The sequence below is a fragment of the Lissotriton vulgaris genome, chromosome 3_1, assembly GCF_964263255.1.
Source record: "Lissotriton vulgaris chromosome 3_1, aLisVul1.2, whole genome shotgun sequence".
Taxonomy (NCBI): domain Eukaryota; kingdom Metazoa; phylum Chordata; class Amphibia; order Caudata; family Salamandridae; genus Lissotriton; species Lissotriton vulgaris.
In genome coordinates, this window is record NC_141689.1 from 181,374,328 (window position 1) to 181,518,506 (window position 144,179).

The window sequence follows — 144,179 nt, forward strand, 5'->3', positions numbered from 1 at the left end:
TTTGTTGCATGGGTAGAGGCCGCTCCTCGTCGCCAGTGTAAAATTCAAGATTAAATGAAGATAAAGAGATTCCAAGTTGTTGAAGTGCAGAATATGTTTAATGTGGTAAAAAGGATCCCATCCATCCAGCTGCCAGTGTCAGATGCAACTGATAGAGATTAACAGTGAGATCAGTACACCAGGTTCTATCACCATGGTGAACCTTCAAACATACACAGGATGCAGTACAGGAATATGTTAAAGTAAGAACATGTTTATGCACAATATTCCATTGTTTGCTACCAAAAGGACTAAATCAAAAAATCCTGTCGACAGATGTCCTAATTGACCACTGTTCCAATCAATCCACCACATTCAACTACCAGATTCAGAGTTTGCAAATCATGCTTCATGTTCCAACCACTCACCTTGTCCATAATAACCGTGCTTCTCCAGGACTCCTGCTCATCTAGTGTGTAGAAAAAGGTAGGGCTAGGACCTTTCTCAAGATTTGCCCGGCGCTAACCGCCCTTGTACCATTCAAGTTTACCAAGCAATGAGGCAGGCGCCGGAGACCAGAAGGCAGGAAACAGAAGTTTATTCCGACGGAGCAGAACACATCAGATCAGACAACAAGGTATCGTCTCGAGGTGCTCTAACAAGTGAGCTGAGACTCTGTCTTTTATACTTTACAAAACACTTGGCATCACAATCAGGACATTGTGACGCAAAAGAAAAGACATCCCTATAATCCTCGTGTCAATCCTACCCCACATATGTTCACAATAAGGACCCTTGACCTGCTGATAAGAGGGGAGGCAATGACGCAGCTGAGTGTTCCGCTGATTACTAGGAGATGTGCGCCTGATCGTAACCCAGGGGGTGGGGAGGCTAGGATCAATAGTGGGTCCTTTGAAGAGGAGTGACTTCATACAATAAGGGGCAGTAAATGGTATCTCCTGGCTTAGGCGATGGCCTCGGACATGTGTGGTCAGTCGGACTCGGGGGAAGGGGTCATCAAAGGAGTGGTATTCATGCTGCGTGGACAATCGAGCGCGGAGGGAAGGCTTTGTCAACAGAGGGGCATTCATGAAAGGAGAGGAGGTGCTGGTCAGGCGCGGCCGTGACTCCCAAGGACAGGGTCTTGCAGAAGAAGAAGGTTTATGACTTGCCCATGTGAGGGAGAAGGAGGGGGTCAGGGTGCGCGCAGGGTCAGAGTCGCACAGAGAGAGAGAGATCTTATGACCCGTACATGAGAGAACAGGGGCAGTCAGATACAGCTGGGGGGCTATGTCAGCTGAGGCGAAGGATGCTTCTTCAGGAGGGAAATGGGGGGGGGGGGGGGGTGCCTGGGTCAAGCAGGAGGGTTGCCTTTCATAGCAGGGTCGCGCAGAGTGCTGGGTTTCATGGTCTATGCATGTGAGAGAGAGGGGGGGTTTCAAATACACGCAGAAGGGAAGCCGGTGATTCTAATCTTAGGCGGGCAAAAGGCCAGGGTGCCTAAAATGGCTGTCATGTACACATGGGTACAGGCCTTTGCTGGCAGAGGGATGCAGTCAATGCTTTACGGTATTCATGGTGCGTGCAGGGAGAGGAGTGGGAAAAGGGAAATGAACGTTGCTTATGTACATCAATATTTCTAATTTTCTACAGTCGCCCCTTTTTACATAGCAAAAGTTCATTTTCGTAATCGATGATGGTACATATAAACAGGCGCAGTCGTAGAATTAGCATTGTCAATATTAGCATATGGCAAATAATCATGGACAGTTGATGTGTTTGGCAGAATGCGGCACATAGGAAATTGCATTTTCATTATGTTCCTCACAATTAAACACACTACATAGCATAAATCTTTTCTAACTTAAAAATGTGACCAATGAACAGTTTTAACTAGGTAGTTGAGAGCGGAATTCAGTTCAATATGCAAGATCTCTTCGTCCCAGTGTCTTTTTATCAGTGAGCCATCACTGGTAGGCTTTAGTCCGTGTACTTTCGTTGGCGCTGTTGAGCACCGGCGGTGGAGCTATAGGTCCAGCTCGGTTCTATCCTTACGCGTTGCAGGGTGCGGTCAGTCCTCTGCTGTTAGACCACAGTCCTGTTCCCTAAACAATCCGGTTGGTGGCGCCTTATGCTCGGCACTCATAGTTCTATGGCAGCACCCTATTCCCAGCGGAATGCGGTTCTTTCCCTTGGCAAAAAGTCACGCGGAAAAGAGGGTGAGTGTTGTTCAAATAGTCGATAGGTAAGAGGGCGGAGTTGGGTCAGAGTTCCTGGGACACACAAAAGGGACCAAGGGAGCAAAGGATAACAAGCAGGCAGGCCCATCAATCGGGCCCAAAGAAGGGGGACGGAGACTCCAGGCACACGTGGGTTAGCAGACGGAGGGCTTCAAGGCGGCCCATCATTTTTCTTTTTCCACGTTGAAATAGCGGTCTCGTCCCGTATCCGGTTGCTCTGCGGCTCCACCTTTGGTCGAGGTCACACGTGTCCCAAGATCCGCAGTCGGGCTGTACATCACATCTGACCCATCTCCTTCGGTGATCGTGAATCTTTGAATAGGTACAAGACAAGGTTTTAGAGAAATGGCAAAAGAAGATATCTACGCATGTGAATTCCTCCCTCAATTCTACGCATTTGGGGGATACGCTCATTGGTCACAGTCAGAGATCCGTTACCAAGCAGTGCATGTGTCAGCATATTTATAACTCAAGTGAGGATAAATAATATTCCCATCAATTGTGCATTACATCATATTCAACATTACGGAGCATTTCCCTTCAGGACTGGCTAACCTTTTCAAACAGGGCGGGGGTGCCATTATCGAGAGTCAGGCAAAACAAGGTTTTCTCGAGGGTCAACAGTTACTCATAGTCATCATGTTTATTTTCGGGACAGCAACTGGGGTCTATCAAAAATTGGGGCGGGGATGCTTCGGGCGCTCGCGCTTGGGTGCAAAAGGGGGTGGGGCAATCTGGGCATTGGGGGTCGATCTAGACGTTGGTGTTCGTCCCTGAAGAACAGACATAAGGTGCCATTGACATACAGTTCCCCTATAACTGGCCAGATTTGGGGGACTTTAGTCGTCTTACCTGTCCTTTCCTTCTCAGCCAATTCAAGTTCATTCATTTTACAGAAAGGAGAGGCAGTAATATGGCGAGATTCAATCATTTTAGTTTCGGTCAATTTCGCTGAACGCCTTCGCGTTCAATATGTATCAAATCAGACTGGTGCCGGTGGGGCACAATTTTACCAATAAGAGGGAGAGAAAATAGAGAGACTCTCATAGAGAGTGAGAGTCGTCCGCAACCTAAACGAGCCATTCGGTACACGTATGACATGTAGAGAGAGAGAGATAAGGGGGTAGAGAGAGAGAGAGAGAGAGAGAGAGAGAGGGAGAGAGAGAGAGACGTGTACGAAAATAGGTCAGTTAGTGCGCTTACAACACAGAACAGCAAAGGTCAGGTAACACGCAGATACGGACAGAGGGAAGACATAAATCCGTACATTACACACACACAAGCTCAGACAGGGAAGACGGCACATGTATTACACATATATATAAGACATTCACGACAAGACAGGAAACAATTGTTAGCCAACAAGATCTGTTTTATATGTTCTACATATCTTTACTATCCTATTTATCTACGTGCTTAGCTCTTTCTACGCTTCCCCCCTTTTCATTCTCGCCAGTTATCTCTGCGAGCGTTCTCAATTGCCAATACTTACACCTCGGTTGGTCGATCAGAAATTAACCTGGTCGTGCTAGTTACCCATGGTTGGATCTTAAACCATTTTCAGTCCCTTCCTTTGGTGGGAAGTTCTCCAGGCTGAGGCAACGGCAAGTATTGATCGGGAGAACAGTCGGGCAGCTTGGCTATATCTATAAGAGTGTGAGAAAGGGGGGCAGTGCATTTTGAACGTCAGCAACATTTCTAACTTCCTAGACGGGTGGTGCCGTGGCAACCCTTACCCGTGTATTTTGCTTTGTCCTTTCCCTACCTAGTCAAACGTCCAGTTACATTATTTAACACGTCATTTCTAGTCAATTTTTCGTCATTCAGTACCTGTCCAGTTTCTATGTCCGTCCATCCTCTCAGTCGCTATGTTCTAAGGAGGAACAGTCATGTTTAAGTCTATGTCTTTTTTAAAACTTATCATTATGAGGACTATACACTTATTCCCTCTTTCCCTTTTTCGTCGGTGATTCGACCGTCGCTCTCCCACACTTCAGCCGTCGTTCTGACGTGACCTGCAGAAGGGAGGAAGAAGAAGGGGTGGGGGACAGCATTCAAAGTACATCAGCATGCAGTAGTCCGAAAATGCCTTTACTTACCACTTACTCGACCTATCTCCACGTACCGCCTTTCTTTACCATCTCGGCGTTTAAGCCCAGAGGGACCAGTAATGTCGGATAGATAATCATTGACGATCTGCGTATCTACATGAGTTACTTGGTCGCAACCCTCTTCGTCGGGTGCAAAGGTGGCGGTCAGGTGGCGTTTCCGTGGTGTCGTTTTAAGGGTGTCAAAAACGCTTTTCTGCCTGCCTGTGACACACAATGTAGCTGCTAAATATCTAATCCCTTTTGATCTACATCCTTCATCATACTTATTCTTAGCTCACAGTAGTAAGACATCCAAAACTCATTAATGTAACTGCTACAACCATGCTTTCCTTTTCAAAATACTTTTAATAAAAAGTGTTGATGTACAAATACAGGCCTGCAACTCGGTGGGCCGGCTACAAAGCAGATTGAAACTGTACATAAGAAGAACGAAATAGGTGGCAGTTCATTGCATAAAGTGCAGCAGTGCAATAAAATCGCGTTAAACTTCCCTACAGAGCAAGCATGATGCATGTCAGTAATTCATCTTTAATAAATTCATAAATTCATTATCCAAGTTCATTCGTTACCTAAATTACACCAATTCATTTTCCAAATTATAATCAGTACCCAAGTTCATTCGTTACCTAAATTACACCAATTCATTTTCCAACTTATAATCAGTACCCACTCTAAGTCAGTTCATTGTCCAAGCACATACTTAATAACCTTCATATCTACTTTCATTATCCAAAAACTGCGCATATATCTCGGGACAAAAGGCTGCGCAATCAGGGTGCAACAAAGTTTATTCAAAAACGTTTCATTTTGTGTCGGCGCCATTTTTGGGTGGGGTCAGGCGAGTTCCAGCACAGTCAGAATGTCTCCAATGATTCGTGGTTGGACCGGGGCCTTCCGTTGGAAGTTCAAAAAGTTTTGAATCATGTGGTAACAGTCTAACGATAGTCAAAGAGTGGGGAGGGCGGCAACAATTTTCCTACCGGGTCATTCTGGTGTTCCTCCGGAACTGAACAAGTCTGTGCCGTGGCTGCACCTTAGCCATTTCCAAACTGAAGCTGGCGCTGGCAGGAGTGCGTCGATGTCGCAGTTCCCAGTGAGGGGGACGGGGGCGCCCATGCGGAGGGATCGGGGTGCCCCCCGGCTCTTATAGAATCTTCAAGGTTGAGGAGAAGAACAGACATGGGGCGTGTGCCCGTCCAGGGCAGAAGACCGCTTTTTGATGTTGACCCTCTTTAAGTAAGAGCATTGGGGTGTCGCTGGAAGCCTCCACCTGGAGGGAGGTGGGGGAGGCTCGTTCGCGTCACCTCCCCCTTCCAGCGACCCCGCGCCGTTCCTCGGCTCCGTCGCTTCGATATTGGCCGTGCCAGCCATTGAAGATGGGGGGGGGGGTCGGTGGCTGCGGCAAGACATCCCCCCCTTTTCTCGTCGACATGTGGCGGGACTACCTGTAACTATGCAGGAATTTGACATGTGGCGGGACTACTTGCAAGCGCCGCCATTCTCGCTTTTGGCTTCGGCCTTCTTCGTGGGTCGGACCAGGCGGGAGACAGGAGGGGAGGGGTGGTCGGTGGCTGAGGCAAGACAGCCCCCCCCCCCCCCGTGGCCTGCAGGGCAGCAGGAGAGAAGGAGAGGACTCTGCCATTCTTTGGACCGCCTGCCCAACATCATCTCCTCCTGACCGTGGCCAGGCGGGCCCCTCGTGCCTCGAGGCCTCGCCTTCCGGATGGGCGTAACCGCGGACCTGTTGCACTTCGGGAGCTTCCGGAATGGGGGTAGGTACCTATTGAATTGTTTCTATCTCATGTGACCGTTATTTGGGCGTGGCGGGAAATGAGGCAGACATGTTGGGAGCAGGAATAGGCAGTGATGCCTAGCTACCTCGTGGCTATTTTTTGCTGTCAAACTTTTCGCCATTTTTATGTTTCTTATTGCAGGTTATTTCTAACGTTTCTTATTTTATTTTTAGCGAAGTTGATAACTCATCAGTGGCCTACTGATTTCGCTCAACTCTTTTTCTTGTATTTTTATGCCATAACCTATTATAAGCTATAGCGACTAGTCCACACTTTAATGAACATGTCCTTATTAGGTGTGCCCTCCAGTGGAGCTGGATGGTTCATCTCTAATAAGCGGTCCGGGCTAAACAGGCTACCAACCAGTGGGGAGAAGATAGGCATGACGGTTTACACCGGGGACAAAGGTCTGCATTACCTATCTTATCACAGCGGGCAAAGACTAGGCAGAATATTTCTATTCTCCGTTGTTTGGCGGCGGTGAATACCTCAAACGAACCAATACCGAACAATCGGCCAATCAAACAATTCAGTGGGGAGAATAAGTGGGCACGAAAAGTTATCGCTACCCACTCTTTCTCTACCTGCAAAGAGAGACCTTGTTCTTCCCTGTTTGCAGACAAAGAATCTCCAGACAATAATCCACGAACGACAGTTCGGGAAACAGTGGGGGAGGAAGATAGGCACGACGGATTACAATGGGGACAAAAGTCTGCGTTACCTATCCTTCACTGTTTGCAAAGAGAGAGCCTGTTTGTTTTTCCCCGTTTGCAGACAGCGAATCTCCAGAGGTTTCAACAAAGCGTAATACTAGTATTATCCAAACAAACAATTTTCCTCAATTCGTCGTGTTTACACGACCTTACCCGGACCGCATGGACGGTTTCCTGTCCTCTGGATCCAGCGCCCGATCGTCCTCTCTCCTTCGTGATGTTCGCGGCACTCCTGATGGTTCCCAGTCAGGACCGTAGATCGCTCGAGAGAGGTCTGTTCAGAACTAGTGAAGGTCGGATGATCGGCTGTCAGACGAGGGTCTATCGGACATGAGCTCTTCCCGATCGTTGCAGTCGTTCACTCTGTCATCGGGACCTCTCCCACTGGATCCACGTGTCGCTGATGGGCCCCACGCTTTGGGACGCCAATTTGTAGAAAAAGGTAGGGCTAGGACCTTTCTCAAGATTTGCCCGGCGCTAACCGCCCTTGTACCATTCAAGTTTACCAAGCAATGAGGCAGGCGCCGGAGACCAGAAGGCAGGAAACAGAAGTTTATTCCGACGGAGCAGAACACATCAGATCAGACAACAAGGTATCGTCTCGAGGTGCTCTAACAAGTGAGCTGAGACTCTGTCTTTTATACTTTACAAAACACTTGGCATCACAATCAGGACATTGTGACGCAAAAGAAAAGACATCCCTATAATCCTCGTGTCAATCCTACCCCACATATGTTCACAATAAGGACCCTTGACCTGCTGATAAGAGGGGAGGCAATGACGCAGCTGAGTGTTCCGCTGATTACTAGGAGATGTGCGCCTGATCGTAACCCAGGGGGTGGGGAGGCTAGGATCAATAGTGGGTCCTTTGAAGAGGAGTGACTTCATACAATAAGGGGCAGTAAATGGTATCTCCTGGCTTAGGCGATGGCCTCGGACATGTGTGGTCAGTCGGACTCGGGGGAAGGGGTCATCAAAGGAGTGGTATTCATGCTGCGTGGACAATCGAGCGCGGAGGGAAGGCTTTGTCAACAGAGGGGCATTCATGAAAGGAGAGGAGGTGCTGGTCAGGCGCGGCCGTGACTCCCAAGGACAGGGTCTTGCAGAAGAAGAAGGTTTATGACTTGCCCATGTGAGGGAGAAGGAGGGGGTCAGGGTGCGCGCAGGGTCAGAGTCGCACAGAGAGAGAGAGATCTTATGACCCGTACATGAGAGAACAGGGGCAGTCAGATACAGCTGGGGGGCTATGTCAGCTGAGGCGAAGGATGCTTCTTCAGGAGGGAAATGGGGGGGGGGGGGGGTGCCTGGGTCAAGCAGGAGGGTTGCCTTTCATAGCAGGGTCGCGCAGAGTGCTGGGTTTCATGGTCTATGCATGTGAGAGAGAGGGGGGGTTTCAAATACACGCAGAAGGGAAGCCGGTGATTCTAATCTTAGGCGGGCAAAAGGCCAGGGTGCCTAAAATGGCTGTCATGTACACATGGGTACAGGCCTTTGCTGGCAGAGGGATGCAGTCAATGCTTTACGGTATTCATGGTGCGTGCAGGGAGAGGAGTGGGAAAAGGGAAATGAACGTTGCTTATGTACATCAATATTTCTAATTTTCTACAGTGTTCATCTGGTCGACGTTTACTTACCCATTCCATATACACCTCTATTTCTGCCAGAAAGTCAACCAATCAGCAATCGGAATATGTTACCTGGTGTGTGTTCCCTCTCTGGTCCTCTTGCACCAGGCCAAATCAAAATCTTTCCTAAATTTCATCTCTTTCAACATGTCTCTAGCCAGTCTCACAATAGCAATAAATCCTTCTTTACTTTTGATGAATAATCCCTATTCAGTTCTGTGTACCCCTTCCTTCGCCCTGACAATTAAAATATCGTAAAACTGACTACTCCCACTATCCTATATTGGAGAGGGGAACCATTTATTGATTACCAACACAGACCGAGATGATAGTCCTGTGTAGAATAAAGTCAGCATAAGGGCCTGTTTGTTCCAGCCAATCACATTCAAGCATAACCAGAGTAGAAACCATGTAAACTCCATCCAGCTCCTGTATCAACCAATCACACATCATCCCTTAACCTTTGTAGATCAGGGAACAAGGTTCAGTGCTGGTGAGGACCGTAAACAACGTCCCGTGCATCCCCCTTCATTAATCCTGTTTATCCAGACATGTCTCTTAGTCTGCACGTGGGTCTTTCTTTTCCCAGCCTATCACACACCGACCAGACCAGAATGGAAACCATGTGAAATACATCCGGCTCATGTCTCCTCCAATCACACAGCTTTCCTCGACCCCCCCTCCCTCAGGGAGCAACGTCCAATGCGTTCCATTAGAAAATGCTACTTCCACACTTTCCATGCTTTTCCCATTGCCTGTCAATTTCACAGGCCCAAAAAACCACAACTCATTTCTAGCACTCTCAAATGGGAACTACATACAGGGTTCCATAAGTGCTCTTCAAGCATTCAACAATCCAGATCATTCAACCAACCTCCTACGGGTCAGGCCAGATTCGGTACCATGCCTTCCCATTGGGCTAACATTTCCACCTGTCACCACACCTCATTGTAACCAAGCGTGTCAGGGAATAATGACATTATATTAATAAGCACTTCCCCTATCCTTCACTCTGAAGAACCGGAATAACCCACTTACTGGGTCTCCGCAGCGGGGAAACCGCCCAAGTCTTCCATACCCTCCATATTTAGTAAAAGGAGACACAGGAGCCTTCGTCTGCAGGAGGAACCCAGATGTATTCAGATAGCCAGGGCTATGGAACAGAGTCCCAAGCTCGTTAGAAACAAGACATAGGAGGTTGCTGCTTTACTTCGCAGCTTACAAGCCTTTTATACTTTTTCATTCCAGTCTTTTGGCTGTTAGTTCATTGTTCAATCAGGGCAGTGTTTGCAGTTGATAACCAAATCCAGAAGATGTTTGTAGATGGTGACCTGGTCAAGGCTTGGTACACAAATCATTGTTCACTCAGTTTGATCAAAGCTTGGTCTTTCGGGTCATTGTTCAATCACCCTGATCAATGCCCTGCAGTCAGCCCCTTGTCCAGATAACCTGTTCACGGTGTCAAGGATGTTTACCAGGCTGGGAGCAGGAGATGGCTTTCTGTTGAACTGCAAAGAAAAGGGGGGGGTTGGGTGTGCGACAGTTCCTGGGCAGAAATCCAGGCTGCAAGATGGTTTTTGTCGTGTCAGTTAGATTTTCCTCAGGCATCAGCAGAAGCGACCAGGTGGCTCGTGTGGAAGTGTTTGACACGAGATGGCAATGAAAAAACAATGGAGTCCCGGTACAAATGATGCCGATTAGAAGAACACTTTTCCTCAGACCCTCCTTTTGCCATTGAGTGGCAAATACTTTAAGAAATATCAATGTTCATAAGGCCATCGGTTTCTTGTTGGAGCATCATCATCATATTGGTGTTGTGAATGTTAGAGGGTGGAGGCTTGATGGTCTGGACACACATTGTACAGAGCACTGGCAGGCACTGAAAGCACAAACATCAGGAGACCAGGACATTTACTCCCAAGGCAAGGAAGATGAGGACCCTCCACCCCCACTGGGAAAGGAGGCCCCAGATCCAGCCTGTGAGGGACCAGTTGCCTTCCTCCAGATGAATTTCGGAAGAAAGGCGATGCAGATGTTGGATGGCATCGTACACTGTAGGTGCGTTGTCTGGTATGTACACGCAGCAGCTAGAGCCGATCAATTTACACACACCACCATGATCAGCAAGGATGACATCTAGGACCATTCGGTTCTGAAGCATTATGAGGCAGTCTGCCTGTAGCTCTGCAGTGATGTTGGAGAGGGCACCAGCTGTTACTGTGATGGTGGCTTCAAGGACTCTGGTCAGTCCACGTACACCCCAATGTTTGCCATGGGGCCCCAGAAAGGAAGAAAACCTTTAAAGAAGTCCCCGGTATCCTGGCCTGCTGTATCCTCAGCTGATATGACGCCCCTACGTGAGCGGTGCAGAGCGCCCTTCATTGACAGGTGGTAACCTCCATGGGTAGATTATGTTGGTGGAAGAAGGAAGGCCAGATAGCAGGTACCAGACCAGTTACGGGGGAGCCAAGTGTAGGCGGCAGTGCCACAGATGAAATAGGTGTTGGGGGATGCCACCAGCTTCGGAGGAGATGTAGAGTTTAAAGCTTTTGTGATATCACACGTACTGGTACCAACTTTCTTAGTCCTTAGGCCATGGATGCAGACATAGCCTTGCACATTTATGACATTCACAGTGTCTCCTTCATCAGGCATTATCCTTCTTTTGCGGAATCTGGAAAATGTTCGTCGATTAGTTTAGTTGAATACTACCATCTCACCGAGTTCATCTGGTGATAGTAGCAATGTGGATGAGCTGGTCGGGTAAAAAGGAGCATTGACATGGCCAGATCTGTTCCGCCAGAAGTCATCCCGAAATGTTCCAAGGGCAGAATTGGCAGTACCATTGACAGTGTAGGCCTCCTGCATCAACATCCACCATGCAAGACAAGACCCAGAGATGGAAAAGAGGTAGGGAAAGAATGGGACAGGGTGTATCATGGAATGCGGCATCATTCCACAAACCCAGCAGTTGGAAGTGTTCATGATCAGCTGATGATGATGCAACATTTGGATGAAGGTGTTATTGAAGAATTCTGCACTGCTGGGCAATTTGTGGGCTGGTAGCGTGAAATACTGGTGTTCTGCAGGAGTTGGAGTAGGAGTTGGTGAGGTAACAGGATGGTAGATGAGTGTCAGCCAACCAAGGATAGACAGGATAATGGAGAAAAACAGTGTCACCACGGTGGCCATGAAGCATTTACTATGTCGGAGACGGGTTTGGGTGTTTTGGACGGCAGCCATTGTGTTAAGCCAGGGACCACTAGTGACTGTCTGTGGCTGTCTGTGATTGGTGGTTGCTTCACTGGGCGCAGGTACCAAGGGCCCTATGGCATACCTTAGTCTGACACACCAGCACTACTCTCAGCCGGGGAAGATCACAGCCCTACAGCCTATAGGTACTTGGTGGAGTCAAGGGCAAGCCTTCCCTTGGGGGCGCAAGTTATATCGGTCGGAAGTAGGGACAGTATGGTTGGGAAACAATTGTTCTTGATGTTGAGCAGAGTTAATGGAGGGTTCCACCCTTCCCTTCAGTATGCTGTCACTCTCAGCTTCCGTAGATGTAGAATACAGTCTAGCATCGCTGAATGGGACAAACGTCGGGACTATTTCTCTTTCTGAGTCTTCATGTCCTTCCCTCACCCACTGATCATAGGGGAGGTGCAGAGACACACGCCTGCAGTGAGACAAATGCACCCAATACTTCCGTTCATCTACTTTCACGGCGGTGCGGGTAGCTAGCAACACCTGACGGGGCTGTGTCCAGTGGGGCTCGAGGCTCTTAGTCCGTTGAAAATTCCTCACTAAGACCCAATCGCCAGGTTGGATAATGTGTCCTGGGCCCTCGTTTTTGTCAGGTATGGCCCCGGGCACCTGGTGATAAAGAGTACGAAAGGTATTAGTTAGACTGTACAGATAATCAGTTAATACAGGGTATTCAACATCAGACAGTTTCTTAGGCCGCGGGACACCCCATACATTGGCAGGCCTTCCAAACACAATTTCATGGGGGGATAGCCCTATCCTGGTGTGGGCCGTTGTTCTTGTGGACAGTAGGGCTAAGGGCAGAGCATCATCCCAAGTGACACCTGTCTCAGTTACTATTTTGGCCATTTTCGTTTTTAGGATGCCATTGTACACCTCCACTAGACCTGCTGAATGCTGCATGAATTTTTTTTATACCCAATGCCATACAGATATATTCCATAATTTGAGCTGTAAAGTGTGTCACTCCAGACCAAGCGGGGCAAACGGAATCGTGGGAGGTACTCTTTTAATAGCACTTTGGTGGTAGTGATAGCGGTGCAGTCTGGGTAGGCCTCCACCCATCAGCTGAAGGTACAGACCACCACTAGGACATATTTCAAATTGTTACATCGGTCCATCTGGATGTAATCCATTTGAAGGACTTCAAAAGGGAAGGTAGAAGGAGAGAATCCTCCCTTAAAAGTAACTGTGCCTTTTCCTGGGTTATATATTAGGCAAATCATGCATGTTTTAACCAGCTTTTCAGCATATGCTGGTATCTTAGAGTTGTACCATGTAGGTTCCAACAGTTTACATATCCCTTTTGCACTAATGTGAGCAGGACCATGGGCCATCATAACTACTGGTAGCACATGACTGTCAGGTAACATCCATTGTATTTCCATAGTCGTATGAACCCAGCAACCATCAATTCCCTCCTTTGCTAATTCTCCTTCCAAACCCTTAGTTCCTCAGGAGTAGTATGGGACTGAATATCGATCACACCCTGTACTGTGTTTTCAACCATGCCCTTGTCTGCCACCCACCTAGCGGGACCTCCTACATACATTCCTTCCCTTTTTCTAAGAGCTGTTAGTCTGGCCATCTGATGAGCCAGGGCATGGCCTTTCCCAACATAATCTGTCACTTTCTTATGGGCTTTACATTTTATAATGGCCACCTTTCTGGGGAGTGTCAGGGAGTCTACCCATTGGTGAATTAGGGGGCCATGTTGAATCTTGGTCCCATGGGAAGTAAGGAAATTATTTTCTTTCCATAACCTCCCGAAGTTGTGGGCCACCCCTAAGGAATATATTGGCTGTCAGTATAAATATTTACTGTGATCCCTTTGCTTAACTCACAGGCTCTAGTGAGGGCCACTAATTCTGCTGCTTGAGCAGAGCACTACGGAATCTGAGCTGTTTCTACTACTTGCCCTAATGTTGTAAGGGCGTACCATCTGACCCTCTGAGACATGATCCGTCAACATACAGTGTACCTTCTGCTTCTGCTATCGGGGTGTCCTGTAAGTCAACCCGTCCCTTCGTCTCCTCTTCTGCCCTTAACATGCAGTCATGTGGGTCTAAGCGGGCATCCTGAGTATCCAGTGGGAGTAATTTGGAGGGGTTTAGTACAGTGCATCTTTTGATGTTAATGTGGCTGGCAAAAAGTGTCAGTTCATATCGTGTGAGTCGTGCGCTAGTGAGGTATGGTGTCTTGGTGTTATTAAGGAGGGTATGTATAGAATGGGGGACCATTAGAGTCAGGGGGGAGTTCATGACGATCCCCGCACTCTTACAGACCATGAGGGCGGCCGCAGCGGTCGCCCGTAGGCATCCCGGGAGAGCCCTTGCAACAGGATCTAAGGTGGCTGAAAAATAGGCACATGGCCGATGGTGACCTCCAAACATCTGGGTCAAGCCATCGCATTCACAGCCGTCTGTCTCATGTACAAAAAGTAAAAATTGTTTGTTATAATCAGGAGTACCGAGGACTGGAGCAGTACACAGAGCCATCTTGGAAGGCCTGCGCATGCTCTCTAGTCCAAGGAAAGGAACTGTCTGATATGTCTTTAGTGGTGAGGGCAAGAAGGGGTTTGACCATGGCCGAAAAATTGGAAATCCACTGTCTACAGTATGAGGTTAGGCCTATGAAGGCTCGCACCTGCTTTTGTGTTAGTGGGGCCGTCATAGCATTGATAATGGCTACACGATCAGCGGTGAGCTGCCTCCCCTCCTTCGAGAGGAGATGACCTAAATAGGTCACCTTCTCTTGACAAAACTGAAGCTTTTTCAAAGAGACTTTGTGATTATGAAGGGCAAGGTGGCATAACAAACAGAGAGTAGCTTCTTTACAGGTTGGGGCAGAATTTGCAGCAATGAGGAAGTCATCTACATATTGTAATAGTGTGGAATTATCAGGGAGTTCCAAGGAATCTTGTTGACTTTTTAGGGCTTGACTATAGATACTGGGGCTCTCGGTGAAACCTTGAGGGGCACAGCAGAATCTAAAGCTCCACCCACCAAGGGAGAATCCAAAAAAAGTCTGCTGTCAGGATGTATAGGAATGCTGAAAAAAGCATTCTTCAGGTCTATGACAGAAAAGTGTGTGGCATCAGAAGGGACCATCGTTAAGAGGGCTGTAATGTCGGGGACAACAGGATAATGGGAGTTTGTTTATTTTTTAAGGGCTCTCAGGTCAATCACGAATCTGTTTATTTTAGGGGAGAGAGCATCTCCATTGGTCTTTTTAAGAACTGGAATAATGGGACTGTTACAGATATTGCCACGTGTCTCCTCCACTACGCCCTTGTCCATCAATTCAGATATTATTGTTAAAAGGGCCATTTCTCCTTACGCAGGTAGTCGATACTGCCGGAGGCGGGGGAGAAGTGCACCTGTCCGGATGCGTACCACATGAGGGGATATGTTGAGACACCCTACATCAGTGTATGATGATGCCCAGAGGGAGGAAGGTAAAGACTGCAACTCTGGTGGGAGGGGACCAGACAGATACATATAGGAAGCTGCGGTGGGAGAAATTGTTAGAGATACACCTTGAGGACTACATGAAATGGTCGCATACAGAGCTTTCAGTAAATCCATGCCTAACAAGTTTTCACTGCAACCTGTAGTAAGCACCAAGGGAGCGTCAACATGTGCAGGGCCAATATCGAGAGGGAGAGGTTCAGAGACAGGGCTGGTCACAGGTGTTCCTGAAAAACCCACGGAGACATTCATATTGCCAGAAAGGGGTGTCTCTGGGACTGACAGACGTGCAATAGAAGACCTGGTGGCCCTAGTATCCACAAGAAAATTCTGATTAATTCCCACAACTGACATTTGAACATACAGACCTCTTTGATCCACTGGAATTTGCACTCTGGTAATACCCCTTTCCTGGCTGTCCTATGCTTGGTAGGACCCCCTGTCTCAACAATTTCATTATAATCATTGTAATAAGTGTGTGTTGCTTCGTACACACCAAACCTATTGGCCGGGCATTGCCGGGATGGGAGTGTCGTCCCTGGGCCTACGTTCTTTATCCTGTGGATGGGGCGGGCCATAGTCCCTAGTAGGCCTCCTCTCCCTGGAAGCGCGAAGCCGAGTCTTCCCTGTTCGGATGTTTTCAGCTAACACAGGACACTCATCTACCCAATGGCCGTACCCCTTACAATAAGCAAACTGATCTCTTTGGAAGACTCCCATACGTTGAGGGCTGGAGGGGGTAGACTGGCGAACCCTCGGAGGGGGTTGGGGTTGAGGTCTGAAATTCCCTCGGGCATCGGGACCTCGGGGAAGGTAAGCCTGCTGCAGAATGCAGAAGTGCCTTAGTCTTAAGATCCCTAACCTTCTTACTTTCCTTGTCTCTATCTTCATTCTCCCTAGTCTCGTGATATTGTGCCATAGCCGAAATACCAGTCATAGTTTGGGAAGACCACGTACTTTCAACTTTCTTAAACCTGGCGGAGATCTCAGGAAGCAAGTTGCTGACAAACTTATCGACAAACACTGGGCCAGAACCTGGGGTCCGGGGATCCAAAACCACTATGTCCCTTGTATTCTGTCTCAAAACGGATAAAGAAGTCGGCCACATTCTCATCTTTTCACTGCCTACAGGCGTTTATTTTATCCCAGTTAATGACAGTTTCCAGCAAAAGTGTTTTCATAAACGTCATTATTTTAACGGGCAAAGTCAAGATGGCAGCTTCTGGTTTAGTCCCTCCTACCCTTGCTTCTTCCATAGGCTCTAGGTCAGCCAATTTACCTCCCAACGCCACTTCATGGTCAGTATGTCGAATCTTGTCCCAAATTTCAGTGGGTACAACTGTACCAAAAAGTAAATCTATATCCTCAAGAACGAGAGTACCTGTAGATATAATCTGACCTAATTCTCTGTAAAAGGCAGCCGGTTTCTTCCGGGAATCTGGTAATTGTCCTTTAACTGCATTACTTCTGACCTTTTCCAAGAAACATGAACCCAAAGCCTGCGCCAGTGTGCCTTAACAGCCCTTCAGCCATTATTTTGGGCATTGGTAAGTGCGTTAACAAAGACAGGGGCTGCCTCTCCCGTTGTCATAGCTGTTTCTATCATCGCACCCCATCTCCGGAACATCATAAAGAGCTCGTTCACGTCAGCTGCCTTCCGCGAGAGCTGGAAACACGCAGAAATCAACTCCCTTCTGAAGAAACCCACGGCGGACCCCAAAGACCTCAAGAACTTCCGTCCCATCTCTCTTCTTCCCTTCTCGGCCAAAGTCATCGAGAAGACCGTAAACAAACAGCTGAATGCTTTCTTCGAGGCAAACAACCTGCTCGACCCGTCCCAGTCCGGATTTCGAGCCAACCACAGCACCGAGACTGCCCTCATCGCAGCCACCGACGACATCCGGACCATGATGGACAATGGAGAAACAACCGCCCTCATCCTCCTGGACCTCTCGGCAGCCTTCGATACCGTTTGCCACCGCACCCTAATAACCTGCCTCTCCAATACCGGGATCCAAGGAAAGGCCCTGGACTGGATCGTTCCTCTCCGACAGGACCCAGAGAGTCCACCTCCCTCCCTTCCATTCAGATGCCACCGAGATCATCTGCGGTGAACCCCAGGGCTCCTCGCGCAGCCCAACCCTATTCAACATCTACATGAGCCTCCTCGCCGCCATCGCACGCAAACACAACATCAACATCATCTCCTACGCCGACGACACCCAGCTGATACTCTCCCTCACCAAAGACCCAACGACCGCCAAAACCAACCTCCAGGAAGGTATGAAAGACGTTGCAGAATGGATGAAACTCAGTCGCCTGAAGTTAAACTCAGACAAAACGGAAGTCCTCATCCTCGGACAATCCCCCTCCGCCTGGGACGACTCCTGGTGGCCCACAGCACTGGGCTCCGCCCCAACACCCGCGGACCACGCACACAACCTGGGATTCATCCTGGACACATCCCTCACGATGACCAAGCAAGTCAACGCCGTTTCACCCTCCTGTTTCAACACCCTGCGCATGCTCTGAAAAATCTTCAGGTGGATGCCCACCAAAACCAGAAAGACAGTCACCCAGGCCCTCGTCACCAGCCGACTGGACTACGGAAACGCCCTATACCCAGGAACCACCGTCAAACTTCAAAACCAACTACAACGCATACAAAACGCCTCTGCATGACTCATCCTCGACATCCCTCGCCACAGCCACATATCCGCCCACCTGAGAAACCTGCACTGGCTCCCCGTCAACAAGAGGATCACGTTCAGGCTCCTCATCCACGCACACAAAGCACTCCACGACATAGGACCCGAATACCTCAACAACCGCCTTTCGTTCTACACTCCCACCCGCCAACTCCGCTCCTCCAGCCTCGCCCTCGCCACCATCCCACGGATTCGCAGAACCACCACCGGAGGAAGATCATTCTCCTACCTAGCAGCCAAAACACGGAACTCCCTCCCCACACACCTACGAATGACCCAGGACCATCTCACCTTCAGGAAACACCTCAAGACCTGGCTCTTCGAGCAGTAGCAGCAGCTAGATCTGGCTCTCGAACAGTAGCAGCACCCCCCCCCCCCCCTCAGCGCCTTGAGACCCGCGCTCTACAAATGCTTTTGATTGATTGATTGATTGATTTCTAGAGGGGTGTTGGGAAAAGCGGTCATATCACAGTAAGCCATTAAAGCAGACATAGCGCCAAACATCCCCTCTCCCTGAACATCGCCTCTTTTTATTTGCGACCTAAGGTCCATTAATCCGGTGGGTATCTGCATAAGCGCATTCTCAAATCTTTGCATGACCAGGGTACACATGTATTCAGCCCAGGTGGTCTGTTTCATAATCGTCCACTGAGAAAAGGTGGACCATATTTCTTTAAAGGCATAAATATTCCCGTTATTTATCCAACATCCACACTGTTGCTTCTGTAGGTCATTTTCTCGAAGGGACGAAAAGCTGACTGCAGAGCGCAAGGAGGCAGTCGGGGGGGAATTCAAGAATTTACATAAATACTGCTTAACTGTAGACCACGAGTTAGCGGGCGTGGTCGGTGTCATAGGAAAAATTGGGAGGGTTGGTGTGGCAGGGAGAACAGTAAGAGGGGCAGTGGGGGCAGGAGTGGGCGGTGGCAGGGGGACATGCAGGGTGTGAGGCGTCAGAGCATGGTACATTTGGGCATATGCAGGAGGGCTTTCTAGCATGGTATCAAGCAAGGAATCACCTTCTTCTCCCCTTCCATATGGCCCTTTCCTTTCTCCTCACGAGCTGGATATCATTTTTGTACCCGGGCCCCATGCTCCCTATTAGCTATTTCTACCGATTCTGTCATTTGATTTTGTAAATTTTCTCTAGTGTGGTCGGCCATTGAAATACGTTCCTGTTTTCTTTCTTGAGCCTTCTGTTTTCTAGCTCTATGCTCTACCTCTTACCTCCAAAATCGGACAGATTCAAACATAGATGGGCGCATTTTTCTTTTCATTAATTGTTCCTCTTAGTTGGTGAGAACTTGGGAATTAACGGAGCCATAAAGTGGCCACTGTAATTCCGCGTTACCCGGTTTGGTATATTTTACCCAGAATGAGGAGAAAAATATGGCAGAAGGGATATGTTTAACATACATCGTGTGGCATGGGGTCCCTTCTGGAGGAAGCGGACTGCCACCTCCAGCTGGGAGTCCTGCGTACACATAAACAACATAATCTCTTGAACTTACTACTGACTGGCATGCTTCAAAACAGATAACAGACACCAGCGGGTTTTTAAAACTCACCTCGCTTGCTTGGCTTTTGCAAAAGTCAATAATAGCAGAACCATACAGAAATAGATAACAGACACCAGCGGGTTTAAAAAAAAAAAATCACCTCGCTTGCTTGGCTTTTGCAAAAGTCAATAACAGCTTGGCTTTTGCAAAAGTCAATAACAGAATTAAGCAGACTTGGTGGGTGATCGGCTACCTCCTGATTCCGTGACACAAAAAATATTGACGTTGGTGCCCTCTGTGAATCAGCTTTGCTGCCACTTCCAAGGCTAGACCCGAACCTAGATGTTGACAAACTCACCTCTCAATACCTCACAGTCCTTGCAGTCGAAATCAATAATGCCGCTCCTCTCCAAAGCAAAAAGAAAAGGCCCATTCCCTCAGCACCTTGGTTCAACAAATCCCTCTATGAAGAAAGGAAGCACCTAAGATTCCTGGAGAAACAATGGAGGCAAGCGCCCTCCACCGATAATTTGGCCACGTTTCGTTCAGCAAGATCCAAGTACCACAAGCACATCTTCCTTGGGAAAGCTTCGCACTTCAGAACACTCCTTGACTCAGCCAAAAATAGACCCAAAAAACTATTTGATCTCATCAAAAATACTAACTGCCCTCCCCCAACCTCCAAGTTGGAGGATTTGTTGTAAATAAGAAGATGTCGACAGCAGGAGACTCCTTGGTAGTTATAAGCTAGGTTTATTCAACTACAGCAGAACAACACAACTCGCCAGCTGACCAGACCTTCAACTGCCAAGTCTGGAACCTCCAAGTACAACATAGAATGTAGACAGGCATTGTGGGAGGCTAGTAGATAGGAGCATAGCGGATAGAAGTGTGATGACAGCAGGTAGCCATGTTGAAAGGAGAACTAGTTTACTACACATCCTCCTCCTTTATCTAGAAATTCATTACACACCATCCTCCTCCTTTATAATAGAAAGAAAAATAAAGATAGAGAAGGCAAACGAGCGTTAAGAGGCGAAGAGTGTTGAGAGTGAAATGTGAGGTGAAGCACACCACCCAAAACAACTAACAGGTATCACCACCACCTATTCCCCTTAGACAGACCAAAACAGGAAAGTCAGTCCACTTTCTCCCATCAGTCTTTCACCAGCAAAACACATAAAGAGACAGTTCACTTTCTTCAGCCTGTTTTGCGCTCCAAGATGAAGATAAAATGAAGATAAAATTGAACTAGAAGTCCCGGTCTGGTTCTGGATCCCTCTAACACGTTCTTGATGTCTTTTTTAAGTATTGGATCCTTTGCTCTGGTTGAGGGCCTCAGAATTAGATTTTCTTTTTTGGACTCTAAATTCAAGAAAATATTTTCCTGGATGTTCTTACATTTTTTGATACTGGACTCTGTATCTCAGCACTGGGGCACAGAGACCCCGTTGCAGGAACTTCTTCTTGGTTCTGGGAACATTTGCACCCTTCTAGTTTACAGACAAGTTTAAGAGTTCCTCAACCAGCTTCCAGATGTGGAATGTTAGACCCTGTTTTGAGTCCCCTGACCCACTTCTGTTCGCCATACCAGTCATGGGCTTTGTGCTCTTTTGGACGACCTTTGTCCAGTCCTTGTCCACTCTAGGACGACTGTTGTCCATTCATAGTTTTTGGAAAACCTTTGTCCCCTCTTGGATGACCTTTGTCCATTCCTAGTTGTGGGAAAACCTTTGTCCCCTCTTGGATAACCGTTATCAGCTCTTTGTTCTGGGACGACCTTTGTCCCCTCTTGGACGACCATTGTCCATTCCTTGTTCTAGGATGAGTTTTGTCCACTCCTTTGTCCTCTTCCAGTTTTGGGACCTTAGTCCTCAGCTGGTACTCGTAGGTGTGTGTCCTGATGATTTCTGGTCATTTGCCACCTACTGGTTCTGGGACCAACATCCCCATCTTGTTTCTCTGAACCCGGCCTGTTTTCACTACATCGAACTCTTTACCCTGCTCTTGGGCTCTCTGAATAGGACATGTGCTAGTTGAGGGACGCTGTTCAGGCTTGGTTCTTACCTTTAACCCCTCTTGGTTCTGAGAGAATATTTATTTCCTGCAGGTTATGTCCACCGTTGGTTCTTGGACGTTTGTCAGCTGCAGATTATGGATCCACTCTTTCATCTGGGACACTGTTTTTTTCTGCTCTAGGTTCTCTCTCTGTCTCTCTATTCTCGGTCCTCAGGCACGTTTCTGGGCTCTAACCAAGGATTCTGCCCTTCTTTCTCTACAATAGTCATATAATGATGAACTGACTGCTGCTAGACTGAAATGTTCTTCTCACGAAAATACAGTCGGTAATGCTTGCTGAGAAGAGAACTAAAGAATTGTTTGCTCTATTCTTAGGCTCTCAGTTCCAATTCCAGTTTTTGATAAAAAGAAACCAAACAAAAATACTTAAAAAGTCCACAAGATGGTACTGTTGCCCACAATTTTCCACAGTCACTGCCTTTAAATTCGCAAATGTGTACAATGTAACGGAAACGAACTTGTTTTCTTTTGATGGAAGGTGCATATTATGTATAAGTAAACAGCCATAAAACGCTGCTAGTTGGTATCGTTAGCGCACATTCATTCTCCTTCTCAGCTAACATATGCACATTCAATTGAGAAATGTTCATTGAGAAATGTTCAGGCTCCACTCACCGTTTGTTTTCTGGAAAGTAATGTTGAGATAATTCTATGTCAGGAAGCGGAGTCGAGGATTATGCATGTCCTTTCTTCATTTTATTGACAGCAAGTTCAAAGATAAAAAAACAAAAACACATTCAATAAACTACATATCCCATGAGGCTCACAGTAGCCATGGGGACCAAGTAACCAATCATAGTCCAGCCAAGTCCATATAGTAACTCCCTCATGCAGTCCTTCCTCTTTCTTTATTGCTGCCCCCGTCAGTTAAGTCCCTTCACATATACTTTGGCTTCGGGATTTTGGCGTGGAGTAGTTTTGTTGTGACGGTTTGTTAAAAACTATATCTGGACTGTTTAGTATTGCGGGCTCTCTCCCGCGTTGTGTAGGACGCGGTAGGCCTCGGCTCGAGCATCTTTTTGTTGACATTAGCGCGAGTGCGCTGTGCGGTGCCGGCTCGCGCCGCCAGCGTTTCCAGACTCCTCCACAGCGCCCTTTGCGCGCGTGTGGCAGGAACGGATTGAGACAATAGCGCTTCGCTCCTTTATTAGGTTTTGCCTGGCCATGCGCTTTGCGCATGTGCCAAAAAACCTCTTGAGTTGTGTGTGTGGGTCGGGATACGCCCCCTCCTCCGATTGGCTAGCTCCATAAATGGAGGCTAGCCATTGGGAGAGGGCTCCGTCTGTCAATCTCGGACCAGATTCGGGGGCGTTCCCGAGATTCTTTGGCTTTTGCCGACGTCACGCGACGTCAGCCAAAAGCCGGGAACGCCCCCGAATCTGGTCCGGCATTGCCGGGAGCTGCCTTCTTGCGGATTGGTTGAATGTCGGGTTTCCTTCTCTGTGGCGGAACGACTGACAGGTAAGCGCTGTTGTGTTTTGTAACACCAATTTTATTTTCCTTTCTTTGCAGGTATTTGGCGACGGCACGGTGGGGGTAACTATTTCCGGTCGGGATCCTTGGCTCGCTGTTTCCATCTAACTTTCTTTGCAGGTATTTGTCGGTGGCGCGGCGTGGTAACTATTTCCGGTCGGCATTTGGTGTTGTCCCTGGCTGTGTGTGTTCAGTGCGCTCTGCGCGCTCCGTCTCCTCTCGGTCCGCGTCCAGCCCGTGGCTCTTCTTGTGCCCCCCCTCCCCCTTGGGCTGCCGTCCCCACGCCTGCTCTGTGTGTCCTTTCATCTGATGGAGTGTGCATACCCACTCTGTGTGCTTGTGTCTGTTGTTTCTGTGTCTGCAGCACCAAGACGCTGCTGCTCTCTAAAATTACATGTTACCATACGCGTTTGCATGTCACGCAGCCAAAGGGCACGCCACACGTACAAATCCCGCCGAAACTCTTGTGTGTGCCAGCTGTATAGTCTTATAGAAGTGGTTGTGCAGCATGCCCTCGTGTTCTGTAACACAACACGCACTCAGCTGTATAACCACAAAAATGAGCAAACGACGCTCACTCGGCGCGTCTGTGTGCTGCTGATATGGGGATTCCTCGCAGCTGCCAAAAATAAAGATAAAGAAAGCAAGACGGGGCTGTGTTGAAGCGCTGGGTGGAGGGTGGGATGGATAACCGAAGCGCTGCACGAAGACTTTAGCGCCTAGAATCCTTCCGAAATCAAGGCTGTGGGCGCTCCTCTGACACTTATGTCTTTCATTGTTTTTAACTGTCCGTTTGCGCTCACAACTGGTGAGGATCTAAGTGTCCGGGCCGACCCTCCCCTGCCGACCCGAACGGGCCCGGAGTCTGCCGCATAATTCCCGTTTGCTTGTCATGTTTAGACCGCAGTTTTATATTCCGTTTCACTTTTCCCCACAGAGCGCTTTAAAATAGGACGTGTTGCTTTGCAGCTGTTCTGTTTACTCAAAGTGCATCTCTTGAACCGCACAAAGGATCGTGGGAGCCGCAGCCAAGGAGGTGTAAGGGAGGCAGGGCGGATGGGCTTACTTCCACGGAGGAAGCACGGAAAAGGCGTGTGCATTACAGGGTTATTCCTGTACAGGAAGCCGGGCAGGATGCGAGCAGGGGGTGCGGGCAGAGGCGGTCTGTGAAAGAAAGCTGGGTGGGGGTGCAGCCTACAGTTTCACTGTTGCTGAGTAAGCAGGGGCAGGGTGTGTTCAGCAGGGTTTACTTGTGTGCGGTAAGCAGGGGTGTGACATGTACAACGGGCCCGGAGTCTGCCGCATAATTCCCGTTTGCTTGTCATGTTTAGACCGCAGTTTTATATTCCGTTTCACTTTTCCCCACAGAGCGCTTTAAAATAGGACGTGTTGCTTTGCAGCTGTTCTGTTTACTCAAAGTGCATCTCTTGAACCGCACAAAGGATCGTGGGAGCCGCAGCCAAGGAGGTGTAAGGGAGGCAGGGTATTAAAGGGCTGCTGAGACCCAGAGATGCTGTTGTGACCAGGTTATGAAGGCACCTAGAAGGCCAGAGTCAAACAAGCAGACCGTGGGCACCCAAAAAATGCAATTGCAATAGAAAACTCGATCATAAATTGCTCTTACAATAGTGGAAAATCTGCCAGAATGGCGCATTTACCACCGCAGGGAAGGAGCATTGCGAGGGCCGTCCGTGCAACATGCAGTGAGAAAATACAAGCTCAGGAGTGTGTGAGTTTTTGCAAACATTTTCCAAACTGTTTGATCATCCTAGAAGTGGGCGAATGGATGAGTGGGCGGATGGATGAGTGGGCGGATGGATGAGTGGGCGGATGGATGAGTGGGCGGATGGATGAGTGGGCGGATGGATGAGTGGGCGGATGGATGAGTAGGTGGAAGGATGAGCGGATGGATGAGTGGGTGGATGGATGGATGAGTAGGTGGAAGGATGAGTGGATGGATGAGTAGGTGGAAGGATGAGTAGGTAGAAGGATGAGCGGGCGGATGGGTGGGTGGAAGGATGAGCAGATGGATGAGTGAGAGGATGGATGAGCGGGTGGATGGATGAGCAGATTGATGAGTGGGCGGATGGATATGTGAGCGGATGGATGAATAGGTGGAAGGATGAGTGGATGGATGAGTAGGTGGGCAGCTGGAGGGAGGGACGAGGGAGCGGATGTATGATGAGGTCGGCGGGCGCCTGCTTTGATAGATGAGTGGGTACCGGAACGGACAAGTGGGCAGCTGGGTGGGTGAATGAAGAGATTGGCAAGCGCATGCGTAGATAGATGAGCGGGTGGATCAGTGGCTGGGTGTTCAGATGGGTTAGATGAGTGGTTGAATTTGCTATTGTAAATGACAATGCCATTTATGTTAAAAAAAAACATAAATAAAAATAATGTCAAGAGCAATGCCAATAGCTCTAACTTTAACAAAGGCAAAACCATTGCATTGTAAATGCTTGTTGTTTTTGTCTCCCCCCTTCACTTGACACCTCGTTCTGCGGTAGGATTGATGGGCTTTGCCCATGTTTAAGGAGTTTGTTGGTTTTCTTTGTTTATTCACTTTCCTGAAATTACTAATAAACCCTCTGGTTTTTTTACTGACAGGGCACTGGTGTTGGGGGAACCCTTGTGTATATTTTCAGGGTGTTTGCAGTGTATGGGTGCCGGACCCTCAGTGGCAATGCAGTCTCATAATGAACAGGATTATGTCGCAGTACCCTCGAATGAGGAGCAGCCCTCCCAGGGACGCCCTCCTGCAGAGGTTGACAAGCTCCTTTCTTCGGCCATTGCCCAGGCGCTTGCACCTCTGCAGGATAACGTCAATAAGTTGTCTGCACATGTGTTTAAAACTAGTACTGGTATCCTGGGTGACGGAGGGGCTGAGCCTAGTGGCATACACTCTGTGATGTATATATAAACAGACAATGGTTCGACAGCTGTCCAACAGGATCCCATCAAAACAGTGAAAGCGTTTAGTAAATTCACGCTAAGGAGCTAAATACATAGGGAATTTATACAATATTCATTTATTTGTAATTTAAGTTCTTCGTAGAAAAAGTTTCAGGTGCTCACATAAGTGACAGTGTGCAGGGCGTGACATAAGTGACCAAAGTGAAACAAGACATCACAAAACAAAAAGGTAAATCCACATAAATATATACAATAAAACAGGGGAATTTTCTTGTATGAGTCGATGACGTTTCGATCTATATGAATCTAGATCATCATCAGGACGGAAAAGGAGCTTCCTGAAACTGTAACATGGTAAATAATATTAAGAAGGGTCCCTATATGTCGCATTATGGCTAAGTGGTTTTTTGTGCTCCCAGTGGCATGGAAAAAATTCATGCACAATAATATACACTAATTCCCGGGGTTTGAAACCACCCGTGTATTACGCGCTTGGATAAACAATTTATTTTCATATACACGACAACGTTTTTTTAATGGCGCAGCATTTAAGATAATTGCTGTTTAGACAAATCAGGGGGAAAGTACCATATCACTTACTCAGAGTTTATTCCTGACTTGTAATCATATTACGTACTGGACTTCATGAATATTTACATTAACTGTCGGAATTCTGTAAATATAAAGAATTCCCAAGGTAAATACAACCATCAACTGTATAATTTTTTTTTTTTTAATTTGGGGTGAAATAAACACTCTCATGAACCTACTTGGCACAAATCAATTGAAGACTGCCCTGTTTTTTCACTGTGTTCGCAAGGGAGCAGATCGATTTCTCAGTTGTAACTGGAGATTAAAATTGGGACATTTAGCAACAGAAACAGTTTAGCAAGAGCAGATTGCCGTCAAGGCTTAGCGAGACGTTACCTTGCTTGTTTAAGTTAAAGTATAACGTTGTAGCGGAGCCATAGTCCTCCGGGAACTAGAGGAGACACAAAGGTGAATTTTTTAAAAAGGGGTTTCGCGTCTATCTACTGCACACTATAGATGAATACCAATCTCGCGTATTCATAGGCAAGGACCTTGACTCTTACCTAAACTTCCCTTGACGGGGGCAGCACTTGGGGGTCTCAACCCAGAGGCGTCTCGCGTCCGCAGTACGTGACGCCGGTATATCCTACTTCCTGGTTACATTGTGCGCAAGCGCGAGGCTTTTATTAAGACACGCATGCGCACACAGTTTTAGCTTTTGTAGTTCGTAATTACAACTACATAATGTCCGCGATAAATCCAGTAATAGAATCTTTCATCTAGAATTGCTTATAGGACGGGGGGTTTAAAAACGAAATAAATAGATGGTCATATTTATTTTATGCAAAACGTGGCATAGCGCGGGCAAGGTATCTAAAAGCCTGCGCTAAAGTACCAAAAGGTCGGGGATTCTAGCTTATGCGTTTCCCCCCTTGCTTTTCATCCAAAGAGTCGCAGCTCAGGTCCCCAGGCAGAGAGCCTCTCTGATCCTGATTACACCGATTTGGCGAGCCCAGATTTGGTTTCTGTCCCTTCTGGAATTGTCTTGGGAGAGACCTCTTCGGTTGCCGTCTTTTAACGGCATCCTGTTGTATCCCCTGGGTCATCCTCATCCCCTGGTTCTCCAAGGCCATCTACATCTTATGGCTTAGTGGATTTCAGGAGACGATGGACTGACGTCTCACTTTCGAGAGAAGCTGAACTCCTTATCCAACAGGCCTGGGCCTCGGGTACTACCAAGCGATACAGATCCACCTGGAGAAGATGGGTTTGTTGGTGTGTGGCGAAACACCTGGATCCCGTGGGCGCCTGCGTTGCAGAAGTTGTAAACTTCTTGGCAGAACTTTTCCATCAGAAACTGGCTTATTGCACTATTAATTCTTTCAGGTAAGCCATTTCTGCTGGTCATTCTCAGGTGGATGGGGCACCGGTTGGTGAACATCCATGGGTTTGTAAGCTTTTGAAGGGAATCCGTCTATCGCGTCCTCCAGAGCCTCGTTATTTAGGCCTCTGGGACGTTAACATGGTCCTTCGTTTACTCTTATCTTGGCAAGATAATGATTTCCTATCTCGGAAGGAGATCTAGGCTAAACTCAATATGCTCCTTTGTCTTATTTCTTGTAAGAGGGCGTCCGACGTCCGAGCGCTTGACATTACCGCCCGGGTTTTTACCCCGGAAGGGGTTACTTTTACCATCTCCAGAAGGATTAAGTCGAGTACAAGGTCAGTAACTTATCCTGCTTTCCCGGATTCTTCTAAATTGTGTGTGGTTAGATGCTTAAAATCTTATGAGGATATGACTTTGGAGGCTCGACCTCCTGGTGAAAGGCAAGTATTGATTGCCATTAAAAAAACATTTCAGGCGGTATCTTCTCCTACCATTGCTAGGTGGGTCAAATGGTTTATGTCAGAATTCGGTATTGATGTCAGACATTTTGGTGCTCATTCTACTAGGGGAGCTATGGCCTCCAAGGCTGTCCAGGTAGGTGGCAGATTGGAGGACATTATGAATGTGGCTGATTGGTCTTTGCAATCTACATTTAAAAAGTTTTATTTTAAACCAATTCATGAAGCCGCGGCGCTGGTGGTAAGTAAGCTTTGAACATGCATAATCCTCGCCTCCGCTTCCTGACATAGAATGAGAAATTTCCTAGTTAGCACAAAGGAAAGTTTCAATTCTATTAAGGATGCGGAGGCGAGGATTATCCCCCCTGGCAATTTGTTGTGCCTCCCTCCCTGATGATATGTATGTATTATTAGATGTCCTGACATGTAGCCAAAATCCTTCTAAGGTTATTTTTAAAATTCTTAAGGAGTTAAGTGCAAAAAAAGCGGCGACTAACGCTACCAGTTCCCAAATATTCTGTGATAACTTGGCGTCGTTTTTTGTTGATAAAATCACTAAAATGTATAGTTCCTTGTCTGCCACACCCACTCTTACCCTGCCTACAAACCGATCAGCACATGAACTCAGGACCATACCGGAGATGGATCATGAGGAATTTCTTAGGCTTTGCTCCAAAGTTAAATCTGGCTCCCCAGCAGACCCATTAAAACCGGAACATTTTAGAGAGGCTGCCCCATTGGTCCTTGACCCATTAAGAACTCTGATCAATTCTTCGTTTACTACAGCTATAATACCTGCCAGATGGAAGCAGGCTTGGGTGTCCCCCATAATTAAAAAACCAACCTTGGACCCCACTAGGCCAGAGAATTACAGACCTATCTCATTGCTTCCGTGGCCTGCGAAGATTGCGGAGTCCTATGTCAATGCTGTTTTGACTCAACATCTCCAGTCACATAACATTCTGGATGCCTCCCAGCACGGCTTCCGTGCCGGACACAGCACGGAAACCGCTCTCCTCAGTGTGACAGAACACCTCCGGACAATATTGGATTCCGGGCAGACGGCAGCACTGATTTTATTAGATCTCAGTGCTGCCTTTGATACGGTGTCACACGAGGTCCTGCTACATAGAATGGAAACGTCAGGAATTGTGGGACAAGCCTTGGCATGGTTCAAAGCTTTTTTGACCGGGAGATCTTTTCGGGTCTCCACCCCTCCGTTTCTGTCTAAAGAATGTAGCATTGAGCAAGGTGTACCCCAGGGCTCCGCGCTCAGCCCGACACTCTTTAATCTGTATGTCCAACCACTTGCTGAGGTCGCCAAACGGTGGGACCTATCTATAGTCTCATACGCGGACAACACTCAGCTGGTGGTATTGCTGAGTGACGATGCCGGGGCAACAGCACACAAGTTCAAAAAGGGCCTAACTGCAATAACATCTTGGCTGACTGCAAATTATCTTCAGCTTAATGCTGATAAAACGGAGGTGTTGGTAGTCGGTAAAAATGCTGCAGCATGGAATGAGGACTGGTGGTCAGACATCCTCGGCAATCTTCCAGAACCTAAAAAGGAAGTTAAAAATCTAGGAGTTTGGTTTGACTCCTCATTAAGTTTTGTGGTCCACACTAAGAAAACTGCTGCCATGTGTTTTGGACTCTTGCGTAATCTGAGGCCAATATTAAAATATTTTGATCCACCTACACGTCAGCTTGTGATACAGTCTACAATCCTCTCAAGACTGGACTACGCAAGTTCTCTGTTTCTGGGAACTAACCAGACGGAGAAGGCTCGTTTACAACGCGTCCAAAACGCAGCAGCCCGTGCTTTAACTGGACTCCCCCGGTTTAAATCCGTATCTGATACGCTCTCACAACTACACTGGTTTCCTATAGACAAAAGAATCCACTTCAAGACTTTGTGTCTGGCTTTTAAGATTCTGAAAATGGACTCTCCCCCTATGCTCTGCCCTTTGATGACAAAGTACTCCCCTCGAAGAGCCCTTAGATCGATGGGACAGTGTCTGGCTGTGGTTCCTCGGGTTAAGCTAGCTCTGACGGGAGGACGTTCCTTCCGCTACCTGGCTGCAAAACTCTGGAACGCTCTTCCAATACAGATCCGGAATCTAAATGATCTTTTGGCCTTTAGAAAGGCCATTAAGACTCACCTTTTCTGTCAGTAATTGGCTTTGCTATGATCTTTCTGTTGGCTATGTTTGCTTTCTCTCTTCTGATCAAGCGCCGGGACGCCCCTTTGCTGGGGCAGCCGTGCGCTATACGAGAAAGTATAACATAACATAACATAACATGTCTACGTATCAGGAAAGTACTGTGTTCTTTTGACTATTGATTGCATTTGTACATTGATCATTCCTCTACTGTTTCTTTTCCTTTTGCATTGCTATTTTACAGCTTAGGCTTTATGTATTTCATCGGAGACTGTTCTCGTAATTGCATTATATATCTTTGCATTATGTTCTTTACTGTTCTCCTTTATGAGTCTTATATCAACGAGAGATTATAGTGTTCTCTGTTCTCCTCAGTTCTGATCAGAAAGCGGATTAGAATGTGGATGGCTTAACTTCCTGCAGCAGCAAAAGAGGAAGCACTGCGTCGAGGGAGTTACTATATGGACTTGTCTGGACTATGATTGGTTACTTGGTCCCCATGGCTACCGTGAGCCTCATGGGATATGTAGTTCATTGAATGTGTTTTTGTTTTTTATCTTTGAACTTGCTGACAATAAAATGAAGAAAGGACATGCATAATCCTCGCCTCCGCGTCCTTAATAGAATTGAAACTTCCCTCTGTGCTAACTAGGAAATTTCTCATTTCCGACAAGAAATAGTGAAGCTTGGCTTCCTGGAGGCCGTCACCAGCTGTTCCGCACATGCGTGTCCATGGGAACCAAGAATGCCAATTAATAAAGCCACAAAATGGATCCTGGACATAACGTAATGACGTGTTAAATTCTTCCAGAAGTCAGAGGTTGAAGGACACTGAGCAGTCTACGTGACCAAAGAGCTGCTGCAGCTCCACTAGTACCGACGGAGGTTCCAACACGTCATCAGTGAGAGGATGGCAGTGCAGGCAAAGCATCTCTCTACTCAATGACAGTAAGGCGCATAACTTCCCTTTTAGTCAGTCAGTCTCGCCAACGCTGAGTTCCCTCACACATAGCTGCTTCAAAAATGATTCCCCTCACATTCCATCTTGTGTCACGTGAAAGCTTGCCTCAGATGCTCATACCGTTAACCCCAATATATATATATTTTTTAATACTTCATACATACGCTTGCTTTAAGTTAACACTTTCCCAGTTATAAATGCCCAAAACACCATTGGAAACAGCTTTTCTGACCTGACAGATTACATCCACTATTGTGCCAATACGCATTGCATTGCTGTAGAAAGTTCTTGGGTATACATTCAACAGCAGCAGTCTTTTGAAACAGGCAGATACTCTTAACTCACGATAAACAGCAGTTGATGTACTCTTCTTAAGTTACTTGCAGCAGATGGGCTGATTCCATATCTTCTTTTATGTATGGTATTTTTTATTTTTTTATTTGTATAAATATACAACAGGATTCTACAAAGAAAGCAGCGGATTTCGATGTATTCTTTGACGAAAAAGTGAAATCACTTGTGGATCAGGTCGTTCATCCTACCCCTGCAGAGGAGCGCAAATCACTAGCTATTTGGCAGATCTTTAACCCCATCTCTGAAGATGCCCTCCTCAATTGCATCCTCGAAACAAAGCCCTCCAACCATTCTCTTTACCCCATCCCTAGTGCCATTGTCATTGACTTCTGTACCCATTCTCTTCCCTATTGGACCACTCTGGTCAACCTCTCCCTCTGTCAAGGCTCCCGTCCTGTCCCTTTTAAAACTGGGCAGGTCACCACTCTGCTTAAAAAAGCCCACTGCTGATGCAAATGACCACAACAACTTCCTCCCCATCACTAACCTACCCTTTCTTGCGAAGATCACAGAAAGATGTGTAGCAAAACAACTCTCTCGTCATATCAAGGACAATGATCTTCTTGACAATTTTCAGTCCGGCTTCATCCAAAACTGCAGCACTGATACAGCCCTGCTGTGAGTGATTGATGACGCACTGCAGATACTCGATTCGGGGGGTCTTGTCTTCTAATTCTCCTTGACCTTTCTGCAGCCTTTGACACTGTCAATCACAACACTCTCCTCAACACTCTTCAACAGAGAATGGGCATGGAGGGCACTGTGCTTAAATGGTTTGCTTCCTTCCTCTCTGATAGATCCCAAATGATCAAAATAGCAAACAGTCTTTCATCTCCTTTGGCGGTAGGTCAAGGTGTTCCTCAAGGCTCTATACTTGCACCCACATTGTTCAATCTCCATTTAGAACCACTAGGAAATCTCCTACGTAAATCCGGGATCCACTATCATCTCTAGGCAGACTACACTCAAATCTACCTCAAGGTTGCCTCCACTCACGATCTCTCCATCCTAAACTCTACTCTGCACTCCATTCAAAAGTGGATGTCAACACATCAACTGATTCTGAATCCCTCCAAAACTGAATTCCTCCTCCTCACTTTCTCCTCCCCTGGTTCAATCATGGATGGATCAGATGAATTTACTTAACAATAAACCCATCATTGTCGACAGCGCAAAATCCCTGGGTGTCATACTCGACAAAAAACTCAATCTAATCTCCCACATCAACTCCATTGCAAAGTCTGCTCGATACCAACTGCGCATTCTTTGGGGAATTTTTCGCTTCTTTCCAGAGCAAGACCTTAAAACCCTGGTCTAATTGCTGGTCCTCTCCAGACTGGACTTCTGCAATTCTCTTCTCACTGGCCTCCCCAAATCCCACCTGTCCCCCCTTAAATCTGTTCTCCATTCAGCAGCTCGCTTCATTTATGGTGCCAAAAGAAGCAACCACATCACACCCATGTTATCCACCCTCCGCTGGCTTCCCATCGAGGCAAGATCTATCTACAAGACTGCCTGTATCACTCACAAAGCTTTGCACTCCTCCTCTCCTCGCTACCTGGCGAATAAACTGAAACTCTCTGGAGGCTTTAGACCATCAAGTAATGCGGAACATTTACTGCTTGAACCTCCCACTTTCAAGAAGTAAAGATTGAGGGCCCAATCCTTTTCAGGCAACGCAGTGAGAATCTGGAACCACTTCTGCCTCAGCTCCGTACCACGACCACCTCCCAGGCCTTCAAAACTGACCTCAAAGTTCTCCTCCTTCAAAGACACTTCCAAATTTAATTCACACCCTCTCTATTATCTGAATGAAGATCTTTCATTATAGAGAACCCTTTTCTCCATGACTATGGAAGTGCCTTCCCAGTGTTTTCTGCCATTTATTGCAGTATTATCCTTCTACCAGTGACGTGTGCATTTTGTAACATGCACACATCACTTTTCTCTTGTCACACACTGTTTGCTACCTCTTACATTTTGTTTGCTTTAGATACCTGCACAAGTGCCACCATTGCCTACGTAACGTTTGTTCTTGTGTTTGAGTGTCTGCCATTTATTGCAGTACTATACATATACTTGTACTTTGTATGCTTTTGTAACCTGCACACATGTCACGTTTTCCTCCTGTAAAGCAACGTTTGCTACCTCTTGTATTTTGTTTGCTAACAATTGTCACTTTTGCCTCATGTAACTTAACGTTTGTTTTTGTATTTTATTCACTTGTAATTTTCCCCTCGTGTATCAGTTCTGTTCCTATTGTGAAGCGCTCTGACACCTTCGGGTAAAGTCCGCGCTATATAAAAACGCATAACATAAATTAAATAAATAGATGAGCAGAAGGGGCGGGGAGCAGTATCGGGGACGGAAGGCGAATATTGTGTGAGCAGAAAGATCAGTCAGCTATGTGCGCACAGAGGGGTCTGTCTGGGTGTGGGGAGCAGAGATTGGCGTATGTATGCAGAGGTGACAGGTAGCTGTGTGAGCTGGGCAGGAGCCCAGGGTTGTGAGTGGACAAGTGTGTAAGGTAAAATTGTCTAACTTTTCTGCATTTCTTTCCTCTTTATCTTCAAAAATGCATCGTAAGAGATAGGACCTGTCGATAATTTTGTGAAACTGGCTTCTGTTGACGCATATTTGTATTAAAAGCAAGTACTTGTTTGCAAAAATATAATATGGTGTTTATGAATGCATTATGGTTTTTGGGTATAGTGCCATTCCAAGATGGCCGCGACATTTCCATCTCTTCCGGGAACCAAGCGCAATTGATGCAGGATCACACCGGAAGTGTCGTGAGTTTCGGATGTCATCGGCTGTTCAGGGCGTGTGTTGACATCATGGACGTCTGTGTGGATGTAACGAAGCTCCAGGTCAGGCTGGCCGATGTGGAAAGCCGACTCTACGGAGAGCGGATACCCGGGGAAAGCCGGGGTGGTGGTAAGGTAAGTTAGCGGCTGCGCAGAGCAACAGGGCACGTCTTTATTAAAGGAATAGCTTTTGTCCCTGCCAGACCATACTCACTAAGTGAGGGATCTGGGCTGTTAAACCCCATTTGCATTGTGTGATCGCTGCCGGGGAGCGAGAGGAGACGGGTTTATAGATTCAGCGTTTCTTTGAGCGGGGTTCTGTCAGTTGGTCCCTCTTGCTGGGGGTGCTGCCTACTACAGTAATGTCACCTTCTGATGTGGTGGGAGTTAAGTCTGCAACAGCGGGATGACGAGGTGAGAACAGTTAAAACGCACATGCCAAAATGTGTGAATGCATATAACGGTAACTTTTGGAAAAAAAAATAGATTTAGTTGGAATAGGATTGGTTTAATTTTAACATTGACTTGTATTGAGTAAACAGATACCATCCCACTGAAAGCCCTGGATATATGGTACAAGTAGCAACATACCTACGACAAGTCAGGACTATTGGCTTTGTCAGTGGTTGTTAGCTGCATAAGATAAATAGCAGCAACTATGGTTTGTATCAGAGGCGCAACTAGAGCCAAATTTCGGGGGGGGGGGCTAAGAAAAAATTTCGGGGGGGGGGGGGGGGGGCTGAACCTTTAATCAGTAGGCAGAGTGGAGCTGCAGGTCCTCCAACAAGGGGAGAAACAACTGCAAGGCCTAATTAACATTCAAATGGTCTTTTAAAGACCTGTAAAACGTTCAGGTGCGGCTCTGTGTGTGCCCGGGATCTGTCTCATCCCGGGCTGCCACACATGACGGGTGGGGGGGGGGCAGGGGGGGGCTGAAGCCCGGTGAGTCCAATGGGTGTTGCGCGCCTGGTTTGTATATAATATTGAAAACGCTGCCACTTAAAGCCCTGATTAGAAACAATAGATCCAGTTGTTCACTACTGATGAGATCAGCAATTTCCTCTTTGTGCTTACTCAACGATCTCACATTAATAAGTGAGGCTTTGATATGCTTGGGACTTATTTTAAGAGACAGGGTAAGAGCTTGAGTTGGTTGAGGGGCCTCTAGTTTAAAACCACAGTGAGTACAGGGTTTAAGGTGATAGAGGGGTTCAAGTAAATTGTATGTACCATCTGGACATGTCATGGTAGGGCGTAGATCTAGGAGGGCCTGATGATGGTAGGTATAAGATGGAGCTGGGGTCGACGGACCAGGGTTTGTGGCCCTGGGCGCGGGCCAGGTGCGGACGGGCGCTGACGGGCTTGCCTTTGGCGCACCTTCGGCGCGCCCGCTGCACTTACGCTTGCCCTCCGCCCTTTGTAGACTGGGGCAGTCGAGAGACTGGAGCGCTACCTTCGGCATCTGCCGGAAGTGGTGTACTTTCTGTGCCTTCCGGTAAGCCCTCCAAGCAATCGGCACAAGCCGCGTTGGACCGGGGCCTCGGAGCCAGAGTACGAATTAGGCAGGTAAGAATAACGTGCGAGGTGAGCAGGATATGCAATTTAGTACAGTCAAAGGTTTAAAAACGATTAAAAATCACAGAAGAGCGACGCCTAGTGAGATCAGGCTGCTCTTATTCTATCAAAGTGCGCAGGATATGCAGTATAGTGCAAACAAAGTTTTAAAAAACCAGATATAGCAAAAGAGCGAGGCCTTGTTGAATCAGGCTGCTCTCATTCAGCTATTAAGCTAACCAATCTGATTTATAAACCAACCTACCACGACACAACGCTCTCTCTTGTGTCCCTCGATAGAGAATCAAACATCTGCAAAGGAAGCATCAAATCAACTTTCACTGTTATGAAGAGCATTCACTATGATTCATCAGACCGTGACTCTACCGTCATGGATATCCTAGCTCCTGTGAAACCACAATTTCAAGCAAAGGACCTTGGAAATTAATAAGAGGTTCAGCAGATAGTTGGCAGAATTAAAACATGCCAACAGAAACTTGTAAGGGGGGATATTCGGAGGAGGGTAATAAAATTAAGAGAATGGTAATCAGAAGAATGCTGCTGAGGCACAGACAATAATGTGGTTTTACTCCAAGAGACTCCTCTGATGGAGACACGTTGCAACCTTTTGGGAAGTGGAATCTACATGACTGTAGCACGTGCTGCTTTAACGATGGGTTCTAGATGAGTGGTCATACTGCTAAGAAGATTAGTGCCATTGAGGTGAAGGGTACTCTGGTCACTCAATGCTGCTGTATAGCAGCATACGAGTGCTCCAAAATAGTACAGAATCTACCTTGATAGGGTGATTCGACAGCATCTGGTTGATGATGGCAGATCGTTGCCCACTTTCTCCTGAACCCATCTGCTGCATTCAACACCGATTTCCATCATTTACTGCTACAAAGCAGCAAAAAATTGAGCAACAGATCTCAGTCTGGACAGCTGCCTCCTATTAAATCCTAGCCAAGGGTGGCAAACTGCGGTGCTCTTCAGTCCTCGTCTCTGAGCCCCACCTTCCTCATTGTTTGTTTCCCATCTGGTGGGTATTGTTGAAGCCTGAGGGGTTTCAGATCACTACCTATGTTAATGATGCTCAACACATCATTTTCATTGAAAGGAAAACAGGGATCAAAAGGAAGCTTAGTTAATTGTCTTTCGGAAGTGGCAATGTGGATGTGAGATTCTGGTCTTTGGAAAGACGCTTACCATCTGGAATCATCCTTGGTGGCCCACGCTGCTAGTCCCCACTCCTAGCCCAAAAGGGCGGTTAACAATTTGGGCTTCCTGATCGATTTTCTTTTTGTGCAGGATCAGGTGAATGCTGTCTGTGGGAGTTCCTTTGGTCTCTTACGGACCCTCCACAGGATATCTCAGTGGATTTGTGTTGCATGGCATAAGAGTATTATAAAAGCCCTTTTTTTTTAGTAGATTAGATTATGGTAAATTCTTGTGTGTTGGAATGGCTTAGTATTTGTTCATCTGCCTTCAATTGATTCAAAAGTCTGCGGAAAGTTTTTTTTTGCGATCTTCCCACTAGGAGCTCAGTTTCGACCTGTTCAAATTCCATCCGATTAGTTACCAGTCCTTAAGAGAGTTGTTTTTAAGCTACTTTTTTATGCGCACCAAAGCACTTTGAGATTGGATTTACATGATAAGAGTTGTCTTTTATAAGCCAGTGCATGCCCTGCAATCTGCTAGTCAGGCTTTAGTACACTGTAGGCGAATTAAGAGCTCTAGAAATAAGAGGCCACTCTTTTAATTATATGGTGGTTTTGCACTGGAACGCCCTCCTTGCTATCTACACTCAACTTCCGATCTCTTGACTTTCCGTAGCAAGCTGAAGACGTGGCTTTCCCCCGCCCCTGATTGTGTATTCGAGACGTATGAAGTCAAGCTGTATTGCTTTCTAGCCCTTTGTTCCTTTCAGGTATGAATGTGCACTATATAGATGCTATAATACTAAAACAAAAAACTCCTACAGAGCTTGCAGAGTGACACTTTATACAAGATAATACCCAATATGCTCTAGACTGCAGATGGGATTCCCGTGATAAGAACCTGGTGCTGAATTGCATACTTAATGGATCGGTACATGAAGGTCTAACAACTGAAATTGATTACATTTACATCCACATTAGGTCTGACTGATGTACCAAGGGTGCAGAACCATAGAGTGAGGCAGTACTGGTACTACTTTATGGGCCTCCGTCTCCTCCTCCCAGATTAACTTTCTTCTCTATATCCACATATATATAGAGCGAGAGATATTCAGCAACACGACTCCTTGCATAGGGAATTTTGCACCACTCTCTCCTACGGACCGAGTTCAATTTCTCATGTGATCGCTGTCCCATAGGGTGGTGACTAGATACATAGCTCCTGCAAGACGATAGTGGATAAACTGAGGAAGAGCATTGAAAATTATTTTTTCTAAGAACACATGATATATCAAAACAGAGGCTGCCCTTAGGAAGACCTGGAAGACAGTGGGTAAGCAGTATCCTGCTCAGTGAGTGCAAAAAAGCAAACACTGCTGGAAACTATGAAGATGGAAGTCAAACTTATACACTTGGAAAGAGGCTTCTTTTATTCTAGGGACTTTTTGGTGACACAGCACATTGCAAAAAGAAAACGTGTCTGTATTACGCCATATTGAGTGTCCTTTACCCCACCCATTTGGATGGGATGTCACGGAATTACAAGAATTTTCCCAAGACCTGCAAGGCTCATAGCTCTGCATAGAAGGCTGGGAACTCTCTCTACGGAATTCTGCAGCCAAAGTAAATAAGCCAAATAAGGTAGCTGCAGCCATGGGTTCAACATTGAACTTGATATCAATTGTAGTTCCTCCAATCAGTGTCCTCCATGTTGCATTGCCCCCCCCCCCTCCTCTTGCTTCCCCAGGCTACAGTTCTCCGCCCACCCCCTTGCCTCTTTGTTGCTTTCTCAGACTAGCATTTTATTTTTTACTAATCCAACCCGGATTGTCAAACAAAAAAAATGTTTCCTTCATTTTGTAGGCATGCGCATGGTTGGTGCTCATGCCTGCAAAATGATACTGTTGGTTGTTTTATGTCATAGACCTTATTTTGCCTTTTTAAAGCCATGCTGCACAGCATCAGGGTTGTTGTACAGCTTGGCTAGAATCATTTGCCAAGCCGAAAGGTTTCAAACACGAGACCTATTGGTGTAGCTTGTGCTTACTTCTAGTTGGGAATGCCATTTCTGGGCATAAAACACAAACAAGCGGTATGTAACTGTTACCACGCATCTTTTACCACGCATACCATTACCACGCATACTTTTACAACGCAGGTCATTTTACAACGAATACCTTTACAACGCATTACACTTCAACGCACATACTATTACAACGCATACCATTACAACGTAAGTAAAAGTATAGGTAAGTTTATCTTTTTTTAAAAACATTTATTAGTGGTATTGGGTTATGGGGTACAGGGGTCTTTTTAGGTTCAGGGTTGGGATTGGGTTTTGGGGTACAGGGGTATTTTTAGGTTTTAGGTTTGGGTTTTGGGGTACAGGGGTATTTTTAGGTTTTAGGGTTGGGTTTGGGTTTTGGGGTACAGGGTTATTTTTAGGTTTTAGGTTTGGGTTTTGGGGTACAGGGGTATTTTTAGGTTTCAGTGTTGGGTTTGGGTTTTGGGGTACAGGGGTATTTTTAGGTTTCAGGATTGGGTTTGGGTTTTGGGGTACAGGGGTATTTTTAGGTTTCAGGGCTGGGTTTGGGTTTTGGGGTACAGGGGTATTTTTAGGTTTTAGGTTTGGGTTTTGGGGTACAGGGGTATTTTTAGGTTTCAGGGCTGGGTTTGGGTTTTGGGGTACAGGGGTATTTTTAGGTTTCAGGGTTGGGTTTGGGTTTTGGGGTACAGGGGTATTTTTAGGTTTCAGGGTTGGGTTGGGTTTTGGGGTACAGGGGTATTTTTAGGTTTCAGGGTTGGGTTTGGGTTTTGGGGTACAGGGGTATTTTTAGGTTTCAGGGTTGGGTTGGGTTTTGGGGTACAGGGGTATTTTTAGGTTTTAGGGTTGGGTTTGGGTTTTGGGGTACAGGGGTATTTTTAGGTTTTAGGGTTGGGTTTGGGTTTTGGGGTACAGGGGTATTTTTAGGTTTCAGGGTTGGGTTTGGGGTACAGGGGTATTTTTAGGTTTCAGGGTTGGGTTTGGGTTTTGGGGTACAGGGGTATTTTTAGGTTTCAGGGCTGGGTTTGGGTTTTGGGGTACAGGGGTATTTTTAGGTTTTAGGGTTGGGTTTGGGTTTTGGGGTACAGGGGTATTTTTAGGTTTTAGGGTTGGGTTTGGGTTTTGGGGTACATGGGTATTTTTAACATATATATTTACAAATAATAAAATTAAAATTAATATTATTAATTAAATTATTTAATAATAAAAGAATAAATAATTGAATAAAATATTTTTTAAATTATTATTTACATTATATATTAATATTATATACTTACCTATAATGTTTACGTTGTTTACGTTGTAATGGTATGCGTTGTAATAGTATCGGCGTTGTAAAGGTATTCGTTGTAAAATGACCTGCGTTGTAAAAAATGCGTGGTAATGGTATGCGTGCTAAAAGTATGCATGCTAACATCATATATCCCAAACAAGCAATTGGATAGAAAGTAGTTTGGCAAATTAGACTCGCCTGCTTTCATCGGTTTGGTTGTAAACCAGCATGACTTATTTGGTAGAAAAGTGTTTTTTTTCTTTCAATCACAGACTTCACATTCTTTTTAAGATTGAACTTTACACAAAAGTATATGTATATTTTTAGTTCATAACTTCCTTGTCTGGCAGTTACCTCTACAGTAACCACTGAGCTCACTTTAGATCCTCTGACCCTTCTGTAGACCCAGTCTCCAATTACTTCTCACCCCTAATATGTTTGTTCCAGTCAACATTAGCTCAATTCAGCAGCTTAAGATGCCATTTCCTATATCCTATAACTCCTAGAGGTTTCCGCACGAAGGCAGACTGCAGCCAACAAAGCGAGTTCATTTAGCCTACTATGCACTGTAGCTAATATAAGTCTTTGGTTATTTCTAATGAACACACATCTTACACTGCCTGAACTTGCAGCCAGCCGGCGTCCAGGGCCTCCACTAGCTCCCTACCTTAGTACAGCCCTGTGGTCTTACCCTGCAAAGCAGCAACCACTGAGTCTGGCAAATCCACCAAACAAAGGCATATTCCTTACCCAGCTGACAGCACACCTGAATAAGCTTACTTATACTCTCGTCTGTGATTGAAAATAAAGAGCTGTTTGAAAATCATCCATGGGCTACCAAATGCATGATGGGTGCCATTCCAATTGTGCACATTTTTAATGCCAAATAAAAACAACATCCGGCCATTGTACTGTTTCGTTGTACTTTTTATGAGCAATTAGCACCTTTCTTGAAATATAGGGTGCAGTGACAAAGATACTTTTATATTATTAAACCACTTTGGCTCTCAGCCTTTCATATCAGTTTAAAACAAGAGGCAATGTAAATTGATAGCTTTAATAAGAAAAAAGCTAGACATTTTTACATAAAAAGTTTTAAATGTTAGTGTCCGTAGTCGAGATGTATTTAAAAAGATTTTAGCTTTTATTACAAATACAATCTCACAATGTTTAATAACAATTTTGGATAGTTGACTCTTGTAGTTTGTTTTCTTCTTCAAGTTCTTATTGGTTCCTGCAGTGATTTTTTTTATCTGTTCTTTTTCTAGATTGCAGATGGCTTGATGAGGATACAGAACACACTTGCAAACATTGCTGGCAAAAGGGAGAGGATTAAGATTTTATATAAGAAAAGTAAGTGGCCATCTTCATTTACGTATATTTAGAGTTGTGTGTGTTGTAGGCTGAAGGGTTGGGTGAGGGTTTGCTTGCTAAATGCATTTAACACCCCCAGGCTCATATGTTTGTAGGTATGCATAAACATTTTGCTTAACTTTTGCCAAATGGTACCATTCATTAAAATCCTCCCAAAAAACTTGGAGTAACTGTTCCAAGGTTGAATGTCTCTTAAAAAGACATAAGGGCGTCTGTGATGCCTTCTATCTAAGTTAGCAAATTCCTCTTCCTGACATGATTTACCAGGATGGTGTTATGATACTGTTAAAGACACACAATAGATGGACGGAATGCAGAACAAATCAAAACATTCACCCCCAGCCAAGAGATCTGGGTTAAATCCATCATTCTTTTGCTCTGCTCACCATGCCACCCCAATTTAGACCTGGCCATATGCAAATTTGTCTTGACCCTGTGCCTCATGGGAACAGTCCAGCCCGAACTGCTAAGCCAGGTCCTCCCTGGACCGGAAACGAGCATCCTAGGACCGGTTTCGGGGTTTCACCCCTCTTCAGCCCGGGTAGCTTGAATCCAGTTGCACAGTGTGACCTAGAACTGCAAATTGAGTAACCTCTCAGCCTTCTCACAGTGTTCATAGTGGCTGTTTAAGTTTTAGCAAACCCCTTTCAGCTGCTGAGATAAGTGGCGCATTTGAGGCTAGTTTTTCTGCCTCAAACTTTCTTCTAAGATGTGGTGTGAGTTTTGCATTGTATTCCTGCGTTAGGGACTTTGTATGCAGTTCTAGTTTCCATTGCTCCTCCACTTGCTTTCTTTTTGTAAAGGTGTAGTCCCTAATTATCAGTCTCCTCTATGTTGCTTTCCGTACCGCCGGCAGGAGTTGTACCAAGGAGACAGAATCCCCCATTTCCTCTTTCTGTACTCTATTTGGAGCATTCAGTGTAATCTGGTGTACTGTACCTGGACATAGGTATATTACTGGTATTACAGTTCTGTCAACGGGTGGGACATATCCAAGTGAGTGGTCCAGGAGAATCTGAGAATGGTCTGTGATAATTCCTGGAAGTATTTCTGTCTATACCGTCTGGCAAAGTAGATCTCTCTGCAGTAGACAGTCTGTAACATAGTGCCATGAACTGCTGAGAGGGACAAAAAATCCCGGTTAGTAGGGTTTGTGAGGTGCCAGACATCGAGGAGTTCATGATTTGCTATAATATCTTTCTGCATAGGACTCTCCTATTCATTGTTCATATTGATCATGCCAGTCCTGCCCAGAACGGGGTCCAGTGCCATGTTCCAGTCTCTCTAAATCAGTACTTCTGTAGAACTCCGCACAGACCCTGGCAAATTTAGCCCACAAATTTGTCTTAAACATATTAGAGATATATATCAAACGCAGTATTAGGATCTGACCTGCCATCTTAATGTTGATTAAAAAAACATCTACCATCTGGTTCGATCCGAGTATGGATTATAGCAAGCAAAAGTATTTTCCTGATCAGGATAACCATGCAGAGACAGTTCTCTCCATTGTAAATGTAAATGTACAGGAATTTATATAGCTCAAATCACCGGGCGGTTTCTAAGCGCTTGCTTAGGGAACCCGTCCTGGTATTCCCCTGTGAGATAACCCCGGCAGGGTATCGGCAAGGTGAAAGCCAGGCATCCCGCCGTGAGGGGCCGTTGTGGAGATTAAGCAAGCTATTGCCCAGAGTCGCAGAGTGTGAACCCATGAATCGAGTAGGCACCGGAGCGAGAATTGTCGAGTCCATGGACATTTTAGGACTCAAGACCCCGCCGAGCCGGGAATTGAACCCTGGTCCCGGGCTGACCTCATCTTCCAGGTCTGCCTCCTCTAACCAGTGAGCCACACTTCTCCATTGCTGCTGATCGCTTGCAAAAGCTTCTGGGTGAGCTCAGAAGTAAATATCTTGCTGTGTGCAACAAACAAAGCGATGATTTAAACCCACTGCATTCATATAGGCACAACTGCCTGGGTGCTGGCAGAATTTCTTGTCGTGCCCCAAGATAGCCAGCCAAGCCGCCAGTGGAAGAGGAACCTGCCAGGTGCGATGCCATCCCATCAACCCTGCATGCTTCAGTCAGCCGTGTCTCGTCACAGGGACTGCACTTTACAATGGAAGTGCGGCCACTGTGTGATCAGTCCCCATCTCTAAAAAAGTCAGCTGGGGAGGTAGGAGTTTTGTAGCAGGTGTAGCCAAGGCATGGAATGCCCTCCCACTCCATGTTAGAAATTGCTCTGATCTATTGCCATTCAGGAAAGCCTTAAAAACGTGGCATTTTGGCATTTAAGCTGGGGCTCATATGTCGGGTCTCTCTAGGGGAGTTTGTAGATAGTGCCAGGACACCTTTGGGTAGCAGTTTGTGCTTTAAAGATACTAATAACATAAGATAACATCTGTCGCTGTTTCCCATCTGCACGCAAACTCTTCTCCCAATAGATGGCCTGGACGCTATCCTCAGCGATATTGAGATGACGCCACTTTCACATCGATTATGGTAAAAAGATGCACTATTCATGATAACATTTTACCACAGAAGCAATAGAATGCGAGTGACAGCTGTTCATGGTACCTTTCCTGGTACTTTTTTAGTGCAAAATACATCTGTGCACCACTTTACTTGAGGATGCATTTCCAGCTAAAATACAGGGCAAAATGACTGATTTGCATTTGCCCAATTTCAAAGATTATGCTTAAATTTCATGGAATAGCTTTAAAGCAAATTGCATAGATTTCACACACCACTACTTTGACACTACACCATGCTACCCCAAACTCATGTCTTTGAATTTAGGGAAGCGACAGCCACCCTATTTATCCTCTGCCCACCACCAGCACTACAGCACAGGCCATTGCCAGTGGGGTGACTTGGTAATAACCACATTGCAAGGTCGACCTGAATTGGACAAACGATAAAATCACCTCAAATGCAGGAGATTGAAGATTTGGTGGTGATGGCGCTGCATCTAAATCAACACACATCTCCAGGTCTCCTCGAGAAATGCTTAGTATTGTTTCGGTGCTATGTTAAGTATATGTCCATGGTCTAGGAACTAAACGGTACCTTAAAAAGTATAATACCGAGGTTCTGACATTATGCCATCTGCAAAAAGCTTTGTGGTAGGAGGAATTTAGAACCAAACTGAAAAGATGCAATTGTTTTGGACTAGTAGAATATTTATGAGGATGGTGGGGACCTCAAGATGGCTCCTTTTAAACAACAACGCTGACGTTGGTAGTGATTTTTTTGTCACGCTTTGAGTCCCAGCAGGTTAAACTCACTTCATAATTGCAGGGTCGGTATAGTGCAGTATTTTGCCAAATATTTTAAAATATATAATGTATATGTGTGATGTCAACCTATGGTAAGATTTGTATATGGGAATTCCAAATTTAATGATCAATAAAATAAGGCGACTGGTCTGTTATATTTTATTTATCATACGAAGAGTATTGTCAAGCAAGTTCACCTCTCGTTAAGCACAGACTAACAGCTTGAATAATAATTCTATAATTTGCCCTGTGTCAGTTTGAAAGCAAAATAATGAATTATTTAAAGTGAGATTTTAATAAATTAGTTTTGGTATACTTTATTGGCAAAAGCCCATGAAGAAGTGTGTTATGAATAAGGGGTCATTGCGCCCTGTGTTCTAGTGTTAAAAGCTGATGTCCTCGTATGAACCCTGGCTCCTAGCTTTGATTTTTAGCACAGACAGCGTCAGATATTACTTGTTGAGAGCTGCTAATATGCTAATTTTATTTCATTAAGGAATACAAAACCTGATAAAAACAGTGCGTGCAGCCATTTTCGAGTTCCTATGGATTCTCTCTGTAAGAGTGCAAATTGCACTAAACCCGTGTTTCCCCATGCAGATTTCAGCGGGATTTAACAGGAATGTGTGTTGAGAGCAGGGCAAAATGTGGGATAGCGCACGTTTGTTGGTGTGTAATACTGAGACCAAACATCCATACTCTGCAGTAATATTATTATCCCCATGCGGTTTGACATGGCCAACCACCAGTTAGAATCGAGGTAAAATGTTCTGAATTTGGCTGCTGTAACTTAAATCCCTCACATTATCACCGATTCCGAGCTGAAACCCTTGTCATGGAACATTCCGAAGTCACACCAGGGTATAACAGCAAGATCTGTTAACAGATTTACCCCAGGATAATTTTAACACCTGGCAAAGCCCAAGGTTCTGCAGGAAGTCTTAAGAAGGTGGTGGCATTGCAGCAGTTCAGGTCTGCAATACTTTGTAGTCCTTTGAGTACCAGAAAGTGGCAGATATGAGGCAGCACAGGCGTCACAGCCTTTCGGGTGCTGTACTCTCCAAAGGACAGTGGTTCAGGCCTCAGTCACCTTCTCTGTCCGCCTCAATGACACAAAGAAAATAAGAGCCTCAAACACTTTCTACTCGTATGTTACTAAAAGGACAGTGCTGAAGCTGAACAAGGATTAGACAATTGCTATTCCTTACCACCAAAGAAAGTGACAGTGCTGCCTCTGATGGCCGCAGCCGCTTTCACCTCAATGAGGCACAGAAGGTAGGGTGACCAACTGTCATGTGTGCAAATTCAGGACGGTGAGTGTAAAAATTCAGGACAAAGGGTCAAAATTCAGGACAAAAATTCAGGACAGGGGGTCAAAATTCAGGACAAATCTTCGGGACAAAAGCTAGGTTTTACAGACACATCAAAGGAGGTCGCGCAATAGTATATAAGTAATCCCATTAATATCCAAACATATTCATCCATTTGCAAACCTATCCATTGTGTATCTTTTCAGCCATCATTTCACTCATCCATCCCTCCACCGTTTCACCCTATCCATCCGTACACTAATCCATTCACTCTTCCATCTAGCCATTTACCATTTCACCCATCCAGCTATCCTTTCACTTACTCATCCATCCAGTCACTCATCCTTTCACCCATTCACCTTTTCAGTCATCAATCCATCCTCCCTTTCTCTCTCCATCGACCCTTTCACTTAGCCATCCTTCCTTCCATCCATTCACCCACTTCATCAACTCATGAATCCATCCATTGACCCTATCACTCATTCATCGTTTCACTCATCCATCCACCCATTCACTCACCGATCATCCACCCTTTCACTCATCCATCCATCCTTTTGCCCATTATCCATCTATTCACCTTTTCAATCATCCATTCACCAATCCATCCATCCATCCATCCGCCAACCTTTTCATATTAATTATAAGCTGAGCCTTCATCTGCAGAGTTCCAGACAGAAGAGGCCCATCAAAAATGTCACCCTTGCTGTGGTTCCTAAAGCAAGGGGTGGAGTGGCTGAGGGTTCACTATGCCCCTGCACATAGGCAATCTGAAAAAGTGGAAGGCATGAGTCATGCATGATGCAGTGCTAGGACTTGAGGCGACTGTGATATGGTGTTGTTTCCAGGGCTTTAAGCGGGATGAAAAAAAAGGGGGGCGTCTCTCAAAAGGGGGTGTTTGATGTAATTAAGGGCGGGGCTTAAAACAACTAAGCTAAATATCTGTGCTTAGCATAGTGTGCCACCCGACTGGTATTTTGCCTCTTCTATCATTGTATCCAGATATATAACACAAGTAACGTTACACCTACAACAAGCCAGAAGGATTGGCTTTGTCAGTGGTTGTTAGATCCATAAAATAAAAATGCAGCAATCATGGCTTTGTTCAATATAATATTGAAACTGCACTTTGCTAAAATGATGAGACTGAAAGAACTCTAGCACGGGCCCCTTCTTTTCAACTTTTTTCACCAGCTTCTTTGAATGAACTGGATTCTGTAGCAGCCTGTGCGTGTTTGCACATTCCTTCCATCTACCTCTAACAAAATGCGCTGCCCTAGACCGAGGCAGGAGGAGGCCCACCGCGTGCGGAAACACTTCAGACTCACTCATTGTCATTCTGTATGTGGCAATCATCCGCCCCATACAGAGTGACAATGGGCGGGTGGGGCTCCTCTAGTGCTCCGAGGAGGAGTGCGAGGCGCCAGCATCAAAGGGCTCGGGGCTTCTCACAGGGAGCAGTACTGCTCCCTGTGATGGCCAAAATTACGGACAAACGGCGTCCATTAAAAGGATCCTCACGGACAACGGAAAGTGAGGTACAATTTACGGACTGTCCGTGACATTTACGGACGGTTGGTCACCCTAACAGAAGGTGACCGTGCTGCCTCCCATGGCCGCAGCCGCGTTCACCTCAGTGACGCGAAGAAGGTGACCGTGCTGCCTCCCATGGCCGCAGCCGCGTTCACCTCAGTGACGCACAGAAGGTGACCGTGCTGCCTCCCAGGGCCGCAGCCGCGTTCACCTCAGTGACGCACAGAAGGTGACCCTGCTGCCTCCCATGGCCGCAGCCGCGTTCACCTCAGTGACGCGAAGAAGGTGACCGTGCTGCCGCTCATGGCCGCACTCGCTTTCACCTCAGTGACGCGAAGAAGGTGATCGTGCTGCCGCTCATGGCCGCAGCCGCTTTCACCTCAGTGACGCGAAGAAGGTGACCGTGCTGCCTCCCATGGCCGCAGCCGCGTTCACCTCAGTGACGCACAGAAGGTGACCGTGCTGCCTCCCATGTCCGCAGCCGCGTTCACCTCAGTGACGCACAGTAGGTGACCGTGCTGCCTCCCATTGCCGCAGCCGCGTTCATCTCCGTGACGCACAGAAGGTGACCGTGCTGCCTCCCATGGCTGCAGCCGCGTTCACCTCAGTGACGCGAAGAAGGTGACCGTGCTGCCTCCCATGGCCACAGCCGCGTTCACCTCAGTGACGCGAAGAAGGTGACCGTGCTGCCTCCCTTGGCCGCAGCCGCGTTCACCTCAGTGACGCACAGAAGGTGACAGTGCTGCCTCTGATGGCCGCAGCCGCGTTCACCTCAGTGACGCACAGAAGGTGACAGTGCTGCCTCCGATGGCCGCAGCCGCGTTCACCTCAGTGACGCCAAGAAGGTGACTGTGCTGCCTCCCATGGCCGCAGCCGCTTCCACCTCAGTGACGCGAAGAAGGTGACCGTGCTGCAGCAGTGTAGGCCTTGCAGGTAGGGTCTGATACAGAGTGCAGATTACGGTATTTACTCCATCAAAGCCACAGAGTAAAATGCTGCGCCGCCCTGATGGAGTACATCTATTCTGCGTTTAGGGATGCCAGCTCTGCGAACATCTCTAGTCATGGGCAGGAAGCGATGTCATGGCGGATCCCAGTGTGTTAAAAGTTTAACGGACGGCTCTGGCAAATAGTTAACACCTTTTTGGCTTTAAAACAAAATTCCAAAGCAGGATTTTGGTTTTCAAAGAGCAAAATGTAATTATCCCTCACACTCCACTTCCACACCATAGAAGTTATCTCCGATGGTGCAGGGGTCAATATTATTATTTTATTTTTTAATTGTCCCTCTCTGCCACATTTTACCTGGCAGCGACGCAGTACCTTCTCCACCCAACTATAAATCAGGCCATTTGTCTTCTCAAGGTTACCACAAAAGGCACAGTCCCCACCAGTGCAGACCTCACACTTTCCACTCAAAGTCGAAAGAAGTATTATCAATAACACAACAGTGCAGGCCTGAGACACATTTCACACCTTAATATCACAAAGAAAGCGACAGTCATTAGACATGTTTTACTCCATGTTAAAAAGAAAACTAGGGCAGCGTCTGCTCCTTAATGCCGCCTAAAATATTGCAGCAGTGCAGCAATACAGGCCACAGGCACTTTCTGCTCACAATTACAAATGTTGCAGGCCTCGGACACCTGCTTCTCAATGTCACCAAGAGAACGACAGCACTGAAGAGGTGCAGCCATTAAACTGTATCAGAAGCTTCTCCAAGAAAGCGAAATTAGTGTGAGAGTGCAGGCCTCTCTGTCTTTCTGCCCTGCCTCAAAATGAAAGCGAAAGCAGTGCAGGTTTGAACACTGTTTGTCCCTTAATACCACAGAAGTACAAGGCATGGTTCCAATTCCACGGATTAACAGCGCCACAAAGAAAGTGGCACTACTGTGTCCGCGAGTGTCACAGATTTGTTGTACTTGGTACGGCAAAGAAAGTGAAAATACCACAGCACAGCAGACTCGTCTACACTTTCGAACCAACCTAACAAATAAAGTGTATTCCATCTTATTCTGGATATTCTGAGAACAAAGACGAGCACGTCTGACTCAGGCCTTCCTTCGTTTAGCGCCCACACTGGAACAGTATACATGAATCTGTTAGGCGCTTATTTCCAGTCCTTCAGGATAAAAACACATGAGTGGGTGCCGCTCATGGTGTGTTGCTGCCCGAGAAGGACGACGTGGGACCCGGCGCTCTGCTAGCGCTTATGACTCTGTGTGGGGAGAGCTGAGGGGAAAGGACTGAGACTGCACCAGACGCCGAGGGACTGCGAGGACCAGCAGGCTCTCTGCTCCCCAGCTGCTGCCTCTTCCCTCGGCGTTCCCGCCCCCGCCTGGACATTATAATAACTTATCGCGGCCTCCGCTCCGCGGGTGCCGCTCATGGTGTGTTGCTGCCCGTGAAGGACGACGTGGGACCCGGCGCTCTGCTAGCGCTTATGACTCTGTGTGGGGAGAGCTGAGGGGAAAGGACTGAGACTGCACCAGACGCCGAGGGACTGCGAGGACCAGCAGGCTCTCTGCTCCCCAGCTGCTGCCTCTTCCCTCGGCGTTCCCGCCCCCGCCTGGACATTATAATAACTTATCGCGGCCTCCGCTCCGCGGGTGCCGCTCATGGTGTGTTGCTGCCCGTGAAGGACGACGTGGGACCCGGCGCTCTGCTAGCGCTTATGACTCTGTGTGGGGAGAGCTGAGGGGAAAGGACTGAGACTGCACCAGACGCCGAGGGACTGCGAGGACCAGCAGGCTCCCTGCTCCCCAGCTGCTGCCTCTTCCCTTGGCGTTCCCGCCCCCCCCCCCGTCTGCAGTGTTTAAATCTCGCTCCTAATCCCGAGATGCGGGACGCGCGCGGGACATAGCCCGGGGCGAAACCCGGGGAAAGGGCGGGCCCTCAAAGGCCCTCAAAGGCCGGATAAGGACGTAACGGGCCACCCCCTTTGGCTGACATATTGAAGGCCTACTATATAGAAGGTAAAGACCCCCTCTAACTGTTCTGTTTCCATATTTGTGGACTCTTTCATATATCACGGCCCTATATCCCTTTCTCACCATGACCTCCAAGGGAGACCATTCAACCAGCGAAGCTGGTATTGGGCAAACGTTCTCCCTGTTAGACGAGTTAAACCTTCTATGCAAAACCAAATATGCTACATTGGAAACCCCCCCCCCCCCCCTGCCCAAAAGTGTTAGTACACTTTCAGACAAGGCTACTCTTTTAGATCCCCCCCATATTATTTAACAAATCCTGCAGCCCGAACACACAAAGTATTGAACTCCCTCAGGTCCCATCTGCGAAAAGGAAACATAACGATGCTAATCAAGGTGGAAATAACCGCAAACACCAAAAATTGTGCCGAAGCCCATCCACTGCTAATTCCCCAATGATCCCATCGATTGCTGAGTTTCCAGAAGCCATAACACCCCCTCCCCACTTGTACATACTACCCCTTATCGAACAATTGGTCAGCTCTATGATAGCTCCATTGTTAGAAAAAATTAACATGTTAGGGGATAGGCTTTCTGGGATGGAGAAAGCCATCAAGTCAAACTCGCTGATTGACAAATGCAGTGACACATCCAATCGCCCTAAGTCACCTCCTACCCACTTAGGCTCAAAACCACTTGTGCAGGATAAAAGGCGTCAAACACAACTTGCTGGCCCTAGTGCTCCAGGGCAAAAAACAGCTAAATACCCCGCTAAAGTTTCCCTTCCCCAGCCGACCGCACCTAGAGTAGGTCTTAATAAAGTTAATTCTATTCCTTTACCCCCGGAAGCGGCCTCATACGTGTGCATCCTTGCGGGTGTACCTGCCCTTCCATCTGGAAAAATTGAGACAATATGACTTACTTAATAAAACCAAATTCTGGCTGTCAAAAAATAGGCCACTGCCTCGTAATCTATACGGAGCAATAAGGAGTGTTAGAAGGGTGGGTTGGTTGGGCTCTCTTCCCAAAGATGTTGCGGGGGACCTGGTACTCGTGAGATTTAGAGACCGAAATATTGTCCCTTATTTGAAAACTTGGCCGCCTCAAGTAAGAGACGGCCCAATATCAATACGGGACTTACATGATTTCTACCCCATAAACCCGTGTTTTCCTCCCTGAATATCTGGACATGTAACAATGACCAACTATGAATTCATACGACTAACCACGAACTCTTCTGATACTGCCTTAACCTTGGAGTGGAAAATAATTTTTACGTCTGGGACCCTACCTTACTGTATCTTGGTCTCGTAAAATGTTTTATTAATATCTGGATTGTAAATTGTATTTATTATGAACTTTTATGGTTTTGTATCTCAAAAACCGAATAAAGTATATTTGAACACATGACTCACTCGTCCAAACTTCACCTTTTTTCGACTAAGTTGTCGATCTTATAATTGTACATCCTCTTGCTGACTTCTTGTCATCTTCCAGTTCTACTGTAATGTTGCTAATGATATATACCTTTGTCTCATTATTCCTATTGAACTTGAGTTATGGTCTGTGTAAAGCACTCCGCTGCTTTGTGGCTAGTTCCACGCTATGTAAGTACTGGATATAAATAAAGAATTGAATTTAAATTAAAATACTGAGTGAAAAGCAATACGCTAGCAAAGTATGACATTTTCTTTCTTTCTAATTTTAGTTGAAGATTTAAAAAAGTATCTGGATCCTCAGTACATCGACAGGATTATTGTCCCGGATGCCATGAAGCTGGAGTTTATCCTTGCAGGTACAGTTCAGAAGTACTCTACATTTCATAGATTTTTTTTATGATTCGTTACTAAGAGTGCATGCACTAGGGATGCAGAATTTGTCTCCCCTATGTCTGAGACATGTAAAGAGTTTTTTGTCTGATGTATAACTGGACATGAAAATATGGATGGTAGGAATGGAGAAAGCTGTGGCACCCTGGCACACGCAGCCAATCAGGAAGGCAGAAGTAGAGCCCACTATTCTGTAAAATGCATGTTGAAGCCATGAGTGACAGGGAACAGGGGTGCGGGGGGTGTTCTACAGCACGAAGGAAAGGGCTTTGGCTGTATCTCCCCCAAGTGCATGTAGGATTAGTGATGATGAATATACAAGGTTGAGCTGGAAACACAAAGTGTTTAGGTTGGCGCTTACAGGAGGACAGAAAATAGCATATGGTTCTAACTCATGAAACCGAGTACAAATAAAATCTGTGGTGGAAACAGGAGCAAGAACTCAATAAGACTGTGGAATGGTAATATTAAGTTGGAATCGTTGACTGCCATATTGCCCTACCTTTAGAGCTTTGTGAACTACGCGCATTTCCCTCTCTTGGCCCTGCACAAAGCCTTTTGCTCCTCCATTGGGCCTCTCGTGCTCTGCTGGGGTCTGTTTACACCTCATAAATTGCTTGACGAGAAAATAAAATAAGCTGCTCCACGAAGATTAATTTCTGTGGCACATTGTACTTCACAGCACCCAAAAGGGAAAATTAAAAGGAGAAAAAAAAGGTGGCTTTTGAAGACGAATAAACAAGGCGAGAGTGTAAAAAAATTAGAACATGCATAAAAAATGTTACAAAAAGCGGGGTGGTTCACATTGGCATTTAGCTGCCTACGTTTCAGACCTGCTGAATTCTGTAATAGTCTAAATGTTGCACTTTTATATTTTCCTTATTACAGAGTCTGTTTTAGAACTCCTAAAGAACAACAATTCGGAAAGTACTCGTTAGAGCTTCAGTACAGGTGGTAAGCTGGGCTGATACTTCAGGTGTTATCTCTGCACCAATAGTCAAGTCAAGTCAAGTCAAAGATTTGTATAGCGCGCTACATACCCAGAGGGTCTCAAGGCGCTTGAAGAAGGGTGGGGAGTTATTTGTCGAAAATCCATGTTTTGAGTTGCTTTCTGAATGCTAGGTGGTTCTGAGTGAGACGAAGGTGAGTGGGAAGTGAATTCCAAGTTTTAGCTGCTAGGTAGGAGAAGGATCTACCTCCCATGGTGGTTTTGTTGATGCGAGGTACAGTGGCAAGGGCTTGGTTGGAGGATCGTAGTTGGCGTGAAGGGGTGTAGAAGGATAGTCGTGAGTTGAGGCATTCGGGACCGATTTCGTAGAGTGCTTTGTGTGCGTGGGTTAGGAGCCGGAAAGTGATCCTCTTATTGACGGGGAGCCAGTGGAGGTTTTTCAGGTGATCAGAGATGTGCTCTTGACGCGGGATGTCTAATATGAGCCTGGCTGAGGCGTTCTGGATACGTTGTAGTTTCTTCTGGAGTTTTGCGGTGGTGCCGGCGTAGAGGGTGTTTCCGTAGTCCAGTCGGCTCGTGACCAGAGCGTGGGTGACTGTTTTTCTGGTTTCGGTGGGGATCCAGCGGAAAGTTTTTTTGAGCATGCGAAGAATGTTGAAGCAAGATGAAGAAACGGCGTTGACTTGTCTGTTCATCGAGAGTGAGGGATCCAGGATGACGCCCAGGTTCCGTGCGTGGTCCGTCGGGATGGGTGCTTTTCCAAGGGCCTCTGGCCACCAAGAGTCGTCCCAGGCGGAGGGGGAGGTACCTAGGATGAGGACTTCTGTTTTGTCTGAGTTCAGTTTCAGTCGGCTGTGCTTCATCCATTCGGCTACTTCTTTCATCCCCTCGTGAAGGTTGGTTTTGGCCGTGTTAGGGTCTCTGGTGAGTGATAGGATCAGTTGAGTGTCGTCGGCGTAGGAGATGATGTTGAGGTTATGTTGGCGTGCGATGGCCGCAAGGGGGCTCATGTAAACGTTGAAGAGGGTGGGACTGAGTGAGGATCTTTGAGGTACTCCGCAGATGACTTCGGTAGCCTCTGACTTGAATGGTGGAAGGCGGACTCTCTGGGTTCTTCCGGAGAGGAACGAGGTGATCCATTCTAGAGCTTTTCCTTGGATTCCGATGTCTTTGAGGCGCTGTAGAAGGGTGCTATGGCAGACTGTGTCGAATGCTGCGGAGAGGTCGAGGAGGATGAGGGCGACTGTGTCTCCATTGTCCAGTAGAGTTCGAATGTCGTCTGTTGCTGCGATGAGGGCGGTTTCGGTGCTGTGCTTAGCTCGGAAGCCGGACTGTGAAGAGTCGAGGGATTTGTTGGTTTCGAGGAATGCGGCGAGCTGGTTGTTGACAGCTTTCTCGATGACTTTGGCCGGAAATGGAAGGAGCGAGATGGGGCGATAGTTTTTGAGTTTGGTGGGGTCAGCTGTGGGTTTCTTCAGGAGGGCGCTGAGTTCGGCATGTTTCAGCTTTCCGGGAAGGATGCGGAGTTGAAGGAGCAGTTGATGACGTCTCGGAGGTGCGGTGCAATAATGGAGTCTGCTTTGTTGAAGATGTGGTGAGGGCAGGGGTCTGTGGGGGATCCTGAATGGATAGAATTCATCAGACGGATGGTGTCCTCAGTTGAGATTGGCTTCCAGTCCTTGAGGGTGTTCAGGGGGGGTGGGTGTCCTGCAGGGGATTGGGTGGGTTGGTCTCCGGGTTTGTTGTCGAAGCTGTTGTGGATGTCTGCAATTTTATCGTGGAAGAATGAGGCTAGGGAGTCGCAGAGGGCTTGAGAGGGGGTGATGTCGTTGGAGTTGGCTGAGGGGTTGGTAAATTCTTTGACGATGTTGAATAATTCCTTGCTGTTATGGGCGTTGTTATCTAGACGGTCCTTGAAGGCTGCTTTCTTGGCATTTCGGATTAGTTGGTGGTGTATGCGGGTGGCGTTTTTGAAGGCGTCTTTGGTGCTGGTGGTTGTGTCTTTTTTCCAGGCCTTCTCGAGGGAGCGACAGAGTTTCTTGGATTTCTTAAGGTCGTCGTTGAACCAGGAGGCCTTCTTGCTGCCTGGTTTGATTTGTCGTTGTTTCAGCGGTGCTAGGATGTCGGCGCTGTTGGATAACCATTGGGTGAGGTTGGTGGCTGCTTGGTCAGGGTTTGAGGAGTGGGCGGGGGGCTTTTGAAGAAGCGATGAGGAGATCTGGTCGATGGTGATTTTGTTCCAATTTCTTTGCAAAGTGGGTTGGGGGTGGTTGTTGGATGTGGGCTTGTTGTAGGTGAAGTGAACGCAGCTGTGGTCAGTCCAAAGGAGAGCTGTGGTGTGGCTGAAGGAAACATGCTTGCTGGAGGTGAAGATAGGGTCGAGTGTGTGACCTGTGATGTGGGTGGGGGTAGTGACAAGTTGTTTAAGTCCGAGGTTTGTGAGGTTGTCCAAAAGGGTGGTGGTGTTGCGGTCGTTGTTCTTTTCAAGGTGAAAGTTGAGGTCTCCCAAAAGGATGTAGTCCTCGGAGGGGAGTGCGTGTGGAGTGATGAAGTCCGTGATGTCTTCACTAAATTGTGCGCGGGGTCCTGGTGGTCTGTAAAGGAGGGTGCCTCTGAGTGTGGTCTTGGGGTCGGTGAGGATCTGGAAGTGGAGGTGTTCAGAGTTGGCGAGATTGACGTCTGAGCTGGTTGAGATGCGGATGGATTTCTTATGGACAATAGCGATTCCTCCTCCTGTTTGGCCGGTACGGTCCTTGCGAATGATCTTATAGCCTTCAGGGATGGCAATGGTGATGTCCGGGGCTGAAGAGGCATTCATCCATGTTTCTGTTAGGAAAGCGACGTCCGGAGAGATGGTGTCTAGTAGATTCCATAGGTCAATGGCGTGCCTGTGGACCGAGCGGGTGTTGAGCAAGATGCATTGTAGGTGGTTGGGGTCGGATATCTGTGGTGTGATTGTAGATGAGGAGTTGGTCTTGTTGCCGTCGAACTTGCAGGAGTAACAAGAAAAGGGTCCATGGGTGTATCCAGGAGCAGCTTGCATAGCACATTTACTCCCAGTTCAAACCAGAACTGGCCACGGAGTTGGTCAGCTGACTCTGGTGGTCCACAGAGGCAGGGATTGCTGATTGAGGGAGTCTGTGGGACAAGTAGATTTCGGAAGCATTTTGTCCTTTTCCTAAACAATTCTACACCCTTGATGCACCACAAACTTGTTCTTCCCACATAACGTGTTGATATAAAAGGGGAAAAGAAGTATTTATGCGACTTGGTGTTGGCAAGATGGTTTATGGACTTAAAGAAGGGCAAGTGTGGACTTGTTCATAGCACCCAGTTGCCTGTTTACCTCTTCTTGCATTTTATTTTGCAAATAAAGGAGCTGAGGCTAAGCCTGTAGCCCACAAGGGATTTGAGAAGGGTCTCTACAGAGGCCATAGAAACGTCACTTTCCCGTCATCACCTTCTTAGAATCCATGTAAACGTACAGCATATTCTTTCGCCCTCTATGAGGTCTTCCATTTTATTATCAATGTGTGAAGTGAACCTCTGTCGTGACTGGTATACATTAGTGTTATTTTCCTTAACTCTAGCGTGCATGCCAGTTTTCTGGTTTAATATTTGCCTCTCGTTGTGATCAGAGCTGGGCTTATATTTTGAGGTAGTTTTTGAAATGGAGTTGTAATCCGTTTTATGTGATCTACTCTGGCACTGAGTTTATTTCTCAACTTAAATCGCCTACCCAAAGAAGTCTTGTTTTTTAAACTAAACGTATCTGCCCTCATTTTGCCTTTGGTTCTGCATTCACGTGGATGCACTTCCAGAGCATATTCTACTTTCGACCTCTCATACGTGATTTAAATAGAGTACATGGAATTCTACAATTTCTGTATAAAAACCTGTCTCTAACTTCTTTGTTATAGATATGGCTCTCACGGGGATCCATTAGCGTGAAAGTTGAGTTCTAAATCGAATAATTCATTCCTGCGACGTAGCAAAAATGGGATATAGATTTCTTAGAGAAATGTCAGAACTCAACTGTAATAACATATTACAGTTGAGTTCTGATGTCACAGTGCCTGCTGCCAGAGCCAGCAGCCAGGGGAAAGGCAGGTCAGGTCATGGAGCATAATTAAAGTAGCTGTTTAAAGAAAAACAAAACGTGGCTTTTCTTTATTTTGCTCTGTTTTTGTAGCCCAACATTGAAAAGCAGATTTTATGTCGACCTGTTTATTTTTTTGCTGTTCTTGAGTAATTATAGATAAGTTAGTCTTTCTGCATGTTTCTACACATTTTGGTCCACTTTTTCTTTTTTAAACTGACTTGTATTAAACGGATTCTAATATTTTCTTTCTACAAATATTTCACTACTTTTTTGATCAAAGTTGCACTGGAGATTCCATTTTTATTCTTAATGATTGCAAACATGCACTCTCTTTTATATAAAGGAGCTATGTGCTAAGGATGTAAGTGGTTTATAGGAAAGGAAATAGCGTGACCATGTATTATGTAAAGTACGCCCTGTCATACGTGATACTGGTATTGTAAGTCATCTTTGAGTTTGACCTTGTTCGTCTGTAAGGTCATGGAACTCCTCAATACCTTGCAGTATCCTTGTCGTTTATGGCAGTATTCCAGAAAAAAACCAGTTTCAATACTTTGTTAAAGATTTGCCATGCTCATTTTGAATACTGGTATATGTTGTATTTTATTTCACCTGTGAAGTTTTACTAACGTAATTAATTAACTATAATATCTGCAATGCAACTTCATCTGCTGGGCACGTTTTGGCAGCAAAGCTGGCGGAGTGTCCATGCAAAAGCAAAACGGCAGTTTCGGCTACAGTTTGTCAATATGTAGGGTTAGAGTGGAGATTGGAGTGTGAACTCCAGAGGAGAGAATGCAGGAACATGGGAGCTAACAATGGGGGTCTGAATAGTCTTATTCATCATTGAGAATTAGCGGTCCGTGAAAAGCAAACCTCGCTCATGGCAACTTCAAGCTAGACATTGCCCGCCTCCTTGTGCCTGATTTCATTCTCTTTAATAGAAATGAGGTTAGTGCTCAAGGCAGAGGAGCTGCTTTCATCATTTATGACTTTCTACTGTAAGGAATCTTTCAGGCAGGTTTGAAACGCCTTGAAATATGTGCGAGCAGAAGTTACCGCATACATACCTACCTCATTTGTGTGCATCTTGAGCCACTATCCATCCGGTCAGACCCCTGCTTCCTTTTTTGGAAACACTCAACCTCACTCAACACATTCTCAAACAGATAAGATTTGTCTTAGGAGTCTCAAACATCTGGCCTATTGACTTTCCACAGGAAATGGAAATTCTGTGAATCATCTAACTTGCAAAGCATGCAAAATCACTGCAGGGGTCACAGTCTTGATCTCATCTTCTTAGTGTTCTCTGCTTATTTTTGTTTCAGACCTCCAGATTACAAACTACAAGCCCCACACATGGTCTGATCATACTATTGTAAATGTATTTGTTGTAGATGAGACGGTGCCACATACAAAGCATTTTACCTCAAGACAAAGTGTAGGATCTTTCCTAAAAGCATTGATGAAGATCTTGTCTGAACCATTGAGGGCTCACCCTCATCCCACTGGGATGCCGTAGCTTACCTGGGAACCAAAATCTTCATCACGTGGCCATCCCAAGGCCTGCCAGACCTCAAAGGCATACTAACAGAACAGCAGTTTAAAGGTCTGGGTGACGTGCCAACAGAACAGCACATCTGGATGATTGTACTTCACAGCTTGTCCTATCCATTCCCATCCTTATGAGTGTATGATGCAAAAAATGCATACTTTCAGTTCTACTTTATGGAAGCTCTAAACCCCTCATTTGATCATGCCAACCCACTAGAGATATGTAGTGCTACGGTCTTCGTCTTTTGCCTTCTACAGTGGGACCACCATAACTAGCCTCGTAAATTCCTCATCCTGTACTGGGGAAGAGCCCCAGAAATTCTAGTGTTTGATAGTCATGCATCACTTGAAAGATCCAAAAGCTGATCCTCATAACATGTCAACTGCAGACCCAACCCAGGCCTCCCCTGTGTGGCTTAAGTACTGGAAACTATCCTGTGCACCATAATACCCACTCCTACTCATTGCAATCTACTTAGTGATTTTCAGTCTGTATTCCTCTCTTGCGATGAAACACAGACTGATCTATTGGATATCTGAAAATAATTCCCTTCTCCCAGTGATGAAGGCAGGTGCATAGCTTCGGGGTGGGGAGCATGTTTGGGATGTGACACATCCCCAAATAAATACATTCTTGGCTTGGTAGGTGGGTCTAGGGGCCCTGAGTGTGGTCTGCTATGTCTCCTCTTTGTTTTAATTACCATCCTGATTTCACCAAGATGTTTTAACTTGTGCAGTTTTTGAATTGGGAATTGAAATATCTTTGAGCCCGGTTTACAAAAAAAGTAGCAGATCTGTACCCACAGAAGTACTTCGTGAATGGGTGCAAATGTAATACTTTTTAGAATTTACGAACATTGGCAGTAGTAGGCTTGGAAAGCTGCACCTTTCTTAGGTTTGCAGGCATTCTACTGCAACCAGACACCCAAAAGATCATGGGACAAATGCTTGCAAACAGTCTAACCACTGGCAGTCCCTCGGGTTAGCTTTCCAAACCTTTGTTTTTCAACCACTGTGCCAATCTAAACAGAGGGCCTGATTTTAGGATTTAGCAGACGGAGTAAAGGTATACAGGGTGGTAAGGAGCTTTCATACGCCAAATTTAGAGATGTCCGTCAGCCCGGTGAACATATGTATACATTGGCAGGAACCGCCGACATGGTGGGTCCTGTCAATGTAGGAAAAGTTTGATAGCCAGCACTTTCAAACATAAAGGCTTGGTGTCAAACATTTCCCCAAATTGTTTTTCTTCCAAAAGCAAACGCCCAAATTGGAAGTTTGTTTTTGAAGAAAAAACTATTAATCCCCCCCCCCCCCCCCCCCTCCCCCCCACATCTTGGTAGTTTTATCTCCTGGCGTGGGGGTCATGTTTCTATTTTTACTGTCTCTCACCACAAGGATATACCTAGCAGTGACTGTCTTTAAAGTCTCCTCAGCAATTGTTTTCAATTGTATTGTATGCACAAAACATCGGCTACCATATTAATGCAGATGACCCAGGTCTATCTGCTGTTGGAAGAAGGACCCGGTGAATGGCAGCCAGCAGAAAATTCTAGTCTTGACTACAAAATACCTAATTCTTCTTGAACAGAGAATGGACTGAGATAGCTATAATGGGTCTCAATGAATCTTCACCATTCCCATTTGTGTGCTGAGAATAAACGTCTACATAAGTCTTGTAGTCTTTAGGGCGCTGCTTGATACTGCATCCAAGAATGTCTTCTGGCTATGCCATAGTCCACTATGCTTGTCATAGTCCACTGCACTAATGTCTTCTGCACAGGGCCACAGATTAACATGTAACTCCTCTTCAAGACCAGTAATGCACTGTCCAACACATCTGAGACGCGAGAGCCTAATGGCACTCACAAGAGATGTCAATTTAAGATGTTCTGCCTAATGCACAATGCCCTGTGTGATTCCTCGCTATCGTTTTTGAGCACTAACATTCACTCATGCTTTTTAATTGAGCTACCCTACTCCATGTCGAATCAAGATATAAACAATTTGGTGGAAAATTCCTGCATGTACGTGGCCATATCAAACGTGCTTCTCTTATCTTTGCCAGTCACTCCTCCATATTTACTACCAATCATAGCTTGAGAGACATCCGTGGTCCACTAATACCGTAGCTGTACCATATTTATAACTTTCTTATGGTGACATTACCAATGCACAGATCAGGCTTTTCCCAACAATGCACCATATGACTCTACCCATTTTCAATACTGTATTCCTGTACTGTTGTCTGTATCCTCTAAACTCATAGCACCCTGAGGTCACAAAAACTGGCCTTTAATACTCCAGTCCTCCTTTCTGCTCCATATAATTAACTAAAATATCGAAGCCACGTGTGGAGACTTAAGAGGAGTATTTATAGATCTCCGAGTGAAAGGAGAGGAAATTCCCAGGTACACCAACTTAATCATACAGTATGTGCGGTACAATGAGTCTGCGCTCATATTTGGACTGGAGGGAGAAAGCGTTGGCCTCCTATAGATGGCACATACTTTTTCTGTCAAGGTTAAAATGCTGAAGCCTGAACTCCTAATGCTTCTGATCGATTCATAGTAGTACATACGCTTCATTCACATTTTGCTTCTGCTCACTACAGCCTACAGGATGGGGCAGTGAGTCAGCCTACTTAAGACACTGGTTAAGTTAACTTTGATTGGCTTCAATTTGCTCTCTCACTAGTTCCCTTCATTTTCAGGGTTTTTGTTTTTACTTTATAATTACAATAGTGTTGCCCTTCTGTTTAGAGGCTTATGTGATAGCCGGGCACTTCTGATGCACATTCCCTCTTTATCAGATCCTATATACTGCCAATGCTGTTGAAAATTCCTTTTGGAGTGTTTTGCTTCTTTGACTGCTGCTATGTTACAAATACCTAATTGTGTCAAATTAAAAGTGTTCTGTATTCAGTTATCATCTTTACTTTTTTTCTTCTTGATTTCTTTCATTTTTTTTCTTATTCCTTCTCTCTCCTTCCCTTTTTCATTCTTCCAATTCCAGATTTATTGACTTTTCAAGTTGTTCCCCCTTTGCTCAGGAGTACTATGGTTATGCATGTGTGTTCTTTTTTTTTTTTTTTTTTTTTTTTTTTTGATTGATGAAGGCCCGATATAATCCCAAATTATAAAGCTTTGTAAAAACCATGACAAAAAAAGGCCCGATATCTGATGGCCAATGCAAGACCTATTGGCTTTGCCATGCTTGTTTAATATTTTGCCCCAACTTAAGGCCTTGATGTCTTTCCCAGACGTGGTCTACCAGGCACGAGTTTATTTAAAGGTGTATACTCTGGGCTCTCTCTTATGTGATATGGTGTAGTTTAAGTACAGATTGTTGTAAACTCATCTTTTTTCTGGTTCCTGTTTTTGCTGACTTTAGTAAGTCGTAAAGTGCCTGTGCTTCCCCCCTCCAAAACGTGTGCTGTATATTGGAGCTCTCTATTTAACTTCCCTAGCAGTCCGTTCTAAAAAGTGTTTAAAGTGCACCAGTGAGACAGAAAGTTAACTGTCATATATGGACTGCAGTATATATTTGCATCACCCACATATGTGACAAATATTTTTCTGCCAGGGGCTTAACTGTGCTCTGGCTAGGCTGCCAGTTAAATGCACTGCAGCGATACATGGCAGGGAAACTGCCCTTGCCATGTAGAAGTATGCCTTGTAAGCCCACGGGGAGAGATCTAGGACACACTGCATATTAGGGTTAGTGTGCCCTCACGGTGAAATAGAAGCCAAAAACTATTTCACTCTGTAGGCGTGGATTGACATTTCTCTAATAGGCTTACATTGTTTGACATTTTTTATTTTCAGTCTCTGGTTAGAAAAATGCTTCAAAGTTATTTCCTGCTTTTTTTAAAAATCCGAACTTCAGATTCAGATTTTTGAGAACGTAAGCAGTTTAGTATGTCTGAGCTAAAACTGGCGTAAAACCAGTTTTGTCCTCTCATCGCACTCCCAGCGCTAAAATACCCATGCTTTCCTGGAAGCCCTACCATCCCTAGCTCAGTGGGCAATGGCTTGCCTCTGGGCCCTGGAAAGGCTAATGGATCTTAACTGTTTACCACCTAGCAAGGATTAGCTATCTGGGAGTGGACGGGAACAGTTGGAAGAACAAAGAGTAGCTTGAGCACTACCTGTTTGACATGCAGATGCTATGGAGGGCTGCTGCTTTTCATTTCCAGGACCCTCTTAGACACCTCCTATCTAGTCATAGTAGGAAACCCAGTTTTGCCACCATTCACACTTCCAGAGCTTGAAGAGGTAACCATCATGACTGAGGATAATTGTTTTCTTCTGGGCCCAGAAAAGGTCAATGAATGTAAACTGCGCCCAAGACTTTCGCTATCTGTGTGTGGACAGGAACAGCTGGCAGAACAAAAGGTAGTTGGTTGGTTGATTGCTTTATTTCGATATGCATATATCATAAAAGCGATACAAAAAGGTTAAAACAGCATGTCGAAAAGAGTATGACTGTACAATAGTAAAAACATTAAAACACATTAGGCCATCATAAATTAGTTAAAAAAAGATTAAATTGATATGGACAGTCTTCTAAGTCTAATCAACCAGGCCCATTTTAAAAACTTGGCAACGGCACAGACAATCGGGGGGGCTGTGTCAGTTAAAAGAATCCGAAGGGCAACAGAGTGCTGGCGAGTACCCAATTCTCTGCAGATAGGGCCGAGCCAGCGTGTTCTTGGTCGGCCGTAATCAGGGCATTCAAAAAGAAAATGTGGCACAGTCTCTGGTTTGTCGGGACAGAAAGCACAGTATCGTGAAGAGGGCTGGGAGTTATTCCACCTGGAACAAAGATCAGCCAAGGGTAACAGCCCCAGCCGAAATTTGATATACAGGGACCGGTCCATGGCAATTGTTATTAGGTCCATGTATGGCTCGTAGGCGACAACATCTTTTATCAGCAGAAAAGCTGCGGTGGCTTTGCAGTGGTGCTGATTACTGCTGCGCTTCATGCGGACCCACTCCCAGAACAGATTTTTTAGGGTCTCCTTCGGGGGAGCGGAGTGACTATCCCAACAAGAGTCCAAGCCTAGATCCCCTAGAAGGTGTTTGATGTTCTTCAGCCATTTGATTCTGTGCCAGCCGTCGGAGTGCATCACTTCAGCAAGGCCGTCAGCGTAGGGTTTTAGCTCCGGTACCCTCCACAGACGGGCCCAGAGCAAGAGGGGTCGAAGGCGAGCCTGGTCCCCTATTGCTTTACAGCCAGCATCCATGAGCACTGGGATAGTCGGACTACTTGATGGTATGGCAAGGAGATCTTTGATGAATTTGTTTTCCGCCTTGCACAGTAGATCCACTTTACCCAGACCCCATAATTCGGCTCCATACAGTGACCCAGGGACCGCACGAAAGGTAGTTTTAGAACGGAATCTTGACTTGGAGATGCCAATGGGGCCTTACTCCAAGGGTCTCCAACCTTTTATGTAATATGAGCTACTTAAGTAAATAAAAAGTATTCAGAGCTACTAGTATTATTAGTGATGTACTACTGAGCACATCAGACAAGATTACATTAGTGCTCACCAAAGCTAAATTGCCAGCAGCGGTCACCTCTGTGGGTTATGCGCTGTTGCCAGCAGCAATGTTACAAAGGCTTTGTCAATGTGTAATTCCTCTATATGTTTAATAAACAACCATAGTTTCAGTGCCCCTGGTACCGCGGTAATAACGTTAGTCTTCTCAACACTGCATGATTTATCACTCAAATATGAGTGTTTAATATATTTTAGAAATTCCTCTATTTTTGTCCAAACATCAGCTGTATGAGTTCTGAAACTACATACATTTCCATCTTGAATTTGCACTTTTTAATTGTATTACACAGATATTAATTCAGTCTAGCAAAAGCTTCTAGTTTAGTAGGCTTGGCTGTACCCAGTAAAGCTACTTCCAAGTAGCTGGAGAGCTACTCGTTGGAGAAGCCTGGCTTATCCTCGTCATCCCCATGACCCTCCTAGACGGTTGGTATTCAGCCACATTAAGATTGCAAACTAGCTATGACTTTGCCAGTTAGGGAGAGTAACCTGATGGTAGAAGGGTCCCGCAATCTTAAAACAGGGGCTCCTGAGTAATTTTACAGTAAGGCAAAGAGATAGTGCTGCAAAAGATGTGGGGTTATGTGAGAAAATTGTTAAGATTGGATGGTAGAATTCCACCAGTCACTGGCTAGTACTCAGGATAAATAGAATATTTCTGGTTGACGTGAAGGAGGCCCTTCTGGAAGAAGAATTCCGACTCCTGCTGGAAGATCATCACTCACACAAAGGACCCCTGAATTATGTTGGCACCTAGGGACTGGAAGTGTTTTTCAAGGGTCAAGTGTTTGGCCCCTGTGTACATGCTGTACGGACACAAACAACAGAAAGACTACTGACTCCAAGAGCGTCCAAATGACTGTCTATTTAGATCCTGAAGGAGACCTGGCTGGAGAGTGATCTAAGTCCTAGAATCCTGCACGAGAAAGCTAAGGCCTGCAGGACTGACCAGAGAAGCTTTCGCAGCAGCGGTAGACTAAGGGCCTCATTACAATGTCAGACCGACCGCAACCGACAGGCCGTCAGTGACTGTCCAGCTGCCAGACAAGCAATTGGTCTGGTTTCCGCATTTCAATGTAGGCGGTCGGACCTCAAAGGTCGGGGGGTGCGGGGGCACCACCAAGATCCCGTCATTAGCAAATTGGCATTAGCAAATTGGCCGATAAACATGTCAACTCCATATTGGTAGCCCATGTGGAGAACTATCATGCTCTACACCCCACTCAGACTGGATTCAGAAGTAAGCAGGGCACATAGACGGCCCTCCTTGCTATGGTGGAAGAAGCAAGGAAAATTATAGATACCGGAGGCTGCGCTGCCATCATCCTGTTGGATCTCGGTGCAGCCTTCGATACAGTAAATCACCGCATTCTGATACAAAGACTGATGGAGATGGGGTAGCGGGGACTGCCCTTAAGTGGTTGCAGTCCTTCCTCTCCGATAGATAATTTGTGGTCTGTGAAGATGAGGTTCTTTCAAGACAGACCTCGTTACAGTATGGTGTCCCCCAGGGATCCTCTGTAAGTCCCACCATGTTTAACATCTACATGCGGCCCCTTGCGGACATTGTGCTTCCCTGGGGGGTCCAGCTGGTCACTTCTGCTGACGATACCCAGCTGGTGGTGTCCCTTAACCAGCTTGACTTGAATGATAACAATCTTAAATCTTGTCTGGTTAATGTAGTTAAGTGGATGGATTCTTCCTTCCTTAAACTTAATGGCTCTAAGCCCAAAGTCATGGTATTAGGACATGCTGCCCCCCCCAACCTAGAACCGTGGTGGCCAAGCTGTTTAGGCCCACCTCCTCTATCAAAGAAACAAATTAAGAGTCTGGGTGTTTGGTTGGACTCCAGTCTTAGTTTCTCTGTACAATCGCGCAAAGTGGCTGCCACTTGCTATGGCCTAATTAGACTGTTGAGGAAGATCCTGCCTCTTCTTCCCTTTGACGCCAGACGTCTGTTGGTGCAAGCCCTTATTCTATCGCGGCTTGATTACTCTAATGTGATCTATCTGGGTGCTCCACAGGGGACCATTAAGATCCTACAAGTAGTCCAGAATTATGCAGCCCGACTGCTACTAAATGCCCGAGGCGCACCTCAGCCAAGCCAGCGCTTTGTCAGTTGCACTGGCTCCCAGTGCAACAGAGAATTTGGTTCAAAGCCATGTGCACTGTACACAAATCCATCACTGGCAACGGACCCGCGGTGATCCTGCCGATGATTCAAATTCATCCGGTCTCTCGGACACTTAGATCAAACAACAAAAAGTTTCTGTCAGTCCACAGGATTTGTCGGGCACGTAGGGGTGTTCGGAGATTCTCGCTTCATGCGGCAAAACTGTGGAACCAACTCCCCTACTCAGTCCGTCTGGAATCCAACTATCTCCACTTCAGGAAGTTGCTGAAGTCCTTTCTTTTCCCATGAGTGGTGGTGAAACTCTAGTTGCCCTAAATGCGCTGGGATGCCTTAGGGTAGCCATGCGCAATATAAATATGTATTCATTCATTCATTCATTCAGGGCAGCAGTTTGAATCGTATCCCTGCCAGGTGGGGGCGATGCCTGCGCAGGCATGTCCCTTCCTGACTGTCTTTTCGTGGCGGTCCAACCACCATGAATAGACAGCCTGAAAGTGACTTTGGGAGGCCCCAAACAGTGCCCCCATCGGGATACTACAAATTCCATACACTATGTTCCAGGCACCACATGGTGGAAAAAAGTATTTTCTGACTGCCACCACAGCGGTCTCAACATAATTGTCGGACGCTCTCCTGCCCACTGTGATGGCTTTCGGCTGTCCGACCAACTGCCATTTAAATGAGGACCTAAGTCTGAAAGTTCAACATTTGACCGGAACAACCCACTTATGTTAGACCTCCAGTCCATCACAGTCAGTCTGAAATTGTGCCTAGGTCCGAATCCACTGCAAACTTTTGTTTTTCCATAGTGCTTGACTTCTTTCTAGTCGCTATTTGCCTTAACATGTTGGTTGTTTTTGGCCTTAAAACTTTAAAAATCTGTATCGCCAGTTCCCATGAACCTCTTGTGATGAAATCGGTTTCTTTTGACTCGTTAAATTAAGCACTGTTTTTTAGGTCTCGTCCTATTCCATTCCGCAAGGAATGAATAGGACGAGACTATTGGGGCTAAAATAAGAGCTAAACTAAGCTCTTAAAAATGCAGATTTCCAGAAGTGCATGTGGTCTCGTGAACGCGATTCTATCCGCCTGCCTCCCACATGAAAGCCATTTGTTGCTTGTTCACACTTCTGGATCCGCTCACTTCTCCTCCCCCCTCGCCAAGAGCTTCACATTTCAAAGAGCTCTCCCCCGCCTCCTCTCCCCCGGTTCAGACTTCATGACCCCTTGTTCTTTGCTTTCTTACTTATCTTGTATTCAGATTGCGATCTCCCCCTACTCTTTTCTGTTTGGGTAGATCTCCGTGTGCCTGTGATGTCTCCTGCTCAGAGTTCCTTGGTGTTTAGATTCCCTTGCTCTGTGTTCTTTTATTCTGTTTCATGCAGTACTCGAGAGTCTCTGTACTATCTGCTGGCATCTTTAGTTGCCGGCTTGATGGCACCCAGCCTGGTGCTTGTGGTTTTACTGCGCGAACCTCTTTTCGGTGCCCAGGGCCCTCACGGCTGTAGAGATTGGAACAGATACTGGTCTTTGTTCTTGGTGATTTTCATCTCCTGTGCGGGAGGCTTCAGAAATAACATTTCATAGCTCTCTATTCCTTCCCCTCCTCTTTACTTTCCTGGTTTTCTTTCCGTTCTCTCTTCGTATCCCCCCTCACCCCCTCCTCTCTCTTTCGCTCGCTCTTTCTCCCTCATTTCTCTCCAACTCTAGCCCTTCGTATCCCTTTCTCCCTCTATTTCTCTCCCCGACTCTATGGTCTCTGCCCTTTTTCTAGCACTCAACCTTTCTTTCTCTAATTTTCTCCTCTCTTTTTCTCCTTCGTTTTTCTGTTTTCTTTCTTTCTCTGTCTCTTTCCTCTCTCTCCCGGCCTTCTCATTGATCTTCTTTGTGCCTGTGATGTCTCCTGCTCAGAGTTCCTTGGTGTTTAGAATTTCTTGCTCTGTGTTCTTTTATTCTGTTTCATGCAGTACCCGAGAGTCGCTGTACTATCTGCTGTCATCTTTAGTTGCCGGCTTGATGGCACCCAGCCTGGTGCTTGTGGTTTTACTGCGCGAACCTCTTTTCGGTGCCCAGGGCCCTCACGGCTGTAGAGATTGGAACAGATACTGGTCTTTGTTCTTGGTGATTTTCATCTTCTGTGCGGGAGGCTTCAGAAATAACTTTTCATAGCTCTCTATTCCTTCCCCTCCTCTTTTACTTTCCTGGTTTTCTTTCCGTTCTCTCTTCGTATCCCCCCTCACCCCCTCCTCTCTCTTTCTCTCGCTCTTTCTCCCTCATTTCTCTCCAACTCTAACCCTTCATATCCCTTTCTCCCTCTATTTCTCTCCCCGACTCTATGGTCTCTGCCCTTTTCTACCACTCGACCTTTCTTTCTCTAATTTTCTCCTCTCTCTCTTTTCTCCTTCGTTTTTCTGTTTTCTTTCTTTCTCTGTCTCTTTTCTCTCTCTCCCGGCCTTCTCATTCTCTATTCTTTATCTCCGTGCCTGTCTGTCTTTCATTCTCTTCCCTACCTCTGTCTCCTGCATTTCTCATTCTCTGGTTTACTCAATCCGAGCGTACCTTGATATAGAAGACTTGCAGTTTTGCATTTTCCGTTACCTAGTGGTCAGACATACATAAGGGTGCTTGTTTAGGGGAGGCCATTTCTCCTCTCTGCTTCTTGTCTTTTGTGACTGGTGAGGGCATTTGGCCACTCTGCGTCTTGTCCTTTGTGACTGATGAGGCCATTTGTCCACTTTGCTTCTTGTCTTTTGTGACTGGCGAGGCCATTTCTCACTCTGCTTCTTGTTTTTTTGCAGAGTTTTATATAGCGCGAACTTGAACCGAATCGGGTATCAGAGCGCTTTACATAGCACCAGTTACGTTACATGAGAACACACATTCATTTTTGTTAGGCACAGGGAGATTAAGTGATTTGCCCAGAATCACAGGAGGTTTAGCGTCATTACCGAGACTCGAACCCAGTTTCCGAGGTCGAGCGCCCTAGCCGTTATCTTCTTCATTTTGGCCTGCCTGTGCTGCAAGAAGGGCGACGGCGGATTCAAGGTAAGACAGACCTGTGGATAATCACCCCTGCCAGGGCCCATCTGGGTGGAATTATAGGCAGAGCCACTGGGATAATGAGGCAGGGAAGGGACAAACTCTGCAGTAGGGATGACTAAATTATACACCAAGAGATGGCAAATTAAGTGCTACCTTGTTTGGCAGTGTTTTTTCACTATTTTGTCATTTTAACACATGTAGATTGGAGAAAAAAAAGATTCCAAACAGCTTGGAGAATGCAACAGCTTTTTAGAAAAGAGAAATATACGCATTCCCCAGGCCCTATTTAACTGTTATTAACCAGCAAGGAATATTTTTTTCTTTTCTCGAAGCACAACCATCGCTTATGACCCCAAGAGTAAAATAGTGTGTTTTCTGAAAACAAACCTACGCATGCACACTTCTAGAAATAAAAGGGGAGCCTCCTCGTGTACCAGTTTTCCTTAAGATTTTTTCAGTTTTGGGTTTAGTCTGTGTTCACACTAGGGCTTTAGAAGCCCCACTTTCTATTAAGAGGCCAACAGAACAGTGCTGTACATTACTAGGTACAATCTCAGCGTCTTCCTAGAAGACGCTCTCACATCAAGTCATCAGACCTTCAAAAAAAGAAGTCAAATGTTTGGCATCTTGCTGTACTCCGAGCACCCTCTTGAAGTACCGGATGACGTGTCTCCGGTGTAACATGACTTTGCACGTATAACGAAGTACATTTAACAAGGGAGGCTCAGAAGTATCATTTTCTTCCCGATTGATCATAAATTTACGAATTAGAGAGTCTTTACCAAAGACCATCTCCGTCGGTTTCAGCATTAATCATTCATTATTGCTATATGCAAACCCTCGAATAAAGCACTGATTGTAATCTAGTATCGGTAACAGAGATAAGGAACAATATTTCATTACATCACACACAAACTGCAAAAATACCAAAACCAAGCCATATATATACATTGCAATTTGTGCTCTTTGACCTGAATGTGAACATCTTTTCTCTGAGGTCTTCACTTGGCTCTCTCTGCTGGCGAGTGGGTCTATGAACCAAACGCTCTCGCTTTACTGAATATCATTTCTATTTCCAGATTCACTCGGATGGACGCACAACCCTCCCCCCCCCCCCACACACACACACACAACCCCACACACACAACCCCCACACACACCCAACCCCCCCCAGACACACACACAACCCCCACACATACAACCCCACACACATACAACCCCACACACAACCGCACACAAACAACCCCACACACAACCCCACACACATACAACCCCACACACACACAACCCCACACACACACAACCCCACACACACACAACCCCACACACACAACCCCACACACACACAACCCCCACACAACTACACACAACCACACGCACACAACCTCAAGCACACACACAACTACACACAACCACACACACAACTACACACAACCACTCAACCACACACACAAGACACACAACCCCAAACACAAGACACACAACCCCAAACACAACACACACAACCATCTATCGATCTATCTATCTCTCTATCTATCTATCGCATCACCACAGCATCACTCAGGGGCACCACAACATCACTATGCGCTACCACAGCATCACTGAACGCCACAGCATCCTCGTCGCCACCACAACATCAATATTTCATTACATCACACACAAACTGCAAAAATACCAAAACCAAGCCATATAAATACATTGCAATTTGTGTTCTTTGACATGAATGTGAACATCTTTTCTCTGAGGTCTTCACTTGGCTCTCTCCGCTGGCGAGTGGGTCTATGAACCAAACGCTCTCGCTTTACTGAATATCATTTCTAAGTCCAGATTCACTCGGATGGACACACAACCCCCCCCCCCCACACACACACACACAACCCCACACACACACACAACCCCACACACACACCCATCCCCCCACACACACACACAACCCCCCCCACACACACACAACCCCCCCCACAACCCCACACACAACCCCCCACACATACAACCCCCCCACACATACAACCCCCCCACACATACAACCCCCCACACATACAACCCCCCACACATACAACCCCCCACACATACAACCCCCACACATACAACCCCCCACACATACAACCCCCCACACACACAACCCCCCCCACACACACAACCCCACACAACTACACACAACCACACACACACAACCACACGCACACAACCTCAAGCACACACAACCACTCAACCACACACACAACCCCACACAACCCCAAACACAACACACACAACCACACACACAACCCCAAACACAACACACACAACCACACACACAACCATCTATCGATCTATCGATCTATCGCCCTCACTCTATCCATCGCATCACCACAGCATCACTCAGGGGCACCACAGCATCACTCAGGGGCACCACAACATCACTATGCACTACCACAGCATCACTGAACGCCACAGCATCACTCGTCGCCACCACAACATCACTCAGCGCCACCACAGCATCAATCTGTGCAACCATTCAAAAACAACTGGTTCAAATATGTTCTCTCAATGTTTCAAGCTTTATTACAAATGCCACAAAAAGATGTTAATATTTCACTTCTGTTCTTGGATTTTCGTCACAATAAAATACACTGAACATAACCTTCACAAAAGTTATTAACAAAAGTTTAAGCTATTGCCATTATAAATTACAATAACTTTTATGTAAATATTAATTATTAAAAAAAATTAAAAGCCATTGTTATTTGTAATATCAATACATCTAAGTTGCGTAAATACAACACATATTGCATTACAAATGCTATAGGTGTCATATTTACGAAAGTTATAACTATTGCCATTGTAAATGACAAAACTATTAATGTCGCTATTTTCAAAACCAACACATCAATAAAAAATTGTCATTTACAAGACCAATAGCTCAAACTTTCCTAATGCGAGACCTATTGCATTGCAAATGCTTGTCTACCTTTGCTAGAGATGTTTATTGTGTTGTATTCTTAACTTAAAAATTGTCACTGCTCGAACTTACCACACACGTCTGTAGGGCTAGGCTGCTTTTTCTGCCATAGAGCAGAGATTCTCAAACAACTGTGTTTTGTCCTAACCATAGTGAGTTCGAGTTGGCAGCCCCCCATCCAATTAGTTGCCCTATTTCTCACATAGATAAATTAAATTCAGTATAATATCCATTTTGTGGTAAGGATTTGTATAGCGAGTTATGTAAGTTTGTAAATATTTCATTTTACTTGAGCGATTCCTTCTTTTGTGTCTCTTTTTAGAGGAACAATATATTCTTGAGCAAGCAGCTCTTTTGGAGCAGTTGAGCATCCTCCAGCCATTCCTCGACAGTGAGCATATTAAAGGTAAACTAAAACATTCCAGAAGAGTAAAACTGGAGGTGGTGTATTTTTGGGGTTACAGCATTTGTCATCCTTTAAAACGGCTCTCATTCTGGATTGTTATGAATGCGTACTTTGCAATTCAAAATAAAAAAGACCATGAAGTTAAAGAAAGTAAAAGCTACATTGTAATATATACAGTAAACTTGCCTACTAAAATGTCATGAAAATAAATATAACATAGGTTAAATGCTACTGTTTTGAAATTGAAGATCTCCTAAAATACACGTTACGTCTTGCAGTATATGCGTGTTAGGTGTTCAACTCTTTGGGGGGCATTCTGTCCATGTGCATAGAACAGTTTTCCTCGGCAGGGCAAGGGGATCTGTTCTTTACCAGACCAAATGAAAGCTTAGGAGGCTCAGTCAAATAATTCTGTGAAGCTGTAATGTCCAAATCAAATTTATTAAAGAAGGGCATTTGCTGAAGCCTTTTTCTGAGATAGAAGACATACAAGTGACCTGCTGACGCATTCTAAATCCCACATAACCTGAATCGTACTCAATAGCACCCATAAATCACAGCTTCTTGACTCAATATAAAGGTGAAAGTGATCTCATTTTCTTTACTTCTTCATTTCCAGCGGTTCCTGGGCATGCTTCAAAACTGCAAGCTCTCTCTCAGATCCACATACAACAACAGGTAGAGCATGACATCTTTTTTCTTGGTGTCCAGTCCCTCACTTAATAAACTGATACATTGTTTTAGCAGATACTCATCTTTTAGCTTTCTAAATTATAGTACTGATTCAAACATGATCATTTTAAAATGATTTGATTGCTTGCTTTGAAAGTTTTGCGGATTGGCAGGATTGCAATATTAGGCCAGAATTATTTTGGCCAGCTTGAAAGTTTCCAAAAAAGTTTGTTTTCTTCATGCAAAGAATCTGACCACCACGGGTTTACTGTTGATTTTCTAGTAGCACTGTGCTCTCTTTTCCACAGTCTTGTGCGACACCTGCTTCAATGCTTTCTATTATTTTCACATTTTGTTTGTGTTGTGACAGGACCAATCTGATGAAATAACAGAAGAGACCAAAAGACTCCTTGAAGACTACAACAAAATGGTATCCTTTCATACAAAGCTGTTCAGGTTCCCAATTCCCCATTTGTTATTTTTAGGCTTTCCTGTTTTCAGTTTCTATTTTTGGTAAATTCTGGTGGGGTTTTTTCAGTGTTTTCAATATCTTAGAAAACAGTTGTTACCAGTGGTTACACATTTTCGCGCCACTAAAAACCACAGAAAAAGTGTTTTTCCGGTGTTTATGGAACGTTTTGCTTTTGTTATTGCTTGCTTTCTACACTGAATGAACATGGTATTTGGACAGTGTACTTATAGTGTATATGAGGTCCAAATAGATTTTTGCAAATTAATCTTATTGTAGTGCACCATACAATACTTCTTCAGTGAGTCTTTGGGTCATGTGCACTCGCTCTTTTCTTCCCATGTAATCTTCTGTGAAAAGCCCCTCTCAGCATACCATCTAACAAGTGGCAAGAATCTCCTACAGGGAGTCACTTCAGCTCGGGTATCAATTTTGACAGGTCATCACACAACTTTTTAATATACGTAGCTGAATCACTGCAAATACAAAACAATATGACTCCAATATTTGTTGAACTTGGAAAGAACCATTTATGCAGAGCATTACAAGTGACACTGAGTTCAATGCTTTGCAAATGTCTGTTGTCATGTTTTCACCACTATCCCAGATGCTTGGTGATATATATATACTTGTCACTATACCTTGCATTGAATGTTTAAAGCCTGAGGTGTTGGCAATTCACCTACTATCAATACTGACCCACTAGAAACTATGGTCTGATGTATTAAGGGTTTGTACCCATTCTCTGTGGGTAAATGTGATGACACATATTAGGAAATATTTTTATGAAATTTTCTGAATCTCTACAGTTTATAAAATAATTAAACTAAACCTTAAACATGAAACTAAACCCTGCATCTTTAGACCAAAGGCCACAAAACTGAAAAAGTAAAAGGAAGAATAAATAACATTTTAGTGGCATCCCTAAAGAACAAAACTCAAGCAGAATAATGTTAGCCAGTCTTTCTTACAGCTAGCTTGTATAACAAAGTTACATTGTATTGACACCTTCAGGAAGAAAAAAATGACTCTTTCATTCTCTTTTTCCTTTCTTTGAATGGCATTTAGTTTGTGGTTGTGCAGGTGTTTTTTCAGTGTTTATATGTTTCCACCCGTGAGGGCTATTTATCTTTCAGTGGGGTTTTATCAGTTATTATAGGTTTAAACCTAAAACCCCACAGCCTAGTTATTTTGTTCCAAGGTGTAATACATAATTGTTCAGTTTAAATGTGTGCTGAGATTTTGTGTAAGCATGTCATGCTATTTGGTTGTACTTTTTGATTACTATGAAAAATGTAATTTTCTTTTGGAATAGTTAGGTTTGACATCAGGGTGTCTAAACAATGCTTGGTTTAGTCTTCAAACCAGTGGGCTGCATGAAACATCGTAGGCTGTACATATTTCTTGCATCATTTAGTAAAGTGCCAAGGATCAACGGATGTCATGTATGTCAGAATCGAATTTAGTGCCCATGACTTGTCGTTGGACTTAACAAAAAGCATGATCATTGTAATTTGATTGTTACACTTGATGTTTAATTTTAAAAACACTTTTTAAAATCATTTCAGCATATGATATTGTCAGTATAAAACTTACATGTATCAAAACAGTTGTTTATCTTACATATAGATATTGCTCAGATCCCCTCTTAGTTTTATCTTTTTTCCTATTCTACCAGTCTGCAAAATAATTCTGCAAAGGCCATCCTTAAGGGCAGTTGGGCATGTCTATACTCAATGTGCCACCTTGGATACTATAACTACATTCAAACATTACATAGTGTTTTAATGTTCTAATTTATTTTAAAAAACGAAACAATGCAAACTTACACCATCACAAGAACAATAATGGATGGATTAGGTGATCTGCTCTCGGTATTAAAGCTTGGCTTTTGTTACGGAGAGCCCAACGAATGTAATGGCTGGAGCTGCAGCTATGGTGAATACTTTTTAACCAAGTGTGCAGTGTCTCCAGTAACATGACCTTTACCTGTAGAAGTCTTCTTACCCTCTATCATGTTTAAATACTCATCACCCGGGGAAATTTGATGTGGCAATATCTGACCGTTTACAATCACCAGTGACCGATCAGTCAGGACGCTCCAGGCTTGACCAACCTTCCTCCAAAAGATACCTCCCCCTGCCTCTATTTTTAGAAATATTTCCTCAAGTTTTATTACACTTTGTAGGTAGCTGGCTCTTTGTGATATATTAACAATTTGATATACCGTGTAAAGAGTCCAGGCGTTTCCTTATGAGTGGATATGGGCATGCTATGCAATCACAAAGTGCTCTATTAGGGGCAATTTTTTAGTTCTACAATGTTATCCTTTGGAACGAAGAATACGTTCTGCAAACCGGTTGAATGCAGCAACTTACAAGACCAATCTCCAGGAGCTAAGATGAGTGGTGGGCAATGTCCAAGGCAGCATCAGCAATGCACCTCAATGCATCTCCAGCGCCATGGGGGCAGTCGTGTGCAAGGTGCATAACAGAGTCGGGAGCCCAGTGTATTTCAATGGAGATCGGTCGCTGCGGAAAGACGCTGCAGGCTCTGGCCAGAAGGCTAGTCGGGCTGAACCAGCAAAGGGGGGTCAAAGCTTGTGATGCTCATAGGGGGGGTCTTCTCCAAGGCCCAGGGGTGACAGATGCAGGGGTGTGTCCTTAGGCGTCTGGTTTTCCTTTCTGGAGCAGTCACAGCTAAAAACTAATTTCAATAATATAACAAGATATTTTTTGAAATGTAGTGTGTTTCTTGTGTCCCCCGAGGAAGTGCAAGAGCCTGGAAAAAATTGGAAGAAGCTGGGTGTTTGTATGTGTGTTTTGTAAATAAGGTTGAGACTAATACTGGTGGTCTGGTGTTATTGCAAAGTTATCTTTAACTGTAGCAAACTTTGATATTGTCATGCTTTTTTTCCAATAGTGTACACAGGTTAAATTGGGAAAGGCAAGTAAAATCTGTTTATTTTATGAGTAATACGATGCGTTTTTTTTTTCTAGCTTCGTTTTGAGAACAATTCAACCATCTCTGGTAATTTTAACAGTGGCTTTATTTAAAAATAATCAGCAACATGCAAACATTGATATGGAAGTTTAGGCACTGTAGGTATGTATGTGATATGTTTCCTTAACTTGCTCTTCAGACTGTACTCCTTTCCAAGCAGTTCGTCCAGTGGGATGAGATTTTAACTCAGATGGAGGCAGCCAGTCAAGTGAAACGTGTTCTAGATTAAATTTGGCCATACTGGAGTAATTTATCCAAACAAGTGAAGCTGGTGCGGCACAGGGAAACACGCCATTCACTCCTTGTACCTTGTTTCAAACATGATCATATATTGATAGACCTATGTAATTTGAAACCTGAAACTATTTGTAGTTAAGTCTGGCTGAAATTGGATTTAAAATATGGGCATCTGTACGATGTGGCTATACTTTTCGGTCATGAATTATGGCCCACAAAATTGTTACCTTAACATTCTGTTTTTTGGTTTTTTGTTGTTTTTTGGGTTAGCAATGTCATCCACTCTATTGCTGTGCCATGGGACAAAAATAGATTTAATTTCCAATGAATTATTTGCAAACTTGGCGTGGAACTATGTGCTCCTGTTAATAAAATGTGTTGCTGTTCGCATTAAAATGCATTTTATATTTATTTATGTTTACAAACTTAATTCATATTTCTGTAATATTCAATATGCCCTGAATACCAGAAAAATATCAAATGGTATGATATTGAAATGGCGCATAATAAAATATTTTAAAACTATAAATTTAGAGTTTTCATTTTTTGTAAATTACATTTAAGACAATCCGCATGAATAGAATCTGGGGTTAGTAATTATTTTCTTAGAAATATTTGTTAATATATTCAGTATTTTATATGGAAACCACCAAGAAATACCTTTTGTAAGCTAAAATGATTTATTAGTGTTCCCTAGGTCTTTGCACTAAAACTCTGTTTTCTCACATAAATGTGGTAGGATTTGTAGTCTTAGCCAGATTTTATTTACCTTACCTTGCTTGCTTCAGAAGTTCATATTACTAATTACTTTTCACAAACTTAATTTCATGAGGCTGAATTTTTGGCAGGCATCACTAAATATCCCTGATAATAATATTAAAAAAATTATTTTCTACTTGCCTCCCACTATCGAACCCTCCCGGTGAATAGCATGTTTATGTAGCTCTATATGTTTGCAGTATGTGAAGCTATAGATGACATGCTGTGAACATTCCTGCCATATAGATACGTTTTTTTTGTTTGAAGGAGGAATTTCGGCTTCTAGGTGAAACATGGTACTTTCCTTCAAACCTGCAATGCTCCAAGGCACATGCTACACATCAGATAGTTTTTTTCCACACCATTGGGTTTGAAGTAGCTTTGGGTGTTCCACCACTGTTTGACTGAAAGTTTAAATATTTAGATACTGAATAGCTAGGTAAAGGAACGGCATCGAAGAAGAAATAAATGACACCATTGTGATTACAATTGTCATATTGAACGCCCAGGTACAGGTTGTATGAAAATAACTTAAGAGAGAGGCTATGCAAAAAACTCAGTTTAAAATTTTCTGCTCACAGAATAGCAAGTTTACTGTGGTTGGACAACACGACATCAGTAACGTCTTCTTAACCACAATGAGACTGCAAAAACGGTGTGCATTGTTTTTCAATCAAAGAAAACTATCCAGCACCAACAGGACAATAGAAGGGCACACTGTTCAGAAATGCAGGGCAAGGACTTTGAGTTCTCTCCTTGAGCAGCAGAAGAGAACGTCAAGTTTAACAAGAGGGAAGGACCATCCAGTACTTCAGAGAACCAAATGGGGCGGAGACTTCTTTCAACTTCTGCTGGAGACTATGACTCTATAGAAACTGAACCACTGGGACCATAGCTGTAACCCACACTCTTGACAAAGACCACACCTTGAGCCTCAGGGGTTAAAAGGATGGAGGTGGCCTACACCTTCGGCATTGGAAAGATACATCTCACGCAGAGGAATCTGTGGCTTATTAGCCACCTATGTCATCCTGCAGCTCCAGTAGAATGTTATGACCTCAGAGGCAGTGATGACAGATTAGAACCTCGGTGAGGGCAGTGGCAGTTGATGTGCCGTCGTTGGTGAAGGTGCTTAATAAAAGGTAGCTTTTACCTTAAGCGTGCTAAGTATTTGCTGCAAGTCTTATGGGCAGCTTTGTTATTCTACGGTAAAGACAATTATTATAAGGCACATCTGAGAAAGTAGAGCCTTGAGTTTAACATTTTTGCTCTTGTTTAAAAGTGTCACTCTCAGACCATCATCGTGACAGCAATTGGTTTCTCAAGGTCACAGTGACTACTGGATATTGTTGTCATCATAAGGATTCACAAGGAGACAGCAACTATTTGTAGTTTATTTATTTACTTATTTAGTTATTTCTGTAGTGTTAACTCATTTTGACATTTAGAATCTTACTGATGTACTGAAATGAATTTTAGAGGATTATTTGGGTGAACAGCAGTTGTCAAATCTAGGTTTCAGATTTGTAAATGTTGCAGAATGTTACTTCACAACCGTTTCTCCTACCATCGCCAGGTGAACCGTGGAGAAAGGTTTTTGGGAACTATGCACGTGTGTGTGGCACTACTCAGTGCGGAACGTAAACAGGCATTATTGTTACATTGTTTGGGAGCAGAAGTACAGGATGTCTTAGAAAATTTACCTGATATACCACATGCTGAAACGCAATAATTTGAATGATTTTGAAATATCCATAGCTAAGTTGGATCGACGTTATGTGCCACAAGTGAGTACAATTTTAGAAAGGTATCATTTTGGTCTCAGGGGACCGAGTCAGAATGTATCTGTGGAAGAGTTTGTGACTGCATTGAGGCAATTTGTTTCGAAATGCAATTTTGGGGGTGCAGTTGAAGAGAGGATTAGGGACCAATTTGTTTTACGCTGCAATAGTGACAAAATAAGAGAGGAATTATGGAGGAAAGATGAACCTCCCCTGGAGGAAGTACTTATTGATGTGAAAAGGGTGGAGCATATAAGGAAATTTGTTTGTGAACTAAAAGCAGAGAAAAATATGAATTCCACAGAGAAAGAAAATAGAACTGAAATTAATTGCGGTCAAGACACAGATTGTTCCAGAGGTTAAACAGAATACTGAAGCACAAAGCGTCAGGAGTTTAGAGCAAAATTTCAAAGGGAGTTGTTTCAGGTGTGGGTTCGAAGGTCATAGAACAAATGACAAATTTTGTCCTGCTTTGTTTCAGGTATGCAATTCTTGTGGTATCATCGGACATATTAGTAAATGTTGCAGAAACAAGTATAAGAAGTACAATAAGGGTAGAGGCAAAGAAGTGTGTCAGGAAATAGTTTTGCAAGTTGAGGAGTCTAACAGGTTATTTCCATTTGAAGTGGTGAGCATTGAGAGAAAGGATATTATGATGAAATTTCACTCTTGTTCACGTATCACAATAATTTTCGAACAAACGTTTTTGAAAATGTTTTCTAACAACAAGGCTCTTGCTTAAATGGATATACAACCCGGAGGTTATGGTGGGTCAAAGATTGACATGCTAGGGTATTTTGAAGCATGCATAGATGTGAGTGGGAAGAGTTTGTGTGGAAAGGTTTATGTTTCTTGCCGTGGTGACGATCTCTTGGGTTCGGGTCATCAGAAAGATTTGGGGGTCAGCCTACACCCGAACAAGGTTCCACAAGTAAAAATAGATGAAATTGAGTGTGGTCAAAACTAATTTATACAGGAATTTAAGGATTTGTATCAAAACAACAAACTGGGAATGCTAGTAGGCTACACACGCAGGTTCAAGTTAAGACGCAACACAATTCCTGTAGTGGCTAAGGTAAGAAGGATTCCCTTACATTTAAAGACGGCGGTAGAAAGTGATCAAGAAATCGGTGGAGTATGGGGTCATTGAAGAGGTTGAGGCAACAGAATGGTTTGCTCCCATTGTCGTTGTGTGCAAAGGAAATGGTGACATTTGCCTTTGTGTGGATTTGAGGGCACTAAAAAGAGAGGTAGTGGTTGACCGATTTCCCTTGCCAAATAGTGAGGAAATGATTACTACTTTTTCTGGTGCAAGAGTATTTAGCACATTAGACTTGATGCCAGCATATTACCAGGTTGAATTATATGAGTGTTCGCAGGCCCTTACTCCTTTTACAACTCCTTTTAGCATATTTCGCTTCAAGAGAATGCCATTTGGCTTAATTTCTGCTGCAGCAGTTTTTCAACAGATCATGTCAAAAATTCTAAAAAATCAATCTGGTGTAAAGTACTCTCAGGATGACGACATTATTTTCGGATTCAACAATGTGGAGCATGATCAGCAAGTTTGTGAAGCGTTACACAAACTTCAGATGGCTGGTCTAACACTGAAAGCTGACAAGTTCAAGTTTGGAGTTGGTGAGGTCAGTTATTTAGTGTTGAAAGTTACTTCAACAGGCTTCAGACCGCAGAAAGAACTGGTTGAGACAATCAAAACCCTGCAGAAACCTAAATCCAAAGAGGAGCTTTCCTCTTTTCTGGGGATGGTTGAAAATTATAGTTGTTTCATCAAAGACTTTGCAAGTTAAACATTTAATATGAGAATTCTGTTTTAAAAAATCTGAATTTTTCTGGGGGACACGAATGTTCTCAGGAGTTTGTAAATGTCAAACAGGAGCTTAGCAATGCTCCTTCTCTTCAGTCTTTTGAGACTTGGTATGAAACTAAGATTGTTTGTGATGCCAGTGAGAAAGGGTTGGGAGTTCTTCTAATTCAAGATGGCAAGGAAAATTTTATTGCGCACATTTCAAGAACTCTGAGGTGCTGAATGTAACTACTCTGTTATTGAGAGAGTCTTTAGCTGTGTATCGGTCTGTAACGAGATTTAAACAACTCCTTCGGCCTATCGGATTTAAAGTTCAGACTGATTACAAACCATGTTATGTTATGTTATGTTAAAATGGGACTTTTATAGCGCAACGGCTACTCCAGGGAGTGTCCCGGCGCTTTTTGCTCCAATCATAGTGAGAGCATGAAACATAACAGTAACAGAAAACCATCAGTTGAAGTATTCAACAAGAAGGGTCTAGATTCAATTTCATCACGTATTAGTAGATGGGTTGTGGGTTTGCAAGATTTCTGCTTTACTGTTCAGATGATGTGTGTGGAGAGGGTTAATTAATGTGAGAAAAGTTGCCGCACACAAGACATGGGGATGAAACTGCAGACTGGTATGACTATATTTCTTATTTCAACAACTATTAACAAACTTCCCGTTGGCAGAGGACATAAATGGAAACAGGTTACCCCTACTCAAATGTGTCTCTTGGAATGCCAATGGGTTGGGAAATAAAAAGAACAGCGTTCAACATGCTCCATATGCATGGTTCGGGCATGGTATTTCTAGAAGAAATGCACTTAGTATGCACAAGCCGTTGCGTTATTATCAGAGAAAGATACAACTCACTAATTGGAGAAGGATTGACACAGCTTGAGGAGAGTGAATGTAAGATGGAGGCAACTGGTACATGGAATAGGGGACATTTCACACTGATGTTGTTTTATATTACACTCAGGCTACAGGCAAATAGCCTAGATAGACTGAGCTTCAACATATTGCAGCTCTAGAGAGGCAGTACTGATTCTGAGGAGGGACATAAATGTTGCGGGTGATCAGGCTAGATAGAAATGGGGGGGGGGGCAAGAGAAACCAGCCTCACAGAGGTTTGTTACCAAATGTGACAGGTGTATAAAGAGAGGAACACCCCACACTACAAAAGTAGTGCTATTACTCCGCAGCCCACAATTCCTTCTCAAGGATTGATTACTTTATAACAATGGGAATGGCCCCAGGTATTCTCCGGGGTGTTCAGTGTTTGGCCCATGGGGTAGCATATCACTGTGAATGGAATTTACATGAGGGAATTGAGGCACACCCTGAGCAGGTGGCTAAACGTTAGGGAGTTGAAGGCCAAGTGTAGGAAAGTGCCCTTTCTGCATAGTTGCCCCCTAACTTTTTGCCTGATACAATTTGATTGAGTGTGCATTGTGTCCCTGACAGTCAGATCATCAGGCCCTGTGTTCTTTACCTCACCTGTACCAGTGTTTCCACAATTGGTACAACTCTGGCCTACCTGTAAGCCCCTTGTAAGGGGTAGCTAAGGTACTAAGGGCATGGTAGCCAGGAGAAACCTCTGAGGGCGGCAGCATGTAATATGCTACCCTCAGAGACCTCTCACCACAAACATGCACACTGTCGTTGCAGCCTGTGTGTTGTGGTGCAGCTAAAAGTGAAGTTTCCAAATGGCACACATCCCTGGGTGCCATGCCTGCCCAGCACTGCATGAGGCATAGGTAAGTCACCCTGAAGGCAGGGGGCACTGTACCTCATGTGAGGACCTATCTGCATGAGCAGATGGGCCCCAATAAATACCTAAGGCCATTCTTAGATATTATAAGTGCACCGTAAAGCCAGACTGGGTATATGGTCTAGGAACTGGTCATTACGAGTTTCCTAGCATCATGATGGCTTTACTGAATCCTGGGATGTTTGGTACCAAACATCTCAAAATAATAAACCTGCACTAAACCCAGTGTTGGATTCATTATTCCATGCCCTCGGGTCCCTTCTAGAGGGGACACATGAACCAAACCAACCACTGGTGGATTCCTGACTGGTGAACACCAGCCTGCCACCACAAGACAAGTTTCTCGACTCTTGTGGTGGTAGCCTGCGCTCCCTGGGACCAGAACCAAAGACTTTCCAGCAGGAAGGATCTCAATATGAAAAAATTCTGTGGGACCCTCAACAGCTATTTTCCATTAATGGTATATGCTTTGTCATCAACGTACTCCTAGTTGGTAGCATCATCATTGGGTCTTACTCCCTCCACCAGGAGGTAATCTTTCTGGTTGAGAGATTATATGAGATCCAGATATGGAATCATGACTTAAAATTACCTCTTATCTAGAAAGGGTGCTTTAATGAACAATTTAGATAAAGGTAAGGTTAAATAGGAAGTGGATGTGATATGGGATGTAAGATGTGATCCTCACATAACGTAATGAAAACTCAACATCTGAGGGGCAGAGCTTGCCGCGACGCAAGATGGCCGCGTAGAGGAAGAGCTCCGCGAGCCATCAGCACCACACAGTAATTATCCTGGCAATCAACATATGTTTTAAAGCCAAACTGACTGTAATGCCCTCTCCAGGGAAGCAGCTGCTTATCTATGCCCTTTGAGCTCTGCGGACTGCCTGCAATGGCCATATTCTGTAACGCGGCCTGATCAGGAACGTGGAGATCAGGAGCGGCCGCCACTCTACCGACCACTGGAGAACTGTGGTGGAGGAGGTGCCTTGCCCACGGTAAGAACTGGGTGCCTGATAGTGCTGGGCGCTGGAACACATTGGAGCGCCTGCCTGCTGCGTGCTGCCCATGGCGGGGCCTCTCCCTGCCACTACTAGAAACGTACCAGCAGGCTACAGGAGACCCTGAGAATGAAGGTTTGCTGCGAGAGCCCTGTGATGCGGCCTTGAAACCCTGTCAGGGAGCCCGTGGTCTCGACCTTGCGCCCGAGGGGCTGTTGGATCCGGCGAGAGCGGGCACCTTGACTGATTGACCCGTGGGGGAATCCTCCGCCCATGTCCAGTATCAGCGGAGCAAAGCCGAGTCCGTGCTACAACGTAGCGTCCACACCTTGTACCCAGTGCTGACACTGCTAAGCTTGTCTAACACTACACTGATACCTTGGGCTGAGTAGATAAAACACAGACTAAGCTACCGTTTCATGCCAAAGCAACCTGACATAAAGAGGTGGACGGAGCACGCTCTGCTGACACCAGAGTGGACACCTCTGAGGAGGAATCAGGCGAAGTGAAACAAATGTTTGCTACTATCCAGAAAAGCCTGACAATGATGGATGGGAAAATCGACTCCCTGGTCTACCGCATGGATAGGATGTCGGAGCGGCTTGATAAACAGGCAGAACGAACGGACATGGCGGAGCGTAGGATAACAGAGTTTGAAGAGGCCCAGACCGAAGCAGACCTAGTGCAGCGACAAATGGCCAAAACTATCACTGAACTCCAAGACAAAACTGAGGATTTGGAAGCACACTCTCGTCAATGTAACCTACGTATAACAGGCCTCCGGAGTCCACCCAAATGGGTAATGTAGAACAATTTACAGAACAACTGCTAATCACCTTACTGGGCCGTGAAGCATTCTCTATATGTACGTGGTCGAAAGAGCCCACCGTACGCTGAGGCCGAGACCTGCCCCGGGTGCCCAACCGCGACCAGTGATTGCTAAATTGTTAAACTACAGAGACCGTGACTCAGCTTTGAGACCTGCTAGATAACTGGGAGAGCTCCGATATGAGGGCTCTGCCATATCACTTTACACAGACATCACAGCGAGAGTACAAGATGCTGTCAGTAGTCATATTGTGGCGGCTACTATTGATTCTGTAAAGCGTTTAAGGAAGCGAGTAACAGTGAAGCCACAATTGATGAAAATTTGGTATTACTGCTAATAGTAATGTTAGAAACCCAAGATGGCCGCCAATGGGGACTGTATTCTGTTAAGGTTGTCAGTGTAGTCTATTGTTTTTGTGAAAGGTGCGAGTTATTATCTGCGCACTTCAACGAACCTTCGTTACAGTCAGGAGCTGAATTCTGTTTCTCCGCGATAGCTTCCTCAGCCGAAGCGACGGAGAATTCTAGAGTATCCGGCTTCTCTTCAGGGGCTATTTCCATGCCGAGAAGAGAATTTCCAAGGACAAGTTAATGTTGGCGAAAGCGAGTCTCATTTGTCTGACGAAGTAAGGAGACTGCGCAACGAAAGTAGACAGGGGTTAAGCGAGTCTGAGAAAGACTAAGACTCTTGCTCTGAACTGTTTGGGACCGCGTATCGGCAGAAGTCAGCGGTTTAGTAAGTCTGAGATAAACTGTAGACTCTGGCTATGAACTGCATCTGAACTGCGGACCTGAGCATAAAAGCAGCAACGGCTAAAGAAGGAATCGGAGGCAAACTGTTGTAGCGGTTTCATCTGAGTCAGCACTACGGACCTGAGTACAGAGGCAGTGGACTAAAGACACAGTAAGAATATCTCAGCAGCGCTTGTTCAGCAACTGGTTCTTGTCATACATATTCCTCCCCCTTTTCATATGCGCTTTACCTAGTCATTCCTATCCCTTTTTCTCCTACCTCTGCCCTTTTTGCGCGTTTCAGGAGGATATACAATGATCAAGAGTCGTGATGTAAATAAGTTAAAGGAAACCTACTTTTCAAGTAACAATTAGTGAACCTTATAAGTCAACTTCAGGAAGGACTTCAGGTCTGGTGATTCCATCATAGTATATGTCCCTTTACAGTATAGTCTCCAAGTTAATTGTTATCTAATTAATGGTTCTCTCTTTAGAAAGAGTCATTCCTCAAGTTCAACATCAAACAATAGAAGAGAAGCAGTAGCTCCGACGAAAGCTGGTAGGATAAGATTTATTTAGAGTTAGAATTGAGCAGAATATTGGTATAAGGTATGTTCTCACCCCCCTGCCCCTCTTATGTGTATTAGGCACCCGAGTAACTCGGGAAGAACATTCATCTAGAAGATTCCTGAGTGAGACGTGTTGTTCAGGAAACGGAGTTTCTCTTCTCTCTCCACTTCCCTCCCCCCCCCCCCTGTGGTGGCGTGGCTTTCAATCAGCAGCGTTACCATTTGGCGGGTGATTGGGATTAGCATCAGGTCTGCCTCCGCAAACCTTCTGGAACCTTCGTGACCGATGCGAGACGCCAGTTTAACCCTCTCAAACGGCAGCTTCGAGATCATAACATCACTTACGCCATGCTGTATCCAGCCAAATTGAGGGTGAACCTGAATGGCACCTCCCACATCTTTACTGATCCAAAGGCGCTACAAAAAGCTATGAAGGACCTACTTAAGAAAGCGAAACAAGAATCGCGGCTGGAGGGCGCCACTGCAAAGGAGTCTGAAACGCAAGGAAGCTCCCTTGAAGACAATGATTAGAACTTTGCCGGGACACTGCTCTCGATTTTTTTAATTTCCCCCCCCCACACTCAACTGGAAGTATGGCATATTGAACTGAGTAGAGATTGGCGCTACGGACGACAACAAACTGCCCTCCTCCCACCGTGAGAGCACGGGTATGCTGGCATGAGAAGCGAGAAGGGAGACAATCACCAGAGCTACGTACAAGTAACAACACGACAGTTCCCTCATTGAGGCAACAATTATGTTTTATAGATTGATGTTCCAATTACTGTGCTCCCATGCGGTGAGTTTCTCAGAAATCTATATAAAGTGTGATAACTAGCGATAGGTTCCTAAAATGTTGATTGTTGAGCTATTTAGTTAAGTATGTGGCTACTGCTGATGGCTTATTGCGGTGCTTGAGCAACATCCGCCCCTGCGTGTTACCCACTACATGATTGATAGATGTAACTGTTCGGGAAATGGGAGGGGGGAGGGGGGAGGGGAAACTCGACTATGCACAATTGGGGATCGCATGGCGTGGGTGGTGGGTGAAGGGAATTGTTTCGAGTATATGTTATATTCTTTATTTCTTTTTGTTTATTTGATTTCATTTGCCTCACTGGTACGAAATCCAAACTGATGATACACAAGATGTGGGGAGACCATTATTCTACCATAAGACATGGGGACTTAACTGAACTTCTTGACATGGAATATTAGAGGCCTTAATGACCAACGTAAGGTCAGGAAGGTCATGTCATATCTCAATAGGCATAATATAGATGTAGCGCTATTATAGGAGACACACCTCCCTGTGTCCAGTCTCCCACAGATTAGGAACAGGATTCGGGACACTTTTCATGCAGCGGGCTTTACTACACATGCCCTTGGGGTGTTAACCTGGGTTAATCACAAAACCAGACTTACACTTGACGAATTGCACACAGACACCAACAGTAGATACATAGTGTCCAGATGTAGGGGGCCGGGGTGGACTATGTAATAATTAACATGTATGGCCCCAATCAAGATTAGAAAAAAGTTGTAGGCACGGCGCACAGCTTGTGGTTTGGGAAGACTGGTTGTTTCGAAGATTTACAGAGTTTTAAGAAAAGATCAAGGTGCTCCAGCAGGTGGCGCAACTGTCCAAATGCGTCAAGACTATTGAGGGGTTAAGTGCGCTACTGAGGCGTAGGCGCATCCCTGCTACAGGGCACACTTTTGTGGTTCGTTGTGTGGACACAACAGACTCCAAGAAAGTTCAAGTGCAAGTCTTTTGTCTTTTATTTTAAACGTTCATTTTCACGTTCAAAAGTTTTCCATATGTAACCATTAGAAGTTCATATTATCCACTTTTGAGGAATATGACATTGAATGCTCCAATGCATTTCGGACCCGGAGGGTCCTTTTTCAAGGAGCGCTAAAAAGAAACAGAATTTGGTTGCAATCAATGGTATGTAGATTCAATGATCAGCATCAGTTATTACAAACATAAACAGCATTTCAAGCAAGAAGTGGTTCACATCACATAATCAAAGAATCAAAAAATCAAAAAAGTTGAGACCGCATGCACCAATGTGTGAATGTACAATGTTAAGGCGGTGTTGGAAAGGCACGAGTGTGATCGTTGATGGATCTCTGAGGGGGGGAATACAGGTTCATGCAAATGGACTTAATGGTCGGTGCGCTTAATGGGAAAGGTAGCGAGTGCACGGAGTCAGAAGGAGTATAAATAAATAAACGGTCCGCTCGTGTCAATACGAGACTTACGTAATACGGTTGCAATAAGTTCCTCGTGGAATCTGGGTAAACATAAAGCAATACGTTCATGAGTTTCAGAAAACGCTGACTGGTTGATCTTGGGCGTGTCAGTTGCCTCATGGTAAACTTACTATGAGTATTGAATCCTGCGTGGTTCCGCGAAGTGTCGGTGCCGAAGTTCAATGGATACGTATAGTGCACGCGGAGTTTCTCGTCAGTGTTTACATAAATGTGGAAACTAATGAGGGACTCACGTGGTGCGGCCATCTTGGAGTGGGGTAAACGAGGGAATGTGATGAACCTGATAATGGACTGTGCAATGTAAAGTAATCACATCAAACACCAACTCGGTAACAATGTATCAATAAGGTACCCTGAAGGGGTACTATAAGTAGCAGCTAAATTCAGTTCGATCATTTAAGCCGTGGGGCTTCAATGATTGCAGTCTGTAAATCCATGTTGTTTCCTTCTGCAAGAGTGTCTTGTTATTGTCTCTTCCTTCAATTATCGGTACAGTTTCCAAAATTAGGAATTTCAGTTGAGCCACATTATGTTTGGCTTTATTGAAATGGGTAGCAACGCTGGATTTGGTACTTTTAATGCGAATATTGGACTTGTGTTCGTTTAAGCGAATTTTTATTTTTCTAGTTGTTTTTCCAACGTATATCATGCCGCAAGGACATTTGAGGAGGTAAATAAGGTTAGAAGAATCACATGTAGCGTCTACATTGAGTTTTATTTTGAAGCCTTTCATGGGGTGGTTTAAACTGTTGCCTTTGATTACGTTGTTGCAATTGTTACAGTGGTACCAAGGGCGTGTGCCTGTAAATTCCACTGGTTTCTTATTGGTTTTGGACAGGATCTCTTTGAGGTTCTGTGAACGTGTGTAGGCAAAGATCGGTGGTTCTTTGAAGAGGTCACCGAAATCTGGTTCAGAAGATAGAATGCGCCAGTGTTTTATAATTATGCTTTTGAACATCTTACTGGCGGTTGAATATCTCGAAACCAAGGCCATTCTTTTACTGTCTGCCTTTGTGGTACCTTTTAGGGCTTCTGAACGGGAAATCCCAGATGTTCTTATTATGGCCTCATCAATCACTTCCTTGGGGTATCCTCTATTAAGGAATCTAGTTGCCATGATTTGCATTTGGGAGGTTGTGGTTTCAGGCTCAGATACAATGTGTTTGATCCTTAGCATTTGGCTGAAAGGCAAATGTATTTTCAAAGAGCTCTGGTGGAAGCTGCTGTATAACAAGGTGTTGTTGCGATCCGTGGGTTTACGGAAGAGGTCTGTCTGCAATCCGTTAGCAGTGATTTTTATCAAAACATCCAAAAACGTTATTTCCTGATTACTGATGTTCCATGTGAATTCGATGCGGTCATCTTTAGAGTTCAAGTCTGTAAGAGCTTGTTCTAAGCTCTCTCGTGAATTTTTCCAAATAAAAAACAAGTCGTTGATGTAACGCACGTAAAGTTTCAAATTATCTGTCCAGGTTTTGTTCATGTGAATATGGTTGAGTTCAAAATTTCCCATGTAGATATTGGCGTATGTCGGTGCGGCGCAATTGCCCATAGCCATGCCGGACATTTGGAGGTCATACAAAAACGTATTGCACACCTTCTTAAGTCTCAATTTCTTCTGCATTTAATTAACCAAATGTTTATCTTGTGCGTGCTCACAGTTGACGTGTTAAGCCCACAACAACACGTGTAGAATTAAACCCATCAAAACTTGGGGCAACTTTTTGCCTCCACATCAGTGGCGACAGCTTTTTTAAATATGCAGTTGCATCCATTTCTTAAACTTTTTCCATTTTTTCAAAACTTCTTTTTCATCCTGTTCATCCTCTGTTTGTTATCACTTTCATTCTTTTAACACCTCCAGCAAGAGTCTGCATTTTTCTAGGTTTCTCATGTTACAGCGGGCCATCCGAACCTCTATCCAATAACACGTACTGAGGCAAAGTTCATTAAAAAGCTGTTTATTTGACCCAATGCATTTCAGACCCCACGGGTCCTTCGTCAGGGGTAACTGTAAAATCAATCAAACATACTTATCAGTAAATGCACCTGTGTATCTACTATTACATTTAAAACATTTCTTAGGTCAGCGTCATATATTACATTAATCACCGCTGGTTGTCAAGCTTTCGTGTTCACGTTTACACTCCCTTTCTAAGAGGCTCCGTACTCTCCTACCCCTTTCTATCATCCGTCCTGCCCCACTGTTCTACCATGAATGCCCTCCCTCCCTGTTCCAACCATCCTCCCATAAACCTTTCACAATCGAGTGGCTAACCCTGTACTCAGAAAACGTTCACCTCACAATGTAGCAATTCTATTTAACCAACACTCTCCCCAATGGTTCCCATATTCCCTCCTACGTTTATAAACTCGATTGAAATTCCTCTGTCATTTCAACCCTCGTCTACAGACACTCCTTCTTAGTTTCTACATCGCCTACCTGCTAATCCATCTTGCTTCTTACTTCCACGGCATAAATCGTAACGGTCTTTATCAACCCCCGTTCTTTAAACCCTTCCTTATGTTGTCACTTCCTGTTCCCTCCCCTATCGGAACCTCCCTCTACCACACAATCTTTTCGGTAAACACTCCAAGTCCCATAGTGCATCATGTTTTTCACCAGTGCCTTGATGTTTAAGTTTATGTATTCCTGCACTCGAAGTTCTTAATACTTCTACGCTCTGATTAATGTTTGTGAATCTTCAGTTGAACGACCGTCCGACTCTTAAAATAAACAGGCTTAATGAACTAGAATCTTCCGTCTTGCAAGGAGAAAATCAAACGTCCTTTCCATTTTTGTCATACTTGTTGTTCATGCGGGTGCAACGCGGAGGGGCTAAATTATTTAAACATCATACAAAAACGTATTGCACACCTTCTTAAGTCTCAATTTCTTCTGCATTTAATGAACCAAATGTTTATCTCGTGCGTGCTCACCGTTGACGTGTTAAGCCCACAACAACACGTGTAGAATTAAACCCATCAAAACTTGGGGCAACTTTTTGCCTCAACATCAGTGGCGACAGCTTTTTTAAATATGCAGTTGCATCCATTTCTTAAACTTTTTCCATTTTTTCAAAACTTCTTTTTCATCCTGTTCATCCTCTGTTTGTTATCACTTTCATTCTTTTAACACCTCCAGCAAGAGTCTGCATTTTTCTAGGTTTCTCATGTTACAGCGGGCCATCCGAACCTCTATCCAATAACACGTACTGAGGCAAAGTTCATTAAAAAGCAGTTTTTTTGACCCAATGCATTTCAGACCCCACGGGTCCTTCGTCAGGGGTAACTGTAAAATCAATCAAACATACTTATCAGTAAATGCACCTGTGTATCTACTATTACATTTAAAACATTTCTTAGGTCAGCGTCATATATTACATTAATCACCGCTGGTTGTCAAGCTTTCGTGTTCACGTTTACACTCCCTTTCTAAGAGGCTCCGTACTCTCCTACCCCTTTCTATCATCCGTCCTGCCCCACTGTTCTACCATGAATGCCCTCCCTCCCTGTTCCAACCATCCTCCCATAAACCTTTCACAATCGAGTGGCTAACCCTGTACTCAGAAAACGTTCACCTCACAATGTAGCAATTCTATTTAACCAACACTCTCCCCAATGGTTCCCATATTCCCTCCTACGTTTATAAACTCGATTGAAATTCCTCTGTCATTTCAACCCTCGTCTACAGACACTCCTTCTTAGTTTCTACATCGCCTACCTGCTAATCCATCTTGCTTCTTACTTCCACGGCATAAATCGTAACGGTCTTTATCAACCCCCGTTCTTTAAACCCTTCCTTATGTTGTCACTTCCTGTTCCCTCCCCTATCGGAACCTCCCTCTACCATACAATCTTTTCGGTAACGGTATGAGACATTTTCTTATAACAGTTTCAAAAGCTAAATTGTCTTAGCATATGCAGGGATATGAGCAAAGGTTTTTGACTCGTTACCAAATAATAGGGGATTAATAAGGATACATTTAAGCATTCAACAATGGTTAATGTATGAAATGAATAAATAGGATGTTCATGATAAATACTTAAAGAACAGTGGTATTAGATAAAATTGTGAAAAAAAAACAACCCAGTACCTTGTCTAACTGATTGTTATTATATCCCTTTTTGTTTAGATGTGTTTTTAAGTTGAACATCAATGTCCTGAAGAAGGTGCAGATATTGTAGATCACCGAAACGCCGCGTCAACAATTTGTTCATTAATAAAATTTGTGTTTTAAGTGTAATAATTTGTGCACATAAGTTTTGTGATTCTTGAATTTTTAGCAAAAATGTTTTTATAAATATTGTGACCATGTGTTTTTAACCACATTAATTGACTCTAGAAATGTATCAACAATTTAACAGTGAATAATAAATAATATATTTTGAATTTTGGCATTGGGTTGTGTGTAACTTAACCTTTGTATATAAGAATTCATCCAAGTAGTTTTGTAAATTTGGTAACCTGCGCAAATACTCATTACACACTGGTCCACCTGTCCCTACATTATATAGTGACTCCTAAGAATTCAGGCCTAAAAAGTTTGGAAAAGGAAATTTGTTGTTTTGAACACACAGGACTCCACAACACAAGATACACTTAAGGCTACACTAGACGAAATACCACAGCAAGGCTATCAGAGAGGTGAAGCTCCTAGGCAAATACGCTGTGGCAAGGGTGTATGGAGAGGGAGAGCGCCCGGGCTCGACTCTAGCGAATCTTATGATGGGACGTCGAGGAGTATACCAACCCATAGCAGTGACTACTGATGAAGGTGTGACAAGCACCAATGCGGGCGAGGTGGCGGAGACCTTTCTATCCTATTATACAACACTCTACCAGTCCACTTACTACACTACACAAACCAATATATTAGAGTACCTGGAATATATTAAATTGCCTTAGCTACTTGACACTCACAGGGAGTACCTGATGCGCCCGTTAGAGGCATGGGAGACACAGGCGGCCCTGTCTATGATGCGTACTGGCAGTACTCCAGGACAAGATGCACTTAAGATGGGGTGTTACAAAGACTTCCAGGAGCTGCTTATACCACATATGCTAATGCTTTTTGAAGAAATGGCTGAAGAAGGCACTATGCCAGCCACAATGAGGGAGGCGCTCCTGGTCGTTATTTTGAAACCTGGAAAGCCACCAACTTTATAAATAAATAAATAGCTGCTCCTCATATCGCCCACTATCTCTTTTAAACGTTGACACTAAGATATTTGCAAAAGTTTTAGCAAATTGACTTAGCCCCTTGATGCCAATGCTAGTGGGATCAGAGCAAGCAGGATTTATGCCAGAGCGCACACTCACTTACAATTTGCATACAGTTTTTGGAGCTATTCAACATACTGCCCCAACTACTGAAGCAGTGGCAATCTTTTCAGATGCTGAAAAAGCATTCGACTCAGTGGAATGGAAATTCATGATGATGGTACTAGAACGCATGGGACTGGATAGGGGGGGGGGGGGGTCATCCTAAGTCTAATTAGTCCACTGTATAGGAACCCCACTGCGCGGGTACAGGTGGGTCAAATGGTTACTACTTCCCTGAAGATATCTAGAGGCACCAGACAGGGCTGCCCCCTGTTGCCGGTCCTATATGCCCTGGTGGCTGAGCCACTGGCCTGTGCTTTACGTCAATACCATAGCAATAAAGGCATACGAATCCCGGGGTATACCCTGATTGTCTCCTCTTACGCAGATAATACTCTTCTATATGTTCATGACCCAGTTACCAATGTATCCCCTGTCCTGCGTGAGACAGTACTGTTCGGAGAGCTCTCTGGCCTTAAACTCAATTAGGCGGAATAGTTAATTTTTCCTCTGACCCCAGCGACAACCCCCGAAGAGTTAGACTTTCCCCTACAGTGGTCTACTGACCCAGTGCGTTATGGAGGGATTCAAATACACACAGACTCAGAACTTGTGTTTAGGGAAAACTGTGGCCGCGCCATCGCTAAACTTGAGGACTATGTTGCGCGATGAATCCCCCTCTCCCTTTTGGGTAGAGTATCATTAATGAAATTGGTAGTTCTTCCCCGGTTTCTCTTCCTATTCCTTAACATACCGATGGTCTTACCAGCACAATTCTACAAACATCTTCGGTCGCTGTTAATTAATCTGGCTTGGGCCAATAAGCAACCTTGGACAAGCTGGAACCTCCTAGTCCTGCCATACTCAGTGGGGGGGCTGGGAGCCCCAGACCTTGATCTATATGATCGGGCCGCCCAGGCCTCACAAGCATACTTTTGGCTGCACCAGCAGACGCCCCCACCACACCTACACATAGAGAGAGCTAAACTAGCCCCAGCCCACTTGGTGACTGCCTTGTTCCGACCACCAAGCAGGAATACCACTATCCTCGATTTGATTAAGGCCACAATACATGCGTGGCATAATCTCCTCAATAGGCAAGCACTCTCTATCCTTTACTCACCGATCACCCCCATAACCTGGTGCGAGTGGTCACCGACTCTTACATCCCCAGAAATGGTAGCAGCTCTACACTCACTGGGACTTACCACAATTGGGGACTTCTTTAGAGATGGAAAGGGGACGGATTGGACTGACATGCTTGGGACGGATCACCAACCACTTGTCTTAACCACATTCCATTATTTTAGAGCTAGAAGCGAGCTACGTAACCTATTGGGAAGTGAGATACTGGAGCCACCGGAGGTACCATTCTCTACAACACGAATCTGCGCTGCTTCCCCCAAAGCGGCTAGTAGCACAAATATATTTTCAGACGCAGGAACTGAGTAGGGACCGTTACGTCAAGGCCATTCAGATTTGGATCTGGTACTAGAGGACAATATGTAGAAATATTGCTGTGAGTCTACCAAGCGCATCTCACTCAATGGCCGACTCATACAGTTTAAGTTCCTGAATCGCATTTATCACACGCCAGCGCAACTTTATAAATATGGTCTCCGAGACACGTCCAATTGTGAACGCGGTGGGGCTGCTGATGCTGATTTTCTACATTTAGCATGGCTTTGCCCTCCTACTGCACGCTTTTGGATACAGATTTTTGGGAAACTCCAGGCAGTCACCCAAGTGGACATTAGACCCAATCCGCTTCTAGCCCTTCTTGGATATTCTAAAAAATTACGGAAACCTATTAGGGGATTAGTGGATATGGCGTTGCTGGTAGCTAAGCGAGTATTGGCCACGGGCCCCTCTCCCACACTGACGCAATGGTCTAGAGACATGCTATACTGTAATACGCAAACAGAAACATACAGCGAGCTACTTCCCCCTAGGAGCCGCCCAAAGAATTTCTGGAGCCTGTATGCCACTTACATTGCGACTCGCGCTCCCGAACAACCTGCTACACCTCCCGCACCACAACAGGCATAACAGATTCCCCGGACAGTAGAAACTATTTCGTAGAGATTAGTGCTCCACATAAGATATTGGTATTGCTGGATTGAAGAATAAGCTGCTCCTTGACAGTTTCATTGTACTATGAGGTTTAATTTCTGTATTATTAGTTTTGATTATGGTCAATTGTTTCCTTAGTATGGATTATAATTTCCTCCTTTTTGCCGGTTGTATTTTGAATTGCAAATTTTCATTGATATTGTTTCGGCATTTCCTTTGTTAGAGAATATATGGATGTTTTTGTTTTAGTATTATTATTTTTCTGTATTGTCATATTGAAATGAATAAATAAAATATTTTAAAAAATCAACATCTTTAAAAAGTGGTCTACCTGCGCCCTCTCAGGGTTGTTGGCTTTCCTCAGGACCAATAGTGCGTGGGGTCCCTTTTCTTAGTATACCCCAGGTCAGGTGGAACAATGTCCCCTGATATCTCTATATAAGTCAGATTTATTCTGTCTGCTTTTTGTGATAACACATTTCGCTCCTGAAATGAGTAGACAAAATTGTATGTAATAATATAGATCAAGTTCTATTAAACTGGTGCATTTGAGTGCTATAATAGAACATGTTTTTTTGCCTTCGATGACTAACTATTGTATCAATATAGGGTATTCCCTTCATCGCTAATTATCAAATATTATTCTACTAACAGTCATATGAGCTTAGTATATATAGAAATTGCTTATCCACCTTATTTTTAGTTTCTGTCTTCTCTGGTAAGTCTGACATGCAGCAGTACTTTATTATACTAGAATAGCAATCTTAATGATATCTGATTAAACCTATTTTTGTGCTTGTCCCTGTTTGTAGCAGGGAGTTCCGACTGTATCTTGCTCTTAATGTTACGAAGGGTCGAGATCCCGTGTTGTATGGACAGCTCCTCAAAGGTTTTTGGATCAATGGTTAGTATGTATCAACTTGTAATACGTTTGTCATGTCTAGTTCGCTAAAAATTGAAGGGTTACGTACATTGTGTTGTCAGAGCCCATTGTAACAATGTTGAGTTATACTTTTATATAGACAAGGCAATACATTTATTTAAAAAATGGCCTTGTAGTTGGATACCAAATTATCAGGTGGTATTTATCAGCTGTGAAATATTAAGGGCCTGATTACGATGTCGGATGGACCGGAGTCCGTCCGACATCGCTGGGGAACAGGAACCGAACGACCTCCTGTCATCGGTTCCAGCCCAGCAAGTAGGAATCCTATACTCTACAATGGGAGCATGCATTCCGCATGGAATGCATGCTCCCATTGTAAAGAGCAGAGTTGCAGTTCATCCCTGCCACCGGGTGCATGCATCAACAGGGGGGACACCTGCTGGGGGCCCCCAAAGACAGATTTACAAAGACTTTCTATGTCCGAAAGTCCAGCACAGAAAGGCTGTGGGAATCTGCCATTGTAATCCCTCGGCCAGAAAGAACCGGCCGAGGCATTACTGAAGGCATTCCAAAGGGCAGGCGGGCTCTCCGAGCCCATCGGAGGCCATTCGGAAATCCGGTTTGTATTCCTTTCCGACCAACCCCATCAAAATGGGTCGGCCGGAAAGGAATCCAGCCAGCCGATTTCGATGAGGGCTGAAGGGCTCCATCCGATAGTCGGAGCTGTTTCAGCCCGCATTGTAATCCGGCTCTAAGTAACTAATATGGCCATCTGCGCATCAATCATAATAAAATGTTACCTCTTTATTATGTCTCAATACCGTTCTCTTTTCACAAATACCTTTATGGAATGGTTTTAGGGCCCCAGGGGGATGGGATTACAGCCCTCTGTAAGGTAGGAAGAGAAAGGAGAAAAGCACTCTGTGTCAGTCATTATTGATTATGTGACGCCAGGGGTGCTCACTCCTCCACGTGGGGTGAGCACACCAAGGGTGTAGTCTCCCTAAGAACCGTAGCCCATTGGCTACTACCTCGAGACCCTTAAAACTCCCCCTAAATCCAGTATTTAGGGCCAGCCCTGAACCCAGAATTGACGGCCTAAGAAGACTGGAACCTGAAGGTGTTGCAGCAGTGAAGACTCCAGGCCCAACTGACTTGGCCCCAGCCCTAACGGCCTGCCTGCAGCTCCACATCACCCTGGGCGGAAAACAACAGCTCCAAAAAGGAATAAGCGACCTCCAGACATGGTGAGGACTGATCCCCTGTTTCCACAAAGACTCGAGACTCCGGAAGGCAGCTGCCCTGTCCACAAAAGAAGAGCAAGATTCTGCGGAACCATGAACCCCTGCTCCAGGACTTACCTCTGCGCCCGCCATCCACGACTAGTGTCCAGAGGGTACACCGGTCCTGTAGTGGTCCCCAGCAGTCCTGACCTCCAATCCATCAAGGGGTGTCGCCTCCAAAGTCCAGTGTTGACGCCTGCAGCCTCTTCATGACTACCTCCCTCGACCGTAACCTTCCCAGTAAGGAGGAACCTGATCAAAGACATCCCTGCATCCTAGAGATCCAACGGTGCCCTGACGTCACCTGGCATCTCAACTTCCTCCTCCGGATGTTTGTTCCATCTAATAGACCTCCGGCAGCCTGAAACTGGAACCAACACCCTCCATTGGGTAACATTGGCAGCATGATGCTTTGTGAGTACCCTGCACCCGGCTGCCCCTGTGCCGCTGGTGGTGTGGTTTTGATGCTGCCTCAGGCCCCCATGTGTACTTACTTTAAGTCCTGAAGTACCTTCCTGTGAGCAGCCTCCAACCAATGTGCCCCATGTCTCCATAGACTAGCGTTAGCACCCTTGCACTCTGCACCTGGCCGTCCTAGCACCGCTGGTGGTGCACCTCAACTGCTGAATTGAACCTTGGGAATCATAAGTTCTACCCTCCAAAACTCAGTTACCAAAACAGTTTACTTACCTACAAACTTGAAACTGCTTTTTAGGTCTTGCACATAGCGGTGCAGTGTGCAGCAAGAGACTGTAGGGGGTTTGAAAACGGAGCTAGGATTCGCACACGCTTGTGCGTGTGCTTTACCTTTTGGGCCACGCTATTGGCCTTTGCTTGCATTTTTTTATGAAAGGCTCCACGCAATTGGCCAAAGGCGGGCGCATTGCTCTGCCAATGGCCTATTGGTGTCTATTACGCACACCAATGCCATGTGGTTTCAATTCTCGTGCCCAGACACAGGCGCAATAATTGAAACCACATGGCTCGCTGTGGTGCGCACGTGCACCACTCGTTTCAGCGTAAAGCTGCTCCCCAGATCTAGTCTATTACATACACACATGGTTTCCTTCCCAACCCTCTAGAGGAAGAAAGACACAGAGCTTGTAAGCATCTGAGCCTGGAGAGGCAGAAAGCTTGACTTCCGAAGAAGTTGTTGGTCAGTTTGTGTGATTTGAACTTTTGGCGTCATAATTTTTCGGAAGCTCTCGTCCTGCTGCTGTGATCGCAGACCTCCCCATATCCCCCCGGGCCTGGATGTCAGGGCAGGTAAGCAGGGTCGGATTGGGATCACAATTTGGCCCGGGCACTGATGAAAAAAGGGGCCCACATTTGTGGGAAGTGGCCCACATTCGCAGGCGTGGCCCACATTCAAGACACGTGGCCCACATTCAAGGGGCGTGCCCTACATTCAAGGGGCGTGCCCTTCCATGAAATATCATTTGGTTACTCTTTGAGGTCTAATTTGTAGAGAAATATTTAGTATATTAAGCATTTTAAAGCTTAAAGAGCCAGTAACATTGGTAAAGACTAGGAGCACTGTAGTTCTGAAAACCGAATACTTACTTGCAGTCTTAACACCCTGCACAATGTCGTTAGATTCTCTTTTCCAGCCAGCTATGTCCTTGACTCTAATCACATAAATCAGAAATCCACAACATTAGAAACCCAGACCTGAGTTCTATTCATGAGCACCAATTACAGTACTCAAGATCCGATTTTTTATTTAAGGGCCTGGGTGATGAAGTGATCTGCCCAGAATCACAGGGTGTTGAGCAGACGCTGGGACTCAAACATGATTCCCCATCTCTGCAACTCTGGCATCAGGCCATATATGCCTATGCACAAACAAGGAATGTAAGTGGGAGGATACTGTTCTTCTGAAGGACACAGGGCCAAGGTGACAATGGCCTAAAAGCTGAGCAACTAATAAAACAGCCAGGCCCCTTTCTATTGCAAAATTATTCTAGCCCTCCAGCGCAGGAGCACCTGAAAAAAGCAGCGAGGACCCTGCAATTGCTAACCTACTCAGCCTTCCAGCGCAGGAGCACCTGAACAGCAGCGAGGACCCTGCTATTAGTAAATTACTTAGCCCTCCAGGGCCTCAGGACAATGTCCTAGCAGGGTAACACAAAAAGGCTGCTATCACCAGGGTCATGCTACGACAAGACAGTCCACAGATGGTGGTCACAAATGCTTAACTTTTCGGCCTGTGCTGCACAATCTCATTTAAGGCCTGTCGGAAAGTGGTTAATCATGCAGTAAGGCTAGTAAAGCAGTAAAGCTGCTGGGTCAACCATGGTAGCCAGGGGGAGGCTGAGGTGAAGATGTGCTTGTTCCAAACATCACCTGGCCCCCACTGCGAGACCCATTCTTCCTCTCTTCCTCGCCCACTATGCCCTGCATGTGAAGGGCTGTGGGCGAGGTGTTAAAACAAACACTGTTTCTGGGCTGCGTGGGCCCCAGGGGGGCTGAGGTGAAAATGGGTCAAAGGACTGAGAAACACTTGGCTCCCAGGGAGGCCGATTCTGGCCACACAACCACCCCTCCCCAGCCCACCCTCTGCGTGATTGCTGTGCATGGCAGGGGGTGAAGGAGGCCACAGCTGCAAAAACGACCCTGTAACAAAAACGGCCCCCAGGTGGCCAAAAACGGCCCCCACCCGTGCGGCGCACCGGGGGATTTCCCGGTGCCCGCTACGGCCAGTCCGGGCCTGCTCATAGCCTATCTCGACCTCCGGACAGTAAGTCACTGTTTCACTATACCTGCTAGATTAATGAAGTCTGTCACTATCAGCTTCACACCCTTTTCCAGGCGTGTTCATGATTGGCTGGAACTGCTTTCGCAAAGCACTGGTATACTATATAGCGCTAAAGCTGGGGTTATCGAGGTGCTATGTCTCAAAGGTACCTCAGCGCCTTGTGCGCTTGCTGCCAGGCGAGTGTGTATGTGTCAGATCATCTTTGGACATTCGAGTTCCAGCGCGGCCAACTCGCACTTTTATCTTTATGATGACAACAAATTGAGATCTACTAGTTAATAATAATTCCATGTAAAAAAAACAGTACATTTTGAATTAGCAGTTGCATAGCGCAGAATCTGCCATTGCTATGGTATCGCGGCGCCTTTTGATAGTGCATGGATGTGTTTCCGACGTTTCCATGGCAGACAAGTGTCTCAGTCAGTTTAGTGCTGTGGCCGGTTATTTGGGTGGGTTTGCTAGTTTTACCATGGTGTAAGTGCTTCTGGGGGGCAAGAGCCTGGTGTATTCAATGGCATGCATGTGTCCTCGGTCAGGATTGGTGCGCCTTGCTTGTGCATTAAGCACCTATTGATGGATGTATGAATTGCTAAATAGTTACATAGTGGGCGCTGTCGATTAGATTGCCCTTAAGTGTGCTTAAAGCTCATTAGCGAAAGTGCTATATAAATAATAGTGCATCATTGTGTCTCCTCCTCTTCGGTGTGGTGTGGCTCACTGGTTAGAGGCGGCAGACCCGGAAGCAGAGGACGGCCCGGGACCAGGGTTCAATCCCCGACGCGGCAGGGTTGTGAACCAGGGTCAGCGGACTTGATAATTCTCGCCTCGGTGCCTACTTTAACCAGGGATAACACTCGGCAACTCTGGGCATTAGCTTGCCTCATCTCCACAACGGCCCCTCACAAACGCCGGGGATGCCTGGTTTCACCCTGGAGATACCCAGGAGGGATGCAAAACACACAACAGAGCAGACAACGTCTATGGATGGTGTGTAACTATATTAGTAACTGTGAACCAGTTGGATGCATGTGTGAGCGAATGCCGTTGAGAAACATAAGCTAGAACCAATCCCATCAGCCCAACCTTTTGTTGGAGTTTACGTCATGTGGGGGTTTGCTGGTCATTCAACACCACATCCGACCATGTAGTGCCGGTGCGGGAATGAATGTCAGTACTCTAGTCATGAAGCTCATCGTAGAGTGGTATTGATAAAGTGCAGTGCTCGAGTGGTAGTGATGAAAAAAATTGACTACTCAGACTCAGAAAAAAGTTCGGATAGAAGTCTATGTGTCAAAGATTAAAAACACGCCAAGTAGTAAGACTACCCTCTGGCGCTGTGCAGGACGGTCAACATGTTTTAGCCAATTGGGGAGTTACCCCGGCTTTCTTCAAGACCTTAGACATGGAATGGCTACTGCAACTACAAAAAATGTGTATAGTGAGAAATATCAAAATGTACTAAGAAAAAGTTACATATCTACCAGGAACTTTAACGATTATGTGTCCACTGGAGGGAGAGAAGCATGTCTTCTTCCTATCAAAAAACAAAATATTTCTCTCAACCACACTAGGTTACACACATACAACTGCATGAATACACAGAAACCGCGTAGAAAAACACCTGCATGAATAATTTACATTCTGCATTACAAAGGAAGCATATTAGCTTTATCACACAGAGGCATTTCCTCACAGTGATACTCACCCAGCTTTATGTGGGTGAAGACCTCACCTCACCCGGCAACCGCTCGGGAGTATGAGGCCCGCTCTATAGTGTAGAAAAAGGACACAGTTAGCACACAAATCTACTGTGCCCAAACCAATTGCTCTACACATCTAACCCAACAAACGTGTGATAGAAACCCATCCGCCAAAACTTAAGACTAACCCACAGCAGGGTTCTCATAGGACACTTAGAGAACACACATCCTGCGATATTCATCAAGTCCCTTGGATGCCAAGGACCATGAATCAACAGAGTTCCAGATGAACAACAAAGTCTATAAGGTTGGAGGGCACTCTAGACTCCTTCTTGTCATATCCCCTCAACAAGAACTAAGAGAGAACAGAAAGGCTGACAGGCGGCTCACCTGTCCGTCGGTACCCCCGATTCTGAACCAAGCGGAAGGGGAGGAACTCAATGTACCGCCCTTCACCCTTTAATACCGACCGACAATTAGATCATGAGCCATAAGGGGCGTTTTTTGTGTGAAGTAAAAATGAGGATGTAGGCGCGATGAAGACCACTGCTCCTTCGCGCATGTGCAGTGAAACTAAGAGCCGAAGAACAGTAGCATCTTGTTTCTGCACATATCGCCCTCGCTATTTAAGAAAGACTTTCAAAAGCTATCATACCGGGTCGCTAAAAACGATACAGAGAAACCCTGCTAATAAAGGAGTCCAACTAAATGATGAGGCGCACGTATAAAATATTATGTGCTTCTAGATCTAACATCCACCGTGGAGTCTCACGCATGACCAAACGGGAAACACTGTTCCCTTGGCATGTGCACGAAAGAACACTTAAGCCAGGCTCCATATCTTAAAATATCAATAGTGCGCCTCTCCAGCTTACGAAACCAAAATAGTACCATAAAGTTAATTGTGTTTTACAACATTTACATGAAGTACAAGAGATACATCTTATGGTCTCATTATAGAAACGTGAAGTTCATCCTAGCCGTTCTTCTGGAATCATGTATGTCATGGGACGTTAATTCTAAAGTAACTCCACATCAACTGCTTATATGGAGGAAAACAGGAGGTGTAGCTATGGCTATACTCCGAAATTGAAACTTGGAATTAGAAAAGTCAGCAAGGGTCACTATGTAGAGGAACTTGCCTCGACCTCATAAAGGATCATTTACTATTAGCAAGGGGCCAGAAATCGTAATGAGTCCGTGTGCGGTAGACCGAAACCTACTGCGTGATTATCACAGTTATTACCATGGGATATCTCCACATGTTGGTAGAAAGTAAGTATGATGTTATTTTCATCTAGTGTCAAAAAGGAAGGGGGAGGAGGGGGTTGTGTGGTGGTGGGTAAGGCGAGATAGGCAGAGGGGCTGGGTGAGCTATAGGGGTACAAACAAAAGATGCGTTTGTATCAATAACAACAGACCCGCAACTGAAAGTTGCTCTTAATACTAATAAAACAAACATGTGTGTGGAGGGTCATGGGGAATATTTTACGACCTGTCTGCTCGCTCCCCTACTGTCAAGATGCAAAACACACAACAGAGCAGACAAGGTCTAGGGATGGTGTGTAACTATACTAGTAACTGTGAACCAGTTGGATGCATGTGTGAGCGAATGCCGTTGAGAAACATAAGCAAGAACCAATCCCATCAGCCCAATATTTTGTTGGAGTTTACTTCATGTGGGGGTTTGCTGGTCATTCAACACCACATCCGACCATGTAGTGCCGGTGCGGGAATGAATGTCAGTACTCTAGTCATGAAGCTCATCGTAGAGTGGTATTGATAAAGTGCAGTGCTCGATTGGTAGTGATGAATAAAATTGACTAGTCAGACTCAGAAAAAAGTTCGGATAGAAGTCTATGTGTCAAAGATTAAAAACACGCCAAGTAGTAAGACTACCTTCTGGCGCTGTGCAGGATGGTCAACATGTTTCAGCCAATTGAGGAGCTTCCCCAGCTTTCTTCAGGACCTTAGACATGGAATGGCTACTGCAACTACAAAAAATGTGTATAGTGAGAAATATCAAAATGTACTAAGAAAAAGTTACATATCTACCTGATACCCAGGAGGGAACATCTCACAGGGAAAGCCAGGACGGGTTCCCCAGCGGTCTATAGCGCCAGGACGCCTCTGGGTAGCAGTGTGCTTTACAAGACACACACATTTACATTTACATTCGGTGCAGTGGGGGCTATTGTCGGCTTCTCCGGTCCTCTCTGAGCAACCACCCCCTCCTGTGTTTCCTTGTAGGGTCAAGACATCTGTGGGACGCTTCCTCGGGCTGGACACGGCTTTAGGTGTGTTGTATGCACTTCTATCTAGTGGATCGGGATTCTGAGGGGCTGGGGGCCTGCAGTGACTCTTTAACTACACGAGGGATAGGATAAAATGCAGGCCTGTCGAAGGATCTATCATGCTTTTACAAAGGAACCGGCGTGGTTCGTAAAACAATAACTTAGCAGTACAAAAATCCCAGCTCTATCGATACAACCTGTGAACCTCTGCACAATGAGTGGGGTGTGGATGGGGAGGGCTGGGGCTTGGCAGCTGATCAGCCCAGAGTGGACAGTATCAAGTTGGGAGGGGTGGGGGTGCTGTTTCACGTCTGATATTTTAGGAGCATCGTTTGGCACACGGGCTCTCATTGGCACACGTGGTTTAAAATGACATGGGAGGATCACCGATAATTAATCGAGGGCACTGTGCCCCTTTTTCAAGACATGGAAACAATAAAAATTGGACAGAGTCTAGCGGTGAAATCACGGATTCCGGCGCTACCAGAGCTTGATTCAAATCTGTTTACGCCCTTGCCCAATCCGTGTTCCCCTTTAGGAAAATGCTTTACTTTTTTATCTTCTAAAAAATTGGGATTTTACCCAGGGCGATTCAGTTCGCAGCGTGTGATACAGAGGAAATGTGGTGCATTCAATCATTCATTCTGCTTTTCGAAAGGTGTGTGAAGTGACGACGATCCTGTGCCGCTCCGTGCGAGTGTGCGTGGGCACACAGGCCAGTGTTTTTATTGTGCTGCCTGGTGAGAAAGGAGGGGTAAGCGCCTAGAAAGGATGCTCCCCAGCTGGAGACCCGCACACCTTGACAACCCTTTGCAGAAGCTCAGTTCATTTAAAAAAGCACGCAGGCCCTGTTGCTGTGCACACTTCCGCCCAAGAATGCCCGGATTCCAGATGTAATTGTACCATACACTGTCTCACAAAGATAGCACGGTCCGAAGGAAGTGACTCTGCTGTCAGCCGAGGACAGTTGCTCATTGAAGGCATACAGTGACAGAGTGGGCGCATCCCGAGCTCTGAGTGGCATGGTTGTGTGTAGGTGTAAAGTTAAGGTAATGTGCGTGGGTTGAAGCTAGCTGACACCCTGTGCCTGACAGGGGTGCTTTAATGCTTGGGCCAAGTGGGCAATTGCCCAGGCCCCCACATTCCCAAGGGGCCCCTCTGAAAGTAAACTTTTTCTCTGTTTTACTTTTGCCTATTACCCAGGTCCCAGTGACTATTTTGGGTATACCCCTCTCTCTGTACCACTATTTCCCCATCTCAGCCTTTAACGTATGATGCAATGTTTGTCATTATGGGGCTTGAATTAGCAGAAAATGTGTAATATAATTCAGTTGTTCCAAAAAGTGGCCCCTATAATATGTTTTGCCCAGGTCAGGACCCACTAAATTCTTAAGGCAACACTTGTGCCAAGGGTCAGCAGAGTAGCTGTCCCATCTTTGCATAGGGCAGGAGTCATTAGTCATTTGTAGGCGCAGCTGTTGTGTTGCACGCTTTTATGAAGCGCACGCGTGCTATTTAGGCGCTTCTATGCGCTAGCGCAGTTACTGGACTGTTTGTGGGTTGCGCAGTATGGACCACCAAGGGGGCAGTGGCCACGAGATGGGTGTTGACATATCCCTTCATCCAATGGGTGCGCACAAAGTGATGTGGATATTTGTCTAAATTAGCCGATACTACTTCATTTTTAGGTTTCACCTGGCGTAGCACTGCGCAGCAGTGATCGCGCAGGCGAAATTTAATGTTATCTCAGTATTGGGGACTTGAACCTGCCCCTTCTTCCATTGGCTAGCTCCATAAATGGAGGCTAGCCATTGGAAGACATGGTTGTCAATCACTCTTTCCCCCATCACAACGCGATTCGTGGGCGTTTCTGGGTCTTTTTTTAAGTACCGCCCCTTTTGTCGTCATGCCTTTCTGGGCGTTATTTTGTTGCCGGGACTTCCTACGACTGGTAAGCATTTCTCCTTTCCCCACCATTAACCTCGGCGATTCCGAGTACACCCTTTCACGTTCCCCACGTTTCTTTTAGTGTTACGAGCACTTTTCACTGCTTGTTCCCCTTTGTTGCGCCGCGCACCTCCGTCGCACGCTGTCTTTCCCCACCCCCCAACGCAACCTCCCTGCACACCCGGCTGCGGCTCCTGCGGGGTCCCTTCGGGCGGCGAGGGGTTCAGAGGCCTCTCACCTGGGAAGGGGGGGGTATTTATTTCTCACCCAGGCTTGTTTAATGTTGGGGACGGATGTCGCCCTTCCACCACCGCATGCCTGGCAATGGTTATAGATTTTAAAGCCTTTTTAAACGACCTTTCCCCGGGGAAATGTTTTATTAACAGTGTGTTAGCGTTTTATTCAGTGTACGTTGTCGAAGGGGCGCGGGGCTTGGCGCAGCTTAGACGGTACTGGCGGCCCGGTGTCCTTAGTAAATTAAAACAATTTCCAGGATCCTTTTTTTCACGGTGCCTACTTTCTGATACGCGTAAATGTGTCTCCCGTGGAGTGGAGGTCAGAGCCCCTGGTGCCCACTAACAATCTTTTTTCCTCTCTCCGGGCACCTTCGTGTGCCCGGGGATACTACACGTTAAGAGCTCCGGAAATGGAGGGGCGTGTTCAAGCCCATCGGCTTCTGGGGATGAGGCTTGAGGCAGTCTCGGGGCCCCTGAACTGCTTCCTTCCTGGAGCAGTCTTCAGCTGACAGTGGAGGGGTGGGCAGGCAGGGCTTGGTAGGGGTGCTCAGGTTCCTGCCCCCAGCAGTCTCCGTGGGGTTGAGGGATCCCTTCCTGCATCTGGTAGTCCCTGGTGAAGTGCAGGCGGCTTCCTGCAGCACTCCCTGCTGCATGTCCTCCTTTGTCGGGTCGCCATGTTTGCTGCTCCGCTTCTATTGTTCCTGCCGGGGGTCTCGCCTCCCCTCCCCTGCCTTTCCCATGCAGACCCCAGCCGTGGGGTCATTTCTTTTAACTTGACAGCACGCAACCAACAGAGCTGACATCTCATGTGTAGCCTGTCCCACTGCATGTCTGATGTGCCCCTACCTACCCCCCCTGTGCCTGCCTGCATACACACCGTCTCTTGTAGGCGATCGCAGACACATGACTGTACGGGTGACTTTACGCCTATTTTGTTAGTAAACCCCATTTAGTAGGGCCCCGCCTTCATTACATTTTGGTTTGGCATTCAGAGCATCATCGCCATCCTCACGGGCTAGTTCTGCCCCAGCGTAAGGCGCTGTGAAATTTGCTGTTACTGCACCTATTATCTCCTCAAATGGTTACAGTAATATGTGCTTTGTGGGGCTCGCAGTGTGTGTGGGGGGGATCGCAGTGTGTGGGGGGCTCCGTGTGGGGGGGCTCGCAGTGTGTGGCGGGGCTCTGTGTGGGTGTGTGGGGGGGCCTCTGTGTGGGTGTGTGGGGGGCTCTGTGTGTGTGTATGTGGAGGGTTCTGTGTGGTTGTGTGTGTGGGGGGCTCTGTGTGGGTGTGTGTGTGGGGGGCTCTGTGTGTGTGGGGGGGCTCTGTATGGGGGGGCTCTCTGTGGGTGTGTGTGTGTGGCATTTGAGAGAGATTAAGCTATTGGCATTGTAAATGGCAACGCCATTTATTTATCTGTTTTCAAAACGAACACATAAATAAAAATGTTGTCATTTACAATGCCAATAGCTCTAACTTTTGCAAAGGCGAAACCGTTGCATTGTTTGCTTTCTTCGTGCTTTGTTTCTTGTGATGGTGTGAATAGGTCTCTAGCCGTGTACACGAGCAGAATCTCAATTAACCGTACTTTGGGCCAGATGTAGGTCGCCAATTACTGGTCGGTAACAGCCGATTTCGGCCGTTACCGACCGGTAATTGGTTTTTTAGATGTAGGGGCCATTATTTTACAGAATCAGTAAATTTACCAAATCGGTAAATTTACCAATTCTGTAATATACCGAATCGGTAATTTTACCGATTCGGTAAATCCCAGATGTAGGTAGGACTGTTTACAGTGCTACAGGCCTTCAGAATTCTGTATTTTATCACCCAATACAATTGGGTGGTAAAATACCGAATTCAAGTGTACATGCACATCTGCACATGTACCCCTGTGCCATGTAACACACAGACATGCCCTTAGGGCATTTATGTGTGCCACATGGCACACAAGCCTGGAATTGGGGGTGCTACAGGGTGTCAAAGTGACACCTAGTTCACCCTTGCAGGATTCGGTATTTATCGATTCGGTAAATACCGAATCGGTATTTCCCATTGATTCCTATGGGCTTCAAGGCCCATAGGAATCAATAGGAAATACTGATTCGGTATTTACCGAATCGGTAAATACCGAATCATACCGATTCGGTAATACTAAAATAAGAATTACCTACATCTGCCCCCTTCCTATTTACCTACTCTTAAATACTGATTCGGTATGATTCGGTATTTAAGAGTAGGTAAATAGGAATTACCTACATCTGGCCCTTTGTGTCTTGGGTAAATCGCTTTACTTCCATGTGCCTCTGTTCCTTCATCTAGCAAAACAGGGGGTGCCTAGAAATAGGTTAAACCTAGCTACTAGCCGCTATACCACGGTCACATCTATCCTCAGCCGCTCGTGAACATGGCGCTTAGAGAGAGATGCGACTGACAGCTCGTAACAGGATGTTGTTGAACTTCTAGTAAATGGCCTCACAATGCTTTTCGTTCATGTATGATCGTAAGGAGTTGGGGATAAGTTTGACAGTGGGGTTTGTGGACCAGGGGTGTCGCTTCAGGGGGGGAGTGTTTGGAGTTTAACCCCACCCCCGCCCAATAAATGTATTTTCTGATAAATAGTTGAGTACAGATGCTTTCAGACTGGTATGGTGAGATGGCTGACGGTTTTCACCAGGAATTTTCACATACACTCAGACAAAAATGCTCACACATCCTCTCCTTTTTGAAGGTGCTAAAAAATATTGGTTATTTTACAAAATATAGTGTTTTTGCTCTCAGTACTCCTACCAATCCGCATCCCTCTCCCCTTTCCACTGCTCTTAAGACCCTCTCATACGCCCTGCTTGTGGTATAACGTATTTTACACTTTATATGCCAGCGTCAAGGTTCGAAAATCTGAAGCTTCCCCCTCCTCCCCCCTCCAATCTTACTGACCAAGCGACGCCCCGTTGTGGACAAAACACCCAACAAAAGCCCGGCTCAACAGCGTGTGGATATATGTGTACAGAAGGCAGGGTTTACCAGGCTGCCGCCACATTGTATCAAGGGGACGTCTGAATACTTCACAAGCAGCTGCCACCTGCTTTGTAAGTTACCGTTGTGGTGTCAATCGGGATACTCTTAATACACAGCCTTACAGTGAACCCCCATTGTGATGTCATGGCACGCGCTTATGATGTGATGTTCACAATGCAGCGCATTGTGAATTGAAGCTGAGAAAGCACACGCTGATTAAATCATTCAGTGGACCTCTTTGTGATGTCATGCTCGTGAAGTAATAGGACAATGCACTCCATTGTGATGTCATGCTCATAAGCTGCAGCAGTGTGTCGTTTTGATGCTCCCCACTATCAGTTGTGCGAGGTATACAGGAGGCCAACCTAAGGGTGCCGTAAAGGCTCATTTCCTTCAGGCATTATCTGAAGCTGGCCTGTACGTGATGGAACATCAGCGTGACATCACAATCGCTCTACAGCAAGAACAGGTGCAGCGTGTCTTTTAATCAGTGTCACCCGTGCTGCTGTGATGATGTCACGAAGGGCCGCCTTTCTGGTGCCATGGATTCTTCTTGCTGTGGTGATGCCGCGGATGCCCGTCTTTGTGGTGAAATGGATTCCTCCTGCTGTGATGTCACAGGTCGCCTTGTGAGCCCGCCTTATGACATCATACTGCCTATCAACAGCCCATGCTGTAAAGTCTAGCTGCCAGCTGCTGTGATGCCACAAAGCTTCTCTCTGATTAAGCATCCCTGCATTGACGTCATAAAGCTCCAGCTTTGAAGTCCTCTCCCAGCTGTCAATATACCATGTGTTCTGATGTCATAAAGACTCGCTGTGTTGCAATAAGGCTCCCGTGCCATCATAGTGGCGTGTATCGTGAGGTCATAAAGCCTCCCTGCTGTGATGTCACATATCCTCCATACTGCTCCTCCAGCAGCGACACTTTAAATTAACTGAGAAGGGCACGGTATCACACAATTTACTTTAGCTCGGAAGCTGTGATTAATGTAGATTTTCCTAGTTATTATGACTGAAAGTCTTAATTTTATTAAAGACACGGAGGCGAGTATTATGCTTTCTAACCTTGCTTTATTCCAACAGCAGCCAAGATAAGTAAGAAAAACTACAGTTCCCAGAGGGCCAGGCGAACAGCTGACCAATGGGAACATAAAAGCTTCAGCCAATGTACGCGCTGGAGACAGAGCGCAGCCCACTTGGGCTCTATTGGTTTAAATTCGCCTTGTCCATTTATAACTTTATTTGTTTTGCCATTGTGAACAATCACAAAAGGGTGATGAAGTTGAGCCTATCTGATTGCTCATAGTAATATGGACAGTTGCTTCTGCCAATGTACGCGCTGGAGACAGAGCGCAGATCAAAATGAGGTACGGGCTGTTTTCTTTAATGCGTATTAGCACTTAAGGTCTAGAACGTACATAATATTAATTATGATGAATTATGGGCGATAATATGGGCCTAAAATTGATTATCTGGGCGCACTGCCATGTTGAGCTGTATATGTATTTTGTGGGCTCATCCATGCGATCGTTGACATTTCTGCAGAATATGTGATTGAAATTTTCCAAATATGTTGTATAAATTGTTCAACAACGTGGGATTCAAGATGTGACTTTAATATAATGACATTACAAAATGGCGGCCAGGTTTGCTCATTTTTGCACTAGAAGGGTGATTTGTTATTACTGACGAATTAAGAGGTGTATTTAAAGATGGTGGTTTGTATTGGGCTATGAGAGTGATCAAGCCTTAATGGCGAAACCCATCGTTTATGCATTTGCCTAATAAATGTAACTGCAAGAAGCCTGGGTGTTCACATGTTTCCTTTGCACAAAGGGACTTGTGGTATTAATACAGAGGATTGCCAGTATCCTGACTTCGGACCGCCCATGACCGCCTCATGACCGGCACTTGTGGACTGCATATATATATAGTCAGTCAATGAGACTAGAATACAATGATCGATATGTAACAATGCAGGCTTGTTAGTGAGGCCAGTGGCGATGAGGAAGGTTGATGGTGGTCCTAGTGGGACGTCCCCTAGACTTCTATATTGAAGTAAATTGATCTGCAGTTCTCTATGTACTGGCATGTGTCCAAATTCATGCTTAAAATTAGACCACCGTCCTTGTTACATATTTCTCAACCTGGAATCATCTAGATGTGTTGAAAATCAAAAAGTGGTACTGTTATCCAAAATGTATTGATACATTTTTATTTTACTTTTGTAGAAAAAGAATACAATAAGACATTCGCACATTTGACTGTAAATCGGTCATCCAGTCGTATGTTTAGCTCAATAAATAAACCTTAATAAAATAGAATTACATATAGTCAGGCAGCTGAGATTCCAAAACAGGATGCAGGCTTGTGTTTTCTGATGAAAGTGCAATGCAGTGCAAAAAGACATTCACATTATCAATTTCTGAAACCGCAATTGTTTGTTTTATGGTAACAGTTGCAGCACCTTTTGGCCTACCATCAGAACATTATTGTAGACAATATTGATGCTCACTGCAAGACGTTTAAAAAGAGGAAATACATATTTGAACCTATAGGGCTCCATCTGAGATCAGGAATGAACCTGCACCATGTAGTAGTCTATTGCTGGCAGTAATGATCTACATGCAGAGAGGAATTTGTCTCCTGATGATGCTCTTGATGATGCTCCTGATGATGCTATGCACAAGTGTCATAAAGTCTTGAAGAAAAAGCTGGGTGCATGATCTGTAAAGTGCTGGAATTCATCTGTTCCTGCAACCAGCACGGTGGCGGGGAAAGAGCGGGGGCGCTCGGGGTCCTGGAATCAGAGAGGAGAGAAGTGCATTAGAATGATGGTATTCAGACGTGGGAGAATGCAAGACATTGTCATATAGGACCTTCACTGGTGTCCTGCATTGAGGGAGAAAAGGGCATGATCAAGCGAATCTCTAAAACGCTTACTCTGCAACAATAACGAACCACAAACCTTCCCTCTCTTTCAAAACAGCCTAAGAACCAACGCTAGCAAAATCCCCAAACTATCTAACATTGAAACCTGCCTCTCTTATAGAACAACCTAACAACCCAAACTATCTAAATCCCCAAACTATTGAACCTTCAAACCTGCCCCTCTTATATAACTATCAACCATAACTATTTCAATCCCGCAACTGACCTTCAAACCTGCCCCTTTTATAGAACTAACAACCAAAACTATTCTAAATCCCCAAACTATTGAACCTTTAAACCTGCCTCTCATATAACTAACAACCATAACTATTTAAATCCCCAAACTAGTGAACCTTTAAACCTGCCTCTCTTATATAACTAACAACCATAACTATTTAAATCCCCCAAATATTGAACCTTTAAACCTTCCTCTCTTATATAACTAACGACCATAACTATTTAAATCCCCAAACTATTGAACCTTTAAATTTGCCTCTCTTATATAACTAATGACCATAACGACCATAATTTTTTTAATCCCCAAACTATTGAACCTTTAAACCTGCATCGCTTATAAAACTAACGACCATAACTATTTAAATCCCCAAACTATTGAACCTTCAAACCTGCCTCTCTTATATAACTAACAACCATAACTATTTAAATCCCCAAACTATTGAACCTTTAAACCTGCCTCTCTTATATAACTAACGACCATAACAACCATAACTATTTAAATCCCTAAACTATTGAACCTTTAAACCTGTCTCTCTTATAAAACTAACGACCATAACTATTTAAATCCCACAACTGACCTTCACACCTGCTTCTCTCATATAACTAACAACCAAAACTATTTAAGTCCCCAAACTATTGAACCTTCAAACCTTCCTCTCTCATATAACTAACAACCCAAACTATTTAAATCCCCAAACTATTGAACCTTCAAACCTGCCTCTCTCATATGACTAACAACCAACATTATCTAAATTCCCAAACTATTGAACCTTCAAATCTGCCTCTCTTATATATCTAATAACCAAAATGATCTAAATCCCCAAACTATTGAACCTTCTAACTAACAACCAAAACTACCTAAATCCCCAAACTATTGAACATTCAAACCGGCCTCTCTTATGTAACTAACAACCCAAACTATCTAAATCGCCAAACTATTGAACCTTCAAACCTGCCTCTCTTATATAACTAACAACCAAAACTATCTAAATCCCCAAACTATTGAACCTTCAAACCTGCCTCTCTTAAATAACTAACGACTATAACTATTAAATCCCACAACTCACCTTCAAACCTGCCTCTCTTATATAACTAACAACCAAACCTATTTAAATCCCACAACTGACATTCAAACCTGCCTCCCTCCATAACAACCTAAACATGCACCTACTTGGCCCCACAATTCTTAGAAGGTATTTTCCCACAAAGTGTTAAACCTGTGCAATTCCGAAGAATGTATGAATGTAGTGTTTTGAGTAGGACCAAACTATCCATCGCCGCACTCTCTCCGCAGTTTTGGCTCAACGAACATTTCTATTGATCCTTCATCAGGCCTTTCCAGCAACTTCTATCTTTGAACTGTGTTAGAATTTAATACACCGATATCTACATTGGTGAACAGTACATGTTATACACATTACCAATCTGAAGTATGTCTTTGTGACAGTAAAAGACTTTGAAAAAAAATATTATTTCTTATTCATATCTAACGTAACCGTTTATTCAACTTCACACTCAGGCGAGAATCGCTGCCACTCTTTCTGTATTCTCATTTGTTAAAACAGGGCATTGTCAAGACAAAAACATTTACAGCCTCATTTATGAGAAGTGACGCATCGCTGCGTGAAAGTAGCGATGGGTCACTTCTCACAGCGCCCTCCTTGCGACATGATGGATTTGTCATATTTACTGTATAACACATCATGTCGCAAGGAGTTACAGATACGTCAGTATTTCTGACATATATGTAGGCGCAAAAGTGACGGAGGCTGGAGTGTGTCACAAGAGTGACGCAACTCCAGCAATGTGTCCTTTCACATGGAGCAAGCCCTTTGTGAAAGTACCTGCGTCAGTCTTACGCCTGCTGTGAGGCAGGCGTAAGATATTGATACAATTGTGTCCTAGAAGTGGCACAGTAAAATCTCATAGATTTCATTGCGTCACTTCTACGAGGCTTACTTGCGTGGGAACGTCCCCCCCACATACATTATACTTGACACAGGTATAATGTAGCACAGGGATTTACAAAGTGACGCATCTGCTTAGATGTGTCACTTTGTCAATAGGGCGCAACAGAGGGCATGTTTGCGTGGTTTGCGCCTCCGTTGCGTCACAAAAAGTGACGCAACGGAGGCGCAAGGCTTCTTAAATAAGACCCTTAGTCTGCATGGCCTTCAAGTAGTAAGCCGTCTAAAACAAACTGTATTCAAGGCATCAGTTTTAGATATATAGTACTTGGTGGTCTCTCGAGATTCTGATTAAGTCTCAAGGATTAACATGCTTTCTTGTAATAATGGTTATAGGGCGTTAATAGGGTTTTTCCACTCTAAAAAGCTAGAGTTTACTAGGACATTGATGAAAAAAGACTGAGGTATTGTTAAATTATAACCATTTCAATGACAAATATTTAAATGCATTTCTTTGCAATTTGATTTTTTTACAAATTGATGAAAACATTTCAAAATGTGATTCATTTGATAAATTTAAGGTAGAGTTAGCAAAGGGTTTTACCCATTGCCTGTCTTTGGGTAGATGTGTTAGTACTTACGGCTCTAAGTGGGATATTCAAATATACATTAAGAAATCAGAATGAAAGCATATTTGAAGACATAACAGAGCCATAGTAAAAGGGGACGTTTCGTACGAATATGCTGACAGATTTATGTCTAATTGATATTAATTACAAGGTTTGTTTAGAAAAGCCCCTGCAGTGTCTGTGTACGGTCAGGAAATACCCAGTTTAAGAAGTACATGGAAAGTGTGATTTTGAACTTTCTGGATTATGTCATAACAGAACCAAACTTCATAACTAAGATACAACAACAAATTACGTTTTACCCCTTCAAAATGAAATGCCTTCCAAAAACAAACTAAACCTTCAAGAAGGACTTAGTACCAAAATACACTCTGAAAAGATAATATCCAAAAACCTCAAAAAGTATCTAATTTCTAAGGCTTAAGCCCATAAAACCAGCCACAAGGAAGTGTCCACTGAAACTAACCTTTTTACAAAATCTAAATACCTTCATCATCAAATTAAGCTCCAAAATAACTTCCCTCCAAAACAAAAAAGACCCCCAAAGCTAACCAAACTCCCAAATAGATCCGACCTTCAAAACTGAGGTCCAAATATATCAAAGAGTTGTGTCGCCCTCGTACCACGCAATGGGATGCAAGAGCAACGCATCTTGAGTTAGATTTATCAAGCCACGCAAGGCCACCTTTCGTGGTCCTGAGTCGCTTGGTAAATCTAGAGAAACTCCTTGGAGCGCAAATCGCTGCGTAGCTTTACTCTGCTATAGGGAAGCGTTCCATGGGTGGAGCATGTGTGTTCCCTCGTATCACCCGTGGTTTTTGGCACATTCCCAGCTTTACCATTAGTAGAAGACCCAGTAATGCGACAAGGAGAAATATCTTTATTTTGCCTCATTTTGTCCTCTTTCTGTGTGTGCTGCTCTCTGCAGGACACACAGAAAGAGGAAAATGCCTGAGGATTGTTTTTGTGCAGAAAGGTGCCCCTTCCTGCACAACAAAGATCCTGTCTGCAATTCAGGCACCCTTGCACCACGACGCGCAAGTGTTGCTTGTGTTGGCGCTAGGCAGCACATTGGGCACCAGTGCAAGGAAAAGACAGGAGTGTGCCATATAATGTAAAATACGGCGCATTTGTGCACTTTGCCTAGCACAGAGCAAGACGGCAAGCCGCATTGCATGATTTTTTGACAAATATGCCCTTGATTTTAACTTTTAAAAATGCCTAATGTCCGAAAATGCTGTTCTGTTACAAACAAGTTTCCCAAGAGGGTCTGGCTCAGCAGCATCTCAGTGGGCAGGGCTTGTCGCATATGCAAACCCAGACACCAATGCTGCAGCAGCAGCCTCTGACCTCAGTGCCTTCATCCCAAAGGATGGGGTTGCTCTGCAGGCTGCAGAGATGAGGGATGCAAACATCTGTCTCTCTGTTATTGGTAGACGTGAGGCAGAACATGAGCTGCAGTAGAACCTGTTCCTGACCCAGGAAGCTCTGCAGTGCAAGCTGAGGTCTTGGAGCCCCTCTTGAACTAGTGAAGCTGCCTCCAGCGCATCCCCCAAATGGAGTAGCCTCGGTGCCCAAACTGAGGTGCCGGGTTCAGCAAGCTAAGGATTATGGGTCTTATGTATGGGACTGTGACGTAGGGCAGCGCAGCAAGGCTGTTCTGCCCTACGCCACAGTGAAAGGACAGGAATGCCCCATATTTCAGCAATTGGGTGCATTTCTGTTCTTTCTCCCTGCACTGGTGCCGTTTCGGGCAATGTACCATGGTGCAAGGGTGCCTCTGTTGCATGCAGGATTGTTTTTGTGCAGGAAGGGGCACCTTCTTGCAATAAAACACAATCCTAAGAGGCGTTTTCATCTTTTTATGTTTGCTTGCAGAATGCAGCACACATAGAAAGAGAAACAAATAGAAGATATAAACATATTTCCCCTCATTATGCCTCACCTCGGGAGGGATAAATAATTTGCACTTTCCCAGGTGTACATGATTTTGTAACTCTGGCACAGAATCAAATTCCTTGGGTGTTGGGCGGGAAAACCTAAAGCAAGGCCTATCGAACGCCTCCTGGGAGCAGAGTGATGCGACACAGCAATTGCGCTGCGTCGCCTTCCTCGTGATTTACGAGGCAACTCAAAGCAACGCAAGGAGGCCTTGTGTGGCATCATAAATCTTTATGAGAGCCATACGTCACATATGTACCACTTTACAGGACCGGACTGGCCCTATTGGGAACCGGGTGTTTCCCCGGTGGGCCGGAAGGGTGGGGGCCGGTTTTAGACCGGTGGGGGCCATTTTTGTTACTGAGGGAAGGTTTTGCAGAAATACCGGCCCCCAGTAACAAAAGCGCACCAGCAGTGTTTCCCACCACCATGCCCTATCTCTCCCTCGGAGGCCGGTCCGACGCAATTGCCAGGGCTGGTTTGCTGTCCCTGTCCAGCCCTGCCACTTTACATGGTGCAAATGTGATGCAGGGCTCTCATAAATAAGCCCCTCAATCCATCAGAAGGCCTCTTCTGCCCATACAGCAGGAAGCTGCACTTGGGGTCCAGACCAGATCCATCAGAGTGACCAGGGGAAGGGTGGTTACTCTTTACTCAGTGAATGGTACTTTGAAGTTGGATGTACACATAGTTCCGAGTAGAAATGCACGCACACACACACATGTGCATGGATGCACACACACAAACACATACAATCCACACTGTCACTCCTATCCTCTATTAAACCCACTGACACACAACCACGCTCAGACAGTCTGCAGGAAAGGGTTGTACTCACCTCCACCGGGTAGGCTGTTGTGGGGACGTAGCGAATAACAAAGCCACATCTGCGTCTGTGGGACGTGTTCGGTTCACTGGCGTGGACTGTCAGCCCGTCGTGGATCTGAAGAGAGACATTTAGGATATGAGCAGTGCTTATCTGCCAAAAATGTAAGTTCCAGCGCCCAATGTGTTACTCACTGGTCCACTGCAGTTGGCACTGCCCAAGTCACCTTTTTAACCTTAAGTTTTATCATTTCTTTTAAAGCTTCCTTAAATAGTTTAGTGCTCCACTAATGAACATTAGTTAAAAATAGAAACACACTGCCAACATGTGGTGGTTTCTCAGAGATATGTGCCTGTGTTTACAGATAAGGGCCGGTGCCAAGCACCGGAAAACACAGGTGCAAATTAAGCACTGGATATCAGACAGAGAAAAGAGAGGCAGCCACCTGAGGTGCACCTCAAGGGGAAACAGGGTACATAATCCTGAGGCACCCCTAGGAGAACTGTGTGTACGCAGTGTGGGTGCACCCAAACGGGGAATCTGTGCGGACACAGTGTGGGTGCACCCTGAGGGGAGCTCTGAGTAGTCAGTGCTGGTGCCCCCCCAAGTGGAGCAGTGAGTGCGCAGTGTAGGTGCACCCATAGGGAGAGCAGTGAGTACACTGTGCTGGGTCACCAAAACAGGGAACCTGTGAGGACACAGTGTGGGTGCACTCCAGGGGAAGCTGTGAGTGCACAGCGCTGGAGCATCCATAGGAGGAGTTGTGAGTACACAGTGATGGTGCACCCAAAGCAATGGCAGTGAGTACACACTGCTTGTGCACCTAAAGGGGCACATGTGAGTAAACAGTGTGGGAGCACCCCTCGGAACTGTGAGTGAACAGTGCTAGTGCATCCACAGAGGGAGCTACGAGTGCACAGTGTGGGCACACGCAAAGGGATACATGTGAGTACACATCGTGGGTGCACCCATAGGAGAGCAACGAGTACACAGTGCTGGTGCACCCCTGGGGGAGTTGTGAGTGCACAGTGCTGGCACATCCAAAGGGAGAGCTGTGAATGCACAGTGATGGTGCACCCCAACGGGAGCTGTTAGTGCACACTGCTTGTGCACCAAAAGTGGCACATCTGAGTAAACAGTGTGAGTGCACCCCCGGGGGAGCTGCGAGTGCACGGGGGAAGCTATGAGTACACAGTGCTGGTGCATCCCTCGTGGAGCTGTGAGTACGCGGGGAAGTTGTGAGTATACAGTGCTGGTGCATCCCTCGTGGAGCTGTGAGTGCACGGGGAAGCTGTGAGTTTACAGTGCTGGTGCACCCCTCGGGGAGCTGTGAGTGCCAGAGGAAGCTGTGAGTACTCAGTGCTGGTGCATCCCTCGTGGAGCTGTGTGTGCACGGGGAAGCTGTGAGTTCACAGTGCTGGTGCACCCCTCGGGGAGCTGTGAGTGCACGGGGAAGCTGTGAGTACACAGTGCTGGTGCACCCCTCGGGGAGCTGTGAGTGCAAGGGGAAGCTGTGAGTACACAGTGCTGGTGCACACAAAGGAGGAGCTGTGAGTACACAGTGTGGGTGCGCACAAAGGAGGAGATGTGAGTACACAGTGTGGGTGCACACAAAGGAGGAACTGTGAGTACACACCTCCAGGCGAGCTGTGAGTGCACTGTGTGGGTGCATGCCCAGGGGGAGCTGTGAGTATACAGTGTGGGTGCACTCTCAGGGGAAGCTGTGAGTACACAGTGTGGGTGCACACAGAGGAGGAGCTGTGAGTACACAATGTGGGTGCACACAAAGGAGAAGCTGTGAGTACACAGTGCTGGTGCACCCTCAGATGGAGCTGTGAGTACATAGTGTGGGTGCACTCAATGGAGGAGCTGTGAGTACACAGTGTGGGTGCAAACAATGGAGGAGCTGTGAGTACACAGTGTAGTTGCACTCAATGGAGGAGCTGTGAGTACACAGTGTGGGTGCACTCAATGGAGGAGCTGTGAGTACACAGTGCTGGTGCACTCAGTGGAGGAGCTGTGAGTACACATTGTGGGTGCACTCAATGGAGGAGCTGTGAGTACACAGTGCTGGTGCACCCTCCGAGGGAGCTGTGAGTACAGGGAGTGCACAGTACATGGGCACCCCTAAGGGGGGTAATGAGTACACAGTAATGGGGACGAAAGGCTCACAATGGGAAGGGTGGTGCCATAAATTGATGGATGTCTTGGCCCCGCCCCCTTGCCAGCTGCCGCATTTATAAGTTGTGGGGAATCTCTGGTCTGCCTGACACCCACAATGCACCGGACTCAAGTATCATGGCTTTTCATGTTACTTTGTGATGTTGCAGTAACCCCTTGTTTGCATGTTGGAATAACCACAACTGTGAGACATGAGTCCAGGAAACGAAAGAGCGCTGTGAACTCACCGACATCTGCCCAGCCTCGAGAGGACACTCCACTGCCTTCTCTGCATCCACCAGGTGCCGCGGAATCTCCTGATTGGTTGACAGCATATTCCCCGGGGTCATCGCTGCGCGGTGCTCCAGGACTCCTTGTTTGTGACTTCCTGCAGAAGAAAGGGGGGTTGGAGTGAGGGGGGCACTGATTCCTGGCCTGGGTACTCATCCAGACCCCTCCTCTGTCTACAAGGAGGTGTAAGTCATAGGCCACACCCACAATAATTATACACACACTTACCTACAATTATCATGTGTGGTAAAATAATTTGCGTGGAAAAAAACTGTGTGGTAAAGGCATGTGTGGTAAAGGTATGTGTGGAAAGACTGCGTGGTAAAGGCATGCATGGTAAAGGTATCTGCATGGTAAAGGCACCCGTGGTAAAGGCATGTGTGGTAAAAGCATCTGGTGGTAAAGGCATGCGTGGTAAAGGCATCTGCATGGTGAAGGCATGTGTGGTAAAGGCATCTGTGTGGAAAAGGCATCTGTGTGGTAAAGGCATGAGTGGTAAAGGCTTATGTGTGGTAAAGGCATGCGTGGCAAATGCTGCGTGGTAAAGGCATCTACATGGTAAAGGCATGCGTGGTAAAGGCATCTGCCTGAGAAGGGCATGTGTGGTGAAGGCATCTGCATGGTGAAGGCATGCGTGGTAAAGGCATCTGTGTGGTAAAGGCATCTGTGTGGTAAAGGCATGAGTGGTAAAGACTTCTGTGTGGTAAAGGCATGTTTGGTAAAGGCATGTGTGGTAAAGGCATGAGTGGTAAAGGCATGTGTGGTAAAGGCATGAGTGGTAAAGGCTTCTGTGTGGTAAAGGCATGCGTGGTAAAGGCATGTGTGGTAAAGGCATGAGTGGTAAAAGCTTCAGTGTGGTAAAAGGCATGTGTGGTAAAGGCATGAGTGGTAAATGCTTCTGTGTGGTAAATGCATTCATGGTAAAGGCATGTGTGTTAAAGGCTAAAGGCATGCATGGTAAAGGCATCTACATGGTAAAGGCATGTGTGGTAAAGGCATGTATGTGGTAAAGGCAATATTGGCAAAGGCTTCTGTGTGGTAAAGGCATGCGTGGTAAAGGCATGCGTGGTAAAGGTATCTGTGTAGTAAAGGCATGAGTGGTAAAGACTTCTGTGTGGTAAAGGCATGTTTGGTAAAGGCATGTGTGGTAAAGGCATGAGTGGTAAAGGCTTCTGTGTGGTAAAGGCATGCGTGGTAAAGGCATGTGTGGTAAAGGCATGAGTGGTAAAAGCTTCAGTGTGGTAAAAGGCATGTGTGGTAAAGGCATGAGTGGTAAATGCTTCTGTGTGGTAAATGCATTCATGGTAAAGGCATGTGTGTTAAAGGCTAAAGGCATGCATGGTAAAGGCATCTACATGGTAAAGGCATGTGTGGTAAAGGCATGTATGTGGTAAAGGCAATATTGGCAAAGGCTTCTGTGTGGTAAAGGCATGCGTGGTAAAGGCATGCGTGGTAAAGGTATCTGTGTAGTAAAGGCATGAGTGGTAAAGGCATCTGTGTGGTAAAGGCATGCGTGGTAAAGGCATCTGGATGATAAAGGCATGCGTGGTAAAGGCATGCATGGGAAAGGCTTCTGGGTGGTAAATGCATGAGAGGTAGAGGCATCTGGATGGATAAGACGCATGGTAAAGGCATGTGTGTGGAAAAGGCATACATGGAAAAGACTGTGTGGTAAAAGCATGCGTGGTAAAGGGACCTGCATGGAAAAGACGCTTGGTAAAGGCACCTGCGTGGAAGACGCATGATAAGGGCATGCATGGAAAAGACACGTGGTAAAGGCATGCATGGAAAAGACTGCGTGGTAAAGGGACCAGCGTGGAAAAGATGCATGATAGAGGCATGCATGGAAAAGATGCATGGTAAAAGTATGCGTGCTAAAGGGATCTGCGTGGAAAAGACGCGTGGTAAAGGGACCTGCGTGGAAAAGACGCATGGTAAAGACACCTTCGTGGTAAAGGCATGCATGGTAAATGGACCTGCGTGGAAAAGACGTGTGGTAAAGGCATGCATGGTAAAGAGACCTGCGTGGAAAAGACGCGTGGTAAAGGCACCTGCGTGGTAAAGGCATGCGTGGTAAAGGGACCTTTGTGGAAAAGACGTGTGGTAAAGGCACCTGCGTGGAAAAGATGCATGATAGAGGCATGCATGGAAAAGATGCGTGGTAAAAGCATGCGTGGTAAAGGGATCTGCGTGGAAAAGACGCGTGGTAAAGGGACCTGCATGGAAAAGGCGCGTGGTAAAGGGACCTGCGTGGAAAAGACGCATGGTAAAGACACCTGCGTGGTAAAGGCATGCATGGTAAAGGGACCTGCGTGGAAAAGACACGTGGTAAAGGGACCTGCATGGAAAAGACACGTGGTAAAGGTATGCGTGGTAAAGGGACCTGTGTGGAAAAGACACGCAGTAAAGGCATGCGTAGTAAAGGGACCTGCATGGAAAAGATCCATGGTAAAGGCACCTGTGTGGAAAAGACGCGTGGTAAAGGCATCTGCATGGAAAAGATGCATGGTAAAGGCACCTGCGTGGAAAAGACGCATGATAAAGGCATGCAAGGAAAAGACGCGTGGTAAAGGCATGCAAGGAAAAGACTGCGTGGAAAAGACGCTTGGTAAAGGCACCTGGTTGAAAAGACGCGTGCTAAAGGCACCTGGTGGAAAAGACGCGTGGTAAAGGCACCTGCGTGGAAAAGACGAGCGGTAAAGGCATCTGCATGGAAAAGATGCGTGGTAAATGCACCTGCATGGAAAAGACGCATGATAAAGACATGCATGGAAGAGACGCGTGGTAAAGGCTTGCAAGGAAAAGACTACGTGGTAAAGGGACCTGCGTGGAAAAGACGAGTGGTAAAGGCACCTGGTGGAAAAGATGCCTGGTAAAGGCATCTGCATGGAAAAGACGTGTGGTAAAGGGACCTGCATGGAAAAGACACGTGATAAAGGCATGCATGGTAAAGGGACCTGCATGGAAAAGACACGTGGTTAAGGCATGCGTGATAAAGGGACCTGCATGTTAAACACGCTTGGTAAAGGCACCTGGTTGAAAAGACGCATGGTAAAGGCACCTGGTGGAAAAGACGCGTGGTAAAGGCACCTGCGTGGAAAAGACGAGTGGTAAAGGCATCTGCATGGAAAAGATGCGTGGTAAATGCACCTGCATGGAAAAGACGCATGATAAAGACATGCATGGAAAAGACGCGTGGTAAAGGCTTGCAAGGAAAAGACTACGTGGTAAAGGGACCTGCGTGGAAAAGACGAGTGGTAAAGGCACCTGGTGGAAAAGATGCCTGGTAAAGGCATCTGCATGGAAAAGACGCGTGGTAAAGGCATGCGTGGTAAAGGGACCTGCATGGAAAAGACAGGTGATAAAGGCATGCATGGTAAAGGGACCTGCATGGAAAAGACACGTGGTTAAGGCATGCGTGATAAAGGGACCTGCATGTTAAACACGCTTGGTAAAGGCACCTGGTTGAAAAGACGCATGGTAAAGGCACCTGGTGGAAAAGACGTGTGGTAAAGGCACCTGCGTGGAAAAGACGAGTGGTAAAGGCATCTGCATGGAAAAGATGCGTGGTAAATGCACCTGCATGGAAAAGACGCATGATAAAGACATGCATGGAAAAGACGCGTGGTAAAGTCATGCAAGGAAAAGACTACGTGGTAAAGGGACCTGCGTGGAAAAGACGGGTGGTAAAGGCACCTGGTGGAAAAGATGCCTGGTAAAGGCATCTGCATGGAAAAGACGCGTGGTAAAGGCATGCGTGGTAAAGGGACCTGCGTGGAAAAGACACGTGATAAAGGCATGCCTGGTAAAGGGACCTGCGTGGAAAAGACACTCGGTAAAGGCATGCATGGTAAAGGGACCTGCATGGAAAAGACATGTGGTTAAGACATGCGTGATAAAGGGACCTGCACTTTAAAGACTCGTGGTAAAGGGACCTGCGTGGAAAAGACGCATGGTAAAGGGACCTGCGTGGATAAGATGCTTGGTAAAGGCACCTGGTGGAAAAGACGCGTGGTAAAGACATGCACATGGAAAACACGCGTGCTAAAGGCACCTGCGTGGAATAGATGCATGATAGAGGCATGCATGGAAAAGACGCGTGGTAAAAGCATGCGTGGTATAGGGATCTGCGTGGAAAAGATGTGTGGTAAAGGGACCTGCATGGAAAAGATGCGTGGTAAAGGTACCTGCGTGGTAAAGGGACCTGCGTGGAAAAGACGCATGGTAAAGACACCTGCGTGGTAAAGGCATGCATGGTAAAGGGACCTGCGTGGAAAAGATGTGTGGAAAAGGCATGCGTGGTAAAGAAACCTGCGTGGAAAAGACGTGTGGTAAAGGCACCTGCATGGTAAAGGGACCTTCGTGGAAAAGACGTGTGGTAAAGGCACCTGCGTGGTATAGGCATGCGTGGTAAAGGGACCTGCGTGGAAAAGGCCCGTGGTAAAGGCATGCCTGGTAAAGAGACCTGCGTGGAAAAGACGTGTGGTAAAGGCCCCTGCGTGGTAAAGGGACCTATTTCGAAAAGGCGCTTGGTAAAGGCACCTGCGTGGTAAAGGCATGCGTGGTAAAGGGACCTTCATGGAAAAGACATGTGGTAAAGGGACCTGCATGGAAAAGAGACCTGGTAAAGGCATGCTTAGTAAAGGGACCTGCGTGGAAAAGACACGTGGTAAAGGCATGCGTTGTAAAGGAACCTGCATGGAAAAGATGCATGGTAAAGGCACCTGTGTGAAAAAGACGCGTGGTAAAGGCATCTGCGTGGAAAAGATGCATGGTAAAGGCACCTGCGTGGAAAAGACGCATGATAAAGGCATGCATGGAAAAGACGCGTGGTAAAGGGACCTGCGTGGAAAAGACACTTGGTAAAGGCACCTGGTTGAAAAGATGCGTGGTAAAGGCACCTGGTGGAAAAGACGCATGGTAAAGGCACCTGCGTGGAAAAGCCGAGTGGTAAAGGCATCTGCATGGAAAAGGTGCATGGTAAATGCACCTGCGTGGAAAAGACGCATGATAAAGTCATGCATGGAAAAGATGCGTGGTAAAGGCATGCAAGGAAAAGACTACGTGGTGAAGGGACCTGCGTGGAAAAGACGAGTGGTAATGGCACTTGGTGGAACAGACACCTTGTAAAGGCATCTGCATGGAAAAGACGCGTGGTAAAGGCACATGGTGGAAAGATGCATGATAAAGTCATGCATGGAAAAGACGTTTGGTAAAGGCATGCGTGGTAAAGAGACCTGTGTGGAATAGACGCATGGTAAAGGGACCTGCGTGGAAAAGACACGTGATAAAGGCATGCCTGGTAAAGGGACCTGCGTGGAAAAGACACGTGGTAAAGGCATGCATGTTAAAGGGACCTGCATGGAAAAGACACGTGGTTAAGGCATGCGTGGTAAAGGGACTTGTGTGTAAAAGACTCGTGGTAAAGGTACCTGCGTGGTAAAGGGACCTGCGTGGAAAAGACGCATGGTAAAGGCACCTGTGTGGTAAAGGCATGCGTGGTAAAGGGACCTGCGTGGAACAGACTTGTGGTAAAGGCATGCGTAGTAATGAGACCTGCGTGGAAAAGGCGCGTGGTAAAGGCACCTGCGTGGAAAAGACACATTGTAAAAGCACGTGCATGGTAAAGGCATGCGTGGTAAAGGGACCTGCGTGGAAAAGACACGTGGTAAAGGCACCTGCCTGGTAAAGGCATGCGTGGTAAAGGGACCTGCGTGAAAACGACATATGGTAAAGTCATGCGTGGGAAAGATACCTGTGTGGAAAAGACGCGTGGTAAAGGCACCTGCGTGGTAAAGGGACCTGCATGGAAAAGACACGTGGTAAAGGCATGCGTGGTAAAGGGACCTGGATGGAAAAGATGCGTGGTGAAGGCATGCGTGGTGAAGGGACCTTTGTGGTAAAGATGCATGGTTAAGGCATGCGTGGTTAAGGCACCTGCGTGGAAAAGACGTGTGGTAAAGGCCCCTGTGTGGAAAAGATGCATGTTAAAGGCATGCGTGAAAAAGACATGTGGTAATGGATGTTTCCCATCTAACAGAGGACCACGGCAGCTGAGTAAATATAGAGCCATCTCTGAACACTAGAACCCCCGTGAGGACACCGGGGAGCTTTCAACGAGGCATCGACCAGCCCCCACGAGTCCAGCCTCAGACACTAATCTGGGTGAAGACAATAGGGTCATAGGTAGAGCCCTGTCTGACCAACCCTTTCCAATATCACTCTTTGAAGGCAGTGGTGCCCATGTTTATAGGCAAAGACATCTCTGCCTGTGGAAACCTATACGGCGTCTCTCTGTTAGGACCCCATGTCCCCCCGCTCCAGCTCCCAGCTGTACAAACAAGCCCGGATCAGGGTTGGATTGGCTCTGAAAAAAGTTGGCCCGGGCGCCCTAAAATAAATTGGCCAACATTTGCAGATTGTGGGCCCGATTCACAGAATGAATTTAAGACTAAATCCTAAACTTACTACTATTGGTATTAACAGAATGCACTTACTACTTTCGAGATTCACAGAGTGAACTTACTACTTTCGGGATTCACAGAATGAACTTCCTACTTTCGGTTTTCACCGAATAGATTTAAGACTACTAACTTTACGTCCGGACTGGGCCGGAAATTCCGGCCCGGAGGCGGAGCTACCGGCTTGGGGCGGGGCTTACGGCCCAGAGGCGGAGCTTACGGCCCGGAGGCAGAGCTTGCGGCACTGAGGTGGAGATTTCAGCCATGGCTAAATCTCCACCTCTGAGCCAGAAGCTCTGCCTCCAAGCCACAAGTTCCGCCTCCAGGCAATAAGCTCCACCCCCGCCACCGGGCCGGAATTTCCGGCCCACGTGCGGACGTAAAGTTAGTAGTCTTAAATCTATTCTGTGAATACTGAAAGTAGTAAGTTCATTCCGTGAATCCCGAAAGTAGTAAGTGCATTCTGTGAATACCAAATAGTAGTAAGTTTAGGATTTAGTCTTAAATTCATTCTGTGAATCAGGCCCTGTGTCTTTTTTTAAACACTGCTTCAGAACGTTAAGTGTTATAAAAAAGAAGATAGGAGTTTCTATAAAAAAATCTGTGTTTTCTTCACTAAAGTAAAAAAAAATGCAAATGTTGCCACGACTCTGTGGTGATGGATTTTGTTCACACTGAGAACCACACCTGAATACAAGTGCGGCCACTTCTTCTCAGCCCCTCAGCCCCGGCCAATCTGCATACATTAATGGGCGGGGCCAGCGAGAGACCAGTTATAACACCTCCGCCTCCTTGGTAAAAGGGAGGTAACATATGCCGCCTGCCTCCAGAAGGCCCTTAGCACAGACTGCCCATATCGGCCAACACCTTGCCCAAGAAAGCGGCCCACAGCTGCAACTCAGACACCAGCTCATCGCCCATTGCCCGAGTGCCCGCTTACCAGCCGACCCTGGCACGGATCCCTCTGGTGCTGAGGGCGCCAGGACCCGCGTGTGGAGCCCGAGTTCTATCTCCAGACTTTCTGTACTAGGACAACATCCCTGTGTCAGGACAGCAGTGGACTCCGATAGAGACGCAGACAATTTGTCAACACCACTGAGTCAAGGCACAAGGGCTTGCTTCAACAATATAAGCCTGCTGCACACCCTGCTTGTCTGGACTCTGACTCATTGTGAGTGAATGCACCATCTTCCATTCTATATAACTCTCTCCCACGTCCCTGTCATGACAAAGAGGCTCCCTGGTTAACAGGTGGCCCGCCTTCCATGCTGTATAGCCCTGTCCCAGATCCCTATGTCGTGATACTGGGGCTCACTGTAAAGCCAGACACATCTTCCATTCTGTATAATTCTCTCCCACAACCCTATGTCATGACCACGAGGCTCACTGGCAAAGAGGTGCACTATCCCCCCTTCTGTGTAACTCTTTCCCACCTCCCTATGTCGTGACAACGGTATTTACTAGCGAAGAGATGCATTATCCTCCCTTCTGTGTAACCCCAAACACTGGGGCTCAAAGGTACAGCGAGCCCATGCTGTGCAGCCCTAACACAGTGCCCTTTTATCGTGGCACTGGGGCTCATTGGTAAATGCATGAACTGCCCCTCTCTGTACAGCCCTGTCCCACATACCTATGTCCCGACACTGGGGCTCATTGGTAAAGAGATGGCCTATCTATCTCCGTTGCTGTATAGCCCTGTCCCAGATTCCTACGTGATTACATTGGGGCTCACTAGTAGAGTATTAGCCCATCTCCCAAACTCAGCCAGTCAGTGTTAAAGCTCCAGGCTGTGGTGATGCTGCATTGACTATAGAATTTTATCCATACCTGGAATAACCTGCAGAACACCATTCTCTGCGTCTACGTCATCCAGGGCAAGCCACACTGAGGCCACCGGGCCCCCCTCGAAGCCCCAATACCTGGAAGTAAAAGGAGGGGGACGCTGTCAGCCAAACATCCGCAAACCCCAGGGCATGATGGCACATGAGGGCACAGGATGACACATGAGGGCACAGGATGACACATGAGGGCACAGGATGGCACATGAAGGTAAAAGGAGGGCACATGATGATACAGAATAACACATGAGAGCACAGTATGGCACACGAGAGCACGGGATGGTAAATGAGGGCACAGGATGGCTATTGATGGCACAGGTCGGCACATGAAGGCATAGGATGGCACAGTATGACACATGAGGGCACAGGATGGCACATGGGGGCACAGAAAGGCACAATAGGGTACAGGATAGCACATGAGGGCAGATGATGGCACATGAGGGCACAGAATAGCGCATGAGGGCACAGGATGGCATACAAAGGGCATTGGATAACACATGATGGCACAGGATGGCAGATGAGGGCACAGGATGGCACAGGGTGATGTGTGTCTGGTAGTGCAGCCAGCCCCATGCCCTCTTGTACTGCCTAGACGAAAGATGCTGTAATCTACCCTGTGTGTGCCCCCCCCCCCCCAACCCAGCCCTGTATTAAACACCCCATGGTACCCCGAGGGCGCCCGCTAATCACATCGCGCCAGGCTCAGGTGGCAGGAATGCCATCCTTTGGCCTTACCCTTGAAGTACAAACAGACACATCACACCTGCTGGGCCCTCCCTTCCCCCATCCTGGAGCCAGGACCCCGCAGTCTGACTTACTTGATGTCCTGGTGCCAGGCCACGTAGGGGGCGCTGTTCCCTCGGTGGGGCACGTCGGAGGCCGGGTATTTACAGATGAACCTGGAGTCCAACAGGACCACGTGGGGCCCCAGCACGGCGGTGATGGCCTGGAGGGCGTGCGGGTGGGTGGCGAGGTCCAGCACCCACGGCAGGCGCAGGTGGGCGTTGTGCAGGCTGTACTGGGTGTGCTCCTTCCCTGCAGGGTGAGAAAGGAAAAGACTCACAGATGATGGGCGGAACGCAGAGCCAATCAAACATTCTCCCCCAGTCAAGAGATCTGGGTTCAATCCATTCTTGTTTTGCTCACCTTGCCACCTCAGTTTATTCCCTGCCTGCAGGGGACACAAGGAGGGGGGCAGTCTCTGCACCGAGAGGCCTCTAAACCAATCGGCTTATATATGGGAATGGTGGCACAGAGCAACGCTGCAAAAAAAGATTCCTGCACTGCCCTGTGCCACTGGGACAGGGCAGAAATGCGCCATATTCATCCAATAATGTGCATTCTTTTCCTTTCTCCCTGCACTGGCGCCGTTTCTGCAGCCTGACGCCAACGCGGCACCCTTGTGCCTGTGTTACATAAACAATCCATAGAGTGCAGAACGCAGCACACATGGAAAGGGGAAAAACAAGTAGAAATAAACACATTTCTCCTCGTCAGGCCTCACCTGGGGAGGCCTAACATTTTGACGCATTCCCAGATTTACAAGTCCTTGTACATCTGGGAATGCATAAAAAACAATGAGTTGCGCGGCAACACCAACGCAACGCCCATGGAACGCCTTCCAGGCGCAGAGTAATGCAACGTAGCGATTTGTGCTGCGCTGCCTCACTCCAATTCAGCTTGGGGCTTTGCCACGGGTATGGACCACGTAGCATGGTGCAAGCATGACCCAAGGAGTTCATATATAAGCCACGAGAGATAAGGCTGCACTCCCTGCACCTACCAAACTCCTCCTCCAGCTCCTCGAAGGCCCTCCTGGCGCCCTCCAGCTCCTCCGGGTCCAGCACTGGCACTGCCGTCAGGAAGCCCCGGGCCTCATAGAGGGTCTTCATGTGCTGAGGGTCCGCCTTCATGATGAGGGCGAGGACTTGGACTCGCTTCTTGTGCCAGGGATGGGGTCTGCCGTCTGCCAGCTGAGAGCTGAGCCCCAGATGTGGCTGTGTTCCTCAGGCACCGAAGCTGCCGGACCTCCAGATGTTGACCTTCACCTCCAGAGGTGCTGATGCTGCAGGCGTGATCTTCTGGCAGGTGCTCCAGATGTGGACCTGTGGATCCCAAGGCGCTGGGGATTTTGTACCCTGGTTTTCAAGAGCTCCAGATGTGAGTGTTCCCTCCTGCCCCTTGCAGTGTTGGAGCTCCAGATGTTGCTGGGGGTCACTGCTGCTTGGTGTCCACCCTCCTCTGCCTCGGCATCTTATAGAGAGCCACTCAGACACACCCCCGCCCCTCTCCTCCGCCCCGGGCCGGGTCTTCACTCCCATGATGTCACCACAGCCACGGGCTGCTTTCGCTTCCTCACTGTAATCCCAGCTCATGACACCACGGCCACTGGCATTGTGTAATCCTGGGCATGTCAGCAGCGGAGGAGTCATAGGAGAGAAACTGCAGACGCCAGCAAGGAGGTTTCCTGGTGGTCCGTCCAAGGGGGCTGCAACAATGGGGTTCACGAGGGAGTCGTACAGTGATGCCCCCAAATGAAGGGACTTTGAGGTGTGAACGTATAAATAAACATTCCTTATTTACACTGAAGCCAGTATCGGGGTGTTACCGGTCCGAGGGGCTCCCGAGAGCTAAAGCTGTGTCTAGGCCAGACCTGAAAACAACAGGTCAGTAAAAGCAGTAGTGAAAGGTGGGAAAATACATCTGACCTCATGGGAACTGAAGTCAATTCTTCTCCAAAATGCGAGAAGACGAGGAAGTGACGTCACAAAGGCTTTGCCACAATTACATGACGAGAGGTGAAGCCATGACGTGAAAGGGGTATACCGACCATAGGATAAATGCAGCGCCCACACCCCAAATACAGTCGTCAGACACCAAGCGCAGACACCACAATTGACAGGCCAGATGCAGACATCACACACAAGATGTAGAGCCTCGTATGTGGGGTACACTCGTCATAGGCTACATAAGTGCTTGCACAGAATACATTCTTCATATCAAGGATACTGACTTTATACAAGGAATACAGCCATCATACCGACAAACAGCCATAATACACCAAGCATATCCGGATACACCATGGCAGCCACTGGAAATCTGATGCTGCCCTCTCACACATGACGGAGGCCTCACATGCCAAATACAGCCACCAGACACAAGATACACGCAACATAATTCAGATACAGCAATTATACTCTTGATACAGCCATTTATTACCAGATACAGCCATCAAACTCCAGACACAGCCATCATACGCAGCATACAGCCACCATACACAGCATACAGCCATCATAAAAGATACAGCCACCAAGCCTTTCTAAACTCTCCCCTGTGACTCGTCCCCTCCACATCCCTTTTTACTCATCCCAAGCCTCCTACTACTGCTATGACCTAAAAAACAAGTCTAAATCCTTCACTCTTCTATCCCTCCACCATCCTTTTCAATCAAAATAACAGACTAACATGTCCACTTCTCAAATTTCATATTTCACTATACTAATTAACCACTAATCCGTATGGGATTCAGAGCAGCGTGCTACTCGCCGAAAAAGCGCTTCAACACCTCATCAGGGCTAGCAAGCACTATATAAACGCAAACCTTTTCCCATCTTCTATTCCTCCGCTACCCTTCTCTATCCAAACAATTGAATAACATATCGGCTTGAGAAAGATCTGACCTTTAGAACCCAGGCAAAAAAAACGGCGGGTATCTGCTTTGGACTTCTTAGAGCATGCAGGAAGGTGCTTCCCCTGCTCCCTCCCACTTCCCGGAAACTGCTGATCCAGGGCCTTATTTTATCTAGGCTGGATTACAGCAATGCCATCTACCTGGGAGCCCCTGAAGCCACATTCAACACCTTACAGAGAATCCAGAACGTTGCTGCCCGACTTCTCACTAACACCCCGGCCAGATCATCAGCAAAGCCAGCCTTGAAGCAACTTCACTGACTTCCAGTCAGAGAGAGGGTGGTTTTCAAGGCCCTCTGCCTGGCACATAAACTCCTTCACAACAAAGGTCCCCCTATCCTTAAAAACTTCATCACTCCTTATAAAGCTACCAGGTCACTCCGGTCAAACCACGAGAACTTCATCACCGTTCATAGAGTTAAAAAAGCCCGGTCCGGAGGCCGCCGCTTTTCTGTAAACACAGCGAAGCACTGGAATAGTCTCCCCCGGAAACTGAGAACAGAACCAAACCTCCTCCACTTTAGAAAAACTCTGAAAACCCTCCTCTTCCCCTGATCTTCCCGTCTTTTCCGCTACTGCTCCCTCCTGACTTTCTAGGTTCCAGCGCTGGGATGCTCACGGGTTACTACGCGCTCTACAAAAACCTTAAATAAAAGAATTCACTACTCAAATTACTTTCATATTTCACTATACTAATTCACCACTAATCCTTTATGGGTTCCGGAGTAGCGTGTTACTCGCCAAAAAAGTGCTTCAACACCCCATCAGGGGTTACAAGACATATATCAATGCAAACCTTTTTCCTTTTCTATACATCCACTACCTTTCACAATCCAAATAACTGACTAAGATCCACCACTCAAATTACTTTCATATTTCACTATACTAATTCACCACTAATCCTTATGGGTTCCGGAGTAGCATGCAACTCGCCGAAAAAGCGCTTCCGCACCCCATCTGGGGTAACAAGCGCTAAATAAATGCAAGCCTTTTTCCCTCTTCTATCCCTCTGCTATCCTGCTCAGTCCAAATAACTGACTAATATCCACCACTCAAATTACTTTCATATTTCACTCTATAACAGTTGATAAACACTTGATACTCTGAGATCCTTACGGATGACTCCCGTGTGACGAAGCATTGGAAATACCTACATTACATTGATTGTTGTCTACTTACCTGCCTTGAAAAAGTCAAGATCGACGAAACACGTGTTGGCTGAATTCTTTCTGGAGGCTGTGTTTGTTTCTGAAATAAACCAAATTCAAATAAAAGAGGACTGTGTTTATTGGGGAAACGTATCAATATCTGGACTTACCGATGCCACTTGAGTGAAAAGAAAAAAGTTATTTTTCAGTAACTGAATTGCATAATTCGTGATTTTTTTAATGTACTGATACGTGAATAATTAAAACCTATAAGAAGGATATTGTGTATCAAATTCTATGTACCATTATCCACTACCGTGTTGGGTAGTGTGACTTTCTGGGAGAGTGCCTTTGTTAGTTCCTTTACGCTGTATCTTTAGGGTAGAAGGTTGGCTTAAGAATTTTGATCGTCCTATAAAATTGAACTTCATGATTTGTTTGAATTCAACCCAGTCCTTTGTGCAAAGTGAATCCATCCTATCTTCGACTCAGTAGGCATAACTCTACACATGGCATTACTCAGTGGGCATCATTCCATACATGGCAATACTCAGTTGGCATCATTCTACACATGGCAGTTTTCAGTAGGCGTCATTCCACACATGGCATTACTCAGTGGGCATCATTCCATACATGGCAATACTCAGTTGGCATCATTCTACACATGGCAGTTTTCAGTAGGTGTCATTCCACACATGGCATTTCTCAGTGGGCATCATTCCACACATGCCATTTCTCAGCAGTCACATTCCACACATGGCATTTCTCAGTAGGCGTCATTCTACACATGGCATTACTCAGCAGTCACATTCCACACATGGTATTTCTCAGTAGGCGTCATTCTACACATGGCATTACTTAGTGGGCATAATTCCACACATGGCATTTCTCAGTAGGCGTCATTCTACACATGCCATTTCTCAGCAGTCACATTCCACACATGGCATTTCTCAGTAGGCGTCATTCTACACATGGCATTACTTAGTGGGCATAATTCCACACATGGCATTTCTCAGTAGGCGTCATTCTACACATGGCATTTCTCAGCAGAATCATTCCATACATGGCATTTCTCAGTAGGCATCATTCCATACATGGCATTTCTCAGTAGGCATCGTTCTACACATGGCATTTCTCAGCAGTCACATTCCACACATGACATTTCTCAGTAAGCATCATTCAACACATGGCATTACTTAGTGGGCATCATTTCACAAATGGCATTTCTCAGTAGGCGTCATTTTACACGTGGCATTTCTCTGTACTATCATTCCATTCATGGCATTTCTCAGTAACTTAACCAAATGAATATTGTTATCTCTACCATTGGCATTTCTCAGTAGGCATCATTCTACACATGGCATTTCTCAGTAGGCATCATTCAACACGTCATTACTCAGTGGGCATCATTCCATGCACAGCATTTCTCAGTAGGCGTCACTCTACATTTGGCATTTCTCAATAGGCATCATTCTACACATGGCATTTCTCAGTAGGCGTCATTCTACGCATGGCATTTCTCAGTAGGCGTCATTCTACACATGGCATTTCTCAGTAGACATCATTCTATTCTACTCATGGCATTTCTCAGTAGGCATCATTCTACTCATGGCATTTCTCAGTAGGCGTCACTCTACGTATGGCATTTCTCAGTAGGCGTTGTTCTACACATGGCATTTCTCAGTAGGCATCATTCTACACATGGCATTTCTCAGTAGGCGTCATACCACACATCGCATTTCTCAGCAGTCACATTCCACACATGGCATTTATCAGTAGACATCATTCTACACATGGTATTTCTCAGCAGTCACATTCCACACATGGCATTTCTCAGCAGTATCATTCCATACATGACATTTCTTAGTAGGCATCATTCTACACATGGCATTTCTCAGCAGTCACATTCCATACATGGCATTTCTCAGTAGCCATCATTCTACACATGGCATTTCTCCGCAGTCACATTCCACACATGGCATTTCTCAGTAGGCATCATTCCATACATAGCATTTCTCAGTAGGCATTATTCTACACATGGCATCCGTCCTGGGTTTTCATAACGGAAACGTGGGCTTCGGATTTGTCGGGACCGGACCTTCTGAATGCCATCCCGGAAGGTTATGCGTTACACAGATTGGACAGAGTGAAACGTAGGGGAGGAGGATTGGCGATTCTTTATAAAACCTCTTTTTCATGTCACATAAAAGTTCTTTCTGGGCCCTCTGACTTATTTCAGGCTATATACTTTGTTATTTCCTCTTCTCCCTCTACATCCTTTACAGGCCTTCTTATCTATAGACCCCCGGGCCCTAGATCTAATTTTTGTCATGATTTATTTAGAATTATGGAGCCCTATTTCGGTAAACCTTACTTTACTATTCTAGGGGATCTAAATTTCCATCTTGACGATTTGAGTTCTAAGGATACTCTCTCTTTAACGGACCCTCTTATGGCATGTGGTTTCCCTCAGTTGGTGTCCAGCCCCACCTATCTGGCAGGGCACATCCTGGACGGGGTGTTCTCAAATGACCCTAGGCTGTCCTCTGGTCCCCCTGTACCACTGGTCTGGTCTGACCATTTAGCTGTGCCTTTGGAGCTGATCTTCCCTTTAGGTCACCTGACTTCTCAGGCTTCCGCCAATAGAATCCCTAAGCGATGCCTTAGGAACATTACTAATGAGGCACTTGCCCCTTTAATAGGATCTGTGGCCGATTTGGCTTCCAGAGACGCCGGTGCTGCCGCACACGAACTGGACACTTCTATCGCGAGAGCTGTTGATGTGCTAGCCCCAGCCTCGCTTTGCTACTCAGCTAGGGCAAAACCCTCGGCCCCCTGGTTCTCAGAGTCCCTGAGACTCCTGAGACAGAAGTGCAGGAGGCAGGAGAGGAAATGGCGGAAATCCTGGGAATCCACAGACAGAGACTGCCATAAGCGGCTACTGGGAGAATATAAGGCCGTGATTATTAAGGAAAAACAGGAGTTTTTTTCTAAACGCACGATGTCCCTTACTTCACCCAGGGAGCTCTTTAAGATTGTCGATACCCTGTGCACCCTACAGGAACCGGATCCAGCTGTAGCTTCTCAAGATCTCTGCGACAGGATCTCCGATTTCTTCCACTCTAAAATTGTGGATATTTACACCATGCTAGAAGCACAGAGAAAGACTCTTGACGACGACTTCAGTCTTACCCAAGACAGTATAGAGCCCTGGTCTAGGGCCCCGGCTAAGACCCTTACGGTCTTTCCCCTTCTCTCTTCTGAAGACCTTGACTCTTTGTTGAATAAAACGAAGTCGGGTTCTCCTTTGGACCCCTGCCCTTTAAAGGTCCTGAGGGATTGTAAGGATACCCTGTTACCACCATTATTGGAGGTGATGAATGGTGCTATCCTTCAGGGCATTTTTCCGGCAGCCTGGAAAAAGGCCATTGTTAAGCCCCTTTTAAAAAAAACTACCTTGGACCCAGAAAATCTTTAAAACTTCAGGCCCATTTCCCTGCTCCCTGCCCCTGCTAAGATGCTGGAATCTCACCTTAATTCTAATCTCACCACTTTTCTTGATTCCTCTTGCTACCTGGATCAATCCCAACATGGGTTCAGGAAATTACATAGCACGGAATCTGCACTTACTGTGGTGATGAATAATATCCGAACTAAGGTTGATCAAGGACAGACCACCCTGCTAGTCCTTTTAGATTTGACGGCAGCATTCGATACCCTGTCCCCCTCGACTTTAATAACTCGTCTGAGGGAGGTAGGGGTGCAGGGCCCAGCGTTGAGCTTGCTGTCTTCCTTTTTAGAACTCAGGGAGCAGAGGGTTAAGCTTGGAGAGTTCCTCTCCCCTGCTAAACCGTTGCAATGTGGGGTCCCTCAAGGGTCGGCGTTAAGTCCGACCCTGTTCAATATCTATGTAGCCCCCTTGCTAGGTTAGTTAAATCGCAGGGGATGGAGGTTGTATCATATGCAGATGATACACAGATTATGGTGTCCTTGACCCACTCGGTCAGCACCACCGCGTTCAGCTTCAGGAATTGCATGCAAGTAGTTGCAGAATGGATGATCCGCAATTCCCTGAAGCTGAATGGCGATAAAACCGAGGTGCTGATCTTTGGTAAGGACCAGGATGTCTGGTCCAGTGAGTGGTGGCCTCCATCATTGGGAGCCTGTCCTACACCATCGCCTTCTGCCAGGAACCTTGGAGTCATCTTTGATACCTCGCTGGCTATGAACCTGCCGGTAAATCGAACGGTGGCTACCTGTTGGGGAGTCATTAGGATTCTGAGGAGAATTGCCCACTATCTCTCCCCCCAGGCACGTAAACAGACTGTAATCGCGTTGGTGTCTTCTCGATTAGACTACTGCAACGCTCTGTATGCAGATATTAACAAGGGCCATATTCAACGCCTTCAGAGCGTGCAGAATGCTGCGGCGAGATTTGTGTTGGATGCCCCCAAGTCCTTCTCTGCTACCCTAGCCAGGAAGAACCTCCATTGGCTCCCGATCCAGCAAAGAATTGTGTTTAAAATCCTCTGTCTGGTTTTTGGAGCGCTTTTGGCAGGACCATCTGATGCCCTAGGATCTCTGTTAGCCTCCTACTCTCCTAGTAGGAGCCTTCGCTCTTCCAATAAGAATCTTTTGTGCATCCTGCGTAGCAAAAAAGTCAGATGGGGAGGCAGGGCCTTTGCCACCGTGGCCCCCGGTCTGTGGAACGCCCTCCCCTCCGACATAAAGATGCAACCTTCGTTGCCTCTTTTTAGGAAAGCATTAAAAACATGGTGCTTTATTAAGGCTTACCAATAAGCTTGCTATGTGGATATCTTCTTTGGACTTGGCGCCTTGACGCCCTTCGGGCTAAGTAGCGCATTATAAGATGGACTTCATTCATTCATTCATTCATTTCTCAGCAGTATCATTCCATACATGGCATTTATCAGTAGGCATCTTTCTATACATGGCATTTCTCAGTAGGCATATTCCATACATGGCATTTCTAAGCAGTATCATTCCACACATGGCATTTCTCAGTAAGCTTTTTCAATACAATTATGATTAATAAACACAGACTTAGATAAGAACTATGTCTCTTTTTGCCCAATGTCCAGCCCGACAGAGGAATATTTAATGCCAGGATTAGATAAAGATTCACAATTGCGTGGGACACGACAGAAATCAAAAAACTGGGCACAAGCCTGTACCAAGTAAGAAAGAAGACAATACAGGGGAAAGAAATTAACAGGCAAACAGAGTGGAGCAAAAGGTGGCTTACAGTACAATGTAGTCTTGTGTAAGCTCGAACCAACAGTTACTGCAAAACACATTTACACTAAACCAACACAAAGAAGGTTTTTCCAGGACAACCAGGGACGTTCAAGAAACAAGTTCCTAACATTTTCGGACACCTCCTCCTCATCAGGAGGAGAGACAGATAGTTCTGATTCAAGGAACAACTCAGCACCTAGGAGTAATCAACAAAATCAACAACAAAATCCCCAACCTTTTTTAGGCAGAGGCCAGCAGCAGGGAAGAGGCCGCTCACGTCAAGGAAATCAACCATGGGAAATGAGGACCAGACACCAGTACTACTGGAGCTAACAACGTTGCCCTTATTCAATCTATCAGATCGAGTTTTATCAATTCCCGAAATAACAGTGCTTGAAAAGGGTCTCTCCTTTGTGCCAGTTCGACCAACAGACTTTGTAAAAATGAAACTGGAAGTGAGCGAATTTTGCAGAAAAATAAGTTTGAAAACTTTTTTTAGAGATACTCCTGTGGTTGAAAACACCGAAGCCACAGGACTTCGTATAAAATCCACTTTCTGTCCACCAACTAATAAAACCCCCAAAGAGGTTATCACCTTCGAGAGAGCAATATTATCAGGAATAAATGCCCTTGAAAAGAAGAAACAATTTGTCAAATTCAACCTTCCAAGGAATGAAAAGGACGCCATATTTTCATTGAAAAATGATAAATCCTTAATAATAAAACAGGCGGACAAAGGGGGTGCAGTCGTCCTTTGGGATATCAATATGTACAAGAAGGAGGTTAAAAGGCAGCTTGACGACCCGTTTTGTTATAAAAAGATCAATCACAATCCGGTGAAGGAGTTACAAAACGAGCTATTTAATATCCTCAGGAAGGGTTTGACCTCGGAGTACTTGGACCAAAAGAATTTGCGTTCCTTCAAAATAAAAATCCCAGGACTCCCATATTTTACATCTTACCCAAGATACATAAGGATCCGAATGACCCTCCCGGCCGTCCAATAATTTCAGGATGCCAATCTCTTACAGAGCCTATATCTAAATATATTGACCACTTTCTGAAACCTATGGTAGATTCAGTCCCGGCTCATCTCAAAGATACAACGGCATTTATTAATCGAATAACATCTATCAAATTTGACGAGACGCACCAATTGATGGTTACAATGGATGTTGTATCGTTGTATACACAAATCCCCCAAGAACAGGCATTAGAAACTTTGGAGTTCTTTTTGGACCAAAGGGAGCAACCCAGCAGAGTCCCAACCAACTTCATATTGAAACTAGCTAAATTTGCGTTGCAAAAAAACTATTTTCAATTCAACACTGAGTTTTTCTACCAAATTAAGGGGGTAGCAATGGGCTGTCCCTTTGCACCGGAGCTAGCGGTCCTGTTCATGGGTTTATATGAAGGTAAATTCATATACAAAAACAACCCATTTGCTGAATACATCACAGCATACATGCGGTATATAGATGATGTCTTTTTCATTTGGTCAGGAACACAGGAGAGGTTAACAGAATTTCTGACATGGCTCAATATGAGGACAGAAGACATAAAATTCAGCTATATCGCATCTAATAAGAGCATCACATTTCTGGACGTTCAAGTATATTCTACAGAGGGCACACTGGGCACAACTTTATTTCGCAAACCCACTGACAGAAATAAGGCATTACATTTCACCAGCCATCATCCCAGGAGCCTTAAGCAAAACTTACCCTTCGGCCAATTTTTAAGAATTCGGCGGTATTGTTCCAGCAAGGAGGAATATTTTAAACATGCCAACAGTCTAAAGGACCGCTTACTAGATAGGGGTTACCCTAAAAAACTTTTAAAACACTCTTTGAAAAGGGCCTGGTGGGTCCCTCAAGAGACATTGTTGCAAAAGAAAACACAACATGGATTAAAAAGGATTGTTTGCGTCACAACCTTTGGCCCTAATACACATCAATTACGCAAGTTGGTATTGCAAAACTGGCATCTGGTGAAAGATCTCCATTGCGAACTATTGGACCCTCCTCTTTTCGCATGTAAAAAAGAAAAAAGTGTGGCCAATCACATCGTAAGGGCAGCTTTGCCACGAGAACCGAAATTGACATTAAGAGGTATGATGGGTTTACCTCCAGTGACCGGGCACCATTAATGCGGGAACTGCACCTGCTGTGAATCAACGGAAGAAGGGACTGTCTTCTGTTTTGACAGAATTTACTGGAAACATTCAACTTTCACTAATTGTTTAACAAAAAACATAGTGTATGGCATCTGGTGCCCATGCCCAAAACTGTATATTGGGAAAACGACACAGGAAGCAAGACAGAGAATTACCCAGCACAAGTCAAGAATTAGAAAACAGGTACCGAATGCACCCTTGGTTCACCATTGGTCTACACATGAACATAAAGAAAGCGACTTACGCTGGACGATCATCTCCAAAATTGAATACGATTCACGAGGAGGTGATATGGAATCAAAATTAGCTCAAAGAAAAGCATTTTTAATAATGAAATACAATACGGCCACAACAGGGTTAAATGAAATCTCTGAGATTTACAGGGGGACCCCTGGTTAATATCTTTTTGCTTACCAATGCAATGCGCTGCATTCACAGTACCATAACTACAAAGCTTGTGTGGACCTTGTTAATATCTATGACTTCTTTGTAGCGTACACACACTACCATAACCACCATGCTTTGCAAGGGGTTTGTTTAAAAAATTGTTTCGGAAATACTTTGTTCCTTGTAAGAGATTCAGTAGTACCACCCGGTCTAATGGTAGACCGAACATCTAGATACTTTTGTCTAACATAAACGGTTCACAAAGTGACTATATTTGCCAAAAGGTTCAGGCCCTTTAAGAAGTCGCGCGATCATATGACCAGTTCCAGGAAGTAGGCTCGTTTGACTATTGACGACGCGCTGTCTTCATCTGTGTAGGAGAACGCTCGGCGGCACAAGTAAGAATGCTCCCGGTTCACTTTACCGCATTCACATGCCGACGACTTGTAGGCAGTCTGATTAAATTCCGATACTTTGTGCAGTTTGTTTGTAGGCTCCGCTGATTACTATTACATCGTAGGGACGATTGATTTCCACACACGCCATGTAAAATCCCGGCTTATCGACAACCTCGCCAAGACCGGGTAAGCATTTGCGAGTCGTAATGCTTCTCACAAGTAAGTACATTAAGCTTATACATTAAATAGATATCACTGACTCCATCCTTCTATTTAGGTACCAAAAGCCAACACCCTAAAGAGTGAAGGTGAGCTCTTTTTCTTTGATACAGTTCACACCCAATGAAAGTTACTTATCGACCATAGATTGTCATATATGTTACTCTTTCGTTTTTTATGTGTAGACTTTTCCACACCTGACTGTGACATCACACACAGGAGAATTAAGGTAGGCGGTGTTAAGCCGGTTGGTGGCTGTTCTAAAACGCAATTTGGTTCCACAGATAGGTTAACCTGGTATAAACGTTTTTTGTCTTGTAGAATTTGTGTTTGGTCCTGAGGAGAACCCCGCAATTAAGACCTCGTAGGTCCAGTGTCAGTCGTAAAAATTCAAAGTACTGAGTCAAACATAATACGATCTGTCTTGTCCAATTACTGGTGTTATCAACATTATAAATGACAATGTATATTGCATCATATGATTTAATGAAATGTTTATATTGACACGGACCCATACCTCAGAGGTATTTGTTTTGTTTATAGGAATATAAGTGGTATGTTTGTGGTGTGAAAGATTCAGTGTGGATGTGTTGTAGAGTGATGTATGATCTGTATTGTAAAAATTTGTAAAAAGTTTGTATCTATTTGTATATTTTGTATATATTTGTGATATGCACAAGAAATGCTCTTTGAAAAAATAAGAAAACTTTTGAAAAATTATTTGAATAAATTAGT

General features: G+C 45.7%; 2 protein-coding genes across 4 annotated transcripts; one reads left to right on the forward strand and one right to left on the reverse strand.

Annotated features, from left to right (window-relative positions):
• Nucleotides 1-34,067: 34,067 nt before the first annotated feature.
• Nucleotides 34,068-78,415, forward strand: DCTN3 (dynactin subunit 3). Of its 3 annotated transcripts, none has more exons than XM_086960273.1 (8): nucleotides 34,068-34,105; nucleotides 34,436-34,665; nucleotides 41,830-41,914; nucleotides 52,688-52,774; nucleotides 73,422-73,505; nucleotides 74,125-74,183; nucleotides 74,548-74,607; nucleotides 77,789-78,415. In XM_086960273.1, exons 2-8 carry the CDS (start codon nucleotides 34,492-34,494, stop codon nucleotides 77,876-77,878), a joined length of 639 nt encoding a protein of 212 aa, XP_086816399.1. In that variant the 5' UTR covers nucleotides 34,068-34,105; nucleotides 34,436-34,491; the 3' UTR covers nucleotides 77,879-78,415. The 3 variants fall into 3 exon arrangements, with proteins under 3 accessions (XP_086816399.1, XP_086816401.1, XP_086816400.1); XM_086960275.1 differs by having other exon boundaries at nucleotides 34,086-34,250; XM_086960274.1 differs by lacking the exon at nucleotides 34,068-34,105 and having other exon boundaries at nucleotides 34,509-34,665.
• Nucleotides 78,416-113,136: 34,721 nt separating this feature from the next.
• On the reverse strand, nucleotides 113,137-132,399 carry LOC147726175 (uncharacterized). Its single transcript, XM_086962894.1, has 6 exons — nucleotides 131,951-132,399; nucleotides 130,986-131,202; nucleotides 130,157-130,248; nucleotides 121,826-121,965; nucleotides 119,430-119,534; nucleotides 113,137-113,746 (listed from the first exon to the last, which is right to left on the reverse strand). Exons 1-6 carry the CDS (start codon nucleotides 132,078-132,080, stop codon nucleotides 113,639-113,641), a joined length of 792 nt encoding a protein of 263 aa, XP_086819020.1. The 5' UTR covers nucleotides 132,081-132,399; the 3' UTR covers nucleotides 113,137-113,638.
• Nucleotides 132,400-144,179: the final 11,780 nt, after the last annotated feature.

What these genes read in the sequence shown, in the direction of transcription:
- DCTN3 (XM_086960273.1), top strand. Translation starts at nt 34,492, where the DNA reads ATGCAGGATCACACCGGAAGTGTCGTGAGTTTCGGATGTCATCGGCTG. An exon ending in AAAGCCGGGGTGGTGGTAAG is followed by an intron (nt 34,666 to 41,829) that starts GTAAGTTAGCGG and finishes TTCTTTTTCTAG; the next exon opens with ATTGCAGATGGCTTGATGAG. An exon ending in GCTGGAGTTTATCCTTGCAG is followed by an intron (nt 52,775 to 73,421) that starts GTACAGTTCAGA and finishes GTCTCTTTTTAG; the next exon opens with AGGAACAATATATTCTTGAG.
- LOC147726175 (XM_086962894.1), bottom strand. Translation starts at nt 132,080, where the DNA reads ATGAAGGCGGACCCTCAGCACATGAAGACCCTCTATGAGGCCCGGGGC. An exon ending in GGAGCTGGAGGAGGAGTTTG is followed by an intron (nt 131,203 to 131,950) that starts GTAGGTGCAGGG and finishes CTCACCCTGCAG; the next exon opens with GGAAGGAGCACACCCAGTAC. An exon ending in GCCTGGCACCAGGACATCAA is followed by an intron (nt 130,249 to 130,985) that starts GTAAGTCAGACT and finishes TTTTACTTCCAG; the next exon opens with GTATTGGGGCTTCGAGGGGG.